At 36.6% G+C, this 144,179-nt stretch overlaps 3 protein-coding genes across 7 annotated transcripts; 2 read left to right on the forward strand and 1 right to left on the reverse strand.

The window, feature by feature from the left end:
• The first annotated feature begins 12,222 nt into the window (after window positions 1-12,222).
• CIBAR1 (CBY1 interacting BAR domain containing 1) lies at window positions 12,223-40,217 on the forward strand. Its single transcript, XM_054590255.1, has 9 exons — window positions 12,223-12,392; window positions 12,826-13,060; window positions 15,554-15,622; window positions 16,590-16,691; window positions 19,815-19,820; window positions 20,946-21,050; window positions 32,513-32,626; window positions 37,743-37,862; window positions 39,546-40,217. Exons 1-9 carry the CDS (start codon window positions 12,367-12,369, stop codon window positions 39,633-39,635), a joined length of 867 nt encoding a protein of 288 aa, XP_054446230.1. The 5' UTR covers window positions 12,223-12,366; the 3' UTR covers window positions 39,636-40,217.
• Window positions 40,218-41,081: 864 nt separating this feature from the next.
• Window positions 41,082-51,183, reverse strand: RBM12B (RNA binding motif protein 12B). Of its 3 annotated transcripts, XM_054590257.1 has the most exons (4): window positions 51,075-51,183; window positions 48,910-49,024; window positions 47,699-47,751; window positions 41,082-47,110 (listed from the first exon to the last, which is right to left on the reverse strand). In XM_054590257.1, the coding sequence occupies exon 4, from the start codon at window positions 47,080-47,082 to the stop codon at window positions 44,131-44,133; it is 2,952 nt and encodes a 983-aa protein (XP_054446232.1). In that variant the 5' UTR covers window positions 47,083-47,110; window positions 47,699-47,751; window positions 48,910-49,024; window positions 51,075-51,183; the 3' UTR covers window positions 41,082-44,130. The 3 variants fall into 3 exon arrangements, with proteins under 3 accessions (XP_054446232.1, XP_054446233.1, XP_054446231.1); XM_054590258.1 differs by lacking the exon at window positions 48,910-49,024; XM_054590256.1 differs by having other exon boundaries at window positions 41,082-47,751.
• Window positions 51,184-66,413: 15,230 nt separating this feature from the next.
• On the forward strand, window positions 66,414-118,761 carry TMEM67 (transmembrane protein 67). 3 transcript variants are annotated; one of them, XM_054590259.1, is made up of 28 exons: window positions 66,414-66,736; window positions 68,232-68,320; window positions 69,463-69,556; window positions 74,749-74,848; window positions 76,501-76,570; window positions 76,671-76,745; window positions 84,657-84,719; window positions 87,125-87,279; window positions 87,395-87,503; window positions 88,180-88,266; window positions 88,583-88,648; window positions 90,370-90,526; window positions 91,110-91,233; window positions 92,773-92,878; window positions 94,793-94,849; window positions 95,889-95,987; window positions 98,655-98,753; window positions 99,010-99,096; window positions 100,632-100,731; window positions 100,823-100,962; window positions 102,339-102,479; window positions 105,541-105,621; window positions 106,097-106,213; window positions 113,759-113,875; window positions 113,978-114,082; window positions 114,654-114,756; window positions 117,951-118,093; window positions 118,549-118,761. In XM_054590259.1, the coding sequence occupies exons 1-28, from the start codon at window positions 66,511-66,513 to the stop codon at window positions 118,627-118,629; spliced, it is 2,991 nt and encodes a 996-aa protein (XP_054446234.1). In that variant the 5' UTR covers window positions 66,414-66,510; the 3' UTR covers window positions 118,630-118,761. The 3 variants fall into 3 exon arrangements, with proteins under 3 accessions (XP_054446234.1, XP_054446235.1, XP_054446236.1); XM_054590260.1 differs by lacking the exon at window positions 118,549-118,761 and adding an exon at window positions 115,153-115,200 and having other exon boundaries at window positions 117,951-118,068; XM_054590261.1 differs by lacking the exon at window positions 66,414-66,736 and adding an exon at window positions 66,864-66,893.
• Window positions 118,762-144,179: the final 25,418 nt, after the last annotated feature.

A 144,179-nucleotide genomic window follows, 5' to 3' on the forward strand; every position in this document is an offset into this window, starting at 1 on the left:
GAAAGGTTAAAGATAAAGAGAGAATCTAAAAGCAGCAAGAGAAAAGCAGTTACCTACAAAGGAGTTCCCAAAAGACTGTCAGCTGATTTTTCAAAAGAAACTTTGCAGGCTAAAAGGGATTGGCAAGAAGTATTCATGATGAAAAGCAAGGACCTACAACCTAGATTACTCTATCCAGCAAAGCTATCATTTAGAATGGAAGGGCAGATAAAGTGCTTCCCAAGAGAAGGTAAAACTAAAGGAGTTCAGCATCACAAGCCATTATTATATAAAATGTTAAAGGAAATTATATAAGAAAAAGAAGATCAAAACTATGAACATTAAAATGGCAACAAATTCACAACTATCAACAACTGAATCTAAAAAACAAACTAAGCAAACATGCAGAACAGGATCAGAATCATAGATACGGAGATCATTTGGAGGGTTATCAGCTGGAAAGGAAAAAGGGGAGAACGGAGCAGGGGGGAAGGTACTGGGATTAAAAAATACAAATTGGTAGATGCAAAAATAAACAGGATGATGTAAAGAACAGTATAGGAAGTGAGGTAGCCAAAGAAGTTACATGCATGACCCATGGACATGAACTAAGAGGGTTATTGCTGGAGGGAGTAGGGGTACCAGGTGGAGAGTGTCAAAAGGGGAAAAATTGGGACAACTATAATAATGTAATCAATAAAAATATATATTTTTAAAAAGGGACACTTTTGTGATTTAGGATCTAGTCTCTTTTCTAGGCACATACTTTAGAGAAACTTCCTTGAGGCAAATAGAGGAAAAGAAATAAATGGGGTCCCAAATTATCAGAGAAGACATATGTTATTAAATCAATGTTTCTGGGGAAAATGACTAAATGGCCATATACTGTGTTTACTCATAACTTGAAATGAAGTAAATTTTAAAAGGATTAAAAAGTTAATGACATAAAATGAAACCTTATAAAAGAATGGGTGAGAAAAAGTGAATATTTAATTGATCTCAAGTTGAAGAGTTTTCAAAATATAAAAACAAATTACAATGGTAATATGGACTACAGTATATAATTATTTAAAATGAGCCACATAACTGTAATTATCTGTTTGTTTGAAAGCATAAACTTAAGAAGCAAATTAGAAATTAGAGGATAATATTTTTAGCAAATATGACTTGTTCAAGAAAAATGTATTGATTATCTCTTACATCTGAGACACTGTCGTAGTTCCCGGAGCATGCAGTGGTGAATGATGCCGGATGCTACCTGCACACACGCAGTCCACCTGCTCGCAAGCAGACAGACGCAAATGCATTTATTACCTAATCAAGTATTTACTTAGAATGTGATCCGTGCTGCAGGGGAAAATTAGGAGGTATCGGCTAGGGAGTGATTAATGAGTCTGCATCTTTTAGGGTCTCTTAAGATAATGTTATAATGTATAGTAATAGACAAATATGTGAGAATTTTTAAAGAAAATAAAAGTTTGAGGTACACTTTCCAATAATAAATAGATACATTTCTTTTTCCATGATATAACATGGTCTGGATAAAAAGTAATTGTTCCTGAAAATTATCTAAGTGTTTTGGTTACATCCAGAATATACAGGGCCTGGCAGAAGAAAGGCCTGGTGAGTGTGGTTGGCCAGGTAATAATATGGGTGTAATAATTTATAGATTTAATTTGAACATTTCACCTAAAATGATATATGGTGTACTTGGGTGTGATACTGTTATGTTACAGAATTACATGCTTATGATTTTGTAATAAAAGATTTTATAATAAAAGAGGGGCATTATTTGTGCCAGACCTTGTAGATTTGGAAACATTCTGATAAATGGCTGAACTTTTCACACCATGGTATTTGTTACACAAACACTGTTTATGTGACACGTGGGATTTGTTACATAAATCTGTGTTTCTCAGATTCTGCTACCTATCAGAATGAAAAGTATTTCCAAAAATTGGTGATGTGGAGAAATACTACTCTTCCTTCCCATTAGGCTAAGCCTGTGAGTATATTAAACTACATTAAAGTGTCTCTAGTACAAGCACAGTGTATTATCTCAAATGGACTAATATAGAATTTTGCTACTTTAGTTCAAAAGTATAAGGGGACAACAAGCTGTGATTTGACCCAGTTTTTGGCTGTAATATTCAATTGTCAAAAAAGATAAACATATTATTTCAGTGACCATTACAGCTAAGAATCAAAATAGATGCTTTCAACTTTTTACTGAGCAGGATAGCTCTTCCAAAAACAATCTCAAGAGAATGTTTCAATAAAGAATTTGGAGTTTTCAGTTGAAAGTGATTGTAGCTGTTCCTTGGAGAAATGGCTGGTTCTAAGTCTTGAGAAGAGGCCGTACAGGTGAGCTTATACATCTTGTGCCACAACCCAGGAAATGTTTAAGAAAAATGGAAACATGTCAAACACTGAGCAGTGAGCTGAATAGACTCCCACTAGCCAACTCTTGGATAATTAAAGCATCAAAAAAGAATAATGGCTGCAATCACTTTTAATGCATTGACTACGTAAAGTTCCAACTGTTCACTAAAAATATCTGTGAAGACTCAGAAAAACTCATACCAGCACTGAAAACCAATAAAGAAAAAGATGCATATGAACAAAACTATAAATATAAAATGTGAAATACAATTTGTTACTAACACATCTGACAACTAACTTGTATCTAGAATATTTTTTAAACTCTAATAACTCAGTAATAAAAAAAAAAGCCCATTTAAAATGAGTAAAGGGCTTAAATAGATATTTCTCCAAGAAAAGATATACAAGTGGCCAATAAAAACATGAAAAGATGCTCAACATTTTTAGCCACCAGGGAAATAGGAATAAAAACCACAACGAGATACCACTACATACCCACTAGGATGACTGGAATCAATAAAATCAAAAACTAAATAGTATTGGCAAAGATGTGGAGAAATTGGAGCCCTCATGCACTGCCAGTGGGAATGTAAAATGGGGCAGCTGCTTTGCAAAACAGTTTGGAAGTAATAAATCAACAAACAAGAAGTGTTGGTGAGGATATGGAGAAAAGAAAACTAGTACACTGTTGGTGGGAATGCAGAGCAACCACTGTGGAAAACAATGTTGAAGGTCCTCAAAAAATTAAAAATGTAATTGCCTTATTACCTGGAAATTCTACTTATGGGAATATATCTGAATAAACCTGAAACACTAGTTCAAAAGAATATATGCAACCCCTGTGTCCATTTCAGCATAATTTACAATAGTCAAGATTTGGAAGCAACCCAAGTGTTCATCAGTAGATGAGTGTATAAAAAAGCTGTGTTACATTTACGCACTGGAATACTACTCAGCTGTTAAAAAAGAAGGAAATCTTACCTTTTGTAACAACATGGATGGACCTAGAGGATATATGCTAAGTGAAATAAGCCATCACAGAAAGACAAATACCATATGATTTCAGTTATATGTGAATCTGATGAACAAAATAAACAAAATAGAAACAGACTCATAGATACAGAGAGTAGACTGACAGCTGTCAGAGGGGAGAAGAGTTGAAGGTCTGGCTGAAAAAGGTGAAGGGATTAAGCAACACAAATTGGTAGTTGCAAAATAGCCAGAGAGATGTAGATTGCAACACAGGGAATATAGTCTATAATATCGAGATAAATAGGTATGGAGCCAGGTGGGTACCTGCAGCAGGCGGGGGACCACTCTGTAAAGTACATGATTTTCTATCCACTTTGCTGTACATCTGAAACTAATGAATATAAACTATAATTTAAAATAAATGTTAAAGAGATTTTACTGCCTGTGTTTTCTTCTTGGATTTTTATTGTTTTGTGGCTTACATTTAAATCTTTTTTCCATTTTGAGTTTACTCTTGTGTATGGTGTAAATTGGTGGTCTAGGTTTTTGTTCTTGTTGTTTTTCTTCTTTTTGCATGTACCTGTCCAATTTTCCCAATACCTTTTTTTTAAAAGAACTGTTTTTACTCCATTATATGCTCTTGCCTCCTTTGTCTAATACTAATTAACCATAAAGGCAGGGGTTGATTTCTGGGATCTCTGTTGTGTTCCACTGATCTATCTGACTGTTCTTATGCTAGTACCAAACTTTTTTTATTACAGTGGCTTTGTAGTATAGTTTGATATCTGGCATTGTAATTCCTCCAACCTTGTTTTTCTTTCTCAAGATTGCTGAGGCTATTTGGGGTCTTTTTCTGGTTCCATATAAAGTTTTGGAATATTTGTTATAACATAGCAATTTTTACCAATATATCTCCTAAGGCAAAGGAAACAAAGAAATAACAAACAAATAGGACTACATCAGGCTAAAAAGCTTCTGCACAGCAAAAGGAACCATCAACAGCCCAGACTGGTGTGGTTCAGTTGGCTGGGCATTGTCCTGCAAAACTAATGGTCACCAGTTCAACTTCCAGCCAGGGCATGTGCCTGGATTGCAGGCCGGGTTCCCAGTCGGGGTGACTGTAAGAGGAAACTAATCAATATTTCTCTCTCACATAGTTGTTTTTCTCTCTCTCTCTTTCTCCCTCCTTCCCCTCTCTATATATAAATAAATAAATGAATAAATAAATAAATAAATAAATAAAATCTTTTTTAAAAAAGAAACCATCAACAAAATGACAAGGGAACCCACTTTTTGGGAGAATATATTCACCAATGATACATTTGATAACGGTTTAATTTCCAAAATATACAAAGTCCTTATACAACTGAACACCAGAAAGACAAATAACTCAATTTAAAAATGGGCAAAGGACCTAAATAGACACTTCTCCAAAGAGGACATACAGAGGACTCAGAGACGTATGAAAGGATGCTCAGCATCACTAGCTATCAGAGAGATGCAAATTAAAACTACAATGAGATACCACCTCACATCTGCCAGCAATTGCACCATTAGTAAATCAACAAACAAGGAGTGCTGATGAGGATATGGAGAAAAGAGAACCCTAGGGTACTACCGGTGGGAACGCAATCTGGTACAGTCACTATGGAAAACATTATGGAGTTTCCTCAAAGAGTTAAAAATTGAACTGCTATTTGACCCAGCATTCCCAATCCTGGGAATATATCCTAAGAACCCCAAAACACCAAACATATGCACCCCTATGTTCATAGCAGCATTATTTACAATAACCAAGGTCTGGAAACAGCCCAAGTATCCATCTCTAGAAGAGTGGATAAATAGAAACGGAACAATTACATAATGGAATCTACTCGGTTGTAAAAAGGAAGAAAATTTTACCCTTTGTGATGGAATGAATGGACCCGGGGAACATGATGCTAAGTGAAATAGGCCAGTCAGAGAAAGACAAGTACCATATGATTCCACCCATATGTGGAATCTAATGAACAAACTGAACTAACAAGCAACGTAGAAACAGATTCATAGATAAAGAGCAGGCTGACAGCTCGCGGCAGAGGAAGGGAGGAGAAGCTGGGGGGTTGGAGGGATTAAACAAAAGAGAAAAAAGGAGAAAGAACTCATGGACACAGACAACAGCGTGGTGATGGCGGCAGGGGGTAGATGGAAGTGGGAGAGGATATAGGGGAGATAAATGGAGATGGAAAAAAAATAAAATAAAATAATTTTTAAAAGAGTAAATTTTTAAATGTATTTAAAATATTATACCAGTTATATAAAGTTTATAAACATAAAGAAATACTACATCATTAATGGCTATATATTTTATATTACATATAAAGTAATATACAAACAGGAATGGAAAGAATATGCAACACCTTGAAGATAGCGATTGTCATGATAAAAATGAAAGAGAAGGAACAAGATGAAATGGTAGGGCTTTACCTCAGACAAAACTATTGCTTATTTTTTAAAAATCTGAAGTGAATATGGTAAAATCTTCCCAATGAATATGTAGGGCTCAGTTTATTATGTTCTATATGTTTGATATACTTCATAACATAAAAATTAAATAATGCTCAAAATAAAATTTTGAAACACAAAAATCCTATTTTATAAGATTACCTTCATGCCTACTACAAATACTATAAATGTATGTATCTGTATATGTATATATGTATATGCTCTACCTCCACCTATTTAATAGATAGATAGATAGATAGATCTAGAAGAGGTAGATAGATTAATCTAGAAAAATATTCACCTAATAGTAACATAACATTTTATCGTATACCATTGACATTTTTTCTTTATTACACTCAAGTTTTAATGAAACTTCTAACAATGAATATATATAATATTTAAGTCAAAAAGCTTTGCTTTACTTTGTTACATATTTTATTCACATTTCCTTAGTTTTTACCTGATGTCTATTTCATGTCCCAGGACTCCATTCAAGGTACCAGATTACATTTAGTTGTCATGTTTCCTTCAGCTTCTCTTGCCTTTGCTTATTTTTGATGACTTTGACAATTTTGAAGAGTACTGGTCAAGTATTTTGTAAAATGTCCCTGTACTGGGATTTATCTAATGTGTTTCTCATGGTTATAATGAGTTTATGGATTCTGAAGAAGAAGACCACAAGGAGAAGATACCATTTTCATCGCATAGCATAAAGGGTACATACTAGTAACATGACTTATGACTGTCAATATTGACCTTAATCTCCTGGCTGAGGTGGTGTTTCTCATATTTCTCCACTGTACAGTTACTCTTTTTTTTCCCCTTCTTTGGAATGAAGTCACTCTGTGCTGTCCACACTTAAGGGAGGAGTGGGTAGCTATGCTATACCTTCTCTGAAGGCAGAGTATCTACGTAAATTATTTGGAATTCTCTGCATGGAAGATTTATCTCTTATTATTCATTCATTCATTCATTTGTCTCAGCATGGACACAGAGATATTTATTTTTTTACTTTGGGTTACAATCCATCACTACTTTATTTTATTACTCAAATTGTTCCAGTTCTGGCCATTGGGAGCTCCATCAATGGGCCCCTCTGTCCCTTTGACATACCCTCTGAGTGGGGAGTGGGAAGGCTGGTTTGTTTTAGTTTATGTTGTTTTCAAGGCAATATGAACAATTAATGTACTAATAATGAGATACATGCTAATAGTGCTTAGTAAAGTGTCAAGAACAAGACCTTAATAAGTAAAACTATCGATATTACTTAACAATATTAACAATATTGTTAAAAAGTTCTACCTTATTTTTTGAATTTTTTTAAATTAGAAAATACTGACAGATCTATGATATTAATAGGAGCTAACATTTTTGGAGCACTTACTATGTTAGGTACCATACTAAGCACGTACTAAATTCACCACTCAAATACTGAAACTTTAAAGAGTGAAAACTAAACAAAACCAAACAAATGAAAACTAAGTCTTTTGCTGGAGAGAGGTTTTATTTCTATTAAAACAATTTGCTTAAGCTATTTGACATAGAATGGCTGCATCTGGAGTTATATTATTTAGGCATAGTTAATAGCAAATAAAGAGTCTATAATAGTCCTTCATTTCCAAATGAGACAAAAGAAGTGGGGAGGAGAAAACTAAGATTGACAAAGCAATAACATAATTTAAATAAAATAATTAAACTACCTCATTACCTCCAAATAAGACTGAACAAAATTTCAAATAATGATCCAGTTGTGTGTATACCTATCTACTTCCACCTTTCCCAGAACACTTGGGTTAAAGAATGGTAAATCCAGCCGCTAGCACATGACAAGTTCTCAGTAAGTAGTGCTGAGTAAATGAGTGAATGTGGTTAATGAACTCTTTGCCTCTACTGGATCTCTCTTAAATCATCCTAAATAATTGGAATTCATTTATTGTGATGCAAAATAAGATTGCTCTGTTTGTACAATAAAAATACAGATAGCATGTAGTAGTTTAAGAAAAAGTCTGTGAAGTCAGTAGTTGTTTAAGAAAAGTTGCTGGAAAATCAGGTTATACTGCTTGTACCCTGAAACAATAATTCCCAGAGCGTCCAAACAATAATTTGGATGCTATTCTCAATGATTCACTGATTATGGACACACCTTGTCATTATTCTACACAAGGAATGGCATTGATTGACTACTTAAAGTAATTTACTTACATTTACATTTGTTTAAGAACTTTGCAAAAAAATCAAAATGATAGAGAGAGAAAAAAAGAGAGAGAGTCAGAGAAAGAGCAAGAGGGAGAGAAAGGTTGGTTCTGATACAGTGGAAAGAGATTGGAGAGGGAAGACAAAAGATTTAAGTCCAGCCCCCCTACTATCTCATCATGTGACATTAGCCAAGGGACTTGGCCTTCCCATTCGCAGCTCTTGTTCTCTGAGATGAGGTGTCCTAGGAGAAAGTAGCAGTGAAAAGACTTGAGAACAGTTGTGTTGATGCATGCTTTAAAATGTCTGTTGTAAGATCAAAGAGCCCAGATCTCAGAAGAAGCGTTTCTAGAACACATTCATTTCATATATTGGTTTGAGATTGAAGAAGTACAATCCAATATACATTTGTTCAACAATTACTATCCAATACATGAGGCATTTGCTAAAAGATGTAAGAGTTACATGACTTGCTGAAACATACTCACATCAATACTAAGATAAGGACTATGGTGTTTAATTGTGTCAACTTAATTGGGACACAAGATGCCCAGACTTCTGCCCAAGCACTATTCCAAGTGTGTTTGAGAGGGTGTTTCTGCATAAGATTAATGTTTGAATTGGTACATTGAGTAAAACAGATCGCCCTCCCCAAAGTGAGTAAGCCAAAATAAAAAGGCAAAGGAAGGAGAACTCCTGCCTGGCTGTGTAATCTGGGATATTGGTTTTTTGGTTTTTTGTTTGTTTCCCAGAGTTCAGACTTGGCCAGAAAGATCAGCTCTTCTTCAGTCTTGAGCCTGCCAGCTTTTGGACTGGCATTTGGACCATGAGCTTTCCTGGGTCTCCAGCTTGCTGACAACATACATTGGGACTTAGCCTCCATACTCACATGGGCCAAGTTTTTATAATAAAACTGTATATCTGTATACTATGTATATGTATACTATGTATACTATGTATACATAGATGTAGTATCTCATATACTTTTTCTGTTAGCCCTGTTTCTCTGGAGAACTCTGACCAAACTTCTTAGCATGGTCAAAATGTCCTACAAGACCAGACCCTACCTACCTCTCCAGCTATATCACATGTCATGATGCCCGCCTCCTCCACTCCTGCCTCACTGGTTTTCTTACATTTCCTCACGCACATCATGAGCCCTCTGCCATGGGGTTTTCACTCATTAACTCATTTATTCACTGATAAACTCAGCTAATTATTGAGTTCCTACTACAAGTCAAGGACTGTGGTGGCATGGGGAATATTATTATATGTGAATAAGATATCAAAGTGCCTAGTCTCATGGAGAATATATTCTAGTCATGAGAAACAGAAATAGCATACAAACAAATAATTTAAGAGCATTACATGTGCTTCAGAGGAAACAAAACAATGTGATATGGTAATAAGGTGATCAGAGAAAGGCTCACTTTGTAGGTGTCTTTTAAACAGAATTCTATGTGATAAGAAGGGGTTAGCTGTTATACGCTGTTCTGAGGAAGGTATGTTCTAGGCAGAGAAAACAATAAACACAAAACTGAGTCTGAAATGAGCTAGATATATGCTAGGTAAAGAAAGAAAGAGATTAGTCCTGGGTGGTGTGGCTCAGTGGATTGAGCCACCCTGTGAATCAAAGTGTTGCCGGTTCAATTCTCAGCCTTGGACACATGCCTGGGTTGCGGGCCAGGTCCCCAATGGGGGGCATGTGAGAGGCAATCACACATTGATGTTTCCTTCTCTTTCTCCCTCCCTTCCCTTGTCTAAAAATAAATAAAATTTTTTTTATTCTTTATAAAGAAAGAAAGATATCATAGCTATATCACAGTGTGGTAATGAGAGAGCATATGGGGGTAGGCAAGAATGAGATAGAGCCTTAATAGCCAGAGTAAGAATTTAAATTTTTATTTTAAACATACATAGTTCATTTGAGTTACTGTAACGAAAATACCATAAACTAGGTGGTATATAGAAAACAGAAATTTATTTCTCACATTTCTGGAGGCTGTGAAGTCCAAGATCATGGTGCTGACAAAGTCAGTGTTTAGTAAGAACCTCATCCTCTTCGGTGGCCATCTTCTTAGTGTAACATGGCAGAAGGAGCTAGGCTCTCTTTTTATAAGAACATTAATCCCATTCATGAAGGCTCCACTCTCATGATTTAAGTATTCCCAAAGGCTCCACCTCCTCATATCATCATCTTAGGGGTTAGGATTCTAACATATGAATTTGGAGGAGACACAAACATTCAGTCAGCGGAGGCTTTGAAAGACTGGAAGGAACTGATCTACATTTTTTATTTTGCATTGCAGTGTGTAACAGTGGACATGGAGAAGCCAGTGAAAAGGTTTGTAATAAAGATTACTTCATCATATCATTTATTGATATGGTATCGACATTTATCATATCAATAAATTAATGATGATGGTAGCTTTGATTATGGTGATGTAGAAGAAATGAAGAAGGGGAAAAAAAGAGAAGAAATGAAGGAGTGATTGAGGATGTATATTTTTTGGAGGTGCAATAAGTAGGAATGGCCAGTGTGCCTGGGGAAAAGAAGAATGTCTCTTAGATTTTTTGACAACAATCAGCTAGAGATTGGTACCACCTTCTGAGAAGTAGAAGCTGGATAGAGCTAAGGATGGGGTTGGAGGGAGGGCAATTCGCCTACACTGTCCCACTCTTTGGACTGTTTTTCCCTCTGTCTTCACCTAATTAGCCCCTTCCCAATCTTTGGATCTCAGCTCAAATGTCACTTTCTCAATGAAGTCCTTTCCCTGACAATGCAGCTCAAACCAAACTTCTGTATTAAATACATGGTCTCTTGGCACCATGTACTTTTCCTTAGTACCTGTGTTATGTTGCAAAAGTGGCCACTAACATGTTGCCTCTCTTGCCTCTTTGAGTGAGGACATCCTAGCTCATCTAGCCACCAGCAGACCCACCAGCTGACCAAAACTGTATGAAAGAGTCCCACTGAGCAGAACCAAAGTATAATAAAAGAACCACCCAGCCCACTCAGAAAATCCTGAGTTAACTAAAAGGCTGTTGTGTTCCACAAGGTTTTGTGGTGGTCTGTTATGAAGCAAAAGTTGATGCAGTAACATATATCTCATTTGCAATTTTACATATATGTGTTTGATTAGTCCTCCAAGAGACTGAGCTCTATAAAAGCAAAGGCTCTTCTGATGCGCAATTAACACTCCATGCTCAGGACCCGGCATAATTGGAATACACCAGGCATTCAATAGATAACTTGCTGAATGAGCAGAACAGGAGAAGAAAGGTATACACTGTAACATGAGAGAATAAGAGGAGTTCTATGAGAGGGAACGAAAGTGGGGACATACATTTGTCCAAAACAAACTTTGATCAGTACAAGGTGCTGAGGAATATAGGACTAAAATTGCATTTCCTCTGCCTCCAAGAGCTCAAAGTCTAGACTACGGGAGACAGGAGAAAATCAACAGAATATGCTGCAGAGTAAGGGGCCCCATGGCTGCCTGGAAGAGGGAAGTGTGGGAGTTGTCTGGGGAAGTTTCTTGAAAGAGACGAAGCTTGAATAGTCCTAAAGGTGTTTACTTCGGAAGAGCAGCACGGATAAGGCCAAGAGGGACGAAAGTGCAGGGGTAGTTAAAGTCAAGTCTCCTGTTTGTTCTGTATCTGAGGGTATGGTTACGGTTTAAGTATCTGTCTCCTGGATGAGGGAATGAGTCTTACTATCTTTGAATTATTCCCAGGGTCCAGCGCAATTTTTTTCCACAGAATAGTAACTTGATAAATATTTGCGGAATAAATGAAAAGATAAAGATGAGGCGGTAAGCACTGCTCCTTCCAAATGCAGCTTCCAAGCGTCCATAGTTTCAGATTCAACAGGAAGAATCAGACAAGGTGACCCTATGTTCTAAGACTAAATGTCGCATAGGCAGAGACTGGACCCCACTGGCCTTTAGTTTTGCGCTTCTGGTGGGTTGGCTTGGAATTCTCCTCCTCGGGTCCCAGTCCAGCCCGCACGGACTGGCGAAGGGCGCTGGTTCCATGCGGCTCTTCAGCAGCCAGGACCGGCGTCCTCGAGGTGCAGATGCACTAGGCGCGCAGGGGAGTTTAGGGGTGGACGCCGCCGCCCGTCGCTGGACCGCGCCGCTCCCAGCTCCAGACGCCGGGGCTGCACCCTCCGACTCCAGCGCTGGCCGCGGGGGCGCGCGCCGCGTTGCCGTAGAAACTCCGGGAAGACGCGGCGGCGCGCGGGGCGGGCTCCCGGGCCCCGGCAGCGGAGGCTCGCGCCCCTGCGCACACCCGGGTCCCGAGGAGGCAGGTCGTTGGACCTCAGTCCACGGTGTCGGTGGTGCGCGAGGCAAGATGTTGAGGCGCAGCTTGGAAAACCGGTAACAGTCCCGGGGCCCCCGCTGCCCAGGGTGCCCCTCACGCTAGGGTTTGGTGAGGGGGGAAACAGAATCTCTCTCCGTGGGGCCTCCGCGCCGAATTCGACCCGAGGCCGGCGGCTCGTCCCTTCCCGCTGCACCGTGGGGCCTAGGCCTACCTCCCCGGGCTGCGGCGAGCCCCGGGTCGCAGCCCGGCGCCCGGGCTAGGCAGCCCTAGCAGCCGCCAGCCGGCAGCAACGTGGCGGCGGGAGCCGGGCCTCGTCGTGCGCCTTCACTGTCGGCATATTAAGGCCGGGCCCGAATGGAGACCTAGGGGAAAGGGAATCCGCTTCGGGAGAAACTGCAAAACGCCTAGGGAATATTTGCATATCAATTTAACGTGAAGATGAAGCCATCTTGTCCCTAATAAGATTTTTTGTGTCATCTTTTTCTCTAGGGACGCTCAAACCAGACAACTGCAAAATGCTGTCACAAATGTGGAGAAGCATTTTGGAGAGCTGTGCCAAATATTTGCTGCTTATGTGCGGAAAACTGCCAGACTGCGAGACAAAGCAGACCTCCTGGTGAATGAAATAAACGTGTATGCCTCTACAGAGACCCCAAATTTAAAGCAGGGTCTGAAAAACTTTGCTGATGAGTTTGCCAAACTTCAGGATTATCGACAAGCAGAGGTATGGCGTGAGGTCACAGCGTCATTGTTATGAATGAGCCCCGAAGTAGTGGATGAAGGAAACGTGAAGACTCACTTGTAATCTTCAGTGGTGAACACACACTTGATGATAAACCTACCTTTTCATGTCTGTAACATTGTGTGAGTCTATTAAAGGGAAGCTTCCTGTGATTTTGCTGTTTTCAAACTAAAACTTCAGAGTGTCTTGAATTTTCCCATTTTATTTTCCAACTTTTGGCCAAGGGGTGGCTATTTACAGGGGGTCTTAAACGTAGTGCCCATGAGAAAGAAAAGGAGCATGACTTGTGCCTTGTGGCCAGGTAAGTATAAAATACGTCTGGAGATGGAAGTTGTTGGGAATGGTTGTGTGAGTGAATAAGTAATAAATGGAAAAGAGATCTTTGCTGCCTTCATGTTGCGGGAAATTAGTGGGGTGGGGGGCAGGGGCATAGCACTGATTTTTATTGTGGATGCGAACAAGTAGTGAGACTTCCTAGAGAATTTTTTTGCTGGTGGGGGGAGGGGAGGAAGAAGTCGATGTCATTGTTCTCGTTCCAAAAGCCCATTTTTTCCATTAATAACTCATAAGCACTTTCACTTACCATTTATTTTAGGTTTCAAGACACAGGTTAACTTGTCAGAAGTTGCCCAATTACAGCTGCATTGCTCTTTTGGCACTTTTCTCATTAGTGCTTTGGTCTTTTTTTTTTTTTTTCCTAAAGCCTAAAACAGATCTTTGAACCTATAATTGCTATTCATACAGAAATTTGAGTATTAATTACATTTGGGTGTACTTTTTGGAAAACTTTGTCATGTATTCTGTAATAAACAACTCTCAGTTATACATAACTGGTGACTTACTATTTCAGAAATAATTTATATTCACAAATAATCCTAAAATCCCATGGTAATCAATCATTTCAGTATCCCTTTCTAGAAAACCTTTATGCTATTTACCAAATAGCAAAGTGAATTGATTCACATTTGTTCTCCTTTTTATTTCCCTTGCTTACCAAATTGTGGAGGTGCTAATGAACAATGGCCAAAAGGTAGGCGACAAAAAGGAGAACAGAAAAAAGACTTGGATAACCCTACACTGAGTAATCAGTGTATGGATTATTCAAAATGGTATAGACTAAACTATTCTGAGTATTGATGGTTTTTACTTCAGGATTCCTAATAGTTAAATGCTCAATGAGAACTTGATTTTCTTTGTTTTCCTAAAATCTTTTATAATGAGATATTCAGATACATTTTATTTTTTAAAAATCAATATGAAATGTACTGATTATTTAAATACATATCATCAAAAAAAAGTCCGTTTCCTGCTACAAAAATAATACATATTCTTCAACAGTTAAATACACGTCCTCTTGTATTACCTGTCCTGAAAAGGAATATTTTAATGCCAATGAGTTATTTTTCTTATGCTATATACTTGCCTTAAAAAAATATCCATTTCAGCCCTGGCTGGTGTGGCTGAGTGGATTGAGTGCCAGCCTGTGAACCGAAAAGTTGCTAGTTTGATTCCCAGTCAGGGCAGATGCCTGGGTTGCAGGCTGAGTCTCCAGCTGGGGTCCTGCGAGAGGCAATTGATGGGAATTGCACATCCATGTTTCCCTCCCTCTTTCCCTCTCCCTTCCCCTCTCACTAAAAATAAATAAATAAAATATTTTTAAAAGATATTAAAATAAAATACTCTCAAATCTAAAAACCTACATTTCCTTAAAAAAATCCACTTCTTCAGTGTCTTCCACAAGTGCTATTAGTAAAAGAATTACCTAATAATGTGATTTAAAAAAAATTGTAATGTTCAAAAAAACTGTTTAATTCTAAATAAAAGAAAGCTCAACCACACAGACAGCTCAGGAATGCTTGAGACTATTTTTCTTGTTCTCTATGCTTTGATAATTTATGAATAGCTTTCCCCCAGCACCCGCAAAAAAAATGCAGCTAATATAGTGGTCTCTAAGCATTCTTGATTTTGAGGATTGTGTTGCTTTAAATATTTCCCATATGCTGTATATTTCAGCTTTGCTTGTCTGGAAGGTTGGGCTATTATACTCTGGCGAATATATATTCAAAGTATCCAACACTGAGATAAACACTCAAAGTGGTAACTTAAAGTTTGAGATGTCTTAAAACTTATCCCAATAGCTGAGTCTTTGAGGTACAAAAGTAATAATGGAGTAATATGGTAAGGATGAGCTCTTTCGAAACCTGAGACATTTTCTTGTCATATGGGCAACAGGTCTTTTCCGTTTTGTTGCTGAACAGCTTAACAGTTTTAATGTGTTTAAGTTTAGATTGAGTCTTACCAATTGTGATTATTGAAGATAGGTTGAACTGTGACATTTTAATTTAAAATTTTTATAAATTAGTCTGTGTAATATGCTTAACATATTATACAGGTTAAACATTACAGATTTTATTTCAAAATTAAAATTTTGATCTATGTTTCTTTTCAGTTATATTTTATAATAATTTCCAATAGGTTGAAAGACTTGAAGCCAAAGTAGTTGAACCATTGAAAGCTTATGGAACCATTGTAAAAATGAAACGAGTAAGTAAATTCATTACTTTTCTATTAGGTATTCTAGAGTATAAGTTTTCCAATAATTGTTCTTTTAATAAAAAGTACAAAGAAGTGTCTTTTCATTTTTTACGCACTCTGAAGAGTCATCATTTCTTACATTGAGAAAAATGAAATATTTTTAACGAGGTTACTAAGTGTACTACTGTAGCAAGATAAAGCATTATTTTGTTTATTGTGAATACTTTTAACATTTATAGTCATGAAGAATGTATGGCCAGAAATTATTTTACTAAATAAATGTGAGTTTATACTTTTATTTTAAAGCAGGTAATAACACAGTCTAAAAATAAGTGTGACAAAGTTTTATGTTTTAATTGAGGAATAACTGATATAACATTTTAGTTTCAAGCATATGACATAATGATAACTAATTGTATAAATTGTGAAATAATCACCACAAGAAGTCTAGTTAACATCTGTCACCATACATACAGAATTTTTTGTGTGAATAGGACTTTAAGATCTATTTACTCCCTTAGCAACTTTCAAATATGTAGTGCAGTACTGTTAACTGTCATCATAACCATGCTGTACATTACATCCTCAAAATTCTATTTTTTACATCAACTTTATTGAGGTATGATTTACATGTAATAAAATTCTCCCATTTTAAGTCTTCATTGAATTTGACAAATGTATAGATACATGTAAGTACTGCCACAATCAAAATTATATATATGTAGACACGTTTTGTTTTTGCATGGTTATAGTTTTACATTGAAATTATCTTGTCTATGTCCTTATTTTGAGGATATTAAAGAAACATGTGTGCACTCTTACACACAAAGATCCACACTGATCACACAGAGTAATTCCTGTGGTAATGATGTCCAGATTGAACAAGAAGATTCTCCCATTCTTAAGACAGAGTGTGTGTATTTTATTTCTAAAATCACAGATTATTGTTAACAAAAAAAAAAATGCCTTTTCGCAGGATGACCTCAAAGCAACATTAACAGCAAGGAATCGAGAAGCTAAACAGTTAACTCAGTTAGAAAGAACACGTCAACGAAACCCATCTGACCGACATGTTATTGTATCCTTTGAATTCTGGTCTTTCAAAAAACATTTTGTAAGGTATGCAGTACAAAAGTAAATATATATGGAAATTATGCATTTCTACTTTTAAATGGGCAGAGAATTTGAATATAAAGGTTGAAAAGAAACATGCATTTATGAATTCTCACTGGAATTTAGAGAACTTAAAATACACCACTTAATGCAGTCCCCTTATATTGTTTTTCACAATATATTAAAAAATAAAAGTCATAAATGTAAGGTGTTTTTATAAAAAGTTCAAAATTCTGAGGTTTTTTTCACATGACTAAATATTAATTATAAAACTAAAGATGTATCATTATTTGTATTTTAGCAATTGCTATCTGTCCTGCTTTTGAGAACAGGAAGGAAACTTTGTTGCCAGTATAATTCCCTTAATCTTAAAAAACAAACACACAAAACACTATGTGAAACCACAATTATGATTTACAGCCAAAACCATGAGAAGACTCAAGAGTATAATTGAGCCACACTTGGACACTAAGTGATGTAGGTGGGAGTATCTACTATAAAGTAACAAAGTTCTTCTGTTAAAAATAACTTTCTTAAAGTGGATTTTGCCTTGTTCTTGACCAAACACAAGAATAGAAAATAGTGCCTGGCTAATTGCCAGCAACGGGGATAGATACAATTGCATTGAAAGTACTAACTCATCCCACTGCCTCTTTTTCCCATTCTTTTATGTTTCCTTCTACCTCCTTAAGGTTTTTACTGCCCAGCTCAGCCAGAAGGCACATGAGGAGTAGCTCTTTGGGGGCATTTGAGGTTCCAGAGCACCTCCATTCCTGAGGTGAATCTCTTGAGCAGTGATTTGGGGCTACGCCAATTGCCTGGTCCTCCTTCCTTTGGACCAAAGGTACATGTGCCCAACCTTGTAATTAAAAAAAAAAAAACAAAACGGGCAGCCACAGGCTGGAACAGGAACATCTAGACAGTAGAAGGCTTAAGATCTACAAACTGGATATTATAAAGTCTAGATTTTTAAGTAAGTCAGACAAACCAGAGAATAATGGAAAATTTGTGACTGACAAATAGGGACTAAGGCAGAGGCCAGGGAATGTCACCGGTTTTTAAGAATTAAGACAGAGGTCAAATTTTTGTTTTGTTTATAGAAGAGTATTTAAAGGCAGAAGCAAATGTCACATCTGGAATCCTGCATGGTTGGCAAGGTTGAATGAAGGATATTAGTATCCGCACTCAACACAGAAATGAATCTGTTCCTAAAACAAAGATGTTACTGAGTTAGATGCCACTTTTTAAACACTGCTGTGGAAGAAGTAGTCATATCATAAATGAAGCAGGTCTACAGATTTATATGGGTGGGGGGGATGCAAGAATGGAATAGCTTATTGCTATGGGTGAATTGCTATGCTCACTGGGAAGAAACATCTGTGAAGCCAATGGATTTTGACAACCTGAGACAAGAAAACAATGTACAATCTATATATAAGTGTATTTGATGTAAATATATTCAATCATAACATTATAGAATATTTACCAGGATAGGCCCTTAAAATTCATCTGTTCAAAGGAGCACATTAAAGTTCAATATGTACTGTATTTTGGTGTGTATATTGCACACTTTTTTGACCAAATTTTTGAGGGAAAGATAAGGATTTGCAGTATATATGGGTGGTATTAATTCCATATCTATATAAATGTTTTTAATTCTTTTAGTTATGCTTATGTGTTAGAAGTGTAACTCTAGAAAGCAGTAACAGTGTCCATATACAAAATAATACCCTGAAATACGATAATCAGCTTTGTCTCTAAATATAAATAAATAAATAAATTTAATTAAAACAAAAGATTTTTTTTCGTGAAAATTTGGACAAAAAACATGGGTGCGCATTAAACACAAAGTATGGTACAATAAAATGGAGTGGTTCTAGTACAAGAGAGTAAGATAAAGAAGAATCCCCAGGTTCTGCCTCCTCACCCCCCAAAATCCCTGGCAGCTTCTGAACAAGCTGCCAGTAACACAATTGGAAAAATATCAGTTTGGCTCATCCTTTCATAAGCCATTTTGTACTTACGAGTACTTTTATTAAATATGCTGACATTCATAAAGTCATGTAGTATTTTAATCAAAACCATTTCCTAAATTGTTACATTATAGAATTTTCAACAAAAGGAAGAAACAAATCTTATATCCTCTTTGTTAAAAATAGCTGTGTAACTTTGGGCATGATGCTATGCTGGAATAAAAGGATTTGAGACTTTAAGAAAGGGAGAATAGCTGCTGGAAGGTGGTAGATTAAAATACCCATGTACCAGCCATCACTTCTGCTTCCCCGTTTGTTCCTAGTTTAGCCAAATTTGCCTACCCTTCCAAAATTTAAAATGAACCTATTGATAAATGGAGAGGGGAAAGACATAGAAATCTAAAGAAAATATTCGCAAGTAAAGAATTGCATGCATCACATGTAATAAACAGTATTAAGAAATGAGTCTGGCCCTGGCCAGCGTGGCTCAGTGGATTGAATGCCAGCCTGCAAACCAAAAGGTCACTGGTTTGATTCCCAATCAGGGCATATGCCTGGTTTGTGGGCCCAGGTCCCCAGATGGTGACCTGTGAGAGGCAACCAATTGATGTTTCTCTCCCTCTCGTTCTCCCTCACTTCGGTCTCTAAAAATAAATAAAATCTTTAAAAAAAAATTAGTCTGCTTGAAACTCATTAATAATAAAATGTGAACATGCATCAAATAACTGTAAGAAATGTTTTCATATTAATGGACCTCCAAAGAAGCGCTATTTTACTTTTGAATTTCCTGTGAAGTTATGTTTTTTAAAAATCCCCAATCCAGTAATATAGAGATTTTTTAATTACTAGGTATGATCAAAGTTAAAAGTTTATATGGTTTTTAAAAACTTTACACCTTTTATGGAAAGCTTACACACACACACACAGGTATAAAAGAATGTATTTTTAAATGCTTAATATCGTGAAATTGTGCTTGAATTAACCTAACTGTCAGAGTATATATTCAGTATACAGTTATAATTAATGTATAATTTAATTGTAAGAGTACATGATTTTAATTTATTGAAAAAATTATTCTCTTTGAAATGTATTTTTTCCTTTATGAAGAATTTCAGTCACAGGTGGGGAATAAAATGGTGTGTCGAGATGGATCCTTAGAGTAAACCATTTTACTTATTTTTACTTTTTCTTGAAAAAGAAAGCAAGGGCTAAGTGTCAGAATATTATGTGTCAAAAACATTGATGACAGATGCGGATTTTTCCCATGGATTAACTATTAAATGATGATGTGTGATACTTTTCAGAAAATAGAGTACTAGCATAGGAAATAAAACTTTATTAGAAAGAAATGAATCAGAAAATTGGGCTTTTAATATCTGTTACTGTTTAACAACAAAAAAAAAATCTTAAATATCTATGCTATTGTCCTAAAGAAAGACTTGCTTTTTTAAAAGAAATACATGATTAAATTGGAAGTGTTCTGCATTGTACAGTACTGTATCAACTAACTATATATGGCTGTTGAGCTCTTGAAATGTGACTAGAGTAACTAAGAAACCAGATTTTTAATTTTCATTTAATTTTAATTAAGAATAAATAGCCACATGTGGCCAGATAGTATGAATACTTATTAGAGTACATGAAGTATTAGGCTTGTCATCTAATTTAGTAGTATATATATTTCTTATAATAAATATTAACTAAATAGCATAATATTGTTAGCTTATAATATACAAATAGAAACTCAATGCTGAAACTTTTGTAGTTTATATTCTACTCTATATATTACAAACTTAGAAACATTTAATGCATTTGAAGAACTAGAGGTTTGAAAATACTAAAATCACAGGCCCTTTATTTTGGGGGGAGAAAGGGTTAAAGGGGCAAGAAATGTTAAGGAAAAAAAGAGTAGTATGATAAATGGCACAGACAGAGAAATAGGTGAAAGCTGTAGAAAAATACAGACAATGTTTTGTAGTAAATCATCCAAGGGTGATGTAGGGGAAAAATGATTTTGTAGAAAGAAAGGGAGAAGTTTTGTTTTCTTTTGTTTGAGATCATGAGTCATGTCATTTAATAGATTTAACATTCTTTATTCTGCATGTGCTTGTAATATAGATCACTTTATTTTATGTGGCAAAAATATTATCAGACATTGACACTATTATGCCAAAAAGCAAATAGACTCAAATGAATGGATTCTGACTTACTTTTTTAATATCTTTTGTTGGGCAATACTTTGGTAGGCAGAAACGGAATTACAGAGAGCTACAATGGATGCTACCCGAACAACTCGTCACCTGGAGGAAACTATTGACAATTTTGAAAAGCAGAAAATAAAGGATATAAAGGTAATAAAGTAGCTGCTCAGGTACAAAACATGTTTTCAAACTTTATTTTAAGTTTTATTTAAATTTATGAAAAATTTAAATTACTCTTTTTAAAATTTTTCAATTACAGTTGCCATTCAGTGTTATTTTATGTTAGTTTCAGCTATACAGCATAGTGGATAGACATTTATATAACTTAGAAAGTAATCCCCCATCTGACACCATGTATAGTTATTAGAATATCATTGACTACATTCCTTAAGCTATATTGTAAATCCCTGTGACTATTTTTGTAACTACCATTTGTACTTTTTAAAACCTTCACCTTTTTACCTTGTGGGATTGCAAATTGGTGCAGGCAGCCACTATGGAAAACATTATACAGGTTTTTCAAAATATTAAAAACAGAACTACCTTATGACCCAGCAACTCTACTTCTGGGTATATATCTAAAGAAATCCAAAACACTAATTCAGAAAGATATATGCACCCTGTGTTCATTGCAGCATTTTTAACAGCTAAGAAATGGAAGCAAATTAAGTGCCCATCAATAGATGATTGGATAAAGAAAATGTACATATATATAATGTAATAGCACTCAGCCATAAAAAGAGGAAGAATTTTACCATTTGCAACAACATGACAGATCTAGAGGGTATTATGCTAAGTGAAATAATTCACACAGAAAAAGACAAGTATAATTTCTCTTGTATGGAATATAAAGAACAAAATAAACAAAACAAAAATAGACTCATAGATACAGAGAATAAATTACTCTGATTTTTTAGCCCATAGTCTGCATGAAAAAGATATTTTAAACATATATCAAATGTTATATTCTTATGGAAAAAATAGTATAAAGGTGCTACATTCAACCAGAGGCCAGATACTCAACTTTTTATTGCAAATACTTTTAATCAAAGGAAAATAACATCTCTTATGTTTTTTATGTATCAGGTGTTATTCCAGGCACTTCATATAAATTGTCATTTAATCTTTAGAGCAACCCCATAAAAATGAGGTGACATTATCCATGTTATGTTAAAAAAAAAAAGAGGTATAAAGTAACATCCAAAATGTCATAGCCAAAATTTGAACTATAAACCAATTATGCATTTTAAAAATCTGTGCTTCCCCTTTTAATACAAATACACTATTATTAATTTTTTAAATATATTTTATTGATTATGCCATTACACTTGTCCCAGTTTTTCCCCCTTTGCCCTCATCCTCTCAGTGTCCCCCTTCCCTCCAGTAATCCCCCCCTTAGTTCATGTCCATGGGTCGAGCATATAAGGTCTTTGGCTTCTCCATTTCCTATACTACTCTTAACCTCCCCATCTCTTTTGTACCTACTAATTATGCTTCTTAATCACTGGGCCTTGCCCCACCCCGCACCCCCCACTTCTCCCTTTTCCCCCTTTCAGCTGATAAAACTCTCCAAATGATCTCCATATCTATGATTCTGTTCCTGTTCTGCATGTTTGCTTAGGTTTTTTTTGTTTTTCTTTTAGATTCAGTTATTGATAGTTGTGAAATTGTTGCCATTTTAATGTTCATAGTTTTGATCCTCTTCTTTTTCTTAAATAAGTCCCTTTAACACTTAATGTAATAGTGACTTGGTGATGATGAACTCCTTTAGCTTTACCTTGTCTGGGAAGCACTTCATCCGCCCTCCCATTCTAAATGAGAGCTTTGCTGGATAGAGTAATCTAGGTTTTACACCCTTACTGTTCATCACTTTGAATACTTCTTGCCAATCCCTTCTAGCCTGCAAAGTTTCTTTTGAAAAATCAGCTGACAGTCTTAATGGGAACTCCTGTGTAGGTAACTCTCTGCTTTCTCTTGCTGCTTTTAAGATCCTCTCTTTACCTTTAACCTTTGGCATTTTGATTATGATGTGTCTTGGTGTGGTCCTCTTTGGGTCCAACTTTTTTGGGACTCTGTACTTCCTGGACTGTATGTTTATTTCCTTCACCAAATTCGGGGAGTTCTTTCATTATTTTTTGAAATAAGTTTTCAATTTCTTGCTCTTCCTCTTCTCTTTCTGGCACCCCTATGATTCAGATGATGATACGTTTAGACATGTCCCAGAGGCTCCTTATACTATCCTTGTTTTTTTGAATTCTTATTTCTTCTTACTGGTCTGGTTGAATGCTTATTTCTTCCTTATGTTCCAAATCATTGATTTGAATCCTGGCTTCTTCCCTTTCACTGATGGTTCCCTGTAAATTTTTCTTTATTTCACTTAATGTCACCTTCATTTCTTCCTTTATGTTGTTGCCATATCAGTGAGTTCTTCAAGCATTCTGATCACCACTGTTTTGAACTCTGCAGCTGATAGGTTGCTTATCTCCATTTTGTTTAGTTCTTTTTCTGCAGTTTTGTTGTTCTTTCATTTGGGCCATATTTCTTTGTATCCTCAATTTGACAGCCTTCCTGTGTTTGTTTCTGTGTATCAGGTAGAGCCACTTTGAATCCCTGTCTTAGTAGCTTGGCCTGTTGTAGAAAAGGCACCAGTAAATTGTGTGTAGCAGAGCCTTAGGTAATCATCAGGGTTGGGCAACCCACTTGACCCCTTTGTGGCTCTGTGGCTCTGTGGCTCTGTGTCAGGGGAGGGCAAGGAAAGGGGGCAGAGCCGCTGCCTGGCCTCTGGAGGTTTGCCTGACACTTGCCCCTATTTCCAGTCACTTCACCCACTTCCCATATGCGACTGGCACCCTTCTAGCTGTTGCCCTAGTGGTGAATACCAGAGTGGTTGGGTTTACATACGTTCTATGTCTGTGTGGGCCCTTTAAATGGAGTCTTCCCAGCAGTTTCTTCTGCCCCCTTCCCCACTGGTTGTTACAGCCAAAAGTAATGGGGATTTATTGTCCTAGTGCTGGAACCCTGGGCTGTATGGTCTGGCCTGGGGCTGGGATTGCTCATTTCCAAGGTATCCCTCCCAATTTTTATCCATCATACATGAATTTGGGACATTTCTCTGCTGCTGCAGCTTCTCTGTACCACACCGCATTTCTGCCCCTCCTCCAGTCTTCTGACTCCACCTCTCCTACCCAACTGGATGAAGATGGCTTTTTTAAATCCTTGGTTGTTTGATCTAGTTGTAATTCTTTCTACGGTTGCAGGAGGAGGCAAAGCATGCCTACCTACACCTCCATCTTGACTGAAGTCCCTGTTATTAATTCTTATGGCATAAAGCTTCCTAATAATTACATATCAAATGAATAGGTAAGAATAGTTAACCATGTAAATGTGCAACCACTGTGATGTCACAAGAATTGCCTTATGGTATTGTAACACATTAGTAGATAATGAAACTTTTAGGATCATGGATTCTAGGTCTTCAGTGACTTTTTCGTAGGCATCTTGGAAAAATTTGAAGAATTGCTTATGACCACATTGTGTCCTTTAAAACAAGTTATCTAAGGATGCTTTTTTACTGCAAATTTTCCTGGAACAAGCTTGAAAGAAAAGTATTCTCTCATTTTAAAATTATTAACAAAGAAAACATCCTGTTTTCACAAGTTATGTTCTTAACAGTAAGCATTATCTGCCACTTAATTAGATCATTCCTCTCTACAATATGTAAAATAAAATCCATTTACACCTTTAATTTTTTTTTAATTCCCTACCAGTTTCAAAGGATTTCAGACCTTACTTTTTCTGATAGCCAGGCTCAGAGTTCTCTAGTTTTGTCCTGAAGACCAAACAAAGTTTTTAAAGCCTCTCAATTCTGTCTGCATTCTGCTGTGTAATGGTAGATTACTATGCATGACAGGTATCTCAGGAAGCTGTCCTGAGACAAATGTCTTTACTGAGGTGAGAGTATGAGCAGGATATAAATATTAGCTTTAATCTGAGAAATGAGAATGAAGGCTTGTGAGGTGTGCCTGATTTCACTGCCACTTAGGGTCTTGTTTGGTGATGGGAGTCTGATTCCTGGCTCTCACCAGTGTTCCTCAGACCTGCAAAATTTTCTTTTACCCACGCCAGTCTGAGTCTCTGATGTTTGGGCTCACTTCAGTGATCCTCCTGCATGCTGACTACCTCTACAGGTGTTTTTAACACCAATTACAAAACTAGGGCAGAGTGAGTGAGTGCTGAATTCCCAACTACAATTCCTAATACCTGGGTTTTCCTGAAGCAATAGGACATTGAGAAAGGGACTGCACATTGGAGGGTGCACAGAGAAGAAAAGAGCTTCCAAGTTTTTCTTTTTGTCTGTCATGCCACTGGAAGAGGGAAGTCTCCCGGTGGTCACAAAAAAAAGACAGGAAGAAATCCACTTTTCTAAAAATTGAGATGTAATTCATATACCATACAATTCACCCATTTAAAAAGTGGTTTTTTGTCTCTTCAGATATGGACAGCCATCACCACTCAATTTTAGACCATTTTCACATTTTCATCATCTTCAAAGTGAAACCTAGTACACTTAGCTTTTACTGCCCTGCTTCCCCCTCTCCACATCCCTACCCCCGTCCTAAGCAACCTCTTCTACTCTCATGTCTGTATAAATTTGGCTATTCTGGACATTTCATATGAATAGAATCCTAAAATACATGATTTTTATAACTGGTTTCCTTAGCATAATGCTTTCAGGGCTCATCCATATCGTAGCATGTGTCAGTACTTCATTCCTTCTTACATCTGAATAATATTCCATTGTATGGATACTGCCACGTTACTTATTCATCAGGTGATGGACATTTCTGGTGTTTCTACCTTTTTATTATTATGGTTAATAATACTCATAAAGTCTTTGCATGGACATGTGTTTTTATTTCTCTTAGGTACATACCTAGTTGAATTGCTGGATCCTATGGTAAGCTCTTTCATCGTTTGAGAAACTACAGTTTTCCAAAGTAGCTGCACCACAAGCATGAGGGTTCCGGTTTCCCTGCATTCTCACCAATCTGTTTATTACACTTTTTCTTTATAGTCAACCTAGTGGGTGTGAAGTAGTATTTCATTGTAGTTTTGATTTACATTTCTTGCTGATGCTAACTGGCCATTTTTTCCTTGAAGAAATGTCTTCAAATTCCTAACCATACTTTAGTTGAGTTGTCTTTAGACTGAGTTATAAGAGTACTTTGTATATTCTGATACAAGTTCCTTATCAGATATATGATTTCCATTTTTTCCTATTGTGTGGGTTTTTCACTATCTTAATGGTGTTCCTCGAAGCATAATTTTTTATTTTTAATCAGTTTCAATCAATTGCAATAGGATTTATATGCCAATGATTTAACTTCATGTAAGAGTCAAGGGAGTAGTACCTCTAAACAGATCAAAATAGAATTCTACCAACAAAAATCAACACAGAACAGACTTTTCAACACATAAGTTTTAATTTTGACAATGTCCAATGTATTTTTGTTATCGTTGTTTGTGCTTTTAGTGTCATATCTAAAAATCCATTGCCAGATATGAGATCATGAAGATTGATCTCTATGTTTTATTCCTAACAGTTTTAGTTTTTGTTATTTCATGTCTATGATCCATTTAATTTTTTTATACAGTCTGAGCTAAATGAACGCTAAAACTTCATTTTCTTGGCTACTGTTGTCCCTGCACCATTTGTTGAAGAGGCTCTTCTTCCTCCAGTGAATAGTTTTGGCACCCTTGTTCATTTTTTTAGATAGCTTAAATATTTAAATCAGTTAACATGGTTTTGTTTCTGGTCTTGGTCTCTTTCGTTGATTTACATGTCTATCTTTATGGCAGTACCACACTGTCTTCATTAAATTAGCATTACTTTGTAGTAAGTTTTAAAATCAGGGTATGTGATTTCTTCCTCTTTGGTTGTTTTAAAGATTGTTTTGGCTTTTCTGGATCTGTTGCAATTCAGTATGAACTTAGAATCAGCTTGTCAGTGTCTATAGGAAGTCAGCTGGGATCTGATAGGGATTGCATCAAATCTGTAGATCAGTTTGGGGAGCACTGCCATTTTAAGATGAATTCCTCCAGTCCATGAACATGGGATATCTTCCATTTATTTCAGTATTCCTTAATTTACCAGTCTTTTGTAGTTTTTAGTGTAAGTTTTGTGCTTCTCTTAAACTTTTACCTAAATATGTTATAATTCCTGGTGATACTGTAAATGAAATTTTTTCCTTAATTTCACTTTTGAATTGTTGCAAATGCATAAAATACAATTTATTTTTTAGTAGATTTCTTAGGATTTTCTGCATACCAGACCAGTGTGTCATCTGCAACCCACACTTTTAATGCTGACCACAACTCTAGTAAACTCCCAGAAATCAACACCAGAGTCTGTTAATGCTCTGAATCTCTGCTCTGTATGTCCTTCACTGCTTATAACTGTATTACCGTGTTTGAGTGGGGTTAAATCAACAAGTCCATCTAAATTTTGGTAGCAAAATTTATCAGCAAGGTAGCACAATTTCTAGGCAAAGACTTTTCATAGAAACCTTGCAAAGACTTTCTGATAAAAGTTGGTATGAAACTTGATGTACAATATGTAGAAGAAAGATCTCAGCCTCATTTGTTTCCCTTATAATAGAAAAAGTCATCAGCCATATGGTAATTGTCAAGAGAATCTCATATGTACAGAATGGATCTTAACCAGGGCTCACTCCTGAACAGATAGGGAGGACAGGCATTCAGAGTGGTAAAGTAGCTAACACGAGCAAGAAACATATTCTAAATTTAATTTTTAATAGCTTTATTTTTCTTATAAAACCACCAAAAGCTTTTTAATAAAACTGAGAAAAATGTAATCCCACTAATCAGAACTAATTAGCATTTGGTTCATATCCTTTCATACTCTTTTTCTATGTACACCGACACAAGAGACACGGTAATAACACATTTTTTAGTCATTGACTGTGTCACACATTCTAAGCATCTTACATGAATAAACCTCATTTATTCATGACATCCTTGAGGAAGCTAATATTATTACTCCTACAGTTATATTTAAATGGGAACACACTATGTATAGCATCTTTTTAAAATTTAGTATCATGGATATATTTGTGCTAAGAAACAGATCCATATAATCTATTATTTTTAAACTTCTGTCCACAAAACTTGAACTAGTTTACCTGTGTACAAAACCTTGCATGAGCAAGCCCCCCAATGTAACAATTAGTAGTATTTTTAATAGCCAGCCTGACAGGTAAAAAAATCAGTGTCTTAATTGGCATTGTTACTATTGTTGAAGCAGAGTACTTTTTCCTGTATTTAATGATGCATTTTATTTCTTCCTCTGTAAATTACTCACACTTGTCTTTAGCCTACATTTTTTAATGTTGGCATTTTTAATAATTTGTAGCAATTCTTTATATTTAGAAAACCCTTTAAAGAAAAGATACGCTGCAAATGTATTTTCCCATTTTGTTGCTTATTGTTTGTTTTGCCACCTTTATTTTTGTTTTCACCTTAAGAATTTTATTTTTGACGTCAGGTCCATTAGTATTTTTGGTTTCTGCCTTGGTGTCATGCTTAGAAAAGTTGTTTTCATCCTCAAGATTACATAAATATTTGCTTATATATTCTTCTGGTATTTGTTTGTATAATTTTTTTTATATTTTAAATATTTAATCCTGCATTTGGGTTTTACACGTGGTAAGACGTAGATATGTGACTTTATTATACATAGAAAGCTCTCCTGACATCATTTATTGAGTAGCCTCTAATCTGGAGAGCTGTCATTTCCCCTTTATTTGCCAAAATGTAAAAACAAGACAATTTATAATTTTTTTGTTAAATTACCCTCTTGCTTATTAAACCTGATGGAGGTTTTAATATTAGAATAAGGAACATTTTCCAATTTAGCTGGTTTACTTCTTGAGCAATAAAAATACCTAACTTGTGTTGAGTACTCTAAACTAATAGCCATACTATACTTTTCCTTGGGTTAACACATTTAATCTGTAAGGCAATACCTGTGAGGTTCATACTGTTGTTATTCCTATTGTGTGCATGAGGAAAATGAGGGAAAGGAGCAGATAAGCTATTTAATACTGCATAGCTGATATGTTTCAGTCATGACTTGAACCCAGGTTTATTTTAATCCAGAGCCCATATTTTTAACTACTCTGCTATCCTGTTTACAGAATACTTGCAGATGGGTAAAGAATTTCAGATTAGCCTCCTGCCCCCCATCAATAAAAACAGTCTTCTAGTCACACCAAATAAAAAAGAAAAGTGGGGGGGAGCAACTTGTTAATGCCTTTGTCCCTGACCATACTGACCCATTCCAGAGGAGCAGACTACCTGAGACAACTGAAAGTTAGCTATATTTATTTATGGAAATTATTTCTAAATATGATTTGGTCCTACAAAGTGACACACTGAAGTTATTTTTTTTTCAAAAACATAATGCTTTTCATATTCTTCTATCATTTCCCATCTAACTTTATTGTTCCTAGAAATGTTCTCCTCCGTTCTGCATGTTTGCAGCTATTTTATGAAATTCTAGCTAGAATTAAGAGTATAATGGCAGTTTCCCTCCTCATTATCCTCAGAAATATAATTCTCCTCTATGATAATCTTAAGGCTTCATGGCTTTTGGGTCAAAAATTCCAAATCTAGGATACTAGCTTAGCAGTACCACTAATTCCCCATCAGTTTTTGACCCCCCCCCCCCCAAAATAAGCTGTAAAACATTTACAGTGCTTACAGAGATGCAAAATATAAATTTAGTCAAGAAATAAAAGTTCAAACCATAGAGGACTAAACCAAAGTGTCAGAAAACTTGAGAGTGAGTTTCTTCCTACCTCCACATTGTGAATAGGTCATTTATAGATTAAAAATACTTTTCAAAGTGCTTTATTACTAACTGAAACTAAATTTTGAGATTGGAAGATGCTAACAGACTCAAAGTTGATCACTCTTTTAAATGTAATATGTTCTCTTAATGTATCTTTCTTTAGTGACAGGCCTATCTACATATTTCAGGGCTTACTTAAGAGCTAAGGAAAATGTAACTCCTATAAACTGTTAGCATTGAAAACCTTAGTTCAGAGATGAAATCACTCAAGAGATTTCAACCATCAGTGATTTAACAACAGTAATCAAATATTTGAAAACTTTTGTTATTTGGAAATTCTCATATATTCCACGAAGTTACCACAGTGCAGTAGATTTACATTAAGCTTAAACCTACAGATGTAGGTGTGATAAACTTGGAAATATTTGATTTCCCTACGTATAACATAGTGTGATGGTCTATTAAAGATTAAGAATGTCCACTTGTAAAAATATTTAAAAATAGGAGTTAATACCTACTTCACTCAAGTGATTTAAACTCCATTCCTTACTTGAGGCTATTTATTTCTCAGGTGCTTTTATATTGTAAGACAAATACCTCTTCTCTCTGCACGTAAGTTCAGATAGGCCTTGGAGATATAGTGGGTTCTGTTTCAGACCACCACAGTAAAGAGTATCACAACCAAGCAAGTCATAATTTTTTTGATTTCCCAGTGCATATAAAAGTGATGCTTACACTGTATTCTATTAAGTGTACAATAGCATTGTGTCTTAAAAAGAAAAAAAAACAATGTACATACTTTAATTAAAAAATACTTAATTGCTAAAAAATGCTCAGCATTACCTGAACCCTCACTGACTTGTAATCTTTTTGCTGGTAGAGGGTCTTACCTTCAACTTGTGTAAAAAAAACACAGTATCTGTGAGGCACAATAAAGCAAAATGCAATAAAACAAGATATGCCTGTAAACCAACCCACGTAAGTAAAGATGATCTCTAAATCCTTGACTTAAAAAAAATTAGGAGTGTCTGACATTCTCAAATGTGTATTCTCCACCTCCCTCTGGAATCACCTGAAACAAATATAAGGGTTTATTCCATAATTCTAATTTTAAGCCTAAATAATGAAAAAACAAATTTCTGTTCCAGCCTTCAATCAAGTCAAACTATGTCTATATTATTTTTATGAATCTTTAAGATTCAGAAGGAAAGATGTAAGCCTGTGCTTGTTTTTATTATTTAAAATGATCTCCAGACCAGGAACCAAGTAAGGATCCTTAGTGATTTGACTTTTCATTGACTCCTAGTTATGCTACTTCCCCTATAGAATTTTCCATGCTCCCAAAGGGCACCTGACTCCTTTCTAGCTAGCCAACTATCTTAGGAAGATTGACAGTTGAGACAGTAAATCCCAGCCCTAGCTGAAAGCCATTTCATGTCTAAAGTATCCCTGAGTATTTGGAGATTCTTGATGTGAAATCCACAATTGTATCTTGGCATAATGCAGTTTGTCAGTTGCCAGTCCAGCATACCAGAGCCCTCTGTGACTTACATGAAGTGATAGTAAGGGTTATTGTTATAAATCCCAGAGCCCAATATTTGCAGCCAGACCCACATATGTGCTTGGCAGCTCAGAAGGGATACTTTCAACTACAGATGTTCCTATTGAGTAATGATCAGAAGCCTGTTAGTACTCCTTAAATATTTTTCTAGTCCTTAAGAAAAAAAAGGAAATGGAGAAGAACAAAATTAGGCCCTGGCCAGTGTGGCTCAGTTGGTTGGGCATCAGCCTGCAAACCGAAAGGTCACCAGTTTAATTCCTGATCAGGGCACATGCCTGGGTGGCAGGTTCAGTCCCCTCAGGGCATGTGCAAGAGGCAACTGATCGATGTTTCTCATAGTGATGTTTCTCTCCCTCTTTCTCCCTCCTCTCCCCCTCTCTCTATAATCAAAAGAAAAAAAAATTTTAATTAAAAAAAATCAGACACTGAGAAATATCTGTATGACTAACGATTATTCACCTGTTTAGATTAACAAGCACATCTTGATTCTCTTAGTTCATGATCTTCCTTGTCATAGTTGTCATCATGCTCACAGAGATTTATTTGTAAACCAAATGGTTGTTTCCAGCAAGAACAACATAGTACAATGAGCAAGAGCTATTGAAGAATCAGATCCAAGCCTCAACATTCCAACTCAACATGGGGAAAGCCATATATTTTTAAGCTAGGAAGCTTTATGCAAATGTATGCTGCTATTATCAGTGGTAGGAATATCACTATTACCAAGTAATTCCTTTGTGGTTAGAGACTATAAGTAACATGTTCAAAAATATAATGGGATATGATTCCTGTCCAAAAAAAACATTCTATTTAAACATCAGTTGTAGTTGCTAAAATACCAGCTTCAGAACTGAACAGCTTTATCTAATACTTATAGGCATGTGGTGACAGTACACAATGTCATACATTTTAGTTAGATCTGTTTTATCACAAATCAGTTATAAAGTATAAAGAGAACTGATTAAAAATATAAGAGGTAAGTAAATGGTGAGATAGGTATTTTGTGTAATTGGAAGGTCTTGCTGCAAAAGACATTGCAACTGGTTTTTTTTAATTTGCTCTGTAGAAAAACAAATACCTCTATTTCATAAAATGGCAAGAGTATAGTAAGGAATAATGTTCTACATTCACAATGCAATTTTTATGAGTTTAAATTCAAATTTTTGTTTTGTTTTTTAGACAATATTTTCAGAATTTATCACTATTGAAATGTTATTTCATGGCAAAGCTTTAGAGGTCTACACTGCTGCCTACCAAAATATACAAAAGATTGACGAAGAAGAAGACTTGGAGGTATGACTATGTCTATCTAAGCTTAGTTCTTTTATTAATATGAAAATGTTTAAAAGACAGCATTAGTTTTTTAAGGTAAAACTATCTTAAATTAGAATACTACAGTGGTTAATTTGTTATTGTGTGCAGTCCCAAATAGTTAAACTCGTATGATTTTCTATTTATTTATTTTTAACTTTTCAAATTAACCATGGTAAAGTTCCAAGAGTTAATTTATTAATAGCTAGTAAAATATAATCTAAATAAAGCCTGTACATGAAATAATGTATCATTTTGACTGGTAATAAGTCACTTTAGTATGCTAAACATTCATTGATTTGAGCTAACATTTTAGTGTTTACGCCATGCACAGTACCCAAAGCTTTATGTGCAGTCTCTCATTCACTCCTCAAACAATCCTGTGAAGTAGGTGCTGTTATTATTCTCATTTTACAGCTACAAAATCATGTTTAGAGGCTTTAAATAACTTGTTGTGGCCACTTAGCTAGTAAAAAGCAGAATCAGGTTTCTAATCAGCTTTCTGTGACATATTCTGTAAGCTATGAAATAAATGTAGGCATATATATGTCTTACTTTGTACAGATAGTGAAATGCAAATAAATCTAGCCAACTAACATTAGAGCAATTAAGTATCAAAGCCTGGCAACAACAAGCATATCTGAAGAGTATATGTCCTACCCTCTTACCTTCAAAAAAAGAGGGGAAAAAAGCACAAAAGTATTTTAGCTGAAATAGATAAAATGAATATTCGAGACATACTTTTGTACTTACTATTTCTACAGTAAAAGTGTAAAAGGCCATGTTTTCTCAAGATATAATCATCTGTATTAATAAGTGGTAGAATTTGGGAGTGTCTGCCATTTAAGAATTTTGAAGATTCCCCCAATTTCTTTTTTACTAACTTAACTTCCACAAGCATTCCACTACTCCACTGGTTCCAGTAAAACCAGATTTTATGAAAAAAGGTACATGTCTTAGTATGTGTAGTTTTTCAGTGCCAACACCTATCTCAACAGTTTTTTATCAGTTATGCATATATGATTACATTAATATTTACTGTTTGTCATAGATGGCTTCCTAAGTGCCCATTCCTTCCAAATACTAAAGCTAAGGTTTCTTAGTTTTACTTCCTTTTCATGCCCTATTTAAAAAAAAAATAGGTTATCAAGCTTTTATCTGTCACTTGTAAAATAAAATATCAAATGCTTATGTAGTGATTACTTTGGACCAGCTACTCATCTTATGCACTTTATCTTAATCCTCCCATCAACTTTGATAAAAGTACTTATTGCCCTCCTCTCTATGGTTGAGAAAACTGAGACACAGTGAGATGAAGAAACTTCCCAGAGGTTCCCACAACTAGTAACATAGCTAGGATTCAAATCCAGCAGCCTTAAAACAGTTTTTATCCTCTCTAAACTATACTGCCAAAAGTGCAGTTCTTCATGAGTGACATGAACCATTTCTTGCAGAAATAATACTTCATTGAGTAGCAGGTTTAGAATTGATCCCTTCTAATACCCCTGATATGCCATTTAACTGACACTAAAGTTCCTTCAAGCCCTTTGGACCCCAAGATTTTCCTTTCCATTCCAGAGCCCTTAGATACTTTTTTTGTTACACCACTTCCCTTACAGCTTCTCTTATCACTATTTTTAATCAACTAAGTGGTTTGTGGAAGGAGATTCATAATAAACTAAAGATCTCTGCGCTGTGTGGTAGATGTGTTTTTGAGTATCACTTCCCCATTTTCTAATGGGAAAATACTGAGCAAGATAACTTTTTCACACTCCAGCATTCTCATCTCTAAAACTTAGTGATTACCTCATAAAATATTTATTCAACAATTATGTATTGAGCACCTATTGTAAATCAGGCACTATTCTAAGTGCTGAGAATTTAGCATTGTAAGTTGGAAATAGAGTTCAGACAATAAAAAATATATATAGTGTAACTATTTAAGTTTTATAATGTGATCAGTTTCATAGGGAAAACAGAGAGTGTGCTGTGAGTGTAGTATCATGGAGAATTTCAAATAGTAAGAAGCATCAAAAGAGTGATTTAATTGGAAGCTTGAGGAATAAGTAGGAGAATGCCTGGCAACAACTTTCAGACAGAGATATACAAAGGTTCCGAGGCATAACAAATTATAAGTATAAACTATTAATTACTATTACCCCATACAGAAATTGTGGAGAGAAGAGAATAGTCTGCAGAAGGTAAGGGCCAGGGTAAGTAAAATTATATCAAACAGTACCACAAAGAGGAATGATCTTTTAAATGCAGGTTTCTTGGAAACAAGTAGAGGAAATATGCAGAGAGGGATAGAGAAATAACTTGATATTCTTCTTAGGTAGTCCATGCTTATGAGAACTACCGAGACTTACTCTGGCAGCACTTAGTTTTTCGCAGTTAGGCATCTAGCTATATCACAAATCATCTTATTTGTTCTGCACATAAAAGGTATTGTCTGGCCCATTTTTTTCTGTGCAATTACTTCAGAGCATACTTAGATCTTGAGACTCACTCCTAGAAGAGATCTTGGACCATATTGGAAAATGCATTATTGCCAATCTGTAAATCTGTTGTTTTGCAGTAAGACATTAATATTTAACTGTTTCAAATTTTATCCCAAGGATGTATATTGTCTCCCACTTCCTACTTTTAACTTTATTCTGCTAGAAATTTTTTAAAAAGTTCTAACAAAATTATATCCCTTCCAAATATCTGTTAATTAATAAGTCACCGAGTTTTTATATCACACCAGGATGCCAGTGTTCCATGTCTGGCACCAAAATTGGGTCCTCAAGTAACCTGTTAAATAACCTAAGTAGCATGCTTGAATTGCCCTAAAACACAGGTCTTGCCTCTTAAGTTTCACCCCTTGATTCCTTTTTTTCCCATATTTCTCTAAGGTTTAAAGAAATGCATATAGACATCCTCTAGTTTGGGTCTTCTTTCTTACCCCAAAATATTAGGATTAAGTTCATCGTAACATCATTAATTTACCAGGTCACTGTCTTAAGCTAGGAAAAGTTAGAAAGGTAAAACAGGGATCCGTGCATTAGAGGAACTTAAAACCAGTTGTGGAAACATGTAATTACCAAACAGTGAGATGAACACTGTATGAGGTTATGAACGGTAGGAGCTACTGACTAGAGAATAGGGGAAAGCAGAAGATGGAATTTGACTTGACTCTTGAAGGATGAGTGAACTCCAGAATGAGAAACCAGCATTGCAAAGTCAGAGTATAACATGTTCTGCATGTAGGTATATAGGCTAGAAGTGAAAAGTGATGAGTAGGTTTGGGTGATCTTAAGCTGTGGATGTCACCTAAGACATCAGAACTCTGGGTAGTCAGGAACCACATATTTTAGTATAGGAATCATACTTTGGTCTTTAGTAAAATCATTCTAAGTAAGCCATAAAGAAAAATGTGTAGTCAAAAATTAAAGTATAAGTACAGTCAAACCTCAGTTGTCAAACATCTGCCATCTCAAACAATTTGGTACCTGAGATTCCACTGTACCTCAAGAAAGAAATTTAGGGAGAATGCTGAGGCTTCTAGCTTGGTCTACTAAATACAGGGTAAATATATGGTAATGTCTTTCATTGTGAAGATCAATCAGAGCTACACTGTCCAGTGTAGTGGCCAAGTAGGCATGGGTGGCTATTTAAGGTTAAAGTAAAAAATTTAATTCTTCAGTCACAGGAACCACATTTCAAGGGCTCAGGAGCCACATGTGGCCATTTTGGACAGCCTAGAACAGTAAGCATTTCCATCATCTCATTAAGTTCTAGGGGACAGTGCTGGCCTAAAAGAACAGAAGGCAGCTGGGAGCATAAATACAGCCATCAGAAGAGTCTAGAGAGGACTGGTTGAAGGGTAGCCATGAAACACTATATATAGGTAAGATCTTTCAGAGAAAGATGTCAAAAAAAATGAAAAGTGCCCTAAAGGAAATTCTTTAAAAATATTTATGGTATAAGCAATAAAAAAGATGTGATATAATAGAGCAACTGCACATGGAAAGTTTAGTGACAGCATGCTTTGGAAGTTTCAGTACAAGATCAGTGAAGATGACAAAAAGATGACTGGTGATTTTTGGCAAGAGCAATTTCAGTGGAAGGTGAAAACCTAATTGTAGTTCACTGACAAATGAATGGGGAAGCAGAATATGAGACAATTTTTTTCTGGAGTAAAGTTTTATCTTAAAGTAACTAAAGAAAAAAGAAGAAAAATTGATCTTGAGCTTGTTTGCTTTGGGAGGGAACCTGCAGAGAAAGAAAACTTTTATTTGCTGGTTTGGTTTGAAGTTTTAGACAAAGGTAAAAAGCACCTTGGAAAGAGGCAGAATGACATTTAAAGAAAAAAGAAAGATGGGATTAAGAGTGTAGGAAAAAGGGAGGGAAACTGAAGAAATTCACATCTGATAACCTTACCTATTAGTCTACATGTTAGAGAAACAGGGGAAAATAAGATACAGATAGGGAGGCTTTAAAAAGTGTTATGATTTGGAACCACAGCTTTAAGGAATAAGAGCTGACAAGTTATGGCAATCCAGATCCTAGTGAGAGTGGAATCCATAAATTATAGTGGCTCCAATTTACTCTTAGGTGACAGTGAAGTTAAATTGGTAAGAGTTGAGGATAGGCACAACCAGCAGACTCAAAGGTGTGATTTGCAGCCTTCTTACTTGGCTTGCATATTCTTTTGGCGTAGGAACTTTTACATTTCCCCAGCAAAATCTCTCAAGCGACTATTTCAGGACCCATCATCATATATAGTTCAAAAAGAATTTTTTAGCTTCCGTCTTTACAACTTAAAATATTTTTTGTATTCTTTTTGTTTTTAATTTACAATAATTGAAATTTTGTACCAGGGAATAGGGGGGTTGGGGGAGGTTGCCTTAACAAAAATATTAGCCCTGGTGGGCCAGGTCCCCAGTAGGGGGCGCGCTAGAGGGCAACCACACATTGATGTTTCTTTCCCTCTCTTCCTTCCCTTCTCTAAAAATAAATCTTTTTTTTTTTTTAATCTTAACTAAGAAGGATTTAACATGGCTTTCTAAGATTTCCATTATTTAATATCTACTTTGCTTTATCATTGCAACAGGTATTCCGAAATTCTCTGTATCCACCAGATTATTCATCTCGTTTAGATATTGTAAGAGCAAATTCAAAGTCGCCTCTTCAGAGATCTTTGTCAGCTAAGTGTGTATCTGGAACAGGACAGGTAAGCTAAAAACCATAACTTAAAAGAATTTGAGCTGCTGCCATTGGAACTGTTTAATACTAAAAATGTTTCCCTCAAGTTCTATGACCTCATATAACTTATCCTTTCTTATCCTCTTAGGCAAAATGATACCAGATTGCACTCTGTGCATTTGTTATTTTATTACGTTGTATACTGTAACACACATTACTCTCTAAAGCAGAACCTTCAGAGCCAAGGTGGAAAAGACAAGAGAATGCTAATCTAGGTTTGTTCTCTGGTATAATATGAAGAACATAGATTCTGAAGTCAAACTGCTTAGGGTTTAAGTCCCATTATCATAACTTACTGGAAATTATACCTAAAAAGAGCCTTTCCTGAATATTACCATAGATCCAGAAGCACAGATCTCTAGGTAAAGAACCAATTTTCTCATTCATTCTGTATCCAGAAAGCCTGGTATATAGAACAGGGAGGAGTTAACCTTCTTCTCAAAGGGATCACAGAGAAAAATAATAGATTTTGTGGGCTACATATATATATGGTCTCTGTCACAACTAAGAGTAGCCATAAGCAATACATTAAAAAAATCAAATGGCTGTACTGTAATAAAACTTTATTAAAAAAAAACCACACAGGCAAACTGGACCATAGCTTGCCAACTCCTGATCTAGAGAGCTGTGTTTTTCACATCTTGCCTTCAGAATATGAAACTGAGCAAAATATTTTCAAAATATAATTTTTAGGTAAATATCACCGAGCGCCTTCTATTTTCATCTGACTGTCCTCTAAGTATTTATTAACTACTTTATATTCATGCATTTCTCCCCTTAAACAATTTACCTTATGATTCCAGCATTAAGTGCCATATACATATATTACATAAATTTGGTATTAACAGACATACAAAGTTTTGCACAACTGTTTAGTGCTAATAATGTTATCTAAGTTAGCTAACATCTCCATAGCACTTGAGAATACATTATCCCAGGGTTTCTCAACCTCAGCACTATGGACTTGGGGCCATATAACTTGGTGATGGGGTACTGCCCTGTGCATTGTAAAGATGTTGAGCAGCACCACTAGTCACTACTGAAGAGACGCTACACATAGAAACACACACTCCCAGTTGTTACAATTAAGTATCTTCAGACATTGCCAGATGTTCCCTGGAAGATATAATCACTCTCAGAAAGGTTTGGAACAAGATAACCCAAGTGATAACAGTCAATACAGAGCTAAGTGTGAATTCAGATTAACAATTCGTTCCATTTAAATTACACTTTTTTTAAAATTGAGTATTTCAACTGCCTAGTTGAAATATCCTTGTGTTTTTGCCATCCCTTTGATCATTCTCAATACCTGTTTTTGTGACCCAAAAATTGTTTAATCAAAATTTTTTTTGACATTCATAATATACCGACACTATTCTTTTTTCTGAAAGTATTTTATAAGTACTGGCATCCATCTGGAATGATTAATTGCACATTTTTATTCAAAAATAACATTTGAGTGGAAAACCTTTTGACTGGTTTCCACCTTAAAATTCGGTAATTCATAAGGAAGTTTCATTACTAAAAATCATTATTTATAGACATTTTTCTGAAATATTTGTCCTATGTGCCCTTCTCTGTAAGGGGATATTTATGATACTAAGCATGTAAAAACATATTTAAACACATTTTTTAAATGTTTTTTTAACAGGTATCCACCTGTCGACTAAGAAAGGATCAACAAGCAGATGATGATGATGAAGAGGATGAAGACTTAGATGTGACAGAAGAAGAAAATTAGCTTATGAGGACATAGATGTAACAAGAAAATTCATTTTCTTAAGTAAACTTCACATTTCCATTTTTATCTTAAATGACTTGGAATTCAAAATTACTAAATTGTAAAACTTTATACTGGCTTGATACATTAAACCTCAAAGTTAAATCCTACTGGAAATGAAAAATAAAGAAAATTTATGCTCACAAAAATGAAAGCTTTAAAAAACATTACACACCAGTCATTTCAACATTCTGTTTAGCAGCATGTGATCTTTTTGTATAGGTACCATTTTTTAAAAAAAGATTATGTATTTAAAAAGTATTTCATATTAATTACCTAGTGGAGGTTGCAATAGTAAATAGATGACCAAAAAAAAAAAAAGCAAGTAACAATTCCACTAGCTTCTTTTAGGCTAAGACACCATGCTTTCATGACCAGAAAAGGGTCCTTAGTCATTCTGATTAAATACAAATTCTATCCTGTAAAGCCTTACTTGAAAAACCATCTTTTTCACTTTTACTACCACCTGAAATTTTATCATTTAATACATAAATTTACTTTTCAACAAGAGCATAATCACCCTTGATTAAAAGTAATGGGAACCTAGGATATCAGTATTACACAACTATACTTATATAGCATATATTTTAGCTTTTAAAAGCAAGCCACATTCAGCCTGATTCTAGTTTTAAAACAAAACTGCTGTCATACTAATGTTGTCATGGTACTGCAACTTTTAGAAAGCTATAATTTGGTAGAATGTTGCCTAAGAAAACCAAGGCATAAATTAAAAATTCTGGAAATTTTACCAAATTACTATCCAATAAAAAGGAACATGTAGTCATGATTATTTCTGAAAATGTAAAACCAATTAGAGCTCTTCAGTATGTCTGATGCTTTTGTTTCTTTGGATGGGGAATTGTACTGTTATTTCATGGAGCCCAGTCAGGCATATAAAAACTACAAAATTTATAAAATCATTTGGGAAGACTACGAAAAGCAATTATTCGTAACAGAAAAATACTTTCTAGAAAGGTTTTTTGACTTTATTATGGTTCCATTCTTAGCAAAGTACTGCTTCCTAAGAATATTTCTATGTGATAAAATTACTTAAGTACTTTAAAATATTCAAGACATTTTAAAATCCTAAATAAATTGGTATTCTTAAGGACCTGAGGATATCACTGCATTTTTATTTTCCCAGTATTTAAATTTGCTATAGTACTTGAAAGAAAAACAAGGTTATATTACTTCTTTTGCTGCAACTCACTTCTCTTGAGCATCAGTTGCCCTATCTGTAAAGTCAAAACAGTCAGCAAATAATTGATATAGAATGTATGCTATGCCTACCTCCAAGAAGCATTCTAAGGACAAAGGAATACTATACTTGATAATACTTTCATCGATGTCAAATTAAGTTTCTTTCAGACCAGACATACATGAAAACTTTAAAGGCTGGGTGGTAAATATTTTTTATATTAGTGGGCCAAAAGACAAAAAGCAGCCATTTAAATGTAACCACTTTAAATGTAAAAACCCTTTACCTTTCTTGTAAAAAAAACAGGCAACCACCTCAAGCAGTTATTTAGCCTATAGGCCTCCATTTTCTTACCTCCAAAATAGGTTTAAGGTTTTTAGGGTTACTGGGATTAAATAAGTTAATTTACATAATTACAGATCATAAATATGTAGTATCTAATGCAGCTCAATAAATGATAGCTAACATTTAATACAAACATGGAGGTAACACAGTCACTGCCTAACATGACATATGGACTAAGAATTACTGCTCTTGACCATGTTCTCAGTAAGTGGTAAAAGTGCCCTCCTAATATGATTCCTACCTATCTCTTGGCTTACTTTTACTTTCTGGACATGATCTATATTTTTCATATGCCCTCTAGACGAAAATGTTTAAGATCATTAAAATGGCATTACCTGATACATCTGGGAATAAGAAAAATAAAACTGCCTATGAGATGATCCTGAAGTTGGATGATAGGTATATGAGGCTTTAGTACACAGTTCTCTTTCGTGTGTTTGAAATTGGTGGTGTGCTGGTAAACTGGCTCGCTAGAATGAAAAACGCCCTGATTTGCTGCATTTGCCAATTTCCATGGTGTAATACTCCCATGGCCACTTTTGGTCGTCAATGTATCACTGAAGACAAGAGTTGGGAAAAGATGAAAAAATGGCTCCCAACCAGCAGAATCCAGCTTTATATGATAAACTTTTTATTTTAAAAAGTTTAAAAATATATTAAACTGATACAGAGTAAACTTCATATCAATCCATTGTTTTTACATTTATAATCAAAATACAAAGCTTGTATTCACTATTGTTGGCCTCTTATCCACCACTACCACACCACACCAGCCTAGTTTCAGCAATTCTACATTCAGTGATATTTCACTTTTAAACTTCATCTTAGCTTTTGTTGATACGTATTTGAAAACCATTTGTCTTCCATACATTCCTCAACAATGCTAACCAAATGAGCCATGTATATAATCTTTAGCATTTAAAAATATTTCTTCCTATTTTGTTCATTGTGCTTGGTTTGAATATTAGTTTATCATTCTCCTAGCTACTTGGAGCTTACCAGTTTGAGGAGCCAAACTGATGTGCTTTTTTTGAATCAAGCTTACCAGTTTACTCATTTTCCTAGCAAGCAGGATATTCACTATTATTAAAAACCAACTTAGGTTGACTTCTCTCAAACTTCCTTAATCACTGAAGATTACTCCAAAATACTTATACTACTAATTGGCTAAGTACTGAAACAGTCATAGTATTCTATCTCTGCACTATCCTATTATTAAATGACTACTGCATATCAATTCAAATTTTATATTTATTTGCTCAACGTGGGAAATCGCTGGACAACAGAATTGAAAAAAAATTACCTACCTTTGTTGTATGTAACTATAAAAGACCAAAGTCAAATCATGTTTGATAAAATTAATAATTTTAAATTAGAAGCCAATGTATAATGTTAGTACCCAAAACCCTGGATATATAAAACCTTTTCAAGTTACTTTGTCTTTTATTAGCAGTGTTTGAGAACACCAATTTTATTTTTTAATGTCATTTTGTAAAACAAAAGTTAAGAAAATATGATTCATTCTTGAAAATATTTTTATCAAGGTCTTACTAAAACTTAAAGTACCATTTAACAAAGTTAGTAGGCATGTGTTAAGAACATAAACTGAAGTCACTGGTGAGTCTGTGTTGAAACTGGCTCCATGATTCACTAGCTATGATTTTAAGCAAGTTATGTAACCTCTCTAAACTTTTATTATCTCATCAATGAAAGAGCGGTAAATAATACTCTATGGTTCTTACCATATTGAGATCATGCATGTAAAGGACTCATACTTCCTAGCACTTGGTAAGTGCCCAATATTTGTTAGCCATTAATATTATGGGTATAGAAAAATCAAATCCAGTATTTGCAAAATTCTATTTTAAATGTTGAATATCAAAAGTCAAAATTTGATCTCACCAGTCTTAGTTATTGAATCTTTTGATACAAAGTTTTAAAATTAAAAAATGAGAACCTAATAAAAATAGAAGTTACACAAATCATTCAAAAATTCTTCCTAGAAACATAAACCATATCTATTTATCTGGTGTTCCCAGCATAAGCCTGAAAGTCTCTTTGTACCTACAATTACTTTATTTTTTGTCTTTTAAGTATTTTGAGTTAATCTTACCAGTTTGGTTGATGAGATGTTGAAGAAACCATAGAACTATACATACCACTCTACACTGGTATTAGAGTGTTTGGTCACTCCTATCATAAATATTGTTTAATGTAACTGTTGAAAACTTCACAAAAGCTGTAATTCATTTTCCCTTTTATACAAATACAAGTTAATTAGTTGGTCTACTCAGTTGCAATTTTTTTATTTTTATAAAACTTTTCAAGTCATGAACATGGAAACTAAGAATCTCCTAACCTTTTTACATAAGTAAATTTCAAGTTCACAGTATGTTCATTTAGAAGTATTTATAATAGGAAGTTTAACACAGTAATAGCTTAGACATAGAAGAGGGCATTAATTCTGCAGGCAGTCAGCAATGGAAATGCTAAACCTGAACAATCAGTTACTGACCATTTCCTTATACATTTTGAGTAAAAGATATAGACTACAGAATGCAAACAAAACTGAATATAAAACTTATCTTCCCCAAATACAGCTCTACTTTATACAGGTCTTGAGGTATACCCATGACATCAACAAAAATCAATGCACTCAGGGAATTAGTCCTCTTCCCTACCGTCAAAAAACAAAAACAAAAACAAAAAACATATAATTTTAATTAGAAAAAATAAATGGCAATTTGCAAGCAAAAGAAAGCTAGATTTACATTCCACTAATATTTGTTCCAGTCACAGGTCAAATTTAAAATGTTTCTTTTCATTGTTATTAAAATAAACACTTTTTTAAAAACAAATGCATTTTACTGCATCAATACTGTGTAGAGGTAACTCTGAATTTAGAAGTGCTCTCTAGAGCAAAATTAACCGAACTTTGCGCGGGCCAACTGGCCTATCATTTAGATCTTTAATAGCAGCCATAGCTTCATTGTAGTTTATCATAGCAACAATGGCTTCCCCTGTAGGTAACCCTTGCTCATTGTACTGTATCCTAACTGAATCAGGTATGATTCTATAACCATGAAAAAAGTCTAGAATTTCATTAACATTAGCTTTAAATGGAAGATTCATTATCTTAATAGGTGTTACTCTACCTGAACTACAATTTATTTTTGGATCAGGCATAAATCTCCCCTCAGGAAAACTTCCCATATTACGCTTTCCAAAATCAAACTTGCCACCTTCTGGGCGGCCAAAATTCACAAAAGGGCGATGACTTCTAAAATCATCTGATGGGCTCCTGAACTCCTCACCAGGCGGTCTAAAATCGTCAGGGAGTCTAGAGTCCTCCTCTGGAGCTGCCCTGAGGTCTTCCTCCGGGAGCCGCCTGAAGTCCTCATCAGAAGGGCATCTAAAATCTTCCTCCTCGGGGCTCCTGAAGTCGTCCTCAGGAGGATTCCTAAAGTCTTCATCCGGGGGGCGCCTGAAATCTTCATCCGGTGGGTGCCTTAAGTGTCCCTGGGGCGACCGTCGGAAATGCTCCTGGGGCGGCCGCCGGAAATGCTCCTGGGGCGGCCGCCGGAAATGCTCCTGGGGCGGCCGCCGGAAATGCTCCTGAGGCAGCCTCCGGAAATGCTCCTGGGGGTGCCGCCTCAAGTCCTCTTCAGGAGAACACCTGAAATCCTCAGGAGACCGTCTGAAGTCCTCCACTGGTGGCCGCCTAAAGTCCTGCTCGAAAGGTTGCCTTAAGTCTTCCTCCGAAAGTCGCCTGAAGTCCTCCTTAGGTCGTCGCCTCCATTCCCCCTGGGGGAGCCGCCTGAAGTCCTCCTCAGGTGATGGTCTCCAATCCTCCTCAGGTGGCCGCCTGAAGTCTCCCTCGGGAGGTCGCCTCCAGTCCTCCTCGGGAGGACGCCTCCAATCCTCCTTGGGAAGCCGCCTCCAGTCCTCCTTGGGAAGTCGCCTCCAATCCTCCTCAGGGGATCGCCTAAAGTCCTCCTTGGGGGGCTGTCTGAAATCCTCCTCCGGTGGCCGCCTCCAATTCTCCTCCCTCGGGTGCCTGAAGTCTTCTTCCCCACAGTATCTGAAATCCTCCCACGAGCATCTGAAGTCCTCTTCAGGAGGCCTCCGGAAATGTCCCTCGCGAGAGTGCCTGAATTCTGGGGTGCACCTGAAGTCCTCCGGGGAATGTCTAAAGTCTTCTGGAGGGCGCCTATCAGGCTGTTGGAAATCCCCCTGGGGATGCCTGAAATTGTCCAGCTGCCTCAAGTCTTCTTGCAGATGCCTGAAGTTTTCAGGAAGGCCCACTGCATATCCTGGTGGATCATCTGAGTCGAATGAATGGGAAGGTTCATCTCTATCACATGATTTTGAATGGTCCTGCCTTCTCTTACTGGACAGCAAAGAAAAACTTACACCAAACTCCTGCATTTGTGCCTCAGATATAAGTCTTAACAGTACTTCTGTCCCCAAGAATCTTCGACGATTTAAACGTTCAGCTTTCATGGCCTGTTCTTCTGATTTGAATTTCACCAATGCTTCACCCAGACCAACGCCTTTGTCATCGTAAAGCAAATAAATGTCATCTTCAGCAAGAGAAAAGTCTGCAAAGAACTTTTGCACTTCAACTTTTGTAACATCAAATGGAAAATTTCTTATATATATGCAGAGTTTCTGGCCAGAGTAGCCTTCTTGAGAGTATTTTTGTGACACACGTCCAAGCCTCTCTTTCTCTACTGATGCTGGTCTTTTCTTTTCATAACATTCAATGAACTTCAGCATTTGTTTTCTAGAAATTGGATCAACAAGAACCGGACGATATTGTAAAACAGTCTTATGTAAACTCAGAGCAGTGTTATAGTCTTTCAGCGTCTTGAACATCACAAAGGCGTATCTTGTTCTTCTTTCATCTTTATATAAGAACCTAATCTGTTCATTACTCAGATCAGTATCTCTAAAGAAATTTCTTAAATCTCTTTTGTTAATACTTAGGGACAGATTTTTTAAGTGAACATAATATCCGAGCGGAGAACGAGAGCGTGTCCTTCTGGGAGATTTCGAATGAGATCGTTTTCGAAAATGCCTATCATTTATTCCTCTTGGTGGAGAATGTTCTTCAGTTCTCATAGGAATGTCACCCTCCTTAATTGGGCTACCACCAAACTCAATCCACTGTTGTTCTGAGCCTTGCATTACTTCTATAAATCTGGAACCCATAAAACTTCTATGACATTTAAGACCTCCTGAAGCGTCAATACATGAAGCAAATTTTACTATGGCATCACCATTATTTCGGCCATCATGATGTTTTAAGAAAATTACTCCATCCACACACAAACCAGAGAAAAAGACACGTACATCGTCTTCATTTACCAAGTAAGGCAAACCTCGTAGAAACAAGTAAGGATTCTCTGCCTTTAATGGCCGTATCTTTCTTGGCCTTAAATCACCATGTCCTGTACCATTAGTATGAAACCCAGCATCTTGGTTAATCGGAGAGCCATATCCAGAATTACTTGCTTCTTCTTTAATACCCTCAACAAAATTAGATAAGCAGCCAACCCCTGATGCCCCAGATCCTGGTCGCTCTCTTCCTTTGTGATCAGTTCTTTTCATTTCTATAGTCTTCTGCATTTCTGCCTTACTGCTAAGAAAGAGCTCTACAGATGAATCCTTGATAAACCCTCCTGAACGACTTATGGCACGTCTTGCATCTTCATCTGTTGCAAAAATAATAAAAGCCTCCCCAATTTCCCCTCCAATTATATGCACTCCTCCATCAGGAATAGTCAATCCCGTGAAAAAGTGACGAATATCCGCAGGCCCCGCAATAAAAGGAAGCCCCAGTAAACGGATGACTACAGCCATGCTGAGCTCAAATCACAGCAATAATGACCTGCAGACAAAAAGGTACACATAATAGCAAGTCTTATTTTTGAAGTACCTTATCCGACACTAAGCTTAATAATTACTTGGTTCCTACTTTCTTCAGCATTTTATAAATGAAAACAAAATACGAGTTCACAGAAATATTGATTGTATCTAATTCTTTAAAAAACAATAAGGAATAAACTTTCTCCTATCTAAACATACAAATAAACCAACTACTTTGAAGATACATTTTCATATTACCTCTCCTATATAGTATGAACATCAAAAATATAAAATCTTCTTTGTAAGCCTGCCAAGTGCTGCTTCACAACAAGACCAAACTATTTTCAGACTCACTAAGAAACATATTTTCTACTGACACGAGAGAGAACTTTGCGGATGAAAGAATTTTACCATGATGAATTTTACATATTTATAAAAGCCATCTATGGTTAGTATATAATTTTTGCTCATGATAATAAATTGCTTACCACTAGTGCATCACTGGCCAGACATAAAGTACAGAAGCCATGGATACCTAATATGTATTATTCTACTTTTACATTTTTTTTGTCAAGCCTCTGTGAAAAGCCTTAAACTCTGGATATCTTACCTTTGTATTTTTAAATTTCTTGGACACCTGTTAATTCTGTAAAAGCAACTTAACTGTGGAAAGAAAATGAAATATAATTAATCCCAGGACCGTGTAATTGATCCTAAACAACGCCAGATTAAGATACTCACTTCAGAATGACCTATTAAAATAGCAAAGCAATAAAAGGAACCATAACTATGGGCATTATAAGATGGTCTTCTTTGTTCCAAGAGGAAATAAATCATTCTTTAGCAAAAAGGAGGTACGAATTCTGAGAAGACATCTGCATATTATTTTTCAAAAAACCTTCTATAAACTAAACTTGATTGGAAATGGTATGAAGAAAGGGGTGATAGAAATGTTATACATTTTAATTGGAGTTTTGGTTACATGGTTATATAAATCTATCAAGGCTAAACGAATTTTATCTTTAAGGTCTGTGCATTTCACTGTATATAAATTGTACATCCACTTAAAAAATAAAAAGACAACCTTTCCACAAGTAAAATGACAATTTAAAAACAAAAAATTCCCAAAACTTCTCTCTCTTCCAACCATGAAAAGACCAAGCACCTAACTCATTAATATGTCCAACTCTTGCAATTCTCCTCCCTGCCTTTCAAAACAAAAGACCAAATCAAATGAAAAAGGCAACTATTCAAAATGATAAATGAATTAAACACCTCAAAAACCAATTTATAAAGCAAAATCCAAATAATGGCTACCATTTGGATACAATTTTAAGTTCTACATATACAACTCACACTTCCAAACATAATTAAGTACGAAGTATAATTAAGGCAAATACTGAAATAGCTCTAAAATCAAAAATGTCAGCTACTACTATTCCTTAAACTCAACTATTATACCACTCCTTAAACTCCTAAAAGAAGTGACTAATAAAATTCATCTCAAATCAAACAGAAAATGTTCAGATACAGAATGTTCTCAAGCTTATAAGTTTATTCCATTTCAAACAACTATCCTGGGTTCCAAACCCAAATGATAATGTAGACAAATAAAAATACATGGAATGTTTGAGGACTACCAGTATTAACTACTGAAAAATCTCAACCTAGTGTTTAAGGAAATTCACATCTAATACTTTCAGAGATAACCTAACAATATTTAACGTAGCTTTTCCAAATATGTTCTTAAGAGCCACTAAGTTAATCATTATAAATTTATTTTTAATGTGCAAATAAGTGTTGCTTTAATTCAGTACTTACACTTAATTATCACTGTTCCACAAAGTGGGGTCTGAAGACATATTCTCTGAGGTCTGCAAGGTTTATTTTCCTTTGAAAAGGGTCCAAGCGTAAACTTTATAAACTACAAGCTAAACTAAAAAAGATAATCAAGAAATTACTTGGCATGTTCTGCATCTTAATTATCAATGTCAAATTAATATTAAAAGTATTGAGATATACTATTAAAATATTTGCATGGTACATGTGGGGACAGAGTACGTATATGGGAAATATCTGTACCTCCTGCTCAATATTGCCATAAACCTAAAAAAGCTGCTCTAAAAAAATGGTCTCTTTAAAAGAAAAATCTGCACAGTTATCAAAAAAATCAAATATAAGCCTAGTTCTTCAACAAACCAACATTTACACTAGCATTTTAACAAGAAGTATGAACAGCTTCTGGAATAGTTGTCCCCATTCAAGTTCTAAGACTCCTTCTTATTGCAAACTGACTTAGCTCCTTTCTTTCAAAATGTTTTAGAAAGCAGTGTAAGGTACATATCATTGTTCCTCCCAATTTTTTGTTTAATTTTAAAAGGGATTTACCTTGAGAACATAAATAAGTTACAAGAAGAGTTAGGGATGTTTCAAGGAATATTTATGTCAAATTCCAAATATTTCTAGTAATTTATCCTCACTAACTTAAAAACAGTATTTTAACTAAGTAGTTCCATGAATGCAAATCTCATGAATTCCAATTCAAGCAGACTACATAAAAAATGCATTTTAACTTGCCACAGTTATATATAAATAATGCTTAAATTTTTTGCCCTTCAAATACTAGGGCAATGCCCCATTTATCTATCTACAATAACACAGAGACCACCTATAAGTGACCAGTTCTCAAAGTGAGCACTTTTCCTGTGGTTGCCATGTAATTTTCTCAAGCAAATTCTCCAGAAATTCTATTCTTAGAACATTACACAAAAAGCAAAAAGCAAAATTCTCCAAAGCACTTAAAATTTTTCTACTTATGAGTGCAACAAAAGTATTTTTGTGACTGTACTGGTTTAAAGACAGTGAGCAGTTAGAACTTCAAACCTATGAAAAGAAGGAAATAGGTCCTTAAAAGCTCATTTAAGGGCAAGTCACTGAAATTAATAAAATCATTTTAAACTCATTTTGCTGCAATTTTTATCCTACAGTTAATCCCTTTTGATTACCATTATCACTAAACAATGAAACGTACATCTTCTAATCAAGCCTAAGAGGAAAACTGGAGGCTAAATTTAAATAGGTATTATTTCAGATCCATTTGATTTTAACTAGAGAATAACGAGTCATTTTCCAAACACGGTGAGGGAGCGAAAAATGCGACATTTTTTAAAACCCGCTTATGGTAAAGCACAGTCGAACTCTAAACGCATGAGTTTCCCCTGCACAAAATAATCTACCCCAGTCCATAATTATTCTTTATGATGACCTGCCTTTTACCCTCTTATAATGTAATGGTTAAAATGAAAACCAAAGACATGAAGACAGAGCCATAGTTCCCAATAGGCACTGTAAACGAAGACGAATCCACATGGCACAGGACTTCCCACATCATCATCCATCAATCCTCAAATGGGGATCATCCGAAGGCATCGCTTCTATAGCCCAAAGCCTTTGTCCAGACTCCCAGGGGTCAGAGCTTCCTTTTTTTCATGCCAGGCCCAAGTTGCTATGTGCGATCCGATGCTGTCTCCAGACCTTCCAACAAAATCCGCTTTCAAATTAACCTGGACCGCCCAACCTCCGTGCCTTTCCGTTACCGGGTCCCAAGGGCAAACACCCTAACTCGCCAGAGCGTGAACTCCCAAATCTGAAACACTCTGGCCCTCAAGCCTAACGGACCGGGCCTTCAGCGCTTTCCGGCCACCACTGACTACAATGACATAGCAACAGAAAAAAAAATACCTATGAAATCCCTCGAGATCTTCACTTTTAAGAAAACTGGAAAGCGCACACACAACAGCACATTGAGGCTGACGGGAGAGTCAGTGTTTTAGCAAGTAAAGAGAGTGCCCTAACGGCAGAAGCTAAGCTAGGTCCTGGCGCGGCTGCCGGCCCCGCCTTTCCAGTTCTTCCGTCCCAGTCGCCAACTCCTCCCCAGCCCCGACGCCCCCAGGGTAACTGCTTCGCACTTGGCAATAAACACACACCACTGCTGCGGAGTCGGACACACAGGCCGGGGGCAGGGAACACTCCTCGTCGCAGCTGCCTCCCCAGAAGAGGTTGAGAAAGCCCTCAGTGAGCCTAGAGGAAGATGGCGCCCACTCTCCCCTCCGCTCCGGACAAACGGACGTACAGTTTGCCCATGCGCTCTCCAGGCGTAACCCACCACCCCGGCGCCCCGGCCAGGTTTGCGCACGCTCCCTGACACTCACCCGCTTCCCGTTATCGGGGAGGAGGGAGGTGCCAGCCCGAACCCGACCGCTTTGCTGAGCTTCTGCGCATGCGCAGATTCCAGCCAATGTGGGAGCCTCACCAAGGAAAAGAGAAAATTAAATGCAGAACTCGCGGATCAAACCATACCTAGAATGAGAAGCTTCAGTAAAGAACTGGTCTAGGACACTGGTCGGTTGATAAACGTTCGTGATTTCCAGGAGTTAAGGAAAAGGGAGGTAAAAGAGAAAAGGCGATTTCTTTTTCTTTTCAGCGCTGCAGTTAACGTATGGCGTAAGCATCTTCTAAAAGGATCTTCGTAAACTCTAAAAGGCCACAAAATGTTATTTTAAACTACCATAGATATTCCCCAGATACGGTGCCCAGGAGGATCAATAAATGCGTGTTATTCAATTTGATAGACACTAACAACTTTACGTCTGCATTCGTAGTTTCTATCTTACGGTGTTTTTAAACACAAGAACAGATAGGCCAATCATGAAAACTGAGAAGTGAAAAGCACAATCACAGGCATGTTCTATAATGCCTGCTCTGTAATACGGTGTTTGGTTTTTATTTTACTGTTTACAAATAACAAAGCAGTCCACCATGTTCATACCTACATGTACATTTATCAGTTGATTCAAAGCTCACAAAGAAAGCAAAAACCACATCTTTAAAATAGTTACAGATAAGAAAAAATGTTTTCAATCCCTCACTCACTGCAAAATACACATTCTTTAATTTAATATGATCGTGAGAAAGAAGAGGTAGTTTAACGAATGGACAATAGGTGGTTCCTGGAGTGAGAGCCACCATTTACTCATTTGGGCAAATTACTTAGCCTCTGTGCCTGTTTTCTCATCTGCAAAATGAAGATAATAATAGTACCTACCTCTTAAGGTTGATGGAAATGTGGAATGACTCCCTTTCTCTCTCTATCCCCCCCCCTCTCCAAAAACAATAAAAAGAAGAGGAAGAAGGTCATCTTTCGAAACATAGAGGCCCCAGGGTTAGGGACATTTCCAAAATGAGTGTCTCCAACACATATGTGCCTCCAAAGCTGTGTGTGAAACTACATTACTGTGTGAGTTGTGCCATTCACAGCAAAGTAGTCAGGAAATGTTCTTGTGAAGCCTGCAAGGACCAAACACCCCACACTGATTTAGCACCCTGAAGGTGCTGCCCCATGACCTCCACCAAAGCCCACATAAGGAGCTAAAGAAAAGTTTTCTGGAAAAAGATTAAATGGAAATTGTACTTAAAAAATAAAATAGAAAGCACACAAAACAATGCTCCAGAATGTTAAATTGTTGATATTAATTCACAAGAAGAAACACCATTAAAGTGAACCTGAGATGAACTCAGACTGTTCAGAACTTTCCTGACTGTATACACTCTCTACATGAAGTCAAATGGTCAGGGAGTTGTTTGCTAAGCATGGAAATAGAACACAAGTTACCTAATCTCAAAAAGTGTTTCTCCTTTAAGGGTACCTGGAAACGTTCTCATCTATTTTAGTTTTTTAATTGATTTTAGAAAGAGAAAGAGGAAGGGAGCGAGAAGAACATTGACCTGCCTCCCCACCCATTCACACACTCAATGGTTGAACCCTGTATGTGTCCCGACTGGGGACTGGGAATCAAACTGGAAACCTTGACACATCAGGATAATGCTCCAACCAACCTAGCTACCTTGCCAGGACCATTCTCATCTATTTTAACAAAAATAACAACTATCATTTAATGAGCACTTATTATAGGAGTTACCTAAACAAGTGTGCTTAGATCAGACTGCCTTCCTTGAATAGGCTTAGATAGTTATTCCCAGCCTCATTTGTTGTTCTGGGATGACCATTTCCTTCTCTTCATTCAGATTTTCTCCAAACAGGACACTAGTGAATGCACATCTTTTCTATTCTGCCTCTGCCTTTCTCAGATAACCATACCATTACAATTAAATAAAAAATTCAGTCAAAATATTTGGTTTAAGTACATGATATTCTGGTTATTGAATACTTGCTTGAGACTTTAACGTGTCAACATTAAAACCTGATCATTTTAGAGAACAGAGAGAACTAACTTTCTGGAACAGCAAAAACAGAAAACTATATCCTGAAACATGGTAACCACACCAAGCCTTAGCCATTTTGTGTCTCTCCCTGGGGAATTAGTTAGCCCCCTCCCCCACCCAAGTGTACTACCACCCAAGTGTACTACCAAGTGTACAACTACAGCGCTACCTATCTTTCTGAATGATTTTCATATAAAGCAGTTTTCAGTTGCCTTTCCTAGCTCTTCAACATCCACAAAAACAGACTTCAATCACTTGGCCTCAGAGTTCCTCGAGCTTGTCAACTCCAAGGTGCTTCATATCTCTTGCACACCTTGACTCCCATTCAACTGGCATTTATTGAGTATGGACTCTGAGTCAAGCACCTTGCTTAAGGCTCCTGAAAGACAAACCTGAAGAAATCACAGTTCTCCTTCCTCAAAGAGCTCATACTATAGCAGAAGAAAGAGCACACATGTACAGCTAGTCATCACATACAAGAATATTTGTACAGCATTGGAATTAAGACCATGGGCTCTTGGATCAGGAAGACCCAAGTGTAAATTCCAGCTCTGCTACCTCGGACTGTAGATAATCCTTATCCTTAGACTTTTCCACTTATAGAGTGAAGATAACAGTACCCATAATACAGGCCCATTATTAGGATTAAATGAAATAATGCTTGTAAAGCACTCAGCAAAGTCCTTAACACATAATAAACTCCACTTAGAATCCAAGAACGCTGGTTCAGAAATCAGAATACCATCGTTCCAAGCTTAACTCTGTCACTTATTAGCTGCATCACCTTAGTTGCTGAACCCCTCTGTGTCCTGATTTCTTCACCTATCAAAGAAGATGACAATAGCAGGGTTGTTTTGTAGATAAAATGATCGCACACTCACACACACATTAAAGGCATATAATAAAGCACCAATAAAGGCTTATAACATGAAATCTTACATGTTGCTCTGGTAGCCTGAATGCTCATTTCCTATTTTTCCCCTGCAGTAGTCCTCAGAGGCACATCTGCAAAGCTCCTAAGGGTCATTGGAACACTATTTGAAGACCGCTGATTAAATAAGGAGCTTCCTAATTTGTGTGTGACTGAAGTCAGATCTAAGAGACTTAGCAGGATCAACAAGTAAGTGATGTCTGTAAGTAAGAATTGAACAGGACCCCCAGCATTTAAGTTGGATAACTTCTTGCCTGAGGTTCATGGGAGTCTTGTCTCCATGGTGGAAAGATGGAGTAGATTGAGATCCTGAACTTTCTATTGATGCCATAGGTTAATAAAGGAGGCTTGTATAAAGGGTACTGTATAAAAATCTTTGTGTTTTACTGATGAGATGAAGCTTTGACTCCCAAATCTCAGTGTAGAACCCACTTCTAGTGAACAGTCAGGACCATGAAATGGGATGTCTCCTTCTGTACACAGTTTTCTTTCCCTGGGTTCCGTCCAGGCCCAGGAACATAAAATAACAAGGAGCAGGAAGATCTAAGAATCTACAGAGAAATTGCAAAGAAAGAACATAAGGAAAAAACAAAAAAGAAAAAAAGAGAATCTATAAGAATTTGTGTTGAAAAAGGCAGCCACATAAGAATAGGCCTTGGGTCCTGACTGGAGCGGCTCAGTTAGTTAAGTAGTATTGTCCTGCAAAATGAAAGGTCACTGGTTCAATTCCAGGTTAGGGCACATGCCTGGGTTGTGAGCCAAGTCCCTTGTTGAGGGTGTAAGAGAGGCCAGTAATAGATGTTTCTCTCACACATCTGTTTCTCTCCCTTTCTCTCTCTCTCTACCCCCTCCACCCTGCCCTTCCCCTCTTTCTAAAAATAAATAAATAAAATCTTAAGAAAAAAAAGAATGGTTTTGTTGTCCATTGAAGAAGGAAGTTTGAAAGTTGTTGTATACTGTTAATGATTGTCTGCCCATGTCCTGCCTGAAATGCCATGAATGTTTATGAAAAGCATCTTTAATAAAGCTGGATACAGTTTGAAAAGAAAAAAAAAAAAGAATGGGTCTTGTGTCTGGAACAGTTCCTGAAAGCCAGCATAGACTGTGTGTAGCTTATCGCCTTGTGTAGAAATAAGTTTCCGTTTTTTAGGCCCAATGAGTACTCTTTTGTCTCTGCTTAAAGTGTATGCATCATATGGCACCTAGCTAACCTCATTGTATATCTGTCCTCCAACGTGAGGAGGCAAGGTTCCTTCTACTGCAGCATGAGGCCAATTACCCTGTGTCAGCAGCCAGGAAAGACCTGCTGGCCATGGGACACCAAAACCCACTATTGAAGCTGATCTTGCTTTGTCCCTTCTCTGTGTAAGTAAAATCTTGTCCCATCTGGTGCTTGAATGTATTGGGAGTTTTTTTTGTTTTGGGGTTAGGGGGCGGTTAGCAATTCCGATACCAATATATAATGGGCAAAAGTATTCGGAGTCTTCCCCTGGGACTGGTAACCATTGCACAGTACTCTGACACCATGCTGTGTGGACACAAAAAATGTTGTCTGTTAGGACTATGGCGAAGAGGCCTTGTATTTCAGGCCTAAACCCCATTGGACCTCTCCTAGCGATGAAATGAGAGGAGATAACACTGAGCTGCCTTAGAGTTTGGAAGATGACAATAAACTAGAGAATGAGGAAATAAAGCAAGTTTTGATTTATTCTTTTCCACTCCAAGAAAGTATTATACACAACTGCAGGTGTTAAGTAGATAATGGTGAACAAAAATGGACATGGTGCTTGCTCTCATGAACCTTGCAGTCCAGGAGAGGAGAAGAACACTAATGAAAGAATCGTTAAATTAAATGTAAATTTACAACAGGGATAAGAGCTATGAAAGAGAAATACATGGTGTTGTGAGAATATTTCATAGAAACAAAAGGTGAAAGGAATTTCCTAAAGAAGTGATGGAGGGTGAGCTGGAAGGAAAGGAGGAGTTTACAAAATAAATGGAAATTGCTGGGAAAGAGGAGGAAGAAGGGATGCTCCAGGCAGTAAAGTGCACAGATACTGTGGCATTCAGAGAACTGGAAAGCCAGTGTGGGCAGAGTACACAGGAGTGCACAGGACGATAAGAGGTTGCAGAAGGAAGTCAAATCCCGCTGGGGGTTACTGTTTATGTTAAAGACTTAAGCTCTCCCCTGGAAAACCAATTCATTATTTTAAGCAGAAAGGTGACATATTATGTACTTGCATTTAAAAGATTACTCCAGCTGAGAATGGATTAGACGGTGTGACAACAGTATGTGTACAAAAAAAAGTTAACAGCTTATTTTCATTTCCAGTTTAAGGTGAACAATGTAACATAGGTACTTCCTTCCAGTCCTTCCAGAAATACTAATAAAACAACAGAAAAGAAACTTTCAAAAGAAGCAAAGACTGATAAGAATGAAGGTAATAGGGTGGGATGCAACAGCAACAAAACTTTGCAAGCAGGAAGCAGATGGGTAGGTGCTAATTTCTTTCATGAATCTGGAAAGGTTGAACCCTAAACTGACAGTAGGAAAGCTAAGATGCAACTTGATATGCACAAAATAAGTCCTCAAAGCCTTAGGAGCCCTCAATATCTTCTCTTGGGGAAAGAGGTGAAAAGTTCATTGGACATCAATTTATAAAGCACTAAACACATGCACTTAAGACTTTTTCCTTTGAACCAAGAAACCTATCTCTCCCCAGCTAGAGTAGAAAATAGAAAGTTTATTCTCTGGAGGAACTGTGACTAAAGGAGAACAGAGATAGATGAGGTCAGGGGTCCTATATGTTGTATGAAAGAAGCACATTATATGAATGATGAAACTTATACCCTCTTTCTTCACTAAACCTGGCAGCCAGGCTTAAATCTTCCAGGGAAAGAATTCTTTCTGGGGAATTTGATGAGCACAATAGGGAGGGTGAGAAGGAAGAAATGCTGACATGAGGAATGCCTTGTGAAACAGCCCAGGCAAATGCATGTTGTAGCCCAGTCAAGAAACCCCAACTGTCCTTAAAGAGCATCCACTTAAGCTTTTCAGTGTGCTCCACTCTAATATGCCTATATTTAATAAATAGACATATACATACATATATATAATACATATAGACAGATAGCAAAGGGTCACCAGATTTATAAGGACATCCTTTAATACAAAACATAAGTTCAAACAGATGAAGATTATGCAGGCAAAAGAAAATTTTAAAACACTATTAGTAATGTCCTCAAAGAGTTAAAATATTGCATCCATGAAAGATGTTATAAATAAGATACAGTAAAAAAAAAAAAAAGGCTCTTAGAACTTGAATTAATAATAGTGAAAATGAAAAGTTCAAGAAAATGTTTCACAGGGAAAGCTTAAAAATATTCCAAAAAGTAGAGCAAAGCAAATAAACTAGATAATTAAAAAGATAATATATAAAATTTAGAGGAACAGTCCAGGAGGTCTAATATCTGAAAAATAAGGTATCCAGAAAGAAAGAATAGGAAAAAAGGAGAAATCTTCAATGGAATAATTAAAGTCCAATAAGTGCTCAACACAGAAAAAGACAATGAGCCCTGGCAGGTGTGGCTCAGTGGATTAAGTGCCGGCCTGCAAACCAAAGGGTTGCTGGTTTGATTCCCAGTCAGAGCACATGCCTGGGTTGCAAGCCAAGTCCGCGATGGGGGCAGTGCACAAGAGACAACCACACATTGATGTTTTTCTTTCTCTCTTTCTCCCTCCCCAACCCCTCTTTAAAAGTACATAAATAAAATCTTTGTTTAGAAAAAGACAATGAAACACCCCAAGATACATCACTGCAAAATTAAGAAAAATGAGGATGGAGCAACATTCTAAAGACCTCAGAGAACAAAAAAAAATTACAGAAGATTAAGAATAAAAATGCTGGCATATTTTTCAACAGCAATGTTAGAAAACAAAAGAAATAAGAGCAATGCCTTTAAAATTCTAGGGTCAAAGTATTTCCAAACTAACATTCCATACCTAAGTAAACTAAAAAGTATCAAGGAAGAAGGACATTTTCAGATATTCAATGTCTCAAAATTTTGCTTCTCATGCACCATTTTTCAGCAAACTGCTGGTGTGCTTTACTGAAATGAGGAAGTAAAACCAAGAGAGAAGAGGATATGCAATCCACTAAACTTAAGATCTCTCTTTAACATCACTCCATTTTCCCCTTCCAGCTTAAGAGATTGCATATTCTCTTCACTTTTTGTTTGCTGACTTGAAAAGAGACCACAGAACATAGTGGTTAAGAACATAAATGACTGAGGCAATAAAAGCAAAAATAAACAAGTGGCACTATAACAATAAAAATAAAGTAAAATTAAAAGCTTTACAGCAAAGGGAATCATCATAAAATAAAAAAGCCTCCTATAGAATGGGAGAAAATATTTCCAAATCATTTATCTAACAAGAGGTCAATGTCCAACATATATAAATAACTCAATAGCAAAAACACAAACAATTTGATTAGGAAATGAGCAGATAGTCATTTCTCTGAAAAAGACATACAGGTCCAACAGGTACATGAAAAGGTGTTGAACATCACTAATTATCAGGGAAATGCAATTCGAAACCACAATGAGAAACCACATCACACCTGATAGAATGGTTATTATAAAAAAAGATGAGAATTGACAATTGTTAGTGAAGACATAAAGAAAGAGAAACCTTGTGCACTGTTTGTGGAAGTGTAAATTGGTGCAGCCGCTGTGGAAAATGACAGATTCCTCAAAAAATTAAAAATATAACTACCATATGATCCAGCAATTCCACTTCTGGATATTTATCCAAAGAAAATCAAATCACTAACTTAAAAAGACATATGCACCCCATGTTCATTGTGACATTATTTGCAATTGCCAAGAAGTGTAAAACTTGTGTCCATCAATAAATGATTAGGATAAGGAAGATGTGGTATATATATACAAAATAAAATATCATTTAGCCATAAGAAAGAATAAAACCTTGCCATTTGCAACAACTTGAATAGACCTTGAGTGCATTATACTCAGTGAAGTAAATCAGTCAAAGACCAATACCATATGATCCCACTTACATGTGGAAACTAAAAAAAAAAAAAAAAAAAAATCAACCAAACAAACAAAAAAACCTAAGCTTATAGATAGAACAGATTGGTGGCTGCAAGAGGCAGTGGGTAAAGGTGGGCAACATGGGTGAAGGGGATCAAGAAATACAAACTTCCAATTATTAAATAAGAGCCATGGATATGTAATGTACAACATGGTGACTATAGTTAATAATACTGACTATTTGGAAGTTGTTAAGACAGTAGGTCTTAAAAGTTCTCATCACAATAAAAAAATTTTCTAACTATGATTCTATGGCGATGTATATTAACTAGACTTTTGTGATCATTTCACAGTATATACAAATATCAATTATATTGTACACTTGAAACTAATATAATGCTATGTCAATTATAACTCAATACAAATAATTCAATAAAATATTTTCCTAAAAACAAAAAGAGTATAGATTCTTGAATCCTAATACAAGTTCTTATTGGCTCTCCCTGTTTCTAAATTCCTCATCTATAAATTCGGGATAGTAGTAGCTACTCTAAAAAGCTTCTATGAGGATTAATAGGACTTGAAGGAGAAGCTGGTAATACTAACAGTGTTAAATACATTTAAAGGAGATTAATAGTTCTGAAGGAAAATTTAGGAATTAATTAATGATAACACATGATAAGTAAAGAAGCAAAGACACTTATTCACATTAAAAAAAGACAGAAAGTGTGGCATGGTACATGACTCATTTCACAATATGTAAAAGTGATTACTACTCTATCTTTAAATTTTAAAATAAGTATATTAGAAATAGGAAGGGGTTCAGAAAATGTGGTGTAAAGCAAATCTTTATCTTCTGTAGTGGGCAGTCAATTGTTAATGCCTAAAACTAAAAAAAAAATTGAGTTTTAAAATAAGTTATTGCAGTAACTCATATGGAAGAAGACAGCAATTTACGGTGGTAGAGATGGTAGAGGTTAAGAAAAGTGAAATAATTTAAGGAAATTTTGTGCAATAAATGAAAGAGATATTTAGAAGATAAAAATTAAGAGGTCTTGCTAATGGACTGAAAGGCATAAATAAAGGAAAGGAAAACCTAAAAGCTGACTTCTAGGTTTTTGGCATATATTATTGGTTGGATGATGTTGCTATTCACCAAGATAGAGAACACTGGAAAAGGACAAAGTGGAGCGTTGGGTAAAGGATGGAGATCATGAGTTGTTTTGGACACCTTGAATTTAAAAGCTTTATTCCATCCAAATAAAGTTTTAAAACAAGCATTGGAAATACTGGTTCGGGGCTCAAAAAGGATACTTGACCTGGATATATATAAATACCTGAGTCATCTACAAAAAAGTAATCACTCAAGTTTCATGGACATATTTGACATCACCTAGGAAGAAAACCAAAAAATAAGAATGGAAAAAAATCTAGGGCTGGTCCCTCAGGGACTGCACCTTTAATAGCCAAGTAAAGGAGGCTACAAAAGGCAGGGAGCAGGAATAACCAGAAAGTTTATTCTAGGAATAACCTGGAAGAAAACCAGGAGAGTGTTCCATCATGGAAGCCAAGTTCCATTTGGAACATATTGAATATGATGCAACAATTGTTTATATCTAGTAGGCTTTGGCACTAAGAGTCTGGAGATTGGGAAAGAGTGCAAACTCAACACAAAAAGTACTCCAACTTTAAGGTCTTCTTTTTTTAAGATTTATTTATTCATTTATTTTTAGAGAGGGGAAGGGATGGAGAAAGAGAGGGAGAGAAACATCAGTGTATGGTTGCCTTTTGCATGCCCCTTACTGGCCCGCAACCCAGGCACGTGACCTGACTGGGAATCAACCAGCAACCCTTCAGTTCTTAGGCCAGCACTCAATCCACTTAGCCACACCAGCCAGAGCCCCCAACTGTAAGATCTTGACTTCACTGATTCTTCTTTCTGACCACAACCACCACGTCTGCACTTTGAATTTGTTCTTCACATTCTTTATATTTTTATTCATTAATCCCTTAATGGGCTCACTGGCTTCCCGTGTTGTTGTTTTTTAAGTTAATGCCTAGGAAACACATCCAGGGATTCAAGAACAGCAGTAAAGAATCAATGTTAAGAGGGTTCTACTATCAAATTGCCAGTGCTAGAATTGTGATCTGAGTGTGCTCCTAAGAAGTCATATATGCTTTCTAAGCCGTGGTTTTCACATCTATAAAATAAAGGTAATGATGATAGTTCCAATTTTATCAAATCAGATATTATAGTGCCTAACACATAGAAAGCTAGCAATTAACAGTCATTTTTCCTTCCTTCCTTACTTCCTTTCTTTTCCTCAGAGTTTAGCTTTTTATTAAGGATGTTACAAAAAAGATTTAGTCAAAAGACCAAATTTCATGTCATCATTAGACCCCTCAGATTCTTTTTTATTTTCTTTCATTTTCTACTCCTTAGCTGGGAATTATTTCAATTATTATTCATGACCATAATTTCCACCCACATATTAGATAATTAGATAATTAAAGGTAGAAGTAACTTTAACTTCTACCTTTAATATTTTTTATTCAATATGAAGATTTTATCAGCTACAGGTCTTTCCTATATTTCATTAATGTCACAATTCACCTAGTCACACAAAGCAGAAACTGGAAGAGATCCTTGTTTCTGTTTCTTTGCTTCCTCTATCTAAATCATAACATTCTCATGATTATTCCTCCTAAATAGCTCTTTCATTCATCCTCTCCTATCTTCCATTACCCTAATTGAGACCATAAACTTATGATTTAGCCTCCCAAGTGACCTCTACCTCTAGAGGCTTCCATATAACTCTTTTACAGAATATTTTCTAAAATGCAAATCTGATCGTGTTATTCCCTAGTTTGAAGTCTTAACAAGCTTGAAACCATGGTAGACAAATACAGGCACCCAAGAGCTTTCATTTTTATTTATTCATACCTTGCCAACCTCATTACCTGCCACTGACCATAACACACCCTACATCTCAGGGTAACTGAGAGACATGTCATTCCCCACTGTGCCTGCTCACTCAAGCCCCTGGGTCTGCTCTTGCTGGTACTTCTGCCTGTCCTGTCCTACAGTATCTTCTTGTCTGTGACTTCTTCACTCATCTCTTTTCCACCTCCCAAGGCAGAGTTAATGCCATTTTCTAGTTTCACAGTCTCAATTAAAGAAGTTTTCTCAAAATATTTTAATGATTTGTTTCTATGTCTGTTTCTCTGTGAGACTACGAGGCCTCTGAGGGAAAGCACCATGGACAGCTCTTTCCCCCAAGAAGTATCTATTCACACAAATGCTCAAAAACTCAGGGTGGGGATTCAAATCACAATTGTCTTTGAAACACCCAAAATTACCCCCATTCCTGGTTCCGACCTCTTCATTAAGCACTAGGACTACACATTCATTTCTGCTATCACTCTCTACCTGAGTACACAGCTCATGTTCAGCATAACCATACTACAATAAACTTCACAAACTGTTCACCTCTGCCCTAGGACTTTCCTAAATCATCCTCTATCTGCTTCCACTCCAACATGATCTAGCCTTCTAGGCAAGATCTGGACTTGCTGCAAATTTTCATATCTAAATGATTTCCCTCTCAATTATCCACTCTGCCTTTTCAAAATATTTCCTATTTTTACCTATGTTATTTACTTAGGAAACTGATATTGCTCAATTTCTCTGTTCCCCAGCCCAGGAGTTCTTTATGGTTTCACTCATCTTCTTCTTTTCTTTCAATCTTAGAAAGAATGACTCTCTTCTCCTGAGATGGAGCTCCTCCTACTCTTACATCCAAATCCTTTATCTCTCCCTTGAAGCTCAAGAGAAAGTCAACTATTCCTCTCTTTATTGTGAATCTCTCCTCTACTACTCCTTTCCTCTCCACTTACAGACATATTCTTCTTAACCTAAAAAAATTAAAAACTTTCTTAGCAGTTCCTACTTTTGCCTTCTTTTCAATGTCAAGTTCTTCAAAATAGTCTATGTCCGTGCTTCCTCTTCCTCACTATTGTTCTATGGCTTGCTTCTATGCATCCCACTGTAATGAGACTGAACTCTAAAAGGTAACTAATTGATATAATTACCAAATCCAAATTTCTCCCCCCGTGGACTCCTTGACCTTTTTGCAGAGTTTATACTGTTAGGGGAATAACATTGTGCTTAAGCATCCACAAGAGTTAAACCGCCACAAAAGTTAAAATTCAAAGTTTGTTTCTGTAATTGCAAGCTGTGTATTTAGGTAAGTTTTTAAAACTCTCTTTGTACCTACATTTAATCATCTATAAAAGGAGATAAAACAATAGTACAGGTTTCATAACATTGTTGAGTGGATTAATTTTGATAATTTAAGTAAAGCATTGTGCAGTACCTATCTCATTCTGTCAATAGGTGTTCAATAAGCATATGCTATCCTCTTTGAAACCATTTTCTCACTTTTTTGCCATACTTTTTTCTAAGCTGACATTAAATTATGTTCTCTTTGTCCAATTAACTTGTATGTATAATTCTTTCACATACTAACTCTGTGATACTGGGCATGTCTTTGAGCCTGATAAATTGGGATAATTGTACTACCTATTCATAGGTTTAAAAAAATTGAAATGATGCATGTAAGAAGTTTAGCACAGTATGTGGCATAGAGAAAGCGTTTGCTTTACTGATTAAAGTAAAACTATCTCTTGTTCAGCTCCTTTCCTCCATCCCATCTTAAATCTGAATGTTGTTATTTGCTGTAAGGCAATCTCAGTGCAACTAAGAGGGAAAAGGCAAGAGAACTGCATGTATCACTATCTGACATCATTGAATAAACTCCAAAGGCCACCTCGCTCCAGATTTCCTGTGTTTGGTTTTGTTTACCCAACTGTGAACTGGCTAAAACTACCTGATCTTCTATTACCTGCAGCAAAATTATCCCTAATAATATGGTTCCAGTTTATGCTTAACCATTTTAGCTAACATTCTTTCTACTATCTTTGTAGGCAGTTTATACGATGAACCCATAGTATCTACAGTTACCTCAAATTTAACTGTTTATTTTGAATCCTAATACTAAAAAATAACCTCTATTTAGCTCTTTGGGAGCAGTTATGTTAGGTGCAGTGCCCAAGGGTCTTATGCAATCATAGTTCTACTGCTTGTGATGTATAATGGCAGCATCATCTTGTTAAGTAAAAATAACAAATTTGTCCTGTTGTAGAATATGCCAAAATATTTCTCTGTCTATTCCACACACACACACACACACACACACACACAAACCCATTTAATAGATTGAAAAAATAAGAAGTCTCAGAGATAATAGATGGAGATAAATTCTAGTTCCACCACTTCTTAAATAATGTAACTTTTTTGATCCTCAATTTCCTTTTTTGTAAAAGGATTAAAAAGAAATAGTATTTCATCAAAGAGTTATTATGGAGAGTTAAAGTTAATGTTGCCTAACACAGTGCACAGTGTGGGACACAAAGAAGACCATCCTGAATGAAGTTCTTTCATTGCTTTAATTATATAATAGGCAATGAGTAAATATTATTGGCCTAATCTTTTGCATAGAGCATATAAAAATAGTATGCACTTCATTAACAAAGACTCGAGTCACCCATAGGAAGCTTCTGCATATTAATCTCAACTCTTCTCACCATACCCTTTTTGAGTCCCCATTAACATTTATATAGTCAAACATTTGTAAAAAATTGTATTCTGTGATTTTCATTTCAAATTAGGCACTTCAACAACACAGTAATTATTCTTTTTAACGAATTTCTCTTTAAGGAAGGATTTTTGGAGCATACATTTTCTGTATCACAGATATTAGTGATTGACTGAATGTTGACCTTTTGGGGAGGATTATATGAGAAACACTAGGCCTAACAGTGAACAATGTTTAAAGCTATCTAACTTCCTTAAATTCATTTTCCACATGCGTTGAAAGTATTATGTGTTATTTTCCTCCAGAGTAACAAATCATCACTTTTATTACAAAATTTGGTGTTTGGTTTTGTTTTTTGAGAAAGCCAAAAGTCATTTCAAGCTTCTGGTGATGAATAAGATGCCTTAAAAATATGCCAAGCAATTTTACAGAGTTGGGGAGAGAGGGAACAAAGTGCAACAATAAAAGAAGTGAGATTTTTAAAAATATTTTTAAAAACTAAACTCTCTTTAGATTTTATTTATTTATTTATTTATTTTTTTTAAAGAGAAGGGAGGGGAGGGAGAAAGAGAGGGAGAGAAACAACAATGTGTGGTTGCCTCTGGTTAGCCCCCTACTGGGGACTTGGGTGGGAACACAGACATGTGCCCTAGGCTGGAAATCAAACCCTCCACCCTTTGGTTCACAGGCGGGCACTCAGTCCACTGAGCCACACCAGCCAAGGATAGAAGTGAGATTTAAATATTAAGAAATAAATATTTCTTTTATGACCTATAAACTGACTCTGAATTTTGAAATGTTTTGGGGCTAACAGCTTCCAAGAGTGCCTACTTTGAAAGACAACATTCATGTATCTGTAAATTTGATTTAAAAATATCAGGTTCCTTTCTTATTCACAAGTGGGATAAATATGATCACATTTTATATACATGATTTCCTATGCTCAAAACAAGGAAAGTAGAAACGCAAAGAAAGTTCCGGCAGGAAAAAATCTTTTTTTTTTTTTTTTTTTTTAAGTCCTTGGATGGTTCAAGCACTGCGTATCAGCGTTTTGCCTACTTTTCTGGCAAGTATATTTTGACAAATACTTTGTTGGACAGCCTTCTTTAAGACGAAATGACCTGGGCTGGACAAATTCTGATGTAAATATCATTTAACAGTTCCATGTAACAATATACTTGTGCGATGCAATCTGATATTTTCTTTCTTGTGGTATTTTATTTCCTGACCTCCAAAGTGACTTCACTTCCTGCACAAGGGTGGCTTCCCAGAGTTTGAAACACACGTTTTAAAGAGCGGGTCGCGCCGGCTAGGCTCCCAGGTTAGCTCGCCCCTTTTTAGGACCAGCCAGTTTCCCGCGGCGTTGGTAACTTAGCAACCAAGCACAATTTGTAGACACTTCCGGAACCCCAGGCCGGAGTTGTCCAATCGGTTCTGCAGAGTCGCCGCAAAGGCTGACGGGACTCTGGAGATTGCGTAGTGGCCTGCGTCTGCACCATGGTGACGGGCGGCGGTGGGGCTGAGGTGATAATGGCGATTTGGTCCGTCTTATCCGTCGTTGCTGTGAATGCAATCCTCCTGTTGGTTTTCCCTCACGTCTTACAGGCCCAGACCTTCTCCTTCCCTTTCCGGCAGCCAGAGACCTGCGGACAAAACCAGTATTTCGATATCTCCTCGCTTTCCTGTGCCCGGTGTGGAGCCAACCAGAGGCAGGACGCCCAGGGTGAGATAGTTTGGAATGGGCTCTGGCTAGACAAACACTCCCGCCTTGGCGCTGCGCCCAGTCCCCGGCGTCGCTGAAACACCGTTTGGTCTGCGGAAAGAATATTTTGGGAAAGTTAACCGCCAAGGCCTAAGAGGTTTTCCGTGGAGGATTGCAGGTTGGGGGTCGCCTAGTCTGCTACTCCGCGAGCCGTCGCCAGTAATTTCTGGCGCCAGTCCCACACTTCTCAGCCTAAGGGTCTTTAGGGAGCACCCAGAAAGCTGCCTGTCGGAGGCAGAAAAAATGGAGAAGTAATCTGAGGTGCAGAGAAGCAGGTGACAGGACAGGCTGGGGAGGGGATGCAAATTAGACCTTGTAACTTTGATAATCGTTTACTTTGCTTTTCAAATCCCAGAAACGTAGATCTGGAAAGGACCTTAATCTTGAGCAGGCCCAGTCTTCTCATTTTACAGATAAGGAAATCGAAGTTCCGTTGAGGTTGTTATGTCCTCTTTGTCACCTAAATTGGGGATCAGAAGAATTTATACCTCTTTTGTTCTCAGCCTCGACCTATTTTTTCCACTGTGGGATATGACCATATTATAGATCTCCTTAGGACTTATCCCTTTGATTATTGAATATTACTAATTGCCCTTAAAGTTTCCTTTGATTATGCTTAAATTTATTTTTTAAATTATTTACTTATTTATTGCCTGAAACATCCATCATTTGGTCCTGGTTCTGTTCCTTGAAACTGCTTCCTCATATTCTAAAGTCTAAGATGTTTTCAATCTCGATTTGGTTACCCATGGTATTAAATTTCTGCCATCTTTAAATTCGATATATCCTCATTTAAGTCATATATGACAGTTCAGGCTTCTCAGGTGAGGATATATGAATGAGAAAGAATTTCACAGAATTTCATATTGAGTAGTGATTATTTTATACTGTTTACTGTCTATGTACAAGAATATGGTAATTTATTTGAATGAATGTAACTTTTTAAATAAAATTTCGTTTCAACAAAGTAGATTTAAATTTATTGAGTGTATGTTTGGGTGAAATAGAAATGTAAAACTTGCATATCAGTTAATTAATGGTTTGATTACTAGTTTAATAGTTCAGTAATTTAATAAGTTAGTTATGCTTACGCTGAAGATTGTAGCAAACACAATACCTGTGGAGTGCCAGACACATTCTAAGACCTTTACACATAATAACTAATTTAATATTCATACTAACCCTAAGAGGAAAGTGTCGTTTTTACCATTTTACCAAAGTGGAAGCCAGGGCACAGAAAAATTCAGTAAGTTGCTCAAAGTCACACGGCTAAGTAACAGGATCAAGATTAGAACCCAAGAAATATGTTTCTGGATTTGATCCCAGGCATACTGACTCCAGGGTCTTGCTCTTAACTGCTATACTTCTCCTCTAGATTTTAAGAATTATTATAAGTTTCCCTTTCTTGGAATTATATTTTTATTTACCAAGGTCAGAATTTCCCTCTTCTTTTTAGGAACTTCATGTGAGTGTCTACCAGGATTTCAGATGATCTCTAATAATGGAGGAGCTGATATTATTTGTAAAAAGTGCCCAGAAGACATGGTATGGAGTATTTAGCTTTAAATGTACTGTAAAAAATAGTAAATTAAATGTATTTTTTAAACTACCATTTAATGCTATACAGTAATATTTTCCTCCCACAACCTTTAAAATTATAAAGCTAACTGTTTTTACTAGAGTATATTTTGGGAGATCAATGAAATTTTATGGAACTTTTTATGGAAATTTTATAACTTGGAAAAAATGAGTTTATTGCTTTACTTTTTAATACCTGAAATTAAAAAAAACCCACAAAGCTGTGAAAATTTATGTTTTACCTTTCCTCATAGAGTAACTCAGTTATAAAGAAAAGTAGATGAATGATACATATAGAGAGAGCATTCTGTAAAACATTTTTAGTGACATTACTAAGAAATCATGATTTTTTAATAGTCATTTATATGCACTGCCAAATATAGGAACATTTATTGATATATCCCGTTTTTCAACCAAAATTTACAATAATTTGTGGCATTGTTTTTTTATTGCCATTATTCTCTATTAATTTTGGCTACATTCATGTTTGTAATGTAATCACTGTATTGTTATCCCAGGTTTTTCCTAAGTCATATAATAAGCCCAATTTTGAATGATGTCATATTTTATCAAAAACCTTTACCAGTAAAAACTATCAGTGGATAGAAGGAAATACCTTCATGACTTAATAACTTTGTGTGCATATTCAGTTATATATAACATTTGCCTATTTTGAATAATAACTTGATTTTTAAAAGCTAATGTATTTGGATTTTTAAAAACTAGAATTATTATTTTAAGACAAATAAGAATATTAATTGGCTATCTATTAATTCCTCTCGCATTTTGTTGTTTTGTCTTTGTAAATGGAAAAACTGAATGACAGTATTAATTATGAAAGTAAAGACTCATTTGAACTGAAAATCATGAAGAAGTATTGCCCAGGTTAATAGTAGTCAATATGTAATTATAAGTGTATATCTTAATTTTGGAATATAAGCACAAATTGGCTACCCAGGAAATTTTTTTTATGTGGCCCATATGCACATTATATATTTGATATAAATTACATATTATACACTATTGTGGGTTTTGGACTTACACGATCAAATAAGGAGGAAAAATTTTATAAGAAGGAGAAAGTGATTTTTTTTTTTTTTTTAACTCAGAAAGGTGTTACCAAAGATGGCTGGAACTGCATTTCTTGCCCAAGTGGTTTAACTGCAGAAGGAAAATGCCACTGTCCCACCGGCCATATTTTAGGTAAGAAGTAGATTTCTTATGAAATAGTAACACACCTTCTTTTGTGTTTGTTTTTGATAAGAATATTAATTGAAATAGTATGGTGATTTCTTAATGTTTTTTATTATTGTTCAAAATTTAATGATATATGAGACAGCAGCAGGCATTAAGGAGATAAAATAGCCCTACCTGATTTTTAAAAATTCTTAATTCTTAATAATGTAGGATACTTCCTTAATATAACTTGATAAAATACATATGTTTCAACTTAGAAGTCAACATAATGCCTAATAAGGAAAAAAATATAAGCATCCCTGTCAATTTCAGGACCCAGATGGAGATGTTAATGATGTACTTAGGTAAGTGAAAGAGATAGGTCATAGAGTCAATAAAAAAGAGAAGATAAATACTAATTTTCAATGATTTGATTGTATGCTTATAAAAACCCAATGGAATCACTAAAAATCATTATAAACAAGTAAACGTTCTTGGGAACAAAATTAACATTCTAAAGTCAGTAGGCTTCTTTTCCAAACAATAATCCTTCAGAAACTGTGGAGGAAGAAAAGAGCTCATCTACAGTAGCAACAACAACAACAAAAAAATACTGAGTTGTAAATGTGCAAGAGAAATTAATTGAAGAAACCTTTGAATGCAATTGAGGGACACAGAGGTAGGCTTTAATAAATTACTAAATGAAGTTCATTTAATAAATAAAGGAACATGAAATAAATCACATTCTTGAATGTAAAGATTAAATATTATAAAGATATCATCTCTCCCAATACCAGTCTATATAAAGGAACCCTAATAAATTCTACTAGGATTTTGTCTGTCTTAGGGACTGCAAAACCTAATTCCAAAGTTTATCTCTTGAAAATTATGTGAAAGCAAAGAAAATTATGAAAAAGTTAAGAGGGAACAACCTCAGATATTACACACATTTTATAGCTGCTATAATAACATCTGTGGCTAACATATGAGTTAACAGACTGGTTGATGGAAACTATATGTGATAAAAGTGGCATTTCATATCAATGGAGAAAAATCAATTGATTAGTAAATGGTATTTGGGGAAACACTAATAAATTGGGTATCTTTAAAAATAAATTTTAGGTCATTCAAATATTTTAATATTAAATATGAATCTATGAAAGTTTGTAAAAAAATAAGAAACATTTTATGTCTTAGTGTTGAATAGACCTTTTTTAAGTATGGGGAAAAAGACTCAGAAGCTATGGAAGAAAATTTGGTAAATTTGACTATATTACAATAAAAAATTTTTTTTAAATTCATAAATAAATTGTAAACAACAGATTAGAGAAAATTTTATAATCCATACAATTGACAAAGAGCTAATATATGTAAAGAGCTGTAATATATGTAAAACTTCTACAAATAAATAAGAGCAAGATGAATAACTAAATTTTTTAAATGGCCAAAAATCAGGAATAAAGTTTATAGAGAAAAAGCATAAAAACATGAATAAATTGCTCAACCTTACTGAGAGAATAATATTAAAATTTTAAGGGACCAGATGAAAAAGGTAAGGGGATAGAGAAGTACAGATTGATATTTACAAAACAGTCATAGGGATGTAAAGTACAGCATAGGATATATAGTCAATAATATTGTAATAACTGTGTATGGTGCCAGTTAGGTACTGGAAATATCAGGAGGATCACTTGGTAAGTATATGATTGTCTAACCACTATGCTCTACTCCTAAAACTAATACAAAAAAAATATTGAATGTAAACTTATTTAAAACATTTTTTTAAATTAAAAAAAGATTTACAACAATGTAGGATTTTAAGAATTAAAATCAGAATTCTTTTTATTTTAAGTAAATTTTATTTTAAATTTTATTTTTAATCAGATTTTATTGTCAAACTTTTTGAACTTTGACAATGTGTTTGCAAGAGTACAGGGAAACAGTTATATATTATTAAGGAAGTGTAACTGGTTACAACTTCTATGGAGAGCAACTTAACAATATTTATCAAATGTAGATCATTGCCTAGCAAGCCCTTGTCTAGGAATTTCTTGTTCTAGTACAGGTAAATAAATGACTGAAGAAATATATGCTTTTTTTAATTGTAACATTATACCTAAAACAAAAGATTGTAAATAATATGAAAGTCTGTGAAGAGATTATTGGTCAAATAAATTATAGTACACCCATGTAATGGTATAGGATTCAGCTGTAGAAAAAATAAAGCAGTTTTGTAACTATTGCTTTGAAAAGAAATCAAAGATACATTAAATAAACCAGCCAAGTATAGAAAAGTTTATTCATTCATACACAAATATTTATTGAGCACCTGCTATTTATCAGCACTGTTTTATATATTTGGTATGCTACCATTTCTGTTTTCTAAAAAAGATTATTTATACACGCGCGCACACTTGGGTATGCATAGTTTGTTCTGGAAGAATTCATAAGAAACTAGTAACAATGTTCACTCCAGGTGGAGAACTGAGTGTCTGGAGGGAAGGGTTTGGGAAGGAGACTTAATTTTCACTTTAAATCCTTCTATGCCTTTTATTTTTACAGTTTATTTATATACTACCTCTTTAAATATTATTCTTAATGGAAAAATTTCTGCTATCAACTTATTTGAAATCTATGTAGAAGGCAGGACACACATGTGGAAAAGTAATGTGCAGAGCAAGAGAGCAAAAAAGAATTTAACAAGGGGCATACATACTGAATCATCAGTTGACTGCTACAGGCAATAAATGCTCTATAAGGAACAACCTGGGTTTTTTGGAAAGGTTGCCATGAGAAGGCAGTGTAATAACTAGACCTTGAAGGTTTAAAGGGATTTCAAATGTAGCGAGAAAGAGAAGAATATTCCAGGCAGAAGGAATAGTGTGACTCTCACTATTCCTTCTTGTGTTAGCATAAGTGTAAAAATCCAGATTGAATATGAAGGGACTGTCACTTTACTGAGTTTAAAGGTCCACTGGTCCACATCGTGGGGGGCCTTGAGTGGTGTAATAGTGTAAAGGCATACACATTTCATTGAACGTTTTGAACAGAGGAATGATTAAGATTAATCTGGCAGCCATTTGTATTCTTCCAGAATATATATTTGCTTATATATTTGTGTGTCTGTATATATCCTTGACAATATTCATGGAAGTGTCATCATACTTACTCATTTATTCATACATATCTGTTGATAAAACATTAAAATAAATTTTAAAATAAATTCAAAAACTTCATTTAACCAAAGGGCATTTAAGCTAAAGGGCACCTGCTAGCTCCAGTTCAGCTCTAACAGATTGTCGTCATGTAAATACATAGAACCCATGAAACCAGATTTTACTATTTTTTAAGAGATGCCAGAAATAGAGATTTTAGGTTAAATGTACCAATTTTAAATCTTTCTAATTAAAAAAAAATTTTGTTGAGAAACACCTGCTAAGTGCTGGGATACAATAGTGAATCCAACTTGCATTCTAGTGGCAAGAGAAAGAGAATAAACAAATGAATAGGTATATGTGTCAGGTGGCACTAAATGTTATGAAGACAAATAAGGCAAAGCAAAGGGAGAGGGAGCAGGGTGCTATTTTACATGGATGATCTTGGAAGACCTCTCTAGAAAGGTGACATCTGAGCAAACTCTTAAAGAAAGTGAGGGACAGAGCCGTTTTGATGACTGGGCATTCTAGGCAGAGGGAATGGCAAGTGCAAAGGTGCTAGGATGGGTGCATGCTTGGTATAATCAAGGGTCAGCAATACAAATGTGGCTGTAGCAAAGGAGGAGGAAAGCAGAAGCAGATGGGTCTGAAAAGTCGGGGTGATGGTGCGCAGATCACGTAAGGCCTTTTAGGCTATATAGTGACCTTGGAAATTACCCGGTGTGAGATGGAAGACCATTGGAAGGCCTTCAGAGGGGTGAAATGATCACATTTAGTTTTTAAACTAGCTTCTTCCTGCAGAATAAGACCAGGGTTCTAGTTAGAAATCTGTCACAAAAGTCCAGGTTTTAGATGACAGCCTTGGGCCAGGGTAATAGTAATGGAAGTAGAGAGAATAATTCAGCTTCTGGATATACTTTGAAGAGAGAGCTGACAGGATTTACATCATTATTTTCTAATTTTAATTTCTTTAATGTAGAGCATGAAAAGAGGAGACTCTAGATATACTGAGGAAATAGGCAAATGGAGTTGCCGTTTACTGAGACAGGATGACTGTAGGAGGAATAACTTGTTCACCTTTTGTTGAATTTGTTTTTACCATCTTGCAAAACCTTAAAACATTATGTATAACATTATGATTGGGACTAATGGTCTTTGACCATTTTTTGCAATGCTATTTCTCTATTACTCCTTCAGCCCCAAAGTAGTTGTTATTATTTTGATGTGTGTGTGTGTGTGTCCTTTCATAATCTATTTTTTCTGTTTTTAACATACAGATATACATTGTAGTCACAGGAAATATGTGATATTTTTATATAAATATTTCATACCCAAAATAGTTTTATACCATACTTTTTTCACTTAACAATATGATCTATTTTGCTATTTTAAATATTTAGGTTATTTTCTAACAAATAATGTTTTGATGAATATCTTTATACACATGTACATGTATTTCTGTAGGTTAAGTATCTAAAAATGAAATTGTAATGTTTTAGGGTACGTGAATTTAAAATTTTAGTAGATACTATCAAAGAGCTCTTTTAACTTGCAGAAACTTAGCAACAGTCTGTGAAAATGCTTGTTTCCCCATACTCAGTGTAACAGGAAATTTTTTAAAGAGATATATTTATTTATTTTTAGAGGAAGGGGAAGGGGAGGAGAAAGAGAAGGAAGGAAACATGCATGTGCGAGAGAAACATTGATCACACACCCACAACTGGCGACCTGACCTGCAACCCAGGCATGTGCCCTGCCTGGAAATTGAACCGACGACCTTTTGATCTGTGTGACAATGCCTAGCCCACTGAGCCACATCAGCCAGGGCACAGGAAATTTTTGAAGAAAAAATATTAATTTATTGTTATGAGGATTTGGAAAATTAGTTTCTATATTATTTTTATGTCAATGGGGCAGGTTTCACTTTTCTGTATTGAGGTGCTTAACATGCCTTTAATGCAAATAAAGTTTAGAGAATTATTAAAATTATTTGTGGGTTTTACTAAATATACAGGCTTATGTTGGCTATGAGTTACATCTTAATTTTGTTTTTAAATTGTTTAGTGGAAAGAGATGTAAATGGAGCATTATTGTCTCAAGCAACTTGTACGCTCTGTGATGAAAATGAAAGCTCTTTTACAGTAGCAAATGCTTTAGGAAACAGGTAAGCAGTGTGCTGACTTAATATCTTTTTATATTTATGTAGAATCTATACCTTTTTTAATTACTTTCCTATCATATCATTTGCTTCTCACAATAACCCAAGATAGAATAGAAGTGGACATTAGCAGCTAAAGAAGCTGAGACCTGCAATAGTGTTCTGTCTCTTATCAGTCGGTTGACCTTGAATAGCTCAGTAAGTTAGTCTCCTTGTCTCTGCAGTGGGGGTATACCACCTATTTCATAGGCTGATATCACAGCTTAGAAGTAAATATGTTAAGTTTTCAGCATGGTGCTATAGAGTAAGTGTTAAGCTATTTTTTATTATGTAATATGTACATACTCTGTAATATAATATATAGTATGTAATAGTAACTTCTGTTAGCAGCATAGTTACTATATACCAGATACTGTGCTTTACATATTATATTGCATAAGAAAATACAGTCATACGACAAATACAATAATTCAGATACCCCATTATAGCCCTATTCTCTACCACTTCCTGTTCCCCCTTGTGCATGCATACGTACACACCAAACACAAGCGTACACACCACTCCCTCTCTCTAACTCAAACACATTATTCCTATTTCAACTTCAGTTTTAGAGGCTACATAATAACTTCATTTTAGGCACATTTTCTTATCAGTTCTCAAGGTTAAGATAGAAAATACCTGAGCAGCTTTTTCTGGGGATAATTAGTGTTAGATCACCTTTTCTTTCAGGCTGACCTGCATTGTAGCACCCAAATATGGACTACTGAGCTGATCCTCAATTTTTCCCCTCCAGTACCTATCTAAGTCTAGTTAGAGTTCTGTGCCATGTCCTAGCCCCTCTCCTACCTGCTCTGTCTTACAAGTAATGATACCCACCTAAAACCAGCAGTGTTCCCACTTGTCCAATGCCCTACAGCCCTTTACATCATTCATTAATGAAAAATATATTTTTCTAAAATTAACAAAGATCATCAATAGACTTTAAGTTTGATAAGGAGTAGATACATGTTTCTTTTTAGCATGTGTTGCCTTTTTGCTTTGTGGCAGACAAAATAAAGTATATTGCTATAAATAATTATAAAAATGGATCGGGTTTCATTTATGAGTTTGTTGGGCTGTTTTGCTAATAGAGTGACTTAACCATCTTTGCTATTCAGTATTATTTATTTTTTACAATCCATGTGGTTTCAAAAGAATACTCTTCTGTTTAAAGAAAAAAAAATTATATATATACGTATAGTTATTGATTCCAAGGGAAGAGAGAAAGGGGGAAAGAGAGAGAAACTTCAATTGTTTGCCTCACTCATGTGCCCCAGCTAGGGGCCAAACCTACAACCTACGTATGTGCCCTGACTGGGAATTGAATTCACAGCCTTTTGATACCTGGGAAGAGGCCCCAACCCACTGAGCCACACTGGCTGGGCAAGAATACTCTCCTGTTGTTGGTTAATTTTATTTATTTATACCTTACCTTGTAATACTAAGAATGGGATAAGACTATTTAGATCAGTGTTTGTGTTTTTAATTTGTTTACTTATTACAAGAAATTGCTTAGCTGAATGAGTCTAATCTAGTATTTAGGAAGACAAGTTCTTAATTAAATTTAAGTTTAGTATAATTCATCAGCATTTAAAAAATGTTTTTCATTATATTGACAGGTGTGTCCGATGTGAGCCAACATTCATTAATACCAGCAGGTCCTGTGTGTGTTCAGAACCTAACATTTTAGTAAGGCTAATAAAATTGATAAAATATATTTTTTTAAATTAAATTACTTATACTATTCCATAACCTGTTTTATTCAACCATTCATTCATTTATTTTTTAGACAGGGGGATTATGTTTCAGCAGCACAGGGAATTTTCCTCCACGTATAATTTCAACTACACGTTATGGAGAGCTTGTGAGTATGTTTACCTTTTTTTGTTTCATTGTTAAGAATATGTCTGCATTTCTTTGGTAATTAATTTGGGACTAAAATGAGGAGCACTTATGTGTAAATCACTTTAAAACAAATCATCAGTCTAAGAAACATTAGACTAACTACTCAGCATTATAATTTATAAGTTCAGTTACTGTCTTCTCTACTTTAGCTCATTCTTTTTTCAGTGAATCTCTGAATGTCAAGGCTGTGCAGGTCCATTATAGATCCTATAAAGGATGCAGTATAATATAGTTAGGAGCCCCAGAGACTAGATTTCAACCCTGGACTTACCAGTCATCTGCTTTGTATCTTTGGACTTAGTTAACATTTCTAAACTTCAGTTTTTTGTCTGTGAGTTGGGCATAATAAAAATACCTGCCTCACAGTGCCTGTATATGGTAGTCACTGGAGAAATGAGGATTATTTTTATCTAACCAGTTTCCTTGTTTATAGATGAGAGCATGTTGGCATAGAGTTAGAGCTTTTGCAGTAGATCCTTGTGATGACAGCATCTGGGATGTAAAAGGGAAGTAAGTGGTTTGGAACTGAAGAGGTCACAAATACCAGAGAACAGGAGTTAGGTGACTGACTAGGAGTTAGTTGATAAGCATTGAGGATATCCAGTATGCCGGCGGAGATTGCAATGGACAGGCTAGGATCTGGTTGGTAAAATCATCATTGAATAAGTGGGAATGATTAGGAGGACTGTGGGAATAGCCATAATGAGGGTGGAATCTGGAATCTTGGTGAACAAAGCAAAAATTTCTCTCCTTCAGTGTAGTCTTGGGTAACAGTCAAGTACCAAATATTTGCAAAACAACAGAATAAATGCTAACATAGTGATATGCATAGGGAGCTTGAGATCATAAAATTTGGCTCATTTGTAACAAGATGCATGTCTTTGGGGGCATTCTTCTTTAGGCTTGGATTACAGTGAACATCTGTATACCATTATCACATTTGTAGGTCTTTTATTTTCACTTTTCCCTTTTGAAAAGAAATTGAAATAATTTTGGTAAAAGTCTCAACAATGTCTTCCTCTTAACTTGGTCTTAGATCATCAGCCATTTAGGTCATGTCCTTTTCAGTCTCGTCCATTCTGGCACAGATCCTCAGTCTTTCCCTGTCTTTCATGAACTCAATAGTTTTGAAGATTCTAGGCTTTACAATCTATAGGATGATCTTTGACTGGGTAAATCTAATCTTTCTTCACAATTAGAACGTGCTTGGCAAGAAACCATAAAAAAGATGGAGTGCTATTCTCAGTGCATTGTATCCCATTGTGGGACACATGATGTCTGGGATGTCCATCTGCCCCACCACTGGATGTTAACCTTTGTCACCTGCAGTAAAGTCACCATGTCTGCTTTACCATTACCATTTTCCCTTTGCAATTAATTAGTATTTTTAGGAGAATTTCCACAGTTATGTTTCCTCTTCACTAACACTAACTTAGTAGCTTTAGTATCCACTGATGACACTTCCCTTTATCAACCACTATTGTGACCATTGCCATTTCTTTTCATTATCCTTCCACATTTATTAATTACCATTCTATTATAAGGAAGAATTTTCCCTTCTCATTTATACATTTATTTGTTTATTAATGGCAATGTGGATTCATGGGTTCTTATTTTATTCAGTTGGTTTTAATCCATTACATGTATTTGTTTTAATGCTCAAACTGCCCTAGATTTGGCCAGTAGAAGCCCCTTCAGTCTGGCTCCTATGTCTTTTTTGACGTGTCCCCCTCATTTTTTAATCATTTCCTTACTTTTGAGCACAGCAAGATTTCCAGGCTCATCTTGTAGTTTTTGTGCCTGAGCCCTGAAATCAGCCCTTTCTCTAAGGAGCTTTTAAGGATAATATTTAGAAACCAAGATTACTACATTTAGTATGCCTTCTTAGCAGACATAGCTAGAAAATATGTATATAACTGTTGCAGTATTTATCTTGTATATATATTAAAATAAATGAGTTCATACTGGTACTTTCAATTTCAAAGTGATACCTCAGAGTTCTTTTTAGCCTTTCCTTTTGACAGTAGTGAAACTTCAGACAATGTCTTTTCCAGGAGTGAGAAATCTGGGCCTCATCCTCAATTTACTCATTTGCTCAATGTAGCAAAGCTCTCTTCCCCTCCACCTTCACTTCCTCCCTTTCCCCAACACTGCTGTGCAGTAAATCCATTGCACACTGCTCTGCCAGAAAGGGAAGGTAAGCAGGCAAAGGCTATTCCAATTGTAAAGTTAATCTGATTCAGTTAGTGTATTTCATTTAAACACATCAGTCTTGAACACTGACACTTTTCCAAGGACAAGTTTGCAGTTCCTAACCTTAGTAACATTTTATTAAATGTTATTTTATAACAGATTCTATGTAGCCAATGTATGACTCATGTCGAGAAAATGTAATTAAGATGGTGTAACTGTCCAGACCCAGTCCTCAGCTTTGCTGGTGGAAGAACTCAGTTTTATCAGTGAACTTGTAGGTCAGTCAGGTTCTGAGGAACCGCTTCAAAGTAATTAAACTCACCAGAGAATAGACTGATAAACAGAATGCATGTTTATTAGTTTATGTTGAGACTGTAGTTGCCAACTAGACTAAAATACTTTATGGACATGATAAATCCACCCGTTCTAATTGGAAAAATGTACTTAGAACATTACAGGTCAGATGTTTCTTGATTAATACAGAATCAAAATGTAATTAGTTTTGTATAATTTTATAAGCAAGACAACCAGTCCTCCCCTAGGAATATTCCTGCCTATCAGTAAAGAATTTCCGTATATTCGTGTATATATGGGTCAGTGTCTTCCCATTCTTTTTCCCTGAAGGTGGTAATGATAACTTTGTGTCTTGTTTTTCTTATTTTTTCCAACTTTTATTTTGAAAAATTTAGAAATTGTAGAAAAGCTGAAAAAGTAAGACTGTAACTATACATACATCTGTTACCTATGTTAACCAATTATTAATGTTTTGCCACATTTGCTGTATCTTTCTCTCTGTGTATGTAAATACATGTATACACACACATCTTTTTTCTGAACTGCTTAAAAAATAAGTTGTAGACATGTGACATTTTCCTTTTAAATATTTTATTATGTAGCACCTAGGAAAAAGGGCACCTTTTTTGGCATCACGCCAAAAAAATTTTAAATTAATGTAATAGTATTACTTTATGTATTTATTTCAATATTGTCTTTTATCCCCCACCCCAATTTGGGGGCTGAGGTGTTGTATAGGATCCAATAAAGGATTTTAAATTGCCATTAGTCTTTTTATTATTTTCAATTTAAAAATGTTTTTTCATTTTTACTGACTTCATTGGGGTGACACTGGTCAACAAAATTACACAAGTTTCAAGTGCACAATTCTATAACACCTCTGTACACTGTATTGTGTGTTCAGCACCCCAAGTCAAGTCTTCATTGCAATTAGTCTTTTTAGTTTTCTTTAATTTAGAACAGAGACTCTTGCTCTGTTTTACTGGAGGTTTTTTGTTTGTTTTTACTTTTTTCTTTTTTGTTTTAATGGAATTGATTCTTACATAGTCAAGGCCAACTTTGTTGTAGAGTGTCCCACAGTCTGGATTTTTCCCATTATAGTCTCATAATTAGATTCAGTGAAGTATCTTCAAGCCAAGAATATAAGTGTTGTGTAGAGCTCATTGCATCAAAATAAGGAGCACATAATGTCAGATTGCCAAGTCATTGGTGATGCTAAACTCGATTGCCTGGTTATGGTGGTATCTGCCACTTCCCTCCATTGTAAAGGTACTATGATTAAAAAGTTAGTCTGAGATTTTACTCTGAGACTATGTAAACATCCACTTTAGTAACCATTGATGAGCCTTGCCTGAAACAAGGAAATTGGTTATTTCAAGACAAATTTACAGTTGTTATTCTTTATTCGTTAGCAGTCTTCAGTAAAGAGCACTTTCTGGGCCTCTTATTTTTAGCTCTACTGTAAACTCATAGAATCTTTGTTTATTCAGCATGTTATAATGTTAATGTTATTCTTCTTTTCAAAGCTCAAATTGTCCCAAGGTTGTACTTCCCTTTGAGATAGCTCCTGTATTATTTTGACATGTCTCCGTAAGTCTTTAGGCACTACCTTTGTTTCTCTATGTTATGTTCCAGGCTCAACCAATATAATAATAGTTTTAAGTAGTCAACATAATATTCTTGTTTTAAATTGTACACCTTCATTGAATATCTAAGTTTTCTGTTTTTAATAATAGTACTATCAACCATTTTATGCACATAGTTTTGTTTTTTCCTTTGGATAGATTTTTTCTTCAAATAAACTTTCTAAGTGTTTCTGAATTCCTAGGTTAAAGTGAATGGATGTTATTTTATGAAAGGATTATACAACTTTAATACTCTTACTGGCATTATCTATGGCTTCATTTTACATGCATTTCCCAGTGCTATTGTCATTACTTTCCATTTTTACTAGTTTTTTGGTGCATTTTCAACCTTCATACATATGTTTTTTTCCTTACACATGAGAACTTTTGCTGATTGAAGAGATAAAAATAGTGATTCAATTTTGTTTTAGATTCCTTTGATAGCTGTGGTGTGATGTGCCACTTAGTTTTACCTCCTATGTCCATATCCAGAGAATTTACTCTGAATTGTGCTCCTTAGCATCTTGTACTTTAGCAACATGCACAGATAAACTTTAAAGCAGTTCTTAGCCAGAGGCATGTATCTGTAGCTTTCAGAGCACATGTATGCTTTGGTCTCACCCTGGATATTCTGATTCATTTTGTCTCAAGTGAAGCTAGGCATTTTCTGTTTTTAGGAAGTTCCACAGGTGATTCTACTGCCCATCACTGTTTGAGAATCAACACTTTGGAGATTTTAACTGTTACTCAACATATCCCCAATCTTCAGTTGCTTAGAAATCATTCACCAATATTTCTTTTTTATTACTTTCAAATTTAATACATTATAATAATCCTAAATCAGCAAATGTTAACTGTTCAATACTAAGTAAAGATCTAGTTTTTCTTTTATTTTTTGACATTTTGTTTTTTGTATTATTGAAATGGGCATAATAGTTTTTTTGGACTATAGACACACATTTTTTTCCCTTTACTTTTGCCTAAGTGACATGATTTTGTAAAGCAGTCCTATTTGTAAAAACTGACATTGGTTAGAGTTAATTCTTACATTCCTGTTAAAGTCTGTTTTTTCATTTTTTAAATTATATTTTATTGTTTATTTTATTATATTTGTTCCAATTTTCCTCCTTTGCCTCCTCCACCAAGCCCTCTCCCCCTCCCTCAGGCAATCCCCACATTTGTGTCCACGTCCATGGATCATAAATATATGTCCTTTGGCTACTACAATATATTCTCTCTGCTCTACTTTATATCCCCATGACTATTTTGTAACTATAAATTTGTACTTCTTAATACCTTCACCTTTTTCACACAGCCCCCTTACCACGCTTCTGTCTGGCAACCATCAAAATGTTCTCTGTATCAATGATTCTGTTTCTGTTCTGCTTGTTTGTTTATTTTGTTTTTTAGATTCTACTGTTGATAGATATGTATTTATTGCCATTTTAGTGTTCATATTTTGATCTTCTTTTTCTTCTTCCTCAGGAAGACCCTTTAACATTTCATATGATTCTTGGTTTGGTGGTGTTGAATTCCTTTAGCTTTTTCTTGTCTGGGAAGCTCTTTATCTGCCCTTTGGTTCTAAATGATAGCCTTGCTGGGTAGAATAATCTTGGTTGTAGGTTTTTGCTTTTCATCACTTTGAATACTTCTTGCCAATCCCCTCTAGCCTGCAAAGTTTCTTTTGAGAAATCAGCTGACAGTCTTATATGAGAGCTCTCCTGTAGGTAACTAATTGCTTTTCTCTTGCTGCTCTTAAGATTCTCTCTTTAACATGACATTTTAATTATGATGTATCGTGGTATGGACCTCTTTGGGTTCATCTTGTTTGGGACTATCTGCACTTTCTGGACTTGTATGTCTATTTCCTTCACCAAGTTAGGGAAGTTTTAAGTCATTAGTTTTTCAAAAAGGTTTTCAATTTATTGCTCTCTCTCTTCTCCTTCTGTCACCACACATGATGCAAGCGTTGGTATGCTTGCTTTAAGTTGCCCCAGAAGCTTGTTACGCTATCCTCATTTTTTTGGATTTTTTTCTTCTTGCTATTCTGATTGGATGCTTTTTGCTTCCTCATAGTCCAAATCACTGATTTGATTCTTGGCTTTATCTACTCCACTGTTGACTCCCTGTAAATTGTTCTTTATTTCAATTAGTGTATCCTTCATTTCTGACTAGATCTTATTTTGCTGCTGAGGTTCTCACTGAGCATTCTTGTCTGGGAAGCTCTTTATCTGCCCTTTGATTCTAAATGATAGCCTTGCTGGGTAGTATAATCTTGGTTGTAGGTTTTTGCTTTTCATCACTTTGAATACTTACTGAGCATTCGTATAACCAGTGTTTTGAACTCTGCATCTAGTAGATTCCCTATCTCCATTTTGTTTAGTTCTTTCTCTGGAGTTTTGATCAGTTCTTTCATTTGGTTCATGTTTCTTTTTCTCCTCATTTTGGTAGCCTTCCTGTGTTTATTTCTATTTATTGGGTAGAGCTGCTACATCTCCCTGTCTTGGTAGCGTCACCTAATGTAGTAGGTGTCCTGTAGGATCCAGTGGCACAGCCTTACCTATCACCCAAGCTAGGTACTGGAGATGAGCTCATGTGGACTGTGTACACCGTCCTATTGTAATTAAGTCTTGACTGCTATTGGCACATCCAAGTCAGCCACTGCCTGTTTTCTCTCCCAAGCAACCCAGCATAAGCTACAGAGTGATCTGCAGATGGCTGCTCCTTGTGCTGGGCTTAGAGGTGCCCATGTGAGGCCAGCCTGTAACTCAAGGCTGGCTGCTGCTAGTGCTGGGCCTGCAGCCACTTAGCCAGAGTTACAGGGCTCACTGGGCGCCAGATGCTGCTTGCTTAAGAGAGTTTAGAAATATCTGAAGCATGAGTCGAAACAAGCCATACCTTTGGAAAAGCGACTGGAAACAGCTTGGATGGGCCCAAAAGTTGAGTGGGATGGGGCTTCAGGGAATCACCAGGGTGGTGCAAACCATGTGAGCCAGGCTTGGAGTCTCAGATATGGCTCCCGCCTTCTGGCTCTATGCAGGGGGAAGGGCTCAGAAGAGGAACAAAAGCCTCTGCCACCACTTCAGTCTGGGAGAAAGCTGCCCTCCAGTTCTCACCCTGATGCTGGCCAATTCAGTTTCTCCCAGTATGTCTTTGGTGCCTTTCAATCTGCTGACCCCATGCTGGAGCTCAGAGCCTATGAGTCTGAGTAAGTCTGTGTGCAGAGCCTCTAAGAGGAACTGCCTGGGACTCTAGAAATGTCTGTCTTATACAGCTCTAATCTCCCCTGGTTTTTACACCCAGACATTATGGGAACTTACTTCCCTGGGCTGGATGGCCTGGTGTGGGCCTGGGACCCTTTGCTCCTGAGAGATCCCTACTGATTGTTATCCACTACACATGGTGTGGCACCAGCTTGTTCTTCATCTCTAACCCTCCTACCAATCTGGATTTGATTTCTTTAATTCCGTAGTTATAGGACTTAACATTCAGCTCGAGTTCTGGTGGTTCTGAATGATAGTTGTTCTGCAGTTTAGTTGTAATTTTGATGTGGTTATGTGAGGAGTCGCACCACGTTTACCTATGCTGCCCTCTTGACTGGAACACTGATAGTCTAAAGTCTGTTTTTTAAATCACATTGAGAAAGTAATGTTAGCATTTTTGCATTCAACAATATGCATATTAATATCTTCCTTATAGTGTAGTGTTAAGGAATCTTTATTTGAACTTAAAACTAAAATTCATCTTTTTGTTTGCAGGGCATGTCTTTTACTTCAGAATGGTTTACAAAATATTTGCAATCATCAGCAGCTGCTTGTTGGGTAAGTTTGAATTTTTTAAAAATAATTTTATATCATTTTGAAGAATTGTACCATGTTTCCCCCAAATTATAAAAGTTTTCTCTCTAAGTAGTGGTATCGCCTTAGTCATAGCCTGTAAGTCTTTCTGGTGGATTGAAAGAGAATACATAAAGAAAATGTTATTCATTTTGTGTTTCATTATATACAAATTGAGTGGCGCTTAGTTATCTTTAACTTTATTTGAAACAATTTTCCCCCAAATTATACAAGTTTTCTCTCTAAGTAGTGGTATCGCCTTAGTCATAGCCTGTAAGTCTTTCTGGTGGATTGAAAGAGAATACATAAAGAAAATGTTATTCATTTTGTGTTTCATTATATACAAATTGAATGTCTCTAAACTTACTTGGCTGAAATTTAGTGTTAGGGGACACTGATTCATTCTGTCATTTAGTAAATATTTATTGATGACCTACTATGTGGTTGGCCCTGTTCTCAATTCCGGTTTTGTATTTCAGAAAAAGACAAAAAAAATCCCTTGTAGAATTATAATCTAAGTAAATGCCAGGTGATGCTAAGTGCCATGAATACAAATAAATCAGGATAAAGAACACAGAGAATGGAAGGGGATGCTATTTTACATAGGGTGATCAGTACAGACATCTTTGAAAGGGTTATATTTCAGTAGAGATTTGGAGGAAGTGAGAGTGAGCCATGTAAAAGGAAGAATGTTCTTAGCAGAGACTACAGCAAGTACAGAGGGTTCCAAAGCACACTTACCCAGCTTGTTCATACTTAAGAAATAGGAAAGAGGCTAGAATGGCTGGAGCAGAGTGAGCAGGCAAAATGGAAAAATGAGTTCAGGGATGAAAGGAGTGTCTGTGGCTAGGACCTGGAGTTTACTATAAGGGAAAAAAGAAGGATTTTCTGCAAAGGAAGACATGATTAAACTTTAGATTTTAAAGGGATTATTAATGCATGGAGAGTAGATTTTCTGGGGGCAAGTACAGAAGCAAGGAGACCAATTAGGAGAATATTAGAATACTCTTTTAAGGGATAGTTGACGCATGGACAAGGGTAGTACTGTCGAAATGAGATATACTTTTGGATATACTTCTTTTTATATTGCATTGGCCAAAAAGTTCATTTGGTTTTTTTCTATAAGATGGCTTTAGTGGCGCTTAGTTATCTTTAACTTTCTTTGAAACAATTTTGTTAGATTGTATTGACAGCTGTCATATCTGCATGCATTTAAAAAGAAAAAAACTTACTAAATTGGTGAATTTTTGTGTAGCCGTTTTAATATTGAAGATGGAAGAATATAAGCAACATTTTTGGCATATTATGCTTTATTATTTTAAGAAAGGTAAAAACACAACTGAAATGCAAATAAAAGATCTGTACAGTCTATGGAGAAGGTGCTGTGACGGATTGAATGTGTCAGAAGTGGTTTGCGTTCCTGACTGTTGTGGCTCAGTTGGTTGGGCATCTCTGGTTCAATTCCCAGTCAGGGCACATGCCTGTCTTGAAGGTTCAGGCCCTGGTTGGGGCACATACAAGAGACAACCCACCAACATTTCTCTCTCATGTCAGTATTTCTCTCCCGTTCTCTCTCACTTCCCCTCTCTCTAAAAATAAAATCTTTTTTTTAAGAAAATGGTTTGCAAAGTTTCATGCTGAAGATCTCTCGCTGGACAGTGCTCCACAGTCAGGTAGACCAGCTGAAGTGGATCACAATCAAATCCAGACATTAATTGAGATTAACATTATACCATGCAGAAGATAGCCAACATACTCAAAATTTCCAAATCAATAAAGTTATTGGTGAAAATGAAAAATGTGTTTTTTATTTTATGGAAAAAACCATTCAGACTGTTGGGCTAACCCAATTTTTTGAAGATTGAGCTAACATGATTTACTGATGAGTTGGATATCGGAAGGGAGAAAAAGATCTCTCTAGTGTTTTGACTTGAATAATTATAAAAATGGAGTATGCTTTTTCTGATAAGGAAAACTGAGAACTCTGAGGGTCTCAACGAATGATCTTACTTTGTTATTCATAAAACAAATAGCTTAAAAATTAGATTTATATGTATATAAGAGTTAATGTGTAAACAAATTATTCTTTCAAATATAATTATTCTACTTAATAGCCTTTTTAATGTCATGCTTTAAGTTTTTAGTTAGTTCTTTCAATTGTTTATCTTTTTATTTCAGCCTAAAATTTATAATTAAAATATACACATCCTTCTGCTGCATGGTAAATTCTTTTGTACTTAAACTAGAGGAAAGGTATCAAAAAGTAAAAGAATACATGAAAGAAGAATTTGTAGAATAGGTAAAATTAAAACCAAGCATAATCTGTTACATCAACTTTTCTTAGGGTTTTAAAATCCATATTACATTTCTTTGTCATTGTTCTCTTGTAGGTATATGCCAACTTAACATCTTGCCAAGCTCTCGGAAATATATGTGTGATGAACATGAATTCTTACGACTCTGCCACTTTTGATGCATGCCGACTATTTCAGTTTGTCTTTGAAAATACTGCTGGACTGCGCACTGTTCATTCTGTTTCATTTTGGTAAGGACATTCTAACTGGCGAACTGTCATTTTGACCAAATTCAGTGCAGTTACTTTCACAAATATTAATATAAATGTGGCTTCCCCATTATTAAAACAATTGTATTGTTTGTAGGAGACAGAATCTTCCATGGCTGTTCTATGGAGATCAGCTAGGATTAGCACCTCAAGTACTCAGTACTACACCTCTTCCTACAAATTTCAGTTTTAAAGGGCAAAACCAGGTACAAGCACTATATTATTAAAGGATAACTACATTCTGATTTACAATTTGAAAAGGTAATAAGAATGTTACTAGTCATAATTCCTAAATCTAAGTATCAGCCATTCATAGGAACTAAACAGTAGAGAGTTCAGCTGTCTTATTTGAGTACATATATGCATAGTCTGGATTATATGATTATGCCAGCAAGAGGAGTTTGTAGGGTTGGGAAGGGTCGCTCTCATCACCAAATACTAAACAATCTCAGTCCCTCTATGTCTCTACGTACTTAGGAAGTGCTTCCAAACACAGAAGAGGACTCTCTCCCATTTTCCCAGCACTTCACAGGTCCAAATTCTCACCTCCAACTTTTTAACTTTGTAGAATGAAGTAATAGATTATTTCCTCCCTTACTCCCAACCCCTATTTAACAGGTTTGAAAAGAGCTTATCTGTTAATAGCACTGCTCCTCAAATCTGAAACAGTAGTTTTCATGGAAAAAAAATGGCCCATTTATTTTAGATATGTTCAGCCATAGAGATACCTAGATTAATTTTGCTTAAAAGTCAAGATAATTGAATTTAACTTTTTATTTCTGGAAAAAGAAAGTATCAGCCATCAATGAAAATTTCTTTATAGAATATTGCATTGCTTTTAGAGTATATGACATTACTTTATTCTTGTTTTTCTTTAATCAGAATACAAAACTGAAGTTTGTTGCTGCTTCCTATGATGTAAGAGGAAATTTTCTCAAATGGCAAACTTTAGAAGGTGGTGTTTTACAGGTGAGCATGATTCTAGCTAAAGAATTATAAATGTGCCTTATTTTTGCCTTAGGAAAGAACTAATTTATTGCTTGAATGGAGTATCAGTTTCTGTTGCAGTTGATTTATTTTCTTGTGCTTTAAATTGGAATTTCTTAAAACCAAATTAAATTATGATTTTAATTTAAAAGAAAAATTAGCCCTAAACTTTTCATATCTTTAATACATTAAATAGTAGTATATAAAGTATATATCCATGTTGGAACTTGAGAATTCTTATTATAAGCCAAGCAAACATTAGTGAGAGATATTTATCAGTTATATTCTTTTGCTCTAGCTTTGTCCAGACACAGAAACAAGATTAAATGCTGCTTATTATTTTGGAACAACCTATCAACAAAACGTAAGTTTGAGCTGTATTAAACAGTCTGTATTTTAGTTTCATTTTCACATTAACATAGTTGGAATAATCTTTGAATGTTTGAAACTGGAAATGTTTTTAATAGTAATGAAGAATTTCACTGATTGACATAATTTTTATTTTCTGGATATAAGGAATCTTAATTTAACTAACATGAAAAGAGTAAGTACCTTGTCCTCTTAAGAGTCTTATATATCATATAGTGTTAGATTTTCATAATCAGTTATTGATTTGCTTGTAGGCATATAGGTCTTAAAAAAATAACATCTACTTCTCAGCATCTTGGAATAAAGTAAGAATATTACTTTATTTTTAATGACTAATGAAAATGTTGCCTTCTTCTCCATCTACCGCCCAAGAACAAATAAAAATGCCTTCCTTTACCATTCTCATACTTTCTTCCCTCCTTCCCTTCCTGACCTTCTTCTGTTGGTGACCCATTTTGAAATTACAGTATGATACAAAGGAATGTTATGAGCCTTTAAACATTCTGTAGTCTACAAAAATATTTCTTGATTAAATTCATATAGACACACCATAGAACAAAACTGATTCCAGTTTTCTTAAAGCCATGATGAAAAATACTATCATGGAAAACACTGGAAGAAAATAAACATTTTTTAAGAGCAGTTATGTCTGGATTGTGGGATTACAGATGACTTTCCTTGTTTTTTCTAATATACTTGAAAATTTTCAATCATGAATATGAATTTACTTTTATTATTAAAAATGACTTGTATATTATTTCAAAAAAAAATGTTATTGTATGCCCCCCATAGTAAGAGAATCAACACTTGTTAAATGCCTGCTGCTGTGTGTTCAGCATTTTGACATTGTTATCTGATCAATGAAATACCTATGTGAGATACATATTATCTGTGCTTCATAGATCAGGAAATGGTGCTCAGCGAGGTTAGGTAATTTACTCAAGGTCTTGCATCAAATAAATTGTGTAGCCCATGTTCTGTCAAGTTTAAAAACCATGATTTTTCCATTGAACTTAGCTGCCTCTCAAGTAATTCATAGCATAGTAGGAAAAGCAGCTATATAGGCAAAGAATTGCAAAAAATGTAAGTTTTGCTATATACGTGTGGACAAGGTACCATATTGGCACAAAGGAGGGGTCATCAGCAGTTCGTGAGGAAGTAGAAAAGGGTTTCAAAGTCTTAGTGATACTTGGGCTTATAGAATAAATATGAATTTGCCAAGAGAACATGGTGGGGAAGGGAGTGTCAGGCAGAAACAGTATTTCCAACATTAGGGAGACATAGAATAACATAACATATTTAGGAACTGCAAGTAGATTAGTACAAATGGACCATAAACTGGCAGGGAGCAGTGAGGAGATAAGCCTGGCTTTATTAAGGGGGGCCAAATCATAGCCAGCATCGTACATCAGGATAAAGAACTAGGACCTCATCCCGTAGGACAGACAGTTTTTAAACCTTTTCATTGCTGTACCCTTAATGTTGAGAATGAAGGCATTCCCTCTTCACTGGCTTATAGGACTCTTAGGGGTTTTTTTGGCTCTTATTAAAAAAAAAAAAGATTCATCTTTATAGCCTTCATGTTTTGGAAGGCACATGGAAATGCACATAAACAAGGAAATTTAAAGAAATTTTATTTTATAAAATTAAAGAAAACACTTTTAAAGATAATAAATATGATCTGTAATTTTCATTTGGGATGCTTTTATTTTCCAGTGTGAGATTCCTATCTCTAAGATCTTAACCGACTTTCCCACTCCTGTATTTTATGATTTATATCTTGAATATACCAGTGAAAATCAACACCAATATATTTGGGCCGTGCCTGTGTTAAACCTAAATCTTCAGTACAATAAAATGTTTGTGAACCAAGGTAAGACATCCATACGTACCATTTTTTCTCTGAGCTAAACCCAATAAAAAAGTCAACCAGCTGGAAGATTTAATAAATCACGTATTACAAGAAAGGTCATAGATTCTCTCTTATATGGTTTTATATAGCATGCTAAAAAAATAAAGCAATAAGATTGCTAGTATATTTAGAAATTTTTACAAAATGTGTCAGGCTTATTGTTTAGCAATTATATTGCTAAAAGTGTGTTCTGAGAAAAACTAATAGAACTGTAAATTGGGGCTTCTTCAAGTTCTACTGGAGCTGCTTTTTGGACACATTAGTTTATTTTGTTGTTTACCATATTGTAAAATTCTGCTTATTCAGGTAATTTGCAGGGAAAATTGTTCCAAACTGATGAAAAGTCCAAACAATCAGAAAACTTGAGGTAGGGAAATCTAGTAGGAATTTTTTACAGCAATAGGTATGCTTGCAACCATCTTACCTGAAACAAAATGTATTAATTTTGTGTTTTAAATGTATTCAGTAAGCTTCTCCTTGAGAACCATCATGAACAATTTGAAGGTAATCTTTAATGCCACTTTTTTTCTTTTTATGATAAAAGACAGTAACTCTGGCAAGTGGCTTCTGACTCGGCGCATTTTCTTAGTGGATGCACTAAGTGGACGAGAAAATGACTTAGGAAGTCAGCCAAGATTAATTCGAATTGCTACACAAATATCACTGAGGTAAACAAATGTCTTACGCACTAAATTATGCTTGGAGTATACAGCAAAATGTTATAAAATAGAGTGTTTACCAACAATTAGCAAATGAAAACAATAAGAACAATTAAGTTGAAACAATACATAAGGTCATTTTAGCTATCTGTGTTAATTGGTTTATCCCAACAGAGGTGAGGAGCCAAGAAGAAAATTATGACAGAGGAGCTCGCAGGGTTCACGTTATAGGCCTCACTCTACACCTGTTGAATTAGAATGGATTGAGAGATTGCGGGGGGGTAAGGTGAGCATTAGTGGGCAGAAATGGGTATGTTAGAAGGAGGCTGCCAGCTGATTGCAATAGGCAGGCCTCCTCTTATCTTCATCTCCTTTAATAGCTACTATTTTACGTTGGCCCTGATTAACTAGCAACACCTCCCTCTGCTTAGTATACTTTAGTATACTTTAACAATGACACTTATTGTTACATTCGGTCCTTATTTCTCCCTTTTCCAGAGTGAGATTCCTGTCTCTAAGGCCTTAACCAACTTTCCCGTTCCAATATTTTATGATGTGTACCTTGGTATTGCTGATTTCAGCACTATCACCTTACATTAGTCTCACAATTTAGCATGCATTATTTTATCTTTTTCACTGTTATATTTATTTTCATAGCAATCTTATGATATAGGCAGTACAGAAGCTTTGTCTTGTATCTTGCTGAAATCTAAATGTACTGTTTTTAGTATTCCTTCAACCTGCTAATGTATCCCTAGTAAAAATGAAATCAAACCTACTCAGGCCTGCCTGACTTGATCCTGGTGGAACGATGCTGGCCCCTGGAGCTTGGCAGTTTCCCTTTTGAGTTTACAAACTGTACATTACCAATGCATCGAATTCAGCAAAATGTACCCCACTATGTGCTGTAAACAGTATTAGAGCTGACATATTACTTTGCTAAGAATTCATCCTTCTCTTTTGAAAATCAGCATTTATCTGCCTTTCACTAGGCTTTATGCAACACTTCTTATTAGAATATTGCTCAAAAATGTTTCATAGTATTTCAGTGATTTCACTTATAAACATCATAGGACCTATATCAAGAACAGTTTCTAGTTTGTCTCAGGGTTGATTTTATATTATTTCTTTAAGATTTTATTTATTTACTTTTAGAGAGGCTAACGGAGGGAGAAGGAAGGGGAGAGAAACATCAGTGTGTGGTTGGCTCTTGAGTGCCCCTTACCGGGGACCTGACTTGCAGCCCAGGCATGTGCCCCAGACTAGGAATCGAACCCATGACCCTCTGGTTTGCAGGCCAGCACTCAGTCCACTGAGCCACATCAACCAAGGCTCAGAGGGTTTATTTTAATATTAAAGTTTTAACCACTTAACATAGATTGTGTTAATATCATTAGTTTATGCTTAACCTTCCCTAGTCCTTATTAACTAGTTGGTTCTAAGATCACCAGAACTCTCCATGTTAAATTAAAAAGAAACGGTAAGTTAAATATATGTTTTAAGGGCCCAGATGTACTTATAACAAGAAGTGTATTTTCTTTTAAACAGCATCCGCCTTGTGCCCAATACAAAAAATGGAAACATCTTCCCTCCCTTAATTACCATTGGCTACAGTGACATTGATATCAAAGATCCCAACAGCCAGTCTGTGAAGGTGAGTTGCTTACTAATCAGTGCCTCTATATGTGTTAATATGGAATTAGTTTACATTACAATCAAAAGACAAGTTTAACATGAACACTGTTCTTTATATAGTCGTCTTAATTATTTTTTACTAATAATGGTAGGAGGTGAGTTCTTAGGGATCCTGGGTATTAAAAAAGCAAGAATTAAGTTTTTAGTAGAAAGCATTACCAACAGTTGGGCACCGTTGCTCAGGATGCTGGGGCATGCTGCAATGCAGTGTCTGCCGCTGTTCTCTTGGGCCTCCTTGCTTCTACAATTTGTCTCCTTGCCTAATTAAACCAGGAACTCAAACTTTACAGTGGGCAGCCTTGCCCACTTGAAGACACACTTTAATAGGTAGAAAGAGATTAAAATGATCAACTTTATAACTAGTAGTGCTGAAATGAACTAGAGAATGCAGTTTGAACCTACAGCCAAGTAGGCTTTCTGTCACTTCTGCAATTCAATTAAACTTAAACACAGAACTAGAGGCCTCCCCTGCCTGGCAAGGTGTGTATATGGAAGAGAGACCATGTTTGTCCTGAAGACAGGCTACACCTAAGAGAATGAACCTGAAAAAGGCTGAGCCATACATGCTTAGCTTCTCCCCTCAACCTCACCCAGTAAAGCATTTCTGCTTTGAAGAGGGGTGAGAGAGGGAAAGAAAGCCAAGCCAGACCCTTCTAGACTTTTTCCTCAGAGAGATTAAATGGTTATCCCCTAAGAAAAAAAAGGGCCCTTCCTTCTTTTTAAAGCTAATCTTCTAATTGTTTACAGACTTTCTCCAATGTCTTGTTCCAACCCTAGCCCCTTATTCATCCAGATTCCCTGTTAGTCCTTTTTCTTTGTTTATAACACCTTTCAGGTTGCCCCATCTTAAAAACAAACTAAAATAACCAAACAATAAAATGTTTCCTCAATCCTTAACTTTTCAGTTGGCTGTCATATCTCTTTCTTTGATTCTCCAACCATTTATTTTTTTCATCATTTGCAATCTGGCTCTTGCTATCTTGCTTCTTTGGAAAAAAACTCAGTGCAGGTCAGCAATGAATTTTACAAACACTGGCTTTATTTTTTTAACTTGACATTTAAACAGCATTTGACACTACACTCTTGACCGTCTTCTTAAAACTCCTTATTCTGTAACCATGGTAAGACCTAGGTATCTTATCTCTCCTACCTCTCACAGCCCTGTTTCTCTTACCTTTTACTGGTTCTTCTTTCTCTTCCTGTCTCATAACATATTACTATAGTGATAGTCCTAAAATTCTTGTTTAGCCCATTAAAGGGTGTGATTGTTGAGCCAGTTGCTAAATTCTTGATAAGTAAGATCTGTCACATTTCCTCAGTTACACAAACCTATCAGAAAGTGAAATATGCCCTGGCTGGTGTGGCTCAGTGGATTGAGTGCCGTCCTGCGAACCAAAGGGTCACTGGTTCGATTCCCAGTCAGGGCACATGCCTGGGTTGCAGGCCAGGCCCCCAGTAGGGGGCACGCGAGAGGCAACCACATACTGATGTTTCTCTCCCTCTCTTTCTCCCTCCCTTCCCCTCTCTCTAAAAATAAATAAATAAAATCTTTAAAAAAAAACCCAGAAATTTATTAAAAAAAAAAAAAAAGAAAGTGAAATATGATTAGTTTGGATTGACTGCTGTTAATGAACCTAACCTAGCTCCTAATTAACCCCTCTTTCCTTATTGTATATTCAAAAGGGATATTTAAACAGCATGAATAATTCCCAAAAGGATATCCATTTATGTGTAAGTAAGGGTCAACTCTAGTAATATTGATCAAAAATACAGCATTTATGGTAAAGTCCATCTACAAATGTATTTTTGTAATAAAAGTAGATTTGTATTATATAATTTCAGTATGGCTAATTTGCTTTCTTTTAAATATCAGGTTTCTTTCTCAGTCAAATATGAAATGAATCAAGAAGAAGCACATATCCAGACAGATGTGAGTTTATTTTAACCTGTTAAAGTATTCACAGTATATTCTTTAATTTAAAAAAACCTAAGATGGACAGGAATGTTGTCAAAATAAAGAGATTTGCATTATATCCTTCATCCAGCCTCCCCTAATGTTAACATCCAACTATAGTGCAGTGATCATAATCAGGACATTAATATTGATGTAGTCCTATTAACTAATCTAAATACTCTTTGAATTTCACAAATTTTTTTACTCATCGATTTTTGTTTTAGGATGTAGTCCAGGGTTGCATATTGCTTTTAGCTGTCTCTTCTTTGATTTGTGACAGTTCCTCATTTGTTTTTTGTCTTTCATGACCTACCCTAACACTTATGAAGAGCACTGGTAAATTATTGTGGTCCTCAGTTGTGTTTATCTGATATTTTCCCATGCTTAAATGTAGTCTTGGAACAGATACCACAGAAATGATGTTGAATCATATCAGTGAATCATATCAGAAGTTACTTAATGTCAGTATGTCTTATTCCTGATGTTAATTTTGATCATATGGCTAAGATGGTATCTCCAGAGCTCACTGTATTTTGCCATTTAAAATTAATATGTCTTGGGGAGAGATACTTTGAGATTATGCAGATATCCCACTTATTCTTTTGCCCTCAATTTTAGCATCCAGTGACACTTCTTGCCTGTAAAAAGTATTACTGAGATATTTGTGTGATAGTGATTTTCTGTTTCCATAATGTCTTCTATATTTTTCAATTTGGATTCTACAATAAAGAGGAGCTGTTCTTTTGCCCACACTGACTTATTTATTCAGTTACTTATTTAAATCAATATGGATACTTACTTATCCTAGTGATTATATTCCATTACTATTTATTTTCTTGCTCAAATTGTTCCAGATTTGGTCATTGGGGGGGGTCCCTTCAAATTCACTCCTGTGTCCTTGGAGCATACTGTCCCCCACCATTTTTTGAGTACTTTTATACTTTCTATTTATAGCATTTTTGAACATTGATGAGGGAAATTACATACATTCCTAAGTGTTGTTTTTTTTCTTTAGATTGCTTTGGGTGTGTTGGGTGGGCTAGCTGTCTTATCATCTCTTTTGAAGACAGCAGGGTGGAAGAGGCGCATCGGGAGCCCTGTGATTGACTTACAGGTATGGTCTCAGGAGTTTTTAAGTATATTTTTATCTTTGACTATTTTATATCTTTCTAATAAGACAGATGTGAGCTAGGGTTGAGTAAAACGTTTGCCTTGAGTTCCTCTGGGGCATATAACTGGAGAGGTTCGTACCTTCTCCTTGCTCTCCCGCATTCCTGCGCTCCAGCCTGCATTCCCACCAGCATTGCTCTCCTTGTTTTCTCACATCTTTACCAACACTTGATATTTTTCCAGTCTTTCCATTTTTTACCAACCTGATGGTATAACTGGTATAGCATTGTTTTAATTTTTACTTCTCTGATTACTCTTCATATGCCTCATTAATCATTTGGTTTTTCCCTTTTGTGAACTGCCTGTTTGTATCTGTTGCCCATTGTTCTATTAGATTCCCAATTTTTCTTGTTTATTTAAAGATTTTTCTGTATTTTCTAAATATGAACCCCCTTTTGGATTTTTGATGCTGAAATGTCTTCTCGTCTGTCATTCTATGTGTTCCTTTGTTTAACAGAAACTCTTAATTTTGATATTATCACATCTGAATAGTTCTTCATATTACAGTATTGTATGTGCTTTTAGGATCTTGTTTAAAAAAAGCTTTCCCTATCTCAAGTTTGAAAATATATTCTCCCATGCTTTATCAACTTTGTAGTTTTACTTCTCATTTAATTTTTAAAGTATTTTTTGTTTTTATTTTTATCTATCATTTATTGAACATTTACTGTGTACCAGGTACTTTTTCAAGCTTTACATGTATAATTCATTTAATCCTCACAATGGTTATATGAAGTTGGGTATTATTGTTATTTTCCCATTTTTCACAGATGAAATTGTGGCAGATGTTAAATAAATTTTCTATTCATTTAGTTTTCATAGCAACTCAGTAATAGGTTGTATTTCCATTTAGCTAATTGAGAACATGAGAAAAGCAACACAGCAACTTGTTTGTGCTGGGATAGCTTCCTGACTCCAAAGCCAACATGCTAAGGAATCCGAGGATGGGCCTTGATTTACATTTTGGGATAGTTTAGAAAGTCTTCCTAGAGAAGTGGACTTAAAGCTGGTTTATCTGTGCATTCCACAGATAGTCACTGAGGGCCTGCTGTCTGAGTTCCAGGCACTCTCTCAGGTGTTAGGCCATGTGAACATGTGATAGTGACCGAAGACAGACATGGCCTCTGCCCTTGGAGCTCACGAGAGTTTGCCAGAGAGAATAAGGGAAGAAAATTTGATGAAACAGTACCCATTTCATTCCACAAAATATTTGAGATGAAAGTGTGTGGAGTGCAAATTATTAAATCATTGGAATTGGTAGATGAAGCAAAGAAAGTTGATTTTGGCCCTGGCTGGTGTGGCTCAGTGAATTGAGTGTCAGCCTGTAAACTAAGAGTTTGCTGGTTCAATTCCCAGTTAGAGCACATGCCTAGGTTGCGGACTGGGTCCCTTGTTGAGGGCATGCAAGAAGCAGCTGATTGATGTGTCTCTCACACATTGATGTTTCTTTCCCTCTCTTTCTCCCTCCCTTCCCTTCTCTCTAAAAATAAATGAACAAAATATTTTTTAAAAAACAGTGGATTTTTATTTAGGTTGTGAAGGACCTTGTAAGTCAGGAATTTATATTTTACTGAGGAGTCACTGAGGAAGAGTGCTGCAATCCAATTTACATTTTAGAAAGCTAACTCTGGTGGTAGTGTGGAGGATAGACTGAGGAGAAAGGTTCCAAAGTAGGAGAAAATTAGGAAGCAGTCCTAACATTCTTAGATGGTCAAAGATGAGAAGGGTTGAATAAGACAGAAGCTATTGGGAATGGACCAAAAATTAAGGACCCCAAAGATATCTAGGAGTGGCCACAGTTGGTTTAAATGATCCATGCGTTATGGAAGAAACTCCCAGTAACTCCATTCTTCTCGCCAATACAATAAAGAATTACAGATCAGCAAGTCTATTAATGTGCATGGAGGGTTGATTGGTGATCTTTCTTATGGAAGAGAGTAAGAGCAGGCCTAGTTAAGGTGGGGGCAGAGGGGTGAAAGGCATAGGCTCAGGGCAAAGCAGGGTAAGGGCCGCCAAAGGCAGGGGTGGCAAGTGCAGGAGTGGTGAGAGCCAGGATGGGCAGGTGCATTTGTGGCCAGAGGGCCAGGAGCACCAAGTCTAAGTCCTTAGTTCTGAGGACTTACATAGTTGGTAGGATGGGGTGAAGAAGGTACATGCTGATTTGACAGGTAAAGGTGGAGGCAGCGTTGGGTGTGTCAGGGGGCGGGGTGGTGGGGGGGTGTTGGCGTGAATACCCAAAGGTGTTCATGGGCTTCTTCCTTTGGGCACTATGAGCCCTTTCTGCATTTCAGGCCTTGGGATGAAAGCACAGTTTCAAAGGCTTTCTTTCCCAAACAGTAGAGATGATACATAGAATTTCAAGGGCTGCCCTCCTCCCATGTAGCATGGTATTTCCTGTGGTGTTGGAACACCTGGCAATATTACCATACCAGGCTCAGGGCTACTGGGTGAGACATGTCTCCCTCCTCCCTGCCTTGGTTTGCTCTCTATCCTACCTAACACATACATACATGAAACAAGGGTACAAGCTTAAGAAACTGGTAGATAATGTTATTAAGTGATAGTATAAATATTTTGAGTCTATAACAATTATACTGTTTTTAAATTGCAGACAGTTATGAAATTCTTGGTATACTATGCTGGTGATCTGGCCAATGTATTTGTTATCATCACAGTGGGAACAGGCCTTTATTGGCTCATTTTCTTCAAAGTAAGTGAGTTTCTGAATTTAACCTGAATGTCAGTGCCTGAATAACTGATAAATGCTCTTTATAAAGAAACTTTTTTATTTGGAGATATTTCTGATAAAGAGTATTGCAGCAAGTGCTAAAACACACATTACTTGAGTGTGTGTGTTTATTGAGAGCATCACCACCTTCCTCTTTTGTGCTTTCTTTGGTTTATAAAATGATGCTTAGTAAAAACCTTATATGGTTGTAGTTAATGGTGTATTATTTTTGTTATAGGCACAGAAGTCCGTATCTGTTTTGCTACCAATGCCGGCTCAGGAAGAACGTTTTGTTACTTATGTGGGATGTGCTTTTGCTCTGAAGGTAAGTTTCAAAGGACAGGTTAAAAATTTTAAAAGGTCTGCTAATAAACTTGTAAGTCTTTACAATTAAAGTACTTTCAAAATCTTTGGTGTAGAATTTAGTTTGATTCTGAAAGAAAACATGAAGCGTCCAAGCAGGGTTTACTCTGTTTTACATAGAAAGGCTACTTTTATGTACAATAGTTCATTCTGAAAATCTGGCTTAAATAACTTTTCCTAAGAAACCACAAATAAGGTTTGAATTAACATGAGTTATAGCTAATTTGATAAAAATAATACTTCACTATATGACTTTCTTCTTTAAAATCTGATGATGCATTCACAATGGAGACAAAATGCCTTTGGGCATGAATTTTGACTCTCTTAATTGAGAGTAGAAGGTACTGAAATCTTAGAATTTGTTTTCTCTGTCTCCATGTTTCTTTCCTGCTCTTGCTTCATTTTTTGTCAATGTATGTAAACCTCTTTACATGCCTCTGTGGTAGATCTCGTCTGTAGGGTAAGTGGAGGCAGTCTGGCTTCCTTACCCAGACGCTTGGGTAACTAGGGGGAGCAGCTTCTCACAGCCTTGAAGGAGTCTGATACAGCAGTGTTCTCACAGCCTTGAGCCTGGGGGCTATAAACTGCCCCATAGCCTTGAGTAGGCTCGCATGCGCAGCTCATGCCAGGTTACCTCACTTTTTGGCCTGAAGTCTGCTTTGTTTGTGCTAGTACTTAAGGAGGTAGGGGCTTCTCACAGAGAGAGAGGGAGAGTCAGAGAGTTGGGGCACCGACATAGACTTGGGGTCGTGGCCTCTGTGACTCCCGAATAAAAGCATGTCAAGCATCCCCACAGCTCCACGCATCTTCTTCCATCTACCTGAGGACCTGCCCAGCCTAGGGAGGCTGCAACACATCATCCCATTGTATCGTGTTGATTAACTGCTTTTCCCACTGATCTGTGAGCTCCTTAAAGAGAGGAATCATCCCATACTTAGATTTTTATCCTTTGTTTAATTAATAATACGTCTACTAGGAAGAAGTCCTCAGTTTAAACATATTACTTATATAAATGAAAAATATGTATTTCCACAACACATTTTTTTATATCAGAAATTTCAATACCAGAAATAGAAAAAAAGACTGTGAAAGCATCTTAAAATTTAATTAGAACAAGCAAATTACAGTGGAAAATATCTTTACTCATAAAGAAGTCAGATGATCTGGAAAACGTATATTTTTGGAAACCTTGGGAAAGAGAGTAAATTATGCAAGGCGCCTGTATGTGGAGGATGCAGTATATCTCCTTTTTTCATACTCTTATTGCAAAGAAAAGAGAAAAGGGAAGGCGAAACATTATGTGTATAAAAATCCTATGAATTTGGTGATTCTGTGTTATTTGGTTATTTGATTAGTGATTTCTAGTGATCTAACTTTGTCACTTGTGAAAATTGTATATTCTTATGATTGCATTATATTTGTTTTTAAATAATTAGTATTGATTTCATAAGCAGGCTTAATGTGGATGCTTTTAGGTGTTTTATTTGTCATTCTCAGGCTCTGCAATTTTTGCATAAGCTCATATCCCAGATTACCATTGATATATTCTTTATTGATTGGGAGCGACCTAAAGGAAAGGTTCTTAAAGCTGTTGAAGGTAACTTAAATAATGATTTGTACCAAAAATTTGCTACCCTTGCAGAGCAAAGAAGATGAAACCCCTGTGTTCATTTTATCTCCCTGACCAGGTGAGGGTGGTGTACGGAGTGCTACTGTTCCCGTAAGCATATGGAGAACATATTTTGTAGCAAATGAATGGAATGAAATTCAGACTGTGAGAAAAATTCATCCACTCTTTCAAGTACTCACTGTCCTCTTCTTTTTGGAGGTATAAACTATTTGACATAATTGTTGCAAATTATGGATACTTTGTAAATGTTAATTGAATTTGATTCCAGCTAAACTTTCATGACAGCAGAAGAATTTTATAAAGGTTGAAAAAATATTGTTTAAGTCATTATAAAAAAGAGTGGCTTTTGAAATATCATGGTAAAATACACATAACATGAAATTTACCATGTTAACCATTTTTAGGTATATAGTTCAATAATGTTATGTAAATTCACATTGTTGTCACATTATTTCTAGAACTTCCCTCATCTTGCAGAACTGAAATTCTGTACGCATTAAACAACTCCCTATTCTTCCCTCTGCCCTATTCTTCCCTCTGCCTAGCCCCTGAAAACCACCACTCTATTTTCCATCTCTTTAAATTTGATTACTCTAGGTAAGAAGTGGCTTCTAAACCATTGGTTTGTAGTGAAATTCCTTGGGAAAGCTTTTGCAAAATACCTATAGCTCACCTCACTCCCTAGAGATTATGTTTGATTCAGTAGCTCTGAGGCAAGCGCAAGTATCTTTCTTTGAAAAAGCCACTCACTCTATGATTCATATTTTCACTCCTGTATTACAAGGTTGATCCAACAAGTTATATTGAACACCTACTATGAACTGTGTTCTATATCAAGAGCTGAACAAGGCACAGTGAATGAGTAAATAACCTTTATAGTTACTTAATGGATCTGGTTGGAATTATTAAAGGAAGTATGCAATACTGTATATGGGACTGAAATATGGAATAACAGGTTTTTCTCAGGAATTATTGATTCTTTTATCTGTCTGCCTTCCTTCCTTTTGCCTTTTTTCCCTCCTTTCTACTTTCTTTCCTTTTTTAAAGAGAGGAGAATATGTCTGTCTCTAGGACATATGAACACTGCCTCAAAATTTTATTTATAATATTGCTTTTAAAGCTTTAAAAGGCATTGCATAAGAAAGAAGTTTATATTCAAGTAAGTTTGGAAAACAATGGATTCAATAAAGTCATGTAGATTTCTTTACCATCAAAACTATTTTTCATAACTAGCATATGTTAAAGTCTCATGAAATGTTGGTTTTTCATTGGTAGTTTACTGAAGAAAATTTTATTCTTGTGACAAATTTTTGAGCTTTGCCAGTGTATGTGATAATAAGGTAGTATTTGGCCCTTATCATATTAAAGAGAATACCAAATGAACTAAGTATTTTGTATTAAGTGCTTCATAGTTAAAAATACAGGATAATTGTTTTTATCTAGATTTTCACTGTTTTTATGAACTTGAATTTTTTTTTTAAGGTAAGCAGTAGGGAGCCATATCTCATTTTCAAACTAGAGAAGTTTTCTTCATTCATGTCTGTTTAAATTATTATTTTTCCTTTTAATTCCAGGTTGTGGGATTCAAGAACTTAGCATTAATGGATCCATCCTCTAGTCTTTCCAGAAATCCACTTAGCTACATAGCTCCTTATAGCCGCATTTTGAGATATGCAGTGTCTACTGCTCTTTGGTTAGTGATTGGAATAATACAGGTAACGAGATTATACTTCTAAGCAACATTGCCTTTCTATATTTATAATTGTTTATATAATAATTGTCCTCAAACATTGACCACATTCTGATTTCTGTCAATAAGAACAACAATAATAATAGCTAATTCTTACATAATGTCATAATCCAGACACTGTGTTAATTACCTTGTACATTGTACATATTAACTTTCTTAGTCTTTCCTTCCTTCCTTCTTCTTCCCTTCCTTCCTTCCTTCCTTCTTTCCTTCCTTCCCTCCTTCCCTCCTTTCTTCTTTCTGCTATTACAGTTGTCCCAGCTTTTCCTCCTTTGCCCCTCTCTACCCAGCATCTCCCATTCCCTCTGGCAACACCCCCTCCTTTGTTCATGTTGATGGATCAAGCATATAAGTTTTTTGGCAACTCCATTTCCTATACTTGCTTTTATAACTTTCTTAATCTTTATAGTAGCCCTCAGAGATAGGTTCTGTTAGTAGCCTCGTTGTACAGATGAGGACCCCTTAGGCACAGAAAGGTTAGGTGCCTAAAGTGATACAATTTAGAGATAGGCAGAACTGCAGTTGGAACCCAGGCAATCCGATTTCAGAGATCACTTTCTTATCAATAATGGGGATCTGAAGTCTTTCAAAGTTTGCAGTTTTCTAGTCATATGATAGAGTCCTTGTTTAGTTTATATATAACTACAGGGTGGTTAATTTAACTTTAGAAATTTTCTTTGAAATATAACATTATTAACATTTATTTCTCACTCAAACTGCCAATACTCCTTGTGAAATTTTCTTTGAACTATTTATTAAAATAGCTGAAACTAAAAATAATAAATCTTTTCAGCCTCAGGTGACATGGCTCTAGCAGAGGATTTTTTTTTCTATGTTTTCCTTATCGTTTTAAAGCTTAAAAAACAGTATGAAAGGAAGAAAAGGAAGAAGCAGCAGCTAATGCGCTTAACTCTAATATCTGCACTTCCTTCTCTTGCTTCCAGACATTTCCATGAATGGAAAGAGCCTTTTTGTTTGATTAAAAATTTCTTTAACTTTTAAATAAGCAAGTGAAGACGGGAACTTTTGAAAGATGAGGCTAAACTTCCTATAACCTGGGGAACAAAAACCTGCGTTAACAAGCCTATTTTTAAAGATTTTCTGGGATTGAAATCCCAAAATTCCTACAGAATTGGATGCAGGTGGCATTCTGTGATCTGAGATTAGAATCTTTAAATTTGTATTTATTTTAAATCGGTTAGACTTATTAAAACTTGAAGCTACAAGGCTAGAGCTAATGAGGTATGATAGTTTGAGAGTCAGAAAAGGAAGAGAAACAGAAATAAGAATTTGATTTAAGATAGGATCAAGAGTATGGGGCTTGATGTTTATCATCAGCATAATAGAAAATATTTTATTTTGTACATTTACCAGTATACATTTTTGTGAATAAGCCAGATTCATCTACATGATGAATTTAACAGGCCAACATCTGAAACTGTTCATATTTGGTTGAGTATGATATAAATAAATAAAAGAATAATAGTATCTGAAACAAAAAGTGAACTTTATCTCTCTCCTGAGAAAGAAGAGCAAAGAAGGGCAGTGCAGGGCCAGCATGGTGGCTGCTCTCAGACCCAGAAGCCAGTTGTTCTCTGCTGCTCAGGACTTCCGTCTCTAAGATGACCTCCTGGTCCTTGAGGCTGATGGAGTTGCAGGGGCGGGGGGCCGGTGGGGACCTGGGGAGAAGAGCTCACCATCTCCTCTATAAGAGCCTTTTCAGAGGTCCCTTTAGCACCGCGTTGGCCAGAACTTGGTCACATGGCCAGACCTCACTTTGAGTGAGCAGCATGCCCATTCAAAGAAGAGGTCTGTCTCTAAGGAGAAAGGGGAAAGCATTGTTGAGGCAGCACCCAGCAGTCTCAGGCATCACCATTGAACCTCCTTGATTTCTCACTCTGCTGTCATTCTGTTGGGAAGATATTTCCATGGTCACTTTCTAAGATTATCAGTGTTCATTCCTCAAGGATCCTGAAGAGTTCTCTTAACAGCCTGAGAGTTCCACAAATTCGTTTGTACAAACTTTTCTTGACTCTCTTCATGTTAGGCTTCATTGTTCACTCCTTTATTCCCCTAAACTCAGCTTCTTCAACTTTTAAGTGGTATACTTTAATTTTTAAACTTTGAATGTTTTTCATGGCCTTTAAAGAGGTTTAAAAAATATGTACATTGAGTATTTAGGAAAATATTTTCATTATTCCGCTGCTGTTTCATTTAATGATTGATTCACATATCTGGGCACATTTATGTACTAGATACTGTGCTGAGCTCAAGGATATGCTGTACCACAAACAAGTTACAAATTGTGACTAGTGCTATGAAAGGCATCAGCAGGGAGATGAAATAGCAAAGAAACGAAGATGAGGGGAGTAAAAGTTAGGAATGAGGGACCACAGAGATAGCAGAGACAGCCTCAAATTCAGTGGTTAAATGATATTACTTTTCTTTGAAGCATATTTAAGAAGGACTGCAATGTAAACTTTTCTGATTTATAAAACTTCCCTTTGTATATTGTTATTAAATCTAGAAAACACTTGAAACTATTCCATTTGAATATTTAAAACAACTGTAGTTGAAATAGAATACTTGATAAATGCTTTGTATGTGCTGTTGTGTCAGAAAAGATTAATTTGCAAACAGCAACCTTTCTAATGGCTTTAGAAATTTAGGAACGGGCAGAATTACAGAATAAGACCTAAATCTGGCCATTAATACAATGGTTTATCCTAAATTTTTAAATCACTTTTCTTTCTTCCCTCATGTTTGTCCTATCTTGTTTTAATGACACAGAAAAAATTTTTAAAATTCAAAATACACTCCATCAATGAATCTTAACACAGTTCCCAAAACCTTCTTCCTTTGACAATAGAATCAGAAATGATAAGCAGGATTTTATCCCATAGGAACCATTATAGGCCACTATGTGCTTGGTCGGAACTTCTTTTGTCTTAACATACTACACTGTGGCTATAAAAGAAAATTAAATCCTAAAAGCTAATAAGCATGAACTTGGTTTAATATTCCAGATCGTGTTCTTTGCTGTCTTTTATGAGAGATTTATAGAAGATAAAATTCGACAGTTTGTTGATTTATGCTGTATGAGCAATGTAAGTACTTTTTGACTTTATCTTGCAAATGTTATTTTTCCCTTTTTAAAGGTCATGAGTACATTAAGAGAGGCTTTAAAAGTGATTTGGTATAATTGGATTTTCAGTCTAATCTCCGCTGATTGTTAATTCCAGAAATAGTTATAATGAGCTACAAGTTAATATTTACTGTCTTAGTTTTTTTTTTATTTGCAGTTTCTTAATTATGAATTCCTTATGCCACAAAATAGTTCACTCAGCTGAGAAAAGTTTTCATATATAAATCCTATATCTTCCTTTCTTGGGAAATATCTTCACTTTTTTCCATTTACTTCTTAAAAAATAACCTCATTATCCTTTATTACCTTATTATTTCCTTTGTATATTTTCCAAGAATTCAACCCTCATTATTTTGAAAGGAAGCAATTTTAAGAAAAAGTTAATTTTTATTGTTTTGCAGATGAGTTGCTAATAGCTCCTTATTCTTTTTTTACAGATATCAGTGTTTCTGTTATCCCACAGATGTTTTGGATATTACATTCATGGTAGATCAGTACACGGGCATGCAGATACTAACATGGAGGAAATGAATATGAATCTTAAAAGAGAAGCGGTATGAATGTATTTTATATATTTTTGCTTTTAAGTTGAAAGATAGATTCTCTTAACCTGGGATTTGTAATAATATTTTTATTTATGTAATCAAATGCACATATTTTAAAAATAGTAATGATGTTTGGTGTAACTGCATACAGTCACAGAAATATGTTGTTGTAATTGGCATTCTCTAGTGTATGGATATATTCCAGGAGTTCTTTCTTTCCTTTTTCTTTTTTTTTAGTTGAAATTATCAGTGTGACCTTGGTTCGCAAAGCTGTAAAGGTTTCAAATGTACACACAATAAAACATCATCTGCACACTGCATCATGTGCCTGTCGCCCCAAGCAATGTCTCTCTCTGTCCCCATTTCGCACCCGTTTGCCCACCTCTAGCTAGCTCCTACCCTTCTTTCCTCTGGCTGACACCACACTGTCATCTCTCTGTGTCTGTGTGTTATGTATATATGTTGTTTTGGCTAATCCCTTCATTTTCTTTCATCTAGTCTGCCAAACCTCTGGTCTCTTGACAGCTGTCATTCTGTTCCATGTATCCATGCCTCTGTTTCTATTTTGTTCATCAGTTTATTTTGTTCATTATTTTCCACATATAAATGGGAGCATATGGTACTTGTCTTTCTCTGACTGGCTGATTTCACTTAGCATAATAATATCAAAGTCCATCTATGCTGTCACAAAAGTTAAGAATTCCTTCTTTTTTATGGCCACATAGTATTCCATTTTGTAAATGCACCACAGCATTTTATCCACTCATCTACTGGTGGGCACTTGGGCTGTTTCCAGAACTTGACTATTATAAATAATGCTGCAAGGAACATAAGGGTGAATATATTCTTTCAAGTTAGTGTTTAGGTTTCTTGGGATATATTCCCAAGAGTGGGATCAGTGGGTCAAAAGGCAGTTCCATTTTTAATTTTTTGAGTAAACTCCATACAGTTTTCCACAGTGGCTACACCAGTCTGCATTCCCACCAACAGTGCACAAGGGTTCCCCTTTTTCCAAATCCTCACCAGCACTTGTTTGTTGATTTATTGGTGATAGCCATTCTGGCAGGTATGAGGTGGTATCTCATTGTGGTTTTAATTTGCCTCTCCCTGATGATTAGTGACATCAAGCATCCTTTCATATGCATCTGTATGTCTTCTTTGGAGAAGTGTCTTCTCAGTCCTTTGCCCATTTTTTAATTGGATTGTTTGTCTTCCTTGTGGTGTTGAGTTGTGTAAGTTCTTTATATATTTAGGAAATTAACCCCTTATCAGATATATCATTGGCAAATATATTTTCCCATTCAGTGGATTCTCTTTTTATTTTGTTGATGGTTTTTGTCGTTGTGCAAAACTTTTTTAGTTTGATGTAGTCCTATTTGTTCATTGCTTCTCTTGCCCAAGTAGCTATCATAGCAAAAGACTGCTACAAGAGATGTCTGAGATTTTACTGCCTGTGTTTTCTTCTCTAGGATTTTTATAGTTTTATGACTTACATTTAAGTCTTCTATCTCTTTTGAGTTTATTCTGGTGTATAGTGTAAATTGGTGATCTAGTAGGTTTTTTTTTTTTACATACCTATCCACTTTTCCAAACACCATTTATCGAAGAGACTGTCTTTATCCCATTGTATGCCCTTGCCTCCTTTATCAAATATTAATTGACCTAAAAGTATGGGTTTATTTCTGGGCTCTGTTCTGTTCCATTGATCTGTATGCCTATTCTTATGCAAGTACCAAGCTGTTTTGATTACAATGGCCTTGTAGTATAGTGTGATATCAGGTATTGTGATACTTCCAACTTTGATCTTTTTCAAGATTGCTGAGGCTATTTGTGGTCTTTTTTGGTTCCATATAAACTTTTGGAATATTTTTTCTAGATCTGCAAAATATGTCATTGGTATTTTAATAGGAATTGTGTTGAACCTATAGATTACTTTGGGTAGTATGGACATTTTAGTGATGTTAATTCTTCTAATCCATGAACATAGTATATGCTTCCACTTATTTGTATCTTCCTCAATTTCTTTCTTAAATGACATATAGTTTTCTGAGTACATAAAGGTTTCTTTAACCTTCTTGGTTAAATTTATTCCTGGGTACATTATTTTTGTCTTTGTTGTTGCAGTAGTAAATGGGATTGTTTTCTTAATTTCCCCTTCTGATAATTTATTATCGGTGTATAAAAATGCCACCAATTTCTGAATATTAATTTTTGTATCCTGCTACTTTGCCATATTCATTTATTAGATCTAGTAGTGTCTTGGTGGAGTCTTTAGGGCTTTCTGTGTACATTATCATGTCATCTGTGACATGTTTATCATCATATTTATCTTCATTGGGACTGTCTGTATTCCAGAACTTATATAACTTTTTCTTTCACCAGTTAGGGAAGTTCTCAGCCACTATTTCTTCAAAGAGGTTCTCTATCCCTTGTTCACTTTCTTCTCCTGGTACCCATATGATGCAGATGTTGTTATACTTGATGTTACCCCAGACGTCTCTTAGACTTTTCCTCATTTTTAAAAAATTCTCTTTTCTTTTTGATGCTCTGCTTGGGTGCTTACTGTTATCTTTTTGTCTAAATTGCTGATTTGATCCTCAGCTTCATTTAATTTTCTGTTGATTCCTCCTAGTCTATTCTTCATCTCATATATTGTATTCTTCCTTTCGGACTGGTTGTCTTTTATGGTTTCTGTGTCCTTTTTAATGCTTACTATCTCTCTGTTAAAGTTCTGACTGAGATCATCTGTTCTTTCCCTGAGGTCCTTGAGCATTCTTATATCCCATTGCTTTAAACTCTGCATCTGGTATTTTGGTTGCTTCTATTTCATTTAATTCTTTTTTCTGGGGATTTCTCTTGTTCTTTAATTTGGGGTATATTTTTTGCCTCCCCATTTTGTCTTTGTATATTAGGTAGATCTTCGGTGACTCCCAAACTTGTTATGATGGTTTTATTATAAAGGTGTCTTTTTGGGCTCAGTGAAACAATCTTCTACATCACCTGAGCTCTGTACTCCAGGAATGTTTCTTGTAGGTTAAGTGTACCCTCCTATTGTAGATGAGTCTTGAATGCTGTTGGCCCTTTTGTGGATGGAGCTAACTCTTCAGGCTGCTGACTGTAAGGGTAAAGCTCAATTACCTTGTATAAGACATTGTGCAGAGGTTGGTCCTGAAGGTGGAGTTGTTCCCAGCAAGGTCTGGTGTCTGCCAGTATCCTCCTTTTGGTGTGCTGCTTATGTGGCTAGTTGGGTCAAGCTCTGGTGTGGTCTGAAGGCCACCACTGGTTGTCTTGGTTCTGCGTCCAACACCACTTGGGTGGTGTTCAGGTACAGATCAGTATCAGACATAGTGTGTAACTGGCCTTGGGTTTTCTGTCTGGAGCTACCATGATGTTCGCTCTTTGTGGCTGCATCTTCTGGGCCTGGGTGTGTGTGGGAGGAGCCAATCTGTGTATAAGGGTGGGCTTTCTCCAGCTTAGGGCTGGGGGCAGATCAGTAAAAGGACTGAGGCTGCCTGAGGTCCGCCACCACCGGTCAGCAACTCCACCTCCCCCTGAGGATGCCTTGTCTTCCTCCAGAGCCTTCCAGAGAAAGATTGTACGGTGAGTCCAGGCTGGTTACAACCCAAAAACCCTTCCACTGGTTGGTTGCAAGCTCAGTAGGTTGGATCAACTGGGGTCTGGAGGATGGGGCCAGTATATCCCCTATTCCACAGACAAACTACTCAGTCTCCACCAGTCTCCAATTTTGGTTTCCCCAGGAGGGGCACAGCACAAGGTCAGGTTGTATGCATCCAGCCGTCTCCTCTGGAGAAGCAAGCTCTGCTGGACTGAGCCACTGGGCTCAGGAGGACAGATCAAGAGTCTCCCTGTTGGGAGTGATGCCAGCCCAGTTGCAGGAGAGGGCTAAGTACTTCATCCCAGTCCCAGACAACAGCCTCTGAGGGACTCACTCTGAATATTCCAGCTCTGAGCCACTCTCCTTTTTCCTCGGAACTTAGCCGAGTGGGTGGGCCATCTGGGACTTGGCAGGGCGGTTCCAAACAGTCTCCCATTGCAGGTGGTGCCCACAGGCCTGTAGGAGGGGGGCAGACACTTCTTCCCCTTCCCAGGTTGGCACGGGCCGAGCTCACCAGGGCCAATAGGAGCAGTGCCCCCACGATGTAGCCACACAACTCACCACCTGGCCATCTGATTCTGGGACAAAAGCTTCCCCAGTTGACATGTTCTTGGAAGTCCCAGCTCTGCACAGCACTCTGGTCCCTCTACACAGCTGAACCCAGCAGGATGGGCTGGCCAAGTGATTCAGCAGGTGGTGTGGGGGTGCGCTGGTGATGCACTTGAGGTGGAGGAGAACAGTCCCCTTTCCAAAGCCACATAGTTTAGTCACTGAGTCCCCGCCAAGCGCCTCCCCAGAAAAAGAGACCCCCGGAGGGTACTGCTGGGTGCAGCCAGTAGACCCCTCCACAGGTCCCAAGCGTGACAGAGTGGCCTTGCCACAGTCGGGAACTGGTCAGTGTGTTCTCCAGGCTGGTACTGTAACAATAGGAGTGCTTGCCCCGAGAACGTGCTATCTGGGTCTCCCAGGCGTACTGAATCCCCACTGATTTTCCCCACCAGATGCGGTGTGGGCTTTTCTTCTGTCTCTATTCCTATGAGTGATCCCTGTGTGGATTGAGACCCCATACTCCTAGGTAGGGAGATTTACAGCTGCGCTGTCCCTTTAGCTTCTCAGCCCCTGCGCCTGGGTGCAGGTGCTAGCCCTTTCCATGTTTCCACTCTTCTTACCAATCACTATGTACCTTCTTCTGTAAATCCTTGGTTATATTTCAGTTTAGCTAGGCTTCAGATTGCTATTCCATTTGATTGCAGGTAAAAATCGCCATTTTGTAATGACTAATGGATTGATCGTATAGGCTACAGTCATCAATGGATGCTAAAACAATTAAGTGAAAGTGGATGGAATTTTATAGTGTGGAATCAGGTAGTCGTAAGGTAAACACACTGGCTCAATCTTATTACAAGTAAAAATTAGGAAAACTGACATTGTGTACTTCCTGTTACGACACAGTATGAAGTACATGTCACCCATGAAATTTTCTTGTCTTAAGAAAATTGAACCTGAATGTAATCAAGCCTCTAGATCTAACCTCTAGGTTATAGGAAGTAGAGGGAATAAAGAGGAAAATTACATAATACCACAGGAAGCAATTAGCCAGATCCAGAATATAAGATGTCTCACAGGACAAATGACCCAGTGTCACCAACAAATCAAAGGCATGAAAATGAAAGAAGGGGTGGTAGTGGAGGTGGTGGAAGAACTGTTAGATAGTAAGAGAGATTTAAGAAACAAAACAATGAAATACAATGTATTGACTTTGGCTTCTGAGTCAAACAAATCAACTATTAAAAAAACTTTGGGAAAAATCTGGAAGATTTAATGAACTAAATATTAAATTATATTAAGGAAGATTAATTTTATTAGGTATGAAAATGGCACGATGTTTTTTTTTTAAGATCTTATTAGATACACTTGATACTAATATAAAAAATTGAATGTAAACCATAATTGAAAAATAAATTTTTTTAAAAACAGACCTTATTGGAAATACATACAGAAGTATTTACAAATGAAATGACATAGTATTTGGGGTTTGCTTTAAAAGAAAAAGAAAAGTTGGAAGGATAGATGAAATGAAATTGGTGAATAAATACCTAGGAGGAAAATACAAGAGGATTTATTGAAAAAGGGATTATACTTGACTTGTAAGAATTTAATACATGATAATGACCTCTCAAAGATGATTTATTTAATGCATTTAACTGGATCAGTTTGTTAACTACTAGAAGTCATACCTGGACTGAAAAGTGAAATGTAAAATATGAAACTATAAAAATGTAGAAAAGAATATTTCAGGTTGGGAGACAATGTTGTAAGCATAAATAAAAAGCATCAAAAAGGGAATATTCATTGATTTCACTTTATTAACATGGAACATTTACATATCCAACAATCATAAAATAAACAACATGGGTAGATTTGAAAGTCATACAAATCTATAAGCAAACAATACGTTAAAACCTCAATGGAAAACTTACCAAAAGATTTTTAAAAATATATAAATAAGAAATGGAAGAGACTGATAAATGTCTAAAAAATGTTTAGCTCATAAATAATTATTAAAAAATGAATGTAAAAATAACATTTTTGCCCTCTTCAATTTAGCAAACTTTTTTTAAAAAAAGAAAAGCCATTACTTCAAAGTATCATGGACACAGTAAAATGGGCACAGTAAAACCACTGGTCTCAGGATAAATTTTTATAAACCTCTTGTAAAGCATTTGGTGATATATACCAAGAACTTTTCAAAAGTTTATTGTCTTTCACTAATTCTGTGAATCAAACTCAAAGAAATAATTAGCAATGTGAATAGTTAATTAAGTTCAGGATCTTCATCTCAATGGTTATAAGGGCAAAAAACATGAAAAATAAGAGAATATTAAATAAATTGGCTTACCTGTACAGTAAAATCTTAGGTAAACATTTAAAAATCATGTTTTATTGCACATTTAATGACATGGAGAGTTGCTTAGGATATAATGTTTAATGAAAAAGAAATCAGTATGATCCCAGTTTTATGCCATCTATATCGTAATTATAGACAAATGACTGGAAATGAAATAGTTTAAAATACCTATTTCTCTGGGTGTTGAGATTATAGGTGTTTTTTTTTTCTTTTCTTTTTCATACCGTTTCATATTTTATAAATCCTCTACAGTAGCATGTGTTTGATCAGGGGGAAAAAACATTTTTTTAAAAAGAGACATCTACTACACTTAGATTTCCTTTAAGTCTGTAGAAAACCAAGTGTTACGCTCACAGATTAAGTTTAGTCAAAGAAGGAGAATAGTAAGCTCTAGAGGAAGCAAATGAAGGCAAGAGAATGGAGGCAACAGGACTTGAGCTGATTTTGAAGCATCGATGGGAATTGGCTAGGTGGTGGAGTGGCATAAAATTTTATGTTTATTGTTATCAGGAGTCAAGTCTTGTCAAGGAGACCTGAATTGGACCTCTGATCCATACATTAACTGTTGGGTCATGTATCACTCCTTTATTTTGTAATTAATTAAAGAAGTTCTTTAAAAGTATTTAGAAAACAAAAAGGACCGTTTATATTTATAAAAATAGTTAATTCTAAGATTTGACTTTTGTCAAATAGCATTTGACAAATGCATTAAATAGCAATAAAGTTAACCATAAAGAAAGCTAAGAATATCAATATACAATAAACTTAGTATGGATTTTTTAAAATGTAGGACAGAATAAGGGAGATGAGATAGAGAACTGCAATGGAATTTTACAAAATAGAAGTAAAACCTAGAGGAGGAGAATGGGAATCTTGGCTAATATTAGGATCTCTTCATCTCAAATATGGTTTCAGTAAAATTTTCGTTGGCTCCTGAATTTTGTAATATGTGATACCAATTAAAAGAAAGTGTTTTGAAAGATGAAATTTTTATAATCTTGATCTTAATTTAAATCTTCTAATTTTCTAGGAAAATTTGTGTAGCCAGAGAGGTTTGGTACCCAACACAGAGGGTCAGACTTTTCAGATTGCAATTTCTAGCCAGATGAGACAGCACTATGACAGAATTCATGAGACACTAACAAGGGTTTGTATAAAATACAATTTAGATACATTTTGCTAATGTTTCATGTGTCTTAAATACCAAGAATGTAAGGCATTTGCATGTGTTGTCTCTTTTTCCCATTAGAAAAATGGACCTGCTAGACTATTGAGTTCATCAACAAGTACTTTTGAGCAGAGTATAAAAGCATATCATACTATGAATAAATTTCTTGGCTCTTTCATCGATCATGTATGTATGTCAACATTTATATTTAAGCTAGAATCAAAATGCAATGTTTTGTTGAGTTTTTTTTAAGGTAGCCAAGAATGTGAGTTATTTCTTTAGTCAAGCAAGGTTGTGGACTTAGGGAAAAACCCCTCCTTTTCTTGCTGACCAAGTTAGTGCTGTGACTTAAGAATAGATTTAGGTTATGTAAAAGTAAAGTGAAATTTTATATATCTGTTAGCATATTGGTGATTACTTTAAAATACGTCTATACTGGAATTTTGTTAGCCAGTTACCAAAACCTTATTGTATTACTTATTATAGAAATATGTTATGCTATGGGTATATTCCTGAAAAAGTCATTATAAACTAATTGTTAGTATATCTAGCCCTAGGTCCTACTAAGGACATTCAAAAATTAAAATATTCATGCAAGAAATTTTGTTATAAAGTCCAGTGAAGTAAATTCAGTCTTTTTGAAGAACAGATTTTTTTTTTGTGCACTATTAATTTTTTGTTTTCTTTTGATTTAAAAAAAATTTAGAATCATTTATTTCACTGCTATTTTTGAAACAACTGTGACTTTTTGTCTTAGGTTCATAAGGAAATGGACTACTTTATAAAAGATAAATTGCTTCTTGAAAGGATTCTTGGAATGGAATTCATGGAACCAATGGAAAAAAGCATCTTTTACAATGGTATCCTTCAACTGCCTTTGCTGAACTTGATTACAGTTTTCAAAGTTTGAAAAGAAGTACTTGCAGTTATTAATCTTTTGATTATATAATTTTAGATAAAAAAGAGGAAACATAATGAACTTCGTTAACTTCATGGAATTATAGTAGTTTTCTGTGTTCCATTTTATTATATCTTGTAGCAAGAAACAAATATATAAAAGATAATTTTTCTACAACAAAGTAAAAAAGCTGAATTTCAAAAGCAATGTCATACATAGAAGAGATAGTCAGACAAGTAAACTTCAGATTTTATTGCAATGTTCATTCAGTGGCAGGCTTATGAAACACTTGAAGATTAATACTTGACTGATTTTTAACATTTAATTTTCATTTTATCCAAATTCCTAAAAATTGCAGCTATCTGTGATGGGACTTGACTAAACATGATTTTTTATCATTAAAAAGGTAATTAAATGTATCTGCCACCTTTAATGTGACTGATAAGCTCTTACATGGTTTAGTAAGAATGGAAACAGTATAACCAATGCCCTGGCCTAGGTATCACTTATCTGTGGCATCACTGAGTGCCACATGCTGTGCCAGTACTGGAATACACAGACCAGAGGTCTCTCCCTAAGCAGCTTGTTCAGTAGACGATGGAAGGTGAGTGCGTCCCTGGGAGAGTGGAGAGATGCACAAATAGGTGTCTGTGCAGGCACAGCTTACACTGGCTACAGAAAGTAGAAAAGCTAACAAGACATGAGGTAAAGCTAGAAAAGCAACATGGAGAAGTTTGAACTAGGTCTTAAAAATGAGTTGCTGTTGTCAAACGTGAGGTTCAAGGTAAGAGAGGCAAAGACATTTTGTGCAGAAAGGGGAAGGGGCATCATGCACTTATGAACGTTATGGTCGAAGCCTTGAATGAAGTGGGACACAGTGAGAGAGACTGGGTGAAAGATAAAGAGCGCAGAGACCCAACCCCGAAGACTTTGTCTAATGCCTTAGGAGCTTTACTTTATCTCATAGAGCAGTTGTTTCAAACAAATTTTTTTTTAATTTTTGTCCCACATGAGGTGTGCAGGTTGATCCATGGAGATAGGAGAAGAAAGTACAAAAATGTCTACTTATATATTTGCAATTCCACCATTTTTAATTTATACTTTTAAAAATGTATAACGTACACAGTAGTAATTAATAAAAAATATGCCTATTGTGGGATGCATGCTTCACACTTTATTCTTACAGAGATACATGATGAAAACTGTGGACACTACTATTAATAAACATGAAGGTCATCAGAAAGTCCTGAACAGAGCTGGTTTGCAAATTGGAAGAATTACTCTGGAAGTAGTTAATAGGTTAAGTTAAAAAGATAACAGTGTAGTTTTCAAAGTCTCCTTGTCTCAGATTCAAAATCCAACTCTTCCATTTTTGTGAACTTGAGAAAATTGTTCACCCTTTCTGAATTTTAATGCCCTCTCTGTAAAATTAAGTACAACCCTCTAAAGGTTGTTGTGTTTTTACTTGTGTTATCTTGTATAAAGAACCTCATATGCACTAGTGCCTGGTGTGAGTAGGCACCCAGTAAAGTGATGTTATTACTCTTTCTAATAACAATACAGTCATCGTCATCTTCTTGATTTTTATTGGGAAATGATGAGACTATGAACTAAGGCAGTAGTAATCGGAATAAAGAAGGAAGATTACATTTAATTCCAGAGATATCAGGGGAAAAAGTGGTAGAAGAGAAAGAGTACTCAAAAATTACCCCGATTTCCAGCTTGCGTGACTAGGTGGTGGTAGTGCCTTTCCCTAAGACAAGGGGTGCAAATAAAGGACCAGGTTGTGAATGAAAGAGGATGAATTTAGTTTTGAATATGTTGTGTCCTGAAGTATTTTCGGGACATTTTGGGAGAGATATCCAGTAGAGCGTTAAGTGTAAGAGAATGGATATGAGAAGGAAGTAAAGGCACACAGTAAGCTGGGGAGTCTCATCAAATGAGGTCATTCATTGTTGGAGCAATGGCAGTTGAAAGATCACCAGAAAGAGTGACCCTGTGTGTCTGCTGTTGATTTCAAAGTTACAAAGAAAGTACCTTGGTCTTCCTGCTGAAACATCATCATCATCATCATCATCTCACACACACACACACACACACACACACACACACACACACACACACACTGTAAGGATACACACACACACACACTAAGGATACACACACACACCCTGTAAGGATACGCACACACACACACACACACAGTAAAGATATAGCATAAAGGTCAGTGAATATCACAAACTGAATATATCCCTGTAACAAGCACCCTGAACAAAAAAGAACATTACCAACATGCCATGTGTCCCTTGTATGAAAGACCACCTAATTGGGTATCCTGGGCAGTTTCGGTGGTTTTCTGGGCCTCCCTGAATGTATGTGTACTTGTTTTTTCTCTCTCTGGTGAAAGGGTCTGTAGCTTCCATCAGATTCTTAAAAGGATGTTTACATCCCAAAAAGGACGAACCTCTCCTTGTAAAGTGAGAAGAGGTTTCAGAGCAGGACCTTAGAAGACTATTTGAGACACAGTCTATAGCACACTGTATCATTCTAGTCCTTGTTGGTTTTGTTTTACTTTTTTTAATTCTTCTTAAGAGGTTATTCTTTAGTTACATAAACAAAAAAGGATATTCATAAACTAGTCTTTGAAAGCTATTAACAGTATACTTACACCACTAGCAACTACCAGCAGAGTTGGTGTGGAGTTAAAACTGCATTTTATCCCTGGCCAGTGTGGCTCAGGGCTCAGCTGGAGCGTCTTCCCATACATGGAAATGTTGTGGGTTTGATTCGCGGTTAGGGTACATACTTGGTTGTGTGTTTGATCCCTGATTGGGGCACATATGGGAGGCAACTGGTCAAAGTTCTCTTTCTCTCCCTTTTCCCCTCTCGTTCACCTCCCACCCTCCCTCCCTGCTCTTACCCCTCCCTTCCTTTCTCTCAAAGCCATGAAAAAATGTCCTCAGGTGAAGATAAAAAAAATTTTTTAACTGAATTTTATGAGCAGAGTTCCTTGACTAACCTTTTAGATTACCAAATTTTAATATCCTTTGTTTATTTTTGTAAGCCGTAAAGTATAAATAGTACCAAGTTTCTGTTGTGATGCTTTTAAATTTCTAATTTATGTCTAATAAATTGCCTTTTTTTTTTTTTAAATAGATGAAGTTTATTCTTTCAGCAGTGTTCTGTATTATGGAAATGAAGCCACTCTTCTTATTTATGATCTGCTGTTCTTCTGCGTTGTGGACTTGGCTTGCCAAAATTTTATTTTAGCAGCCTTTCTTACATACCTACAGCAAGAGGTAATGCTTTAAATTTTTCCTGGGTTTCTTTTAAAAGAAATGTTTTGGAAGTAAATGTTTATTTGTATAGCACAAAGTAACAATGTTGACTAGGAACTTGTAAAGTTTTTGAATAGGATTAACCCTTCCAAAAAGATAGGTAACATTTCAACTAGTGTCATTCTACACTCTCCATCAGGATCAATGACATACTGGGGTCTAGGAGGGCATAAGTTGCTTAAGCAAATGTGAAAAGAATCCAGTAGGAACACACTTCAGTTGTTCATCTCCTAGACCCCAGATGTGAGCAGTAATTGAGTCCCAGCCCCCCTCTGCACCAGATGCTAGCGTATCAAATAGGCGAGCACTGGTGATCTTGCTCAGAGCTAGTTTAACTTAGATATTTTCACTGATTTGCATATTTAATTTTCTTTATGTATTTTTATAATTCTGAATTGTTTTAATGTTTTTTCCAGATTTTTAGATTTATCCGTAATGTAGTAGGACAGAAGAATTTGGCATCCAAAACATTGGTGGATCAAAGATTCTTGATTTAATTTCTTGAATAGATAAACTTAAAGACTCAATGTAATCATGGCCAAAAAAAGGTCATGATTATCAGATTAGTTTGCCATATTTTTTTAAAACTTGTAATACAAATTATTCTATTTTTATTTGTTTTTAACTTGCAGAAAGATTTATTTTTATCATTTGTGGATACATTACTTTGTGAGTATATAATGTGATATAATGGAAAATGCTGTTTTTTATTATGTATAGTATTTAATTCACCAACTCATAAATTAGACAGCACTGACAATAGGGGAAAAAATCTAAATGTTGCTTTCAGCATAACACTTTTTAATGATAATCAAAGCAGTCTCCATCGTCTCTGTAGATTATTTTTTAAGCTAGGATGTGCCTGCATTTTTTTCACATTGAAAAGATTATTTTATTCCAAATTCAAGCCTAGTTTTCAGTTCAGTATTTACTTGTTTTACATATTTTATGGTTAAAAAAGTGTTGAAAAATATTTTAAAGTTTACTTGGAAATTTAAAATTGTATATTGCTGACTCAATTTGCCTCATCTTAATTGCTCACCCCCTTTAGCAGTAGACTGATTCACTATTAGATTAATAGGCATCTCAAGACATGGTACATATTCATTCATTCCTTTATATATTTGTATTATTAGGTCAGTATACTCTTTTCATGAAATGTCATTTACTTTTATTAGGCTATAATGTATGACATTTTCCCCAATATAGTTTTTTATGCATTTTAAATTACTTAACATTTTTAAAGCACTATCAAAGTTTTGCTCCTCTATTATGTTTAAAGATTGTAAATAACAAACTATAAATTTATTATGTTATGTTGACAAGGTGATTTATTAAAAGGAAACTTAAGCTTTATAAGTCAGTAGGCTTTTTTTTTTTAACTAAAGAAAAAATATTAGGACCCAAAATATACTTAATGTAAATTCTGGCCATGTATCTAATAGTTTTTTATTACATGATTTTTTTCTTCATCATGCTCTTTAATAAACCTTTTTATTGTGTACTACATACTTGAAAGGCACCTAATATCAATATTTCAAGTATAATGATCATTAACCCCGAAACCAACATTTCTTACTGTTTTCTATGGTAATACTATGTAAATACTTACATGTGATGTTATATAAATATTGTTTATATTTTCAAATTTAAAATACAGAATAAAACATTTGGTGTTTCTGCTTCCTGTTTGATTAATGTGTGTTTCATGAAATGGAATTAAATACAGCATATTGGGGTGGCGGTCCCCAGCCATTGCCAAAGTTGAATCTTACACATTTCCCTGAATCTTGAGAATTGCTGAGAAGAAAAAGGGAGGGCTGGTAAGTCAGACATTTGAAACTCCAGTCTCTGAAAGGTCACATTGCAGGAATCCCTTTATAAAAGCTGCTGATAAAAATAAATAACCAGCATGGATTTTTTTTTTTAAACCAGCTGCACAAAAGCATATGAAAGATATTTAGCTCTTATTCCACATATAAAAAGTTCATATTAGTGTGAATGCTTTTTAAGTAGAAATTTCAAAAAAAAAAAAAGGATCAGTTGACTCACCTGCTGATAAAACAAAGACATTTAAAAATTATTCTACACAATTTTTTTTTACAGTATTTTATTTTGGTTAGGTACAGAAGATTGTGTTCACATCCTGTTGATTCCTTTGTTCACATTGCCGTATTTTAAATTTTATGATTACATGACTAATTTTCCATTAGATTTTTAATCTTTTGTCTATCTCTGTAGCACCAACTCACTGTATTTTGCATCTTGTATCCCTAATTTTACTTGTTAGAGCCATTCGATAAGTCTCTTCAGCATTTCACAATGAAACCTACTCTAGATTCACCTACACGTTCTTTACAATCTGCTGTGTGCTTTGTATCCTCCCTAGAAGTACAGGTTCCTAAAATAATTCTGCATTCAGCCTTTCTGTTATGAGATGTTTATATTTGCTTACTTCTACTGCTGTCTTAACAAACTGCCTTTTGAGAAGGCTCTACTGGTTACCTAGGTTGAGAAGCATTCATAATGAACATTAACTCAGTGCTTGTAAACATGAAACATGCGTTCATTTGGTTGTCTGTAAATACTGACAAAAGCTGAAAGAAAATAAATATAAGCCGAGCAGTTTATAGCTTACTGGAAAATGCTCCAGATTTAGTAACAGAAGCCCTGTATTCAAATTAGGATTTTGTCCCTGTCACTTACTAGCTTTGGAACCTTAAACAAAGTCATTTGGCATCTTTGAGCTTTACTCTGCATCTTTGCAATTGGAAAAATAGCCCTTGCTTACCACTTCATTAGGTGGACATGTAATAGAAACTATGAACATTGGAATTCTTACAATTTTTAGTTTAAAATATCTGCCTCCAAGTATATTTTTATTTTGCTCATAAATAAATTATATGATACTAAAATTCAGATTACTGCCATCAATAACTAACCAATGAAAACATCTGAGCCTTTTACTTCAGCCACTGCAGCCTCTCCAGCAAGGGGCCCTGGTAGAAGTCACAGCCATCAGTAGAAAGAGGCATGAAGGAGCTGTCAGCACACATCGTAGATGTGGGTCATGGTACAGCTGAGAAAAAAGAGATGAGAGAGTCATATTTCCTTGGAAGGGAGAGCTTGATTTGCTCATTCATTCAAACAATATTTCTACCTCTCCGCACTCCCCAGTTCAGTTATTTAGAAGGTTCTTACTGGTACTAGAGGAAACAGGTGTATTAACCAGTAATTACAGCAATCTGAAAAGTGCTTCACCCACCAGGGTATGAGATGGGAAAAGCTCTTTACTGCATCTGTGGTCATCAGGGCTTTGACCTGTGGAAAGTAGTATCTGAGCTAAGATTTAAAGTGTAGTCAAAGCAAGGAACAGTATATGCTCTGAGATGAAACACATGATAGCTGTGTACTATAGCTAGTTTGTATACAGAATACACATACAGGGTGGGCAAAAATAGGTTGACAGTTTATTCTTTTTGTTACCGTATTACTTGTAATATTTGTCTTTCCCTACGAACAACTGTAAACCCACTTTTGCTCATCCCTGTATTGTTTATGTTTTTAAGTTTTTTTCCATATATTATGTTTTCACATATCAAAATTTTTTTCTGACTGCCTTCCTGAGACTAGCCAGTTTTCAGAGTTAGTGAAAAGCCTAGCCTAGGGGCACATTTTTTGATGCAAACTAATCCAAATCTATACCTGCTGTATCTGGCCCATACATCCAGGAGGCAATATTCCTCTGCTGTTAGTTTCCCAGCACCAGGTACCAGGCCATTAGGAACCACTCCTGTAGTTTAGAGCCTGCAGTAATTATTCAAGATGGCGATTCTAAACTGTTCGCCTCTGCCCTGCCTTGCCTGTTCTGCAGAAATGCAGAAACTAGATAATGCCATGGCCTAGGCCCTCCTCTCACTCCTGTCCCTCTGCTTCCTGACCAGACACTGGTGCTTCTCCAGGTGGCTCTGTGGTGTGGGTGCCTATGTGGCATGGCACGCCTCCTGTTTCTAGGATCTGTGAGCATGATCAACTTTGCCGCCTCTTTTGGCCCCACCTGACTGACCATCACATAAAAAAAAAAAAACCAACAAAACAGCAGTACTTTTGGGGGGTTTGGACAAAGATGAGGTGGGAAAGAAAAACAACTATCATGAAGGATTTTTACATCAAGCCACGGTGTGTGGAGAGTGTAACTAAGCTAAGTTCACCAGCTTACCTACAAATACTTAGGCACCCCAAAAAGTGAGTGAATGGGCAGAGGGGAGAGGGATCGTCCACAGTCAAATTTCTCTGAAATGATCGATGGAGGGAACACGCCCATGATCTAGGAGACTGGCGTGTTCCCTGCTCTCGCCCATTGCCTGGCTGCATTGCCGATAAGAGAGGCAACAAAGGGTAGTGGCTGAGAGCACAGAATCTGGACCAGGCTGCCTGTTTTCAAGTACGGGCTTCACCACTGACTAGCCAGATGACTTGAAACAAGTCACTTACCTCCCTATGACTAAATTTCCTTGTCTGTAAAAGGGAATAATAGTACCTGCCATATAGAGTTATTGGGAAGATTAAATGAGTTAAGGGGTATACAGTGCTTAGAAGAGTACCTGGCACATAGTAAATGCTATGTAAGTGTTAGCTATGTAGTAGCGGTGGTGGTGGTGGTGGTAGTGACAGTAGTAAGTTCCATTAATGCTTAATTCTGAAAGACTCACATTAGTGTCTCTGGAACCTGGATTAAGGCATCGCTGGGAGTGCTAGAAGGAACGACAGAAAAACAGCCCGACACAAAGCAATCTGTGGGCTTCAGAAATAGCTTCTATTATAATTACTATTACACATACATGGCTGTGGCTCAAGGATAGACTATGACCCCTGGAACTGAGTCTAGAAACAGATCCACAGGTAGCCACTTGTCTATGACAAGGGTGACATGCTGAGCAGTGAGGAAAGGGTGGTTTTTCAATGGTCAGTTGAATATCACAGCAGAAGAACCTCTACTTCTGTCACACACAAAAATCACTTCCAGGCAGTTGGTAGATAGAAATGTGAAAAGTTAAATGATAAAGCTTCTAGAAGGTAACATAGGAGAATATATTTATGCCTACTGTATTGGCCAATATTTCTTAAGACCAACTTTAAAGGAAGCATTGCTAAGTTGAGGTTTACATTCTAAATTTACACTTACGTGTATTCAAATTAAATGTAAGTTTTCTGTTTACATTGAAATTAGGAACTCTGTCCATGAAAATACACCATTATAAGAACTAAAAGGCAAACCTCAATATGAGAAAAAAATATTTGAAAACATATAACAGCCCTGGCTGGTGTGGCTCAGTGGATTGAGCACCAGCCTGCAAACCAAAGTGTCGCTGGCTCGATTCCCAGTCAGGGCACGTGCCTGGATTGCGGGCCAGGTCCCTGGAAGAGGGATGTGAGAGAGGCAATCACACACTGATGTTTCCCTCTTTCTCCCTCCCCCTCTAACTAAAAATAAATAAAATGTTTTTTAAAATAAAAATAAAAACATATAACTGACAAAGCAATTCCAACCATCCAGAATAACAAATTAATCAAATCTGTAAGGAAAAGACAACCTAGTAAAAAATGGATGGAGGACTGAAGATGCATGTCTCAAAAAATAAAAGGGTTTCAAATGAGGCATGAGCATATACAAGTGCTCAGCCTTAGTCATGAGAATGCAAAATAAAATCAAGATACTACAAAAGCTTAAAATTTTTAAATTTAGAATATCAAACGTTGATAAGGATGTGGATGGAGCAAATGAACTTTCATAGACCATTTATTACATAAAGTGAGGTGTTTAGTCAGAAGCTGTAACTTTCAAGTGGACTACTTTGTAAGTATCTTAAAGACATGAAGATGTCTTTGCTCAGCATTTGATGGAAGCCATGGTGACAGCAGATGGCAGTAGAGTGCACACTAAGCCCTTTAGAAGGCTTTCCTCAAGGCAGTGAGCTCAGGACTGCAGGGCCCAGAGCACCAAGCTCCCTCTCCCCTCCTTTCCCTGCCTGTCACCCCTGCTCGCCTGTGTCTTCCCTCCCCTTACTCTCAGTGCATTGGGCAGGGCAGGTGATGACGTGTACTGCTCTATGTGTAGTGCTGAGCTTTTCCAGTTCGGGTTTGGGAACTGAATGCTAAAGATAGAAATATGCTTTTCATCCATCTCCCAGGGACATGGTCACAAAATAGGTCATATCTCAGGGAGTAACACAAAGCTAATTATGATTATGGAATCCCCTTCCCCTATTTGAATGTAACACACATTTACATTACAACTTTTTGGAAAGTAAACCATTATCCAGAGTATGTAATGCTTCTTTTCACAAATAAATACAATCTCCCTAAATGGGACTCTATGTGACCTTTTCCTTTATACCATTATACACATTACATCATAGATGACATTATATATACACATATATATAACATATATATATATATGTTATACATATATTTTAATGTGGCAACCTCAGACCCTCACCAAAGGCAGTATGGTCTCAAAGACCATGAAGCTGACTTTTTTCTCTTAGGTTCTCTTAGAGTTTGTTTTATTGTAAATGAGGCTTCCATATTAAGCAAGACTACAAGAGATGTTTTTCCACAGGTGTAAATTTGTACATACATGTGTTTCACTCCTATTTTGTTTTATACAATATTTGTACTTTTTAATGCTGTTAGGCTATTATTTTTCTAGTTCACATCTCTTATATTTATCCTTTTATGTGATGAGGTAAAAAAAGAGAAACACCATCACACAAAGTCTTGACCTGACTGAGAGAGCTCTGGACAAGCCTGTTACTGGGTCCGGTCTCTGCCAGTCTCATTACCTTTGACCTGTACCCGTTTCTTTCCTTTGGAAGAGAACGGTGAAATTTGCATATAGTGGTCAATATTTTGAACTACTGCTTACTAAGACAACTTTCTAATAACTATTTTAACTTACAACTTTCTTATATACATCTTCCAATTATAAATCTATTGTTTTGTTTCGACAAATGACAGCAAAGATAAACAAGATTGTTCATCAAAGAATTAGTTTATCCCATTTACCCCCACCCAATCACTTTGGACACCTGGACATAACCATGTAACAAAAAAGGAAGCTCCTGGGTAGCTGGTGGCACCACTTACAAATACTCATCATTAAGAGAAGAACCAAGTGGGTTTTGATTACTCTTTTATCTCAATTGTCTGGCATTGCAACAGGATCACAACAATGGATGTTTGAAGGAATTAATAAATGGGCATTCTGGTTGGGGTTAGTGTCTATTATAATGAAGAGCCTCTGGGTGAGATCCCATGATGCCATTACTGCTTGCTTCTACAGAGCATAATCAACTTGCAAATATCCAGTGCTTGCAAATGCTGGGTGCTATACTAGATGCTAGGATACAGAGGCTTCTACTTTAATGGAACTTACGGTTGAAGAGAAAAGACAGAACAACAGATAAATACAAGTATAATAAGTGCTGTGTTAGTTTTTTATGACTGTTTTTAAAACTTACCACAACTTAGTGACTTAAAACAACATAAATTTATTATCTTATCATTCTGGATATCATCCATCTGAAATGGGTCTCTCTGGGCTAAAAACAAAGTTGCCAGTGGGGCTGTGTCCATCCAGAGGCTCTAGGGAGGGAGACTACTTCCTTGCCTTTTCTGGCTTCTAGAGGCCAGCTGCATCCTTGGCTCTTGGCCTCTTTCTATTTCTTCAAGGCCAGCAGCATAGCATATTCGAATTTCTTTTTCTTGATTGATTGATTGATTTTAGGGAGAGGAAGGGAGGGAGAGAGAGAGAGAAGAGCATCAATTTGTTGCTCCATCATGCATTCACTGGTTGCTTCTTGTATGCGCCCTGACTGGGGATTGAACCCACAACCTGCCATATTGGGACTCTGCTCTAAAAAACTGAGCAACCTGTCCAGGGCCTTCAATTTGTTTCTGACTCTAACTGCCCTGCTTCCCTCCTTCACTTATAAGGACTCCTGTGATTACATTGGACCTTAATCATACCTACAAAGTCCCTTTTACCATGTAATATAATATATTCACAGGTTCTGGGGATTAGGATATGGACTTCTTGGGGGTGGGGAGGGGGTATTTTTCTAACCACCACAAGCACTAATAAGAAAATCAATAGGACACAAGAACATAAAACCTAAAATAGTTTGGTAGTCCGGAAAGGCCTATGGAAGAGCTATAGGCCACATTGGAGCCCCACCACCTTGCCCCTGCACAGTTGATCTTCCATGGAGGGCAGAGGTTGCAGGTCAGTGGCCATAGCCAGTCCTTGCAAGTGGTTAATGGGTAAATCCCTCTCATTAACATGCCAACAGCAATCAAGGCTCAAATACAGGAGAGCGTGTACTCAGCCCACACGAAGGGCTCACCTCAAGTTCCCAGCTTGAGTGATAGGGGAGACCGTGCCACTGGACTCTATGGGACACCTACTACATTAGGCCATGCTACCAAGACAGGGAGTCATAGCAGCTCTACCTAATACATGGGAACAAACACAGGGAAGTTGCCAAAATGAGAAGATGAAGAAACACAGCCTAATGCAAGAACAGATCAAAACTCCTGAAAAAGAACTACATAAAATGGAGATAAGCAATCTATCAGATGCAGAGTTCAAAACACTGGTTATAAGGATGCCCAAGGACCTTAGTGAGGACCTCAACTACATAAAAAAAGCTCCAGTCAGAAATGAAGAATGCACTAATTAAAATAAAGAACAATTTACAGGGAAACAGCAGTAGAGTGGATGAAGCCAAGAATCAAATCAATGATTTAGAACATAAGGAAGCAAAAAACAACTCAGAACAATAGGAAGAAAAAAGAATCCAAAAAACTGAGGATAGCATAAGCGGCCTCTGCGACAACTTCAAGCATTCCAACATTTGCATCATAGGGGTGCCAGAAGGAGAAGAAAAAGAGCAAGAAATTGAAAATCTATTTGAAAAAAATAATGAAAGAAAACTTCCCTACTTTCAAAGTGAAGGAAATAGAAAGGCAAGTCCAGAAAGCACAGAGAGTCCCAAACAAGATTGACTCAAAGAGGCCCACACCAAGAAACATCATAATTAAAACACCAAAGGTTAAAGATAAAGAAAGAATCTTAAAAGCAGTAAGAGAAAAGCAGTTAGTTATTTACAGGGAAGTTCCCATAAGAACATCAGCTGATTTCTCAAAAGAAACTTTGCAAACTAAAAGGGATTGGCAAGAAATATTCAAAGTCATGAAAAGCAGGGACTTATAGCCTAGATTACTCTATGCAGCAAAGATATCATTTAGAATAGAAGGACAGATAAAGAGCTTCCCAGATGAGAAAAAACTAAAGGAATTCATCATTACCACACATATGAAATATTAAAGGGACTTATCTAAAAAAAAAAAGATCAAAACTATGAACAATAAAATGGCAATAAATACATATCTATCAAAAAATTGAATCTAAAAAACAAACTAAGCAATCAAGAAGAACAGAGACAGAAACATCAATATGGAGAGTATCCTGATGGTTGCTAGATGGGAGGGGGATTTAGGGGAATGGATGAAGAGGTGAGGGGATTAAGAAGTACAAATTGGTAGTTACAGAATAGCCATGAGGATATAAAGTACAATGTAGGAAATGGAGTAGCCAAAGAACTTACACACATGACCCATGGACATGAACAAATGTGTGGAGATTGCCTGAGGGAGTGGGGGGTGCTGGATGGAGGAGGGCAAAGGGGGAAAAATTGGAACATCTGTAATAGCATAATCAATAAAATATAAATTAAAAAATAAAATATTTCCTTCCTGTTAAAAAAAGAGTTATAGATTTTATGCACCAGAGCATCTAACCTGGACACTAACCAAATGAAAACTCCAAACCCATTTCATTTATTCTATCCGCTTCCCTTGGTTCTTACAAAGATGTAAGAAAGGCCCTTATTTAATCTTTTTTGTTTTGTTTTGTTTGCGGGTTTTCCCCCCTGTATGCTTAGAATAAAGAGGCAGAATAGAATTGTATCTAAGAGCAAAAGCTTTCAATTCTGAGAGACCTGGATCTGAATTCACACTGCTCAATTCCTTTGTGCGTGATCATAAGCAGACTCTTCCATTCAATGGGCCTGTCCTTGATCTGTAAAATTGGATAAGTATTTGCCTCAAGAGAGTCCTTGTAGGCATTGAAGAAGATAATAGACATAAAGTTGTTACCACAGTGCCTAAAATAAGTAAGTGCACAATAAATACAGCACATCGTTGTACGTGAATTTTTATTCTGACAACCACAGAACCAGTTAATGTGACATGCTTACATATTGAACACTCTGTGACATACAAGATGGCAATCCAGAGGATGAGAACTGGCCAAACAGCAAGGCTGCAGGAAAAGAGTAATAGCTTCAACTGACAAAACAAGCTCAAAATGGAACAACACTGGGATGAGGTTATTAATGCAATTTAAAGTCACATTAATTGAGTATCCAAAATAAAGGAGGAGATGGCTCCCTTACATGCTGTTCACACCTAATCTATGGTATCTTGTCTAGTTCTGAATGTACCTGGTTCTAAGGGGTCTTGATAAATTGAATTTTATTTCAAGAGTATGATTAGGATGGGGAAGGATATAGAGATGCCCCAAGAGGAATAATAGGAGGAAATGGGGTGGGGGGAAACAGAACAAAACCAGAACCATGATGGCTTTCTTCAAATATTTGTCCCATGAAACATGGAGTTAACATCCATACAGCTCTCAGGTACAGAACTAGGATCAATAAAGGGAAGCCCTGACACAGTGGATTTCAACTCAAGAGAGGGAAGAACTTTCAGATAATTTACAGCTGCCTAAATAATAGTGGCCTCTTCATTCAGGCCTTCCTTCAGATTCCTCATGCCAGTGAGTGTGGGATGCAGAGATGGGTTACCTGTCTTGTAGGAAAAAATGGACCATATGGATTTCATGGTTCTTTTCTAGCCTGCCACTCGGCTGTTCAGACAAAGTCTTCCCAGACAAATTTACAGCATCAAAGAACGGTACCTATTTTGCCTCCAAGATGGTGAGCCTTGAAGATAAAAACATTGAAAATCCATTAAAGCATTCTCTTGCACACAGAATAAATTCTGGGATCAGAAACTAACTCAATTATGAAAAGCTCTTATTTATATGGTTCAACCATTTTGGAAAATATACTGTATTTTGCTGCATTTAATGTGTACCCATGTTTTTGGCCCAAACTTTCAGGGAAAAAAACCTTTCATTTTAATTTTTAAATCCAATTATTTATTTATGTTTATTTAGAAACAAAACTGACTATCATATTCCAGGGTTTATTTTGCATATGGATATCATTATTGCTTTTTATAGTTATACTTTTAACATATAAGCATAAATAAAAGAATTAAAAAACATTTATATAGATACAGAATTAGTACTGCCCGTGTATAATGTGCATCCTTATTTTTCCCTCAAAAATTTGAGCAAACAAATGCATATTATACATGGCAAAAACTGGTAATTTATTCCACGATATGTAGGTCTTAAATCCATAACATAACCCGCCTTGTTATTAGGGTTGTCCTGAGGAGTCCTACAATTAAGAAGAGGTGCCATGGCCAGTGTGGCTCAGATTCTGGAAGTGTTGTCCTGTAACCAAAGCATTGCTGGTTCAATTCCCAGCAAAGTACATACCTAGGTTGCAGATCTGAATCCCAGTCTGGGTGCATAGAACCCCCAGGCTGGGTGTGTAGGGCAGGCAACCAACTGATGTTTTTCCCTCACGTCGAAGTCTCCCTCTCTCTCTCTCTCTCTCTCTCTCTCTTTCCTCCTTTTTCTCTCTCAAAGCAATGGGGGGAAAAGTTCTCAGGTGAGTATTACAATAAATAAGTAAATTAAAATTGCTTAAGGAAAGAATCTGAAATAGATGGAGATCGAGTGAAAGCTCTGTGACTCATTTATTCTTCCTCACAAAAGAAAAGTTTAAAGGTTAGATATATATTTAACAGGCAGATGTGGAAACGTAGTGGAAAGTATACTAGACTGGAAGTCAAAAGGTTTGGGTTTTAGTCCTATCTCTCTTTAGTCCTATATCTCAAAGTCTGTGTGACTAGACTTTGGCTAAAGCAGTTATGCTTTCCTACTTTCTGTTCCATCATTTGTAGTCTCAATGATTTCTAGCTCTTCTATCTCCAAGATCTGCAATTTATAACTTTCTATATGTTAAATGCTGGATGAAGGTAATGTTCACAATGAGCCCACTTGTTCTTAGACAAGTCATTTAACCTAAAATTTAGTTTCATAAAATTTTAAATGGTAGATAATAACTGTGAGATGGTGGACTTTTAAGATTTTTGCCTATTCATTCTGAGATCATTGAGACAACGAGACACTAGGGGTTTAATTGTTTTTCTGTACCATATACTACAGATAGTTGTAATTGAAAAGAATCAATGATCATATAAGCAACCTTGTTGTTTACAGATTTAGAAAAAAGTAAGTAAAAATATATACAATAAATCCATGATAGTTGAATCAAACATAAAATAAGATTATTTTGGAGCCATAAAACTTAGAAAATTGTTGTATATTTCAATTTAAACAATATTTTATAGCCTATGCTTTGCATAAATTTGCTAACAAGGCACTATACCCCGCCCAAAAAAAAAAAAAACCCCACAAAGACTTCTCTCAAGGAATTTATGTTCAATTATGAGGGATTATTATCAACAAAGTCCTTGGGAAAAAGCAAAGAGTTGCCATGGCCAGTGTGACTCAATTGGTTGTAGCATCGTCCTGTAACTGAAAGGTTGTGGCTTTAATTCTAGGTCAGGGCACATACCTAGGTTGCAGGTCCTATCCCTGGTCCAGGACCAAATGATTCCCCATTGGGGTGCACACAGGAGGCAACCAATCGATGCTTCTTTCCCCTCTTTCCCCTCTCTCTAAAAGCAATTAAAAAATATCCTTGAGTAAGGATTTAAAAAAAAGCAAAGAGTTAACCTTGAAAATGCGTAGAATGAATCCAAGTGAATAGACTATTGATAATATAGTCATATTTATAGAAACCTATAAGACATAATAGAAAAAAGCCAACTTATAGGTGAGGTGCTTTTATATTCTATTGGGGAAAAAAACTTATGACCATAATTATGTGAACTACACACTTATCTGAACATGGTTATGTAAGAGGAGTTTCAGAAGAACTTACAGAGTGTAAGTCCTCAAAACTCACACCTACTTATTTGGGAAAGAATAGTCTATTCAATTAACAAACACTCATTAAGGATTTTTTTTAAAACCAGGTGATGTGGAGGATCTATAAAGAGCATAGGCAAGATCTCTCCACTCTAGAACAGTTCAGTGCAATGGGCAAGAAAGGCAGACAAATAAAGAAAATGTGATAAAATCCATGATCATCCTATCTGAACCATTGTTGGTCAGTCTCTGGGAACTGCCAGCTTTAGAAAAACTAGAAAAACTAGAAAGAGAGACAAGTCAGATGCCAGAGAGGGCACAGACAAGACGAGGAGCAGGCACTGGCAGGAAGCTGAGGTCAGATGACCATCAAACTGCTGGAGCTGGGCCACGGGGCTGGCAAGCTGGAGCAAGCACAAGCCTGGAGGACAAATTTGACATCAGAAGTGACAGGGTTTGGGGGAGACGTAGGGCAAGGGAAAGCGAAACCTAAAGCAGGAGACCTGATAGGGCTTGTTGGAAGAACATTCTGTTGCAGTGGGAACTTTCTCCAAGGCCTAGTGACCGGTTCCATGGGACATTCCACTGCCGCCCTTTAAGGGCTATATTACCCAACCAAGTATCTAGCTACAGAAGCACACAAAGTGGTAGCAGGAGTAGTCAACTGGGTTTTTTGAGCCTTCACAGCAAGTGTGATAGAGCATTTGGCTGCATGAAGGGTGGAAAACGGAAAGCAAATGGTGCGGGATGAGACTGGGAAATCGCTACCCACAGCCACCATTCATCAAGTACTTTCTACGGGACGAGAAGTGTGTGAAGTACTTCTTATACATCGTCTTATTTAAGTCGCATCATAACCTCGTGGGATAAACTATTATTAGCCTTACAGAGCACTTTAAGAAACTGAGGTTTACTCAGAATCCCCAGGTCCCATTCTGTTCTTTCATGCCCTCATGGTTTGGCCCAATACCTGTCTTCCCGAGTCCTGGATGTGACCTGCATTTCTCCTATAACTTCCCAAATCATCTTTGTCCCACGGGGAATGATGGACAGCGACTGGGATAAGCACTGCTGTCATCTGATGCCTCTGCTTTTTCGCTTGGTTTCAGATGATTCTCTGGATTGCCCCAGTTGTTTACCTTTTCTTTTCAAGCTTGTTTTACTTGCTACTGCCTTTAGATTTGCAGGAACACTCACACTTCAGAGCAATATGTGGCTTCCCTCAATCTGGAAATCTCAGAATAATGGACTTGTTGTGACAGTCAGTGGCAGGAAGGTCTTTTGGAGCATCTAGAAGTGTCCTATCTGGACTTGGATCTCTATGGGCTTGACATCCTCTCTGGTGGAACACAGCCCCAGCCTGCCACCTTCTCCTCACCAGCTCACTGGCATCAAATCCTGCTTCGCAATGCAGGCTCACACGTGCTTTTGCCATCTCACATCTTTGCTATATGTGTTTTTACATGTCACACCATTTTGTTTATTTTCTAAAGAACTAAGTAGACTGTCCCTGCTCCTCACACATTGACTCATCCTCTTGAGTCACAGAGTTTTGATTCTTGTGATGCACCTGCCTTATTTAATGTTAATCGTGTCGGTGCAAGGGACCATTTGGTCTCACCCAATCAGAGCTCGGGGTTGCATGCTCCCCAGCCAGCTGAGAGCATTCAATAGTAGCAGAGTGTGAGCATTCTTGGAACCTGGTTTCCTGTGTTGTTTTGAAGAGATAGGAGGATGTTCTCTTCTGAGAAGTACTGTTGTGCATCCTGCAAATGTATAATATAAAATACAAGTTATTATTTTTACCTACTTTAGATGTTTTAAAAATGAACCATGTGATCTTTTCTTAAAAGAAAGACATGTAAATACATTTAAGCGTTGTAAGCATAACACCTGGACATGGCCTGCAGCCAGAGATGGCAGGTGTTAACCTCCAGCCCTGGGGGAGCCGCCACAGATGGACTCAACTTTGGCTTTCAGAACCACCTAGTCCTTTTGTAACAGAGAAAGAACGCTGTTTCTTAGGACGTTAATAAAAAATATTTTTATTGGGGAAAAAAAGAAACAGGCTTAGAGTGGTTATTTAACTTATCCAAGGTGTTACATTAAAATGTGGTTATAATTCTAGAGCAATACTATTAAATACTAAATTAACTATTACTGTTAACTACTACAGTTCAATTTATAACACAAGTATAGTGAGACTTTTTTTCAACGTGCTAAAAGGTCTGGGCTTTCTCTTGTAAGGAAGTGGTAATGAATTGAAGGTCTTAAAGCCAAACACTGATGTGGGTTTGGTAACATGGTGAATGTCAGCAGCATAAACTTTGGAGAACCCAAGTTCAAATACCAGCTCTATGACTTTTTGAGGATGCCTGATCAAAATAATTTTCCAAGTCCTCAAATTTCTGTTCTATGTTAAGAATAACAACAATGCCTTCTTGCTGGACTGCTGTGATACTTAGGTTTAATAATGCATATGAAGGCAATTTGTTAACTGCCAAGCTAAAAAATAAATATTAGCTATTATGATTTCAACTGTATTTTTAAACAATCCAGCAGCCATGGGGCTGAGCCCCTGGGGACTATTATAATGGTTCAGATGAAGGAGGGCCTACCCTAAGGCAGTGGCAATGAGGATGGAGAGGGAGTACAAGTTTAATAGATAACTAGGCCAGTTTACAAATGGGACTACGTGGCTGATTAGATATGGGAAGGGAAAGGAAAGGGAGTCAGGATGATTCAGTTTTCTGTTGAGTAATCAGGTGGATGGTGAGGTCATTAACGCAGGAACAAGGGTGGGCAGGATAATGCTTCTATTTCAGGGCCGTTGTGAGGAGGCAGCTAGGAGGCATTCAGCAAGCGCGGGTGGTGCAGTGAGTGGGACTAAGGGCGGAGGGCTCCGAAGAGGCGTGTGCTGTAGGTTCGCAGCTGGACGCTCCGTGTATTTGTGGGACTAAAACTGTGAGAGTAAATGGACGAAGAGATGGTCTGCAACCCTTCACGGCCAAGGGGCCTTCCCACTCTCGCACAAAAATAAATGTCTGATGCAGAAACCCAACTGTAAAACAGATCAAAAGAAAGCTTTTCTGGTCAAATTTGGAATGAGCCGCCTGGAGCCCCCACTTCTTGAGACCGTCCCTGCATGGGCTTCACTGAGCCCAGTTTGAGAGCCACCAACTTGGAGCAAAAAGAGAAAGAGGAGGGTTAACTGCCGCACTGAGTCTCTAGGAAAATGACTTGCACAAAACCAGGTTGGGATTTTCATTTTGGAAATTTTTTTTAAAGCTGCTTTGAAACTCTAATTCTTTTGGAAGCCTCGCCCAGTCAGAGGCACTACTAATTTCTCTCTGACCTGCTCTTACAGATGCCTGACCGTGACAGTGCCCCTGCTTGCACAGTGGAAGCCTCAGTGCCATTCAAGTTATGAGAGTTGGCTGAGAACTTAAGCTAATACCTACGTTCAAGTCTGTGCACGTCAGTTTTCCTTATCAGAGGATGGTTGTTGTGTGCACACCTGCTGGAACCCCAGCCCTGAGGTAACTGCATTTACCACGAGACTCTTACGTGTCCTTTAAACTAGACAAATGTTACCCATTTATGAAAAAAGCTGTTTAATAGAAATTACCCTAGATATTTAACATGTAAGCTTTTTAAAAAGTTGAATTCACTGAACTTTTTCTCCTAATTAAATTCATCGAGTCTGCCTATTTCGACACTGTTAAGGCCTTCATCCCAAATCCAATGAAAGTACTTTGGATTGGTTATTAAATCACAGAGACCAAATCACATGATAAAGACAATAGGAGCAAAGAAATGAGAGCAGGAGACAGAGAGAAGAAAGGACAGTAGGTGACAGAGTGGTAGTTACTGTTAAAAGCAACCACAAAAATGAAAATCTCTAAAATATCAGTGATTTAACAACAATGCGAGCTCATTTCTCACTCAAAGCTCAGTGTCATGGACGTTTATGGTTGGTGTGCGGGCATTCATCTCGCGACTCGGCCTCGGTGTCCTCGTCTAGATCCCCTACCATTTGGTGGGTGAGCGGAGTAGGGAGCAGAGAGTCTATGGGCCAGGCCTGAAGGTGAGCACATCACTTCTGAATGTCTCCCCTCGGCCAGCACTAGTCACAAGGCCATGGCACTCTGCCTGAGGGCCTGGGACACGGAGTCGAGCCGTGTGCTCACAGGTCGAGGTGGATATACCGAGCATCCAGCCAGTCTCTGCTACAGATTAAAAAGTGCCTATGTTCAGATTTTGTAAAACTTAGGAAAAATAAATTCCTTGTGTATAAAAAAAAAGTCAAACTGATTCATCTTCTAACATGGAAGCCTTAATCTAAAGGACTGATGAAGTGAATATTGAATACTCTCAACCTGCCGTAAGTATTAGTTAATTCTTACGTGGGAGTGCATTACCATGTTGTCAAATGCACCAAAAAAAAAGGAATGTTGGTCACTTTTATAGGTAATGCTCAATACAAAACATTGTTTTTAAAACATTGTATTGTAAATAATGAAATAAAAATATATTTTTATTTTATGCAGCTCAGCATTATTATACATGTTTTCTTTACAAACTTCTCCCTACCGCCAGGGACCGGAGACCGGAAGTACACTCACCGCCCAACTCCACGAGACTCTTCTTTACAAACTTCTCAAAAAAAACTTCTTCATATTCTTTCCCCTAAAAATATATATTTTTTAAAAAGCTAGTCATATACCAACTGAGTCATAGAATAACTGGAATTCTAACAGGAATATAACTGTAAAGCAATTTTTTTAAAAAAAGAACACCATTCTGCTTTTTTAAAACTCCACAAAGCAGGTAAGCATTTTATGGGTCAAGAGTTTAATAGAAAGTGTTATGCAATAGCTCAGCTTAGAATAGATTTCTCCTTTGTTCTTCTTGCACACCACGCACATGCCATTTGGTGACATCCTGAGGTTTGGGAGGTTATTGGATTAGACCTGCTGCAAAGAAAAGGTTATTCCACATCATGTATAAGCAAAAGCTTTGATGATTCATAAAGGTTAAGCCTTTTAGTTCCTATCAGGGGAGATATCCTGGCCAATGTGTTGAAAAGGAAGTGGCTAAATTATACGTTAACCCCCCGTGGTAGAACCACAGACTCCAGCTGGCTTTTTGCAAGAAGGACCAAGCACTAAGCCAACTTTGATTGCACAGCTTTTAAACGGCACAAAGAAGGCAAAGACATTTTCAGTCTATAAGAAAGAAACAGATGAGTGCCCATAAGTATGCCTGTTATAGACAGTATAAGGCTTGTTCCAGCCAACGCTTCCTTATGAGGACACCTACATCAGGCTTGTGTCCCTGCTAACTCGTACAACACCACTGGTTCATGAGGTGTGTCTGCTAAGATGACTTTTGCCTCAGAAAATAAAAATCTGCATTATGAAATGTGGTCTAATCAAACCTGACTTAGCTGAAGGGTCCCAGCAGAGTCTTCCATCACCTTATCTTCTATTTTCATTCCACCCTTTGTTTTTGCTTTTTCTGCCTGGAAAGAGGATTTAATAACTGTGCACTGGTTTGTAATCAGCATTAGAACCTCATAACTTAATAGTGTGTGAACAGCTTTAAACTCAAAAGAAGTTCTCGGTGAGTTCTTCCTTTCTTTTCCTTTTTCTTTAGCATATCCAAAGAAAGCTCTGAATTTTTCTTTCCTTACCCACTATTTAGAGTTCTTTCAGTGCCAGAATTCTGCCCTTATTTATTTTGATCTTTATCCCTCCTGAGTAGATGGCCATTGCAAAGAACACAGTGAAACCGGTAGTGCCTCCTGTTAGGCACACAGCCTGGCCCGGCCCAGAGCGTGCAAGCGGCCCGCCTGGCCCTCCAGATGCCTCTCTTCCTGGAGAGAAAGCCTTAACTTAATGAGAGCTACATGTTTATTCCTCTCTGTCGCTTGCTGTTCTTTTTAAGGAGAGAGTAGGTTTCAGGCTCAGAGTCTTCAGCAGGCAGTTTTATCTAAAAAAATAAACAGGTTAAATGCTAAAAAGGGAGTCGCTTTAAAGAAAAATATTGAATTGATAGAGTAAGTGTTTTGTGAATGAGTCAGGTTTGAAAAACACAAATATGGTAGGAAGAGCCCACACACCTGGGTTTCTGCCCTTTGCCACTAATTAGCTGTGCGACAGGTGGCAGTCAATTAACTTCTTTGGGCCTCAACTTCCTTATCCATAAAAGGTTGCAATATGTCGGGGCTTTTTAACTTCAGCTGCACATGAGAGTCACCTGAGCTGCTTTCACGACTCCCAGTGCTTAGGTCGCATCCCAGGCCGATTGCGTAAGAGTCTCTGGGGTTGGGACCCAGACATCAATATTTTGTAAGTCCCTCAGATGATGACAATAAGCACCTGAAGTTGAAAACCACTGCACTAAATGACTTACAGGGCCTTTAAAACTTCAATCTGTATGATTCTAAGATAAAACAATAGGTGACATAAAAGATTATAATCAAGAAATATATCTTTGCATTTCATGTAACTGGAAGAACGAACCAGCCATAGCCATCATTCATGGATTCAGATAGTCACATATGTACTGGATACAGTTACAATTTGACACAGGAACTATACTGAGGACATGGTGGTACACAAGGCAGGTATGGCCTCCTCCTCATAGAACTGACAATTTAGTGGACTAGCAACTAAATGAACACATCACAGTGCTTCCATGTCAGAGAATGTTAGGGAAAATGGGAGCACATAGGAGGTGCGTCATCAGTAAATCTTAAACTTTATTCTTTAAATTCTATAATAAAAATCAAAACATCCTTCCATACAGTTGACACTTGATTTCACTAGGTCTACCAGCTAACAATAACATAACATATGCTAAACAGAAAAGTCACTAGTGCGAAAATTTCAAGTTTGAGGTTTGCTGTCTGCACACACAAACCCTCAAGTTGACACTTCATCGTTTATTTGCACTCATTCAACAAACGTTTTTTTCTACATGCTAGGTAGGTATTATGCTAGGCACTGTCGATACAAAAAACAAGGAGCATCTCTATCCTTAAAATGCACATGGTCTAGGGCAAAGAAACTCAGGTTGTACCATGCAGGGGTTAAGAGCACAGGCTTAGGAATCCAACTACCTGGCTTTGAATTGTCTCTCTTGCTCACTGGTTTCAGGCTCAGTGGTACATACCACCAATGGTGGTTGTGAGGATTCCATGAAGTTATATATATAAAGCTTTTAGCATGGAGCCTGGCAGATGGTGAATATTAAAAACAAAAATAGTGAGCAGTTTCTGTTATTATCACATTACAGGGGGAAAAAACCAAATAGGAGAAAACAAGGGGCTGCTTTAGAACATATGGCTACTATTCTTAAATTAGACCGAGAAGGTAGGCCAAGTCAGGAAAGGCTTTCTGAAACAGAAGAATGGTCTAAAATGAGTCTTGGAGACCAAGTAGGAGTTAGCCAGGGTAGGGAGAAGGGAGAGGAAGGCAAGGCTAGAGGTATTCAGGTAGAGAGCACAGCCAGTGGAACGGAGGAGAGAGCATGCCACCCCGTCTGGAATGATCTGGCTGGCATGGCAGGGATGTAGGGTGAAGGGTAATGGACCTGTGGAAACTGGAGAGGAGGCCCCTCACCAGCAAGGGCCTGCCTCGGCCAGAAAGCTTATCTTGGACCCTGAAGGTAACAGGGGACTTCAAGCAGGCTGGCGGCAGACCCAAACTGGCTCTAGGCGAAGATCACTCCAGAAACTGACAAGGGGCAAGGTTGTAGAGGAAACAGGAAATTAGTGGTCAGGGGTGTTGGTGGTTAATTTAATGTGCCAACGTGCCTACCTAGACTTTTGGCTAAACATTATTCTGGGTGTGTCTGTGGGGATGTTCTGCATGAGATTGGCATTTGAATGTGTAGACTGAGTAAAGCAGATTGCCCTTCCCAGGGTGGCGGGCATCATCCAATCCACTGAAGGCCTGACAAGGAGAACAAGCTGAGTAAGAAAGAAATCTTTCTCTGCCTGTCTTTGAGTAGGGACATGGGTCTTCTCTTGCTTTTGGACTGGGACTTGGACAAGAACTTACATCATTGGCTCTCCTGGTTCTTTCACCTTTGGACTCGGACTGGAATTATACCATCAATTCTCCTGGGTCTTGATTTCTCAGTCTATATAATGACATAAGCCAATTCCTCATAATAAATCTAATTACACACACACGCACACACACAACTGGTTCTGTTTCCTTGGGGAACCCTCACTGATACACCAGGATAGTCCTGCAACCCTGTAGTCCTCATTGGTCTCTGTTTCCAGGCTTCCCTCCTTTCCACTTACTTAATGTTTCTAGCTGAGTTCCCTTTCTAACATATCTAGCAGGGCAGATATATGTCCCTTTGACATTCTTCTCTAGTTCCCAGTTACCTGTAATTCCTAATTCCTAGCCTGGAATAAAAGGTCCTTCAGAATCTGCCCCCAGTCTTCCTGCCTCTCCTCCCCAGTACCAATGTCACCATCCCAAACTCGCCACAGTCTTTCATGCATTTGTGGCACCTGCACCCACTGTTCCCATCATCTGCAGTACCCCTCCCCCTTTCTCTCTCAGGCTAGCTACCTGCTAGTTAGCATTTAAGCTCCAGCTCAAGTGTCACCTCCTTGATTAATCCATTTTTGATTCCCCAAAGGCACACAACCTGAGCCCCATTCCATTCTGTACCTGTCTCCATAGTGGCAGGTATTACAGCTTATCACGGTGATTTATGTAGTGTCTGTTTCCACCAGCTGACAGGGCAGTTCTCAAGGGAATAGACCATGACAGTTTCAGTTTGGATCTCAAGAGCTTAGAATTCAGTAGGGACTCAAGTCCCTATATGTTGAAATGCTGGGCATGGACAGATATATGAACACAGTATAAACGAATGGAAGAGACAAAGAAAGCAAGAGTGGTGATGTAGACTCCACTTATGGCAGCTCCCTCTGCTCTTTAAATGTCCCATTAAATGAATATCCTGATCCTCTTTCCCATGAACATTACATACTGCGTTCCAATAACAGTCAATGATCAACCATGAGACTGTTTTTATATTTTTTAAATTCTTATCAAATTTTGTAGTTTCTATTTGGGCTTGAAGAGCCTGGGTTGACTTTGGGGATGTCTGTTTTCTCTTCATTATGGTTTTGTTTTGCATTACAGAAATTTCAGGAACTTATTCTGATGCTTTTAAGATATTCACGTGTAGCATTTTTTAAAAAAGTAATTAGCATTTTAGGAAGGACAGTTTCTGAAAAATGTTCTTTGATCTTTAGAGTTATAATTAAATACATTTCAGAGTTTTAAAATTCAAGATTTCTAACTTGTGACAGCGTGTGGAAAGGCTTTATATAGAAATTGTGCTTTTTAACAAAAGTTAGAGACATATGATATTGAGATTAAGGAGCAGGCAAATTTATTGTGGCAACAGACGATTGTAGTCCTGGTGTGGACTATATAACTCCCATAAAAAAGGAGGAGAAAAAGCCTAAGTGTAGGATCTTAAAAATGAAACCTCAGCAGGGGCAGCAGAGGTTGGTTTAATTATTTTTAAAGCAGCATTAAGGCTGAAAAATGCTTTTAATATTCCTAGCACACGAACTAGTTGGCCTCGATATTTTGCTGTTGAGCAATTGAGGAAATGAGTATTTTCACTGTGGCCAAAAGCCTGCCATTTCTCTTCTGACTCATCTTGTGTTTGAATTTTAGCAGCCTGGTATGCAGAAGAACATGGAACACCACACCCTCAATATGAAGTTAGGCTGCACTTCAGGGTGAGCATTGTGTGACAGTTCAATTCAGAGTATATTTTCTAGGGCCCTTGATATTTGGGTTAGGAATGATTTTTCATCTCTAACTTTTAAAAAAATGTAGGCACCATATCATACATAAACAACAGCAACAACCACAAAACATGTTCCCCTTCCTGCTTTGCACCGTGAACTGATGTATATGTGAGCACTCTGACTCTGGGCAAGGAATCGCTATTTCTGAGCTTCATTTTCCTCATCTGTAAAATAGGAAAGCTATCTGCCACACTAGTTTCTGCAGGAGATAAATGAGCGAATATATGAGTAGATACCTAGCTTAGTACAATGTCTAATACATTCTCATTGTTCAGTAAACAGTAGCTGATGTGGCGGTTGTTGATGCTGACCATACTATTAATGATGTAGTAGGAAAGACATCGGCCTGGAAATCAGAAAATACATTTTTTTCAAAAATAACTGTTTAGCCTATTAGTAAATCTATTTTACTTCCTTCACTTATTTTGAGCCATAATTTTCTCATCTTAACATGAGGAGTTTGGTCCAGATAACTTTCCAACTTTAGTATTTATGACTCAGAGAATAAACTGATCAGCACAGTGAAGTACTCTCAGCTCCATCCCCTGAAGTCTCTGCATCTTTCCTGAAATAGTCTTCAAACACAAGCTAGTCTTTCTAAGATGTCCAGCTCTGTGTGGGTGTGGAATAGCTCTGCAGAGCTGCAGAGGAAAAGACTTTTGTGGGTAATCATTTTCAAGTCGAAGGACATAACATCTAGAAACATTTTTTTTAGTGCCAGTGGTATAGAGATAACATTTAGACTTGCCTCCCAAGAGAAACTCTACCACGGTGAGTGAGAACAGATCAATGCCTAGTCCCATTTTAACTTGCAAACAAAGTTTTTACATGGAGGAGTAAAGTTCTCCAGACTAATTCCAGTCAACGATAGGCAGCCCTAATAGCACAACATTATCCAAGCACATGTATGGCTTGTTGCTTCTTCAAAGCCCTTTGTTGTACACTATGCCGTTTCACCTCCACAGTGTACAATCTTAGGCAAATAGAGCAGCTGTGAACATTCCTTTTGCTGAAATAAGGGAGCTGCTATCCCGAGAGGTGGTGTGACTTGCCTCTGATTACACAGCTCCTAAGGGCATGTGCTGTGCCGGAGAGAACTGTGGCTGACTGCCTTTGTGGGCACCTAGACACCTCCTTACAGCGCAGCCGCAGTAACTGTGTCTTTCCCCACTGCTTTCTTTGGGAACTGACAAAACATTTCAAGACTTCCATCAGATAATTAAGCAAAGAAAAGTTTTCAAAGAAGGATTTCCAGGTCAGCTTCTAAGCAAGCCTGCTGGGTAAGCGTAAGGGATAAAGGGAGGGGCGGCTCTTTGCTCATTCTCTACCCAGAGATCCCATTCCATTTATTGATAATTGGAGCCTCTCTGTTTTGTCAGTGAAGGTGCTGAGGGGGGTGGATATAGCTGTGCAGCTCTGATTGAGTGGGAAAGTGTTAGTCTTATTGACTGAAATACTGTTTGAGGAACTCCTTCATAAAGGCTGGCTCCAATGGCAGCAACACAGTGCAGGCAGGAGGTTCAGTGCAGGCTTCTCCTGAAGTATGGTTTGCATGTGAGGACCTTGTGTAGAAATGGCTGCTAGGCTCTGCTTTTAAATTGGAGCCCAGTTAGCCACTAGGAGCCCTTTCCCGTAGGTACCTTCTGTCTCAGGGTTCAGAGATTGAAGACAAACAAAGCTGGACACCTAGCCTTTGAGAGGCTGAACTAGATGATTCCAGAGGGCCGTTCCAGCTGGAAGGCCAGAGATGTCCCTTTTCTCTTCCTGGAATCAGCCAACCAAGAGGGCTCAGTGCCATCCTTTGGCTTCCAGCAGGCACTGCGTAAGCACCCCAGATAAAGGAAGAGAAAGAGGAAACCGGCAGGGACACAGCCTTCCTATGTCTGCTGGAAGAGAGAGCTATGTCCGTTTGAATAGCACCCCCCACCCCCAGCCTTAGGAGGGATGGCAGGAAGCCAAGTTTGGGACCAGGTGCAGGAGTGCCTCAGGGGTGCACAGAGATATGGCTCCATAGACCTCAGAGCCCTCAACCCGTTTCATAAGCTTCCCAAAGGTTGGGATCAGTTTTTTAAAGCTCTAGAAGAAAGCACTCACATTGGCTTTTTTTTTTTTTTTTTTAAGTCTGTCAATCTTTGCAAAGCCTGGCTTATCAAAATCCAAAAGCATCTGAATGAGAAGTCTACAGATAAATTGTGAATGCACAACTATTAACCCTTGGCCAGATTCAAAGAGAACAATGATGTCTGCTTACAAGGGACCCACTTTACACAGGGGCAGCCTTTTCCATTTAACCTTCCCTTCAACCCTGTGGGGAGGTGCTCTTACTATTCCGTTTCACAGTTGAGGAAATAGACTCAGGTATCACAGAATAATTAATTTCATTAAGGAGTAAAAGGTGAAGACCTATGTAAACCCAGGTCTTACCTTTACCTACTAAGTAACAGTTCTCCTGGGAGGGCTAGAACAGTGAGCTAGAAAAGGTTTCAACCATTTTCATCTCATGGTGCTCATTAATGAATAAAATTCTGTAGCACGCCAAAAAAACACAGAATAATTTTCGCCTACCTGACTAAAAAAAAAAAAAAGGTACAATTTTAATTCATTCACTTCGAATGGTTATTGCTGTATGGCTGTTATGATTTTTTTTATATGGCAATCTAAGGGAAAAGAAGTCAGCGCCCATGACTGCAGAGTCAGGTACTGCTTGCTTTAAAAATGCTTGCAGCACGCTGGTTGAAATTCGCTGGACTGAAAGGATCAGAGCTTCCAACTAAACAACCAGCTCATCAGTGTGGCTGAGTTCTACTTTATTCAGTTCCTTCCTCGTTTCCTCCCCATCCACTCTGACCTGCCTGTACCTCGTAGTCTAGAAATGCAGCTTCTCTTATAGACATCAGGAGATATAGACAAAACTTGGAAAGAAAGTTAAAGAGATTCATGGGTGTGATGGTGTTACGGAATAATGAACCCGTTGCAGCGGGAAGTCC

The sequence above is a fragment of the Pteronotus mesoamericanus genome, unplaced genomic scaffold, assembly GCF_021234165.1.
Source record: "Pteronotus mesoamericanus isolate MK-2021 breed Mesoamerican mustached bat unplaced genomic scaffold, CSHL_Meso_final scaffold_174, whole genome shotgun sequence".
Taxonomy (NCBI): Eukaryota; Metazoa; Chordata; class Mammalia; order Chiroptera; family Mormoopidae; genus Pteronotus; species Pteronotus mesoamericanus.

What these genes read in the sequence shown, in the direction of transcription:
- TMEM67 (XM_054590259.1), top strand. Translation starts at nt 66,511, where the DNA reads ATGGTGACGGGCGGCGGTGGGGCTGAGGTGATAATGGCGATTTGGTCC. An exon ending in GTTTTAAAGGGCAAAACCAG is followed by an intron (nt 87,504 to 88,179) that starts GTACAAGCACTA and finishes TTCTTTAATCAG; the next exon opens with AATACAAAACTGAAGTTTGT. An exon ending in GCCCTGTGATTGACTTACAG is followed by an intron (nt 95,988 to 98,654) that starts GTATGGTCTCAG and finishes TTTAAATTGCAG; the next exon opens with ACAGTTATGAAATTCTTGGT.
- RBM12B (XM_054590258.1), bottom strand. Translation starts at nt 47,082, where the DNA reads ATGGCTGTAGTCATCCGTTTACTGGGGCTTCCTTTTATTGCGGGGCCT.
- CIBAR1 (XM_054590255.1), top strand. Translation starts at nt 12,367, where the DNA reads ATGTTGAGGCGCAGCTTGGAAAACCG. An exon ending in AGGATTATCGACAAGCAGAG is followed by an intron (nt 13,061 to 15,553) that starts GTATGGCGTGAG and finishes AATTTCCAATAG; the next exon opens with GTTGAAAGACTTGAAGCCAA. An exon ending in GTGTATCTGGAACAGGACAG is followed by an intron (nt 37,863 to 39,545) that starts GTAAGCTAAAAA and finishes TTTTTTTAACAG; the next exon opens with GTATCCACCTGTCGACTAAG.